This window comes from Astatotilapia calliptera, chromosome 22 (assembly GCF_964374335.1).
Source record: "Astatotilapia calliptera chromosome 22, fAstCal68.1, whole genome shotgun sequence".
NCBI classification, from domain to species: Eukaryota; Metazoa; Chordata; class Actinopteri; order Cichliformes; family Cichlidae; genus Astatotilapia; species Astatotilapia calliptera.
Window position 1 is genome coordinate 28,984,528 of NC_137442.1, and position 126,695 is coordinate 29,111,222.

Here is a 126,695-nt window from a genome sequence, read left to right on the forward strand (position 1 = left end):
ACACCCTTCAGTGCATATTATGCTTTGGTAAAAGCCTCATTACAGAGATAGACCAGTCTTGTGTTTAAATCCAAAATAGCGGGTATTTGGAGAAAATCATTTTAATGCATAACTAGAAAATGAGGGAGGAATTAGAAGAGGTGCGCAAAGAGAGGAAATGGGTTTTTTTTATGTCACTGTGCTGCCCCTTCTTCTTTATTTATCCTCTATTTCCTCCTCTTAAGAGGTTCTACAAGCTGCATGCACGCTCTGCAGTGCCAAAAAGCTTTTGTAATGCTAAATTGCATTTTCTCTTATACACTTTGCAAATACCCCCTAATAACAGAGGAATAAAGCACAATTCCTCCTGCAGCCACGCTTGTCTTCCAGAGTAATTTTAACAAAGCTCTCCTTTCAGCATATTGTTTGCTTCCTCATAGAGACCCACAATGCCGCTTCAGACACAAAAAGGCGCCTTATTGTGGCCACTAAATGGAGCGCTTGCGTCCATTAAAGAGTCATTCAACACAAATGATATTGCCAGTGCCAATCTATCAGCCACATTGATCATGCATCGTTGGCTGTGAAGTGCAGACTCTGGTCTCCTGTCCTGGAAGTGTTGAGCAAAAGAAACCTAATGAGAAACTGTCAGCAGCGCGCAGGTAAACAAATCAATGGTACCCTGCAGGGCTCCCAAGGTCAAGACACACACAAACATACTCCCAAACACACACCACCAAGTCGTCCAAAGAACCTGAGGTTGGAGCTGCCGTCAGAGCCTGTGCAGTGTAAAGGGGCGCTGTCAGGGTCTGGCTCGCAGCAGGTAAACTGGCTTTAAATGGGATTTCTCCATGCTGCTTCGTCAGTGCTTTACCTTAAGGAATAGTTCTGACAGGTTTGGGAAATATGTTTCTTTACTTTCTTGCTTTAGATGAGATGATTGATAACAGTCTCATGTGTGTAAAACTGGGACTGAGAGGCACTCTATCATCTCCACTCACAGTTACTGAGGCTGCACTCGTGTTCCTGTGAACCGGGGATTTTGCATAGAAAACGACATAAAGTGAAACCACAGTAAAAAACAAGTCCGCAGACTGCTTTAATAACAAAAACGATGACAAGTACTGTGAAAGCACAATCAATACCGGAGTAAACGCGAGGGAAATTCTGAAATATTCATACACTGACATGTTCCATTAGGCTTTGTTCTATGGCAGACTATAACATTGTCTTTACAAATGCTTGTTTTTGCTCTCATAAGCAATTCTAAACACAACTGATAGCTAATGCCAAAGCAGATAAATCATTTTCATTTTTTTTGCTTAACTGGCAGCAAGTGCAACATGTAGTCAGTGGCTCAGTTTTCATCTTTTTTGTTGTTGTTATTTCTGTGTAATGAATAAGAGCTTAATAGAGCAGCCCTAAGTAGCTCATGCTACAGTATGTATTGACTGAATGTGTGGTGAGTGCACTTACATACCAGAGAAAGGCACAAGGTCAACAGCGGTAATTATTCTGTGGGAAGCACGTTGGTCTTCAGTGGGTGATTTCATTTCCTGTCATTAGCCACAGCGATTAAGCACAAGAACAATGATAGCATGATAGCATCAGCAACCACCACACAGCCCCAGGCTGCTCTCAGTATTCTCCAATATTCTCTAAATGTCGCTTAGCATGGGCTTGAGTCTCATGTTGTGTTGTGATAGCCTGAATCCTGAATGCTTTTCTTAATTACCTATGATGACATCTAGTCTGATTTATCTGTCTGTATGTCTGTTTGTCTATACACACACACACACACACACACACACACACACTAGACAATTTATGAGATACACCAGTGGTTCCCAAACTTTTTTTGCTAGTGTAACGGGGCAATGTGATTATGATTTAACACAGGTGTTATTCTAGAAGGGAAACCCTCCTCAAAAACGGACGGAGCAGTGGAGCAGCCAAGGGAATGCACTGAATTAAAAACTGGCTCATAAAATATAATTTATTATACCAAAACAGTTAAAAATGTAAAAGGAATTAAAACAACCCTGGCCAGGGAAAACTCTTAATAAAAATCAATTAAACATAAACATTAAAAGTCCAGTGGCATCCGCCACAGCGTAAAAGTCACTAAAAAAAAAATCCAGGTAATCGGAGTGGACAAGGAAAAACCGGGCAGCGTCCTCGCCGTCCTGTCAGCGTTTCCGCTCCAGAGTGCTGGAAGAGAGGGGCAGCGACAGTCACTATTCTTTATAGTGGCTACGGTTGATTATAGTGCGATAAGACGCGAGACCTACCCCGGATGGGCAGAGCTCTTAACTCTGCCCGCCGCTTTCCTGTAGCACGCCAACCGGCACCAGCCCGTCTCGCCGTGGGAGGTAGGGTGCTGATTCCCCACCATGATCTGGCCTCCAGTTATTCCAGCAGCAGAACAGCTCCCTCCGCTTCTCTGCTCGCTGGCGTCGTCTCCTCCCAAGTCCTGCACGGCAACCTTCACCGCCCCCCGTCCGGGCTTGCGGCCGCCAACGCCTGACACAGTTCACTCCACCATTTTTGCCACCTCGTCTCCCATGCCTCTGTCTCTCAAGCCTATCTCTCCGTGGTCTTCCAGGCCCTCTAATTGGCCTCTGGGACCTCCCAGGTGTGTCAGGTTCATAATCAGGGAGGGGCGGCGTCTTTCCAGGACAAGTCACCAATGAATACCATAAAAACATACAATAAAACCCATAAAAATAAAACACTGTACAATATTCAAATATTAAAAAAGTAAAACACAGCAAAACATGCACAATAAAAAACCCTAGGTAACTTGTCCCTTTCCACCCCGTGACACTAGAGCCCCCTCCGCCTTTGTTTTCCAAGAAAAATAATCTCCTGCTTTGCGTTTGTGTGGAAGCCCCGTCAAATTATGCCAGCAGTGTCCAAGCATTCTTTTTTTTTTTTCTTTTCATACCACGCCCCCCCCCCTAGGGGGTGGGCCCCACACTTTGGGAACCTCTGAGTTACACCTTGTTAGAGTCTCCACATTCCAAGTGTGCTTTATTGGATTGAGATCTGGTGACTGTGGAGGCCCCTTGGGCAGATCAAACTAATTTTCAGTGGTCAAGAAACCAGTTTGTGATGATCTGAGCTCTGTGACATGGAGTGTTCCTGCTAGAAGCACTCATAAGGAGATGGGTACACTGTGGTCACAAAGGAATGCACACGGTGTTCACCATGGTACAAAGGGCCTCAAACTTGAGTTCCTGTTGCCTTCAGCTAGAAGCAGTGTGGCCGTTCACTTCTGTTCTCTGACAAAATATCCAGACAGTATATTTTGCATATTTGTCACATATTTATATTTCAGATCATAAAACCAATTATAATATTAGACAAAGATGACCCTAGTAAATAGAAATAATTTAATCAATTTAATAAATGAAATAATTAATTTCATTTATTAAATGGAAAAAAGGATACCCAAACCTACATAGCAAATTCTCTGTAAAAATGACTTTATTTGATTTCTTCCAATTTCAACATTTGCACAGAGAGAAATGGACAAAACCTGTAGTGTTGGTATATCTCTGACAAGCATGCCCTTTACTTGCTTTTCCAAGGTGTCGTAGTTATGGCATAAAGGAGATAAAGGATTTGGCTAACAGCAGTCTTCTTCATCCCCACAGATCAGCTGTCTAGGCCAGGCAGGCAAATCCTCTGCTCAGCCCTTTCAACATTATCTTTCATCCATCATCACTGCAACTAATGGCTCAAGCAACCAGGGGAGAAACTAGTTCAACTTCCCCTCCTTCTCAGTTCCATTTCCTGTGATAAAAACTTTCTTCCAATCTATAGCTTTTTACCCCCGCCCCCTTTTTTCTCATCATGTTTATGTGACGGTGATGTCCAGTGGTTGAAAACTCGATTTAATTTGAGGATTTTTATATTTTGACTTTGTATGAGCATTGTAGTTTCACCTTGTCAGTTTAAGTTACTTGAATGTCATTCCTTAATTTGAGGCATGGGTGGATATTCTGAAAAATACATCTTTTGTCATTTCATTCTAGGAGAATCTCTTTCTTTGTTTAGTGCTTCTCAAAACCAAGAGAAATATAATAAGGAAATCTTTCAAAACATGAGGCTGATAGTCTGCTCTCACTCCCAGCAGTTTTTCTTTTTACTTAAAAAATGTAGAACTTTAAACTTAAACTATGTATATGTATGTATCCATCCAACCTCTTTAACTTGTCCTTATCAGGGTTGAAGGGGGAGTGTGAGGTGATGAGTGTGACAAATATGTGAAGACAAAAAAGTGCTCTACATGGAAAAGACAAATCAATTGTAAAGACAGGAGTGACATGTCCTAGAGAAGGGGCCCTAATAATTGTATTATTAACAAGTAAGGTTTTCACAAGTGGCCCGGCAGCATAGAGGTCATCCTGTAATAAAGAGGTGACAAGAAGGTCACAGTTTCAATGAACGTCAATATCAGCTAAACACCAAGCAGCTGACTCACTGCAGTGTGTCTTGATAACAAAGTCACTTACCAGGGCATGCCCTGTAGTGGGGTGATAAGATGATAGTAGCTCAAAGGCTGTATTTGTAAAGCTACATATTCATTTCAGGGGAAGGAAAATCATTACTTGGAATTCACTATTCAGCAGCACTTAAACACAAGGAGCTAACCTGCTTAAGTGTCTCGAGTTACTGCTTTGACTTCATTCATTCTTTATGGAGGACAGCAGGTTGGAAATCCAAGTAAGCAGTTTGGAGCACACTAGTTTTGATAGCTACTATAAAGATGATTAATTAAACTAAATGGAGTGGAAGAATACCGGGGTTACCAGAAGCCTTGAACCTGACACATACTGAAACATACTGGGGCCTGGAAAGTTTTAAACTATCCTTCAAAGATATGTGGCTGCCCTGGAACTGCCAAATATGTCACCATTATTTTCACAAAGGGAAAAGAATATGGGGGCTGGCAGGTAGGTGGATAAACATAGACCTTTATTCTATAACTACTAGAGCTGATAAAAAAAATATAATCACTGCAAGATTCAGTTAAGTATTACAATCTACAAAACAACAAGAGCCTGACAAAGACTGAGGGAGGGCACACACACACGGACACAGGATGATGTGGCACAGGTGAACTCAAGTGTGACAATAACATGTCATGTCGGCATACGACTCCTAAACAAGAAGTATCAGCAGGACTGACCTCGTACTCTGTGAGAGTAACACATACAGTGGGGCAAAAAAGTATTTAGTCAGCCACCGATTGTGCAAGTTCCCCCACTTAAAATGATGACAGAGGTCAGTAATTTGCACCAGAGGTACACTTCAACTGTGAGAGACAGAATGTGAAAAAAAAATCCATGAATTCACATGGTAGGATTTTTAAAGAATTTATTCGTAAATTAGGGTGGAAAATAAGTATTTGGTCACCTCAAACATGGAAAATCTCTGGCTCTCACAGACCTGTAACGTCTTCTGTAAGACGCTTTTCTGTCCCCCACTCGTTACCTGTATGAATGGCACCTGTTTGAACTCATCATCTGTATAAAAGACACCTGTCCACAGCCTCAAACAGTCAGACTCCAAACTCCGCCATGGCCAAGACCAAGGAGCTTTCGAAGGACACCAGGAAAAGTATTGTAGACCTGCACCAGACTGGGAAGAGTGAATCTACAATAGGCAAGCAGCTTGGTGTGAAAAAATCAACTGTGGGAGCAATCATCAGAAAATGGAAGACATACAAGACCACTGATAATCTCCCACGATCTGGGGCTCCACGCAAGATCTCATCCCGTGGGGTCAAAATGATCATGAGAACGGTGAGCAAAGATCCCAGAACCACACGGGGGGACCTGGTGAATGACCTGCAGAGAGCTGGGACCAAAGTAACAAAGGTCACCATCAGTAACACACTACAACGGCAGGGAATCAAATCCCGCAGTGCCAGACGTGTTCCGCTGCTGAAGCCAGTGCATGTCCAGGCCCGTCTGAAGTTTGCCAGAGAGCACATGGATGATACAGCAGAGGATTGGGAGAATGTCATGTGGTCAGATGAAACCAAAGTAGAACTTTTTGGTATAAACTCAACTCGTCGTGTTTGGAGGAAGAAGAATACTGAGTTGCATCCCAAGAACACCATACCTACTGTGAAGCATGGGGGTGGAAACATCATGCTATGGGGCTGTTTTTCTGCCAAGGGGACAGGACGACTGATCCGTGTTAAGGACAGAATGAATGGGGCCATGTATCGTGAGATTTTGAGCCAAAACCTCCTTCCATCAGTGAGAACTTTGAAGATGAAACGAGGCTGGGTCTTCCAACATGACAATGATCCAAAACACACCGCCCGGGCAACAAAGGAGTGGCTCCGTAAGAAGCATTTGAAAGTCCTGGAGTGGCCTAGCCAGTCTCCAGACCTCAACCCCATAGAAAATCTGTGGCGGGAGTTGAAAGTCCGTGTTGCTCGGCGACAGCCCCAAAACATCACTGCTCTCGAGAAGATCTGCATGGAGGAATGGGCCAAAATACCAGCTACTGTGTGTGCAAACCTGGTAAAGACCTATAGTAAACGTTTGACCTCTGTTATTGCCAACAAAGGTTATGTTACAAAGTATTGAGTTGTATTTTTGTTATTGACCAAATACTTATTTTCCACCCTGATTTACGAATAAATTCTTTACAAATCCTACCATGTGAATTCATGGATTTTTTTTTCACATTCTGTCTCTCACAGTTGAAGTGTACCTCTGGCGCAAATTACTGACCTCTGTCATCATTTTAGGTGGGGGAACTTGCACAATCGGTGGCTGACTAAATACTTTTTTGCCCCACTGTAACCCCGGTGGACCGACGGCCTCAGCAGGGTGATACACACTTATTTGCAAAGGTTCCCAGCATCAGAGTTTGTCGTGCATGAAACACATTAAGAAAATAAAAGTGACCACAGGCCAGGGGGAGCAACAACAAGCTAAGATGGTGATGGTGATAAACTTAGCATGGTGTCTATGAGACTTCAGCACAACAGCACAACCTCATTGATAGTTTCAATTCAGTTTATTTTTTCAGTGCTAAATCACAATAATCACCCCAAGGTGCTTTATATTGTAAGGTAAAGGCCCTACAATAATACAGAGAAAGACTAATGACTAATGGTCTACAGCTAAGTTAAAACTGATCCTGACTATCTAAAGCCATACATGGTAGCATCGTCCGTCTCATGTGATTATGGGCTGCCATGTCTGATGGACGCTGCAGCGTTTGCTATGACTGATCTGTCACGAAATGACAACATTACACAGTTGTGGCAGAACATCTCCGATGGTCCTTGGCTATGCCGTACTCTCTTAAAAACGGTATTTTGGATTTACTGGTTTTATCTTTGTCTAATGTTACAATTTGTTTGATGATCTGAAGCGTGGCAGAGTCTCTCTCTCTCTCTCGTCCTTAGCGGGTGTCTGGCGGCAGTTGTCGACCGCGCAACCAGTACGCTGCTGTAGGTGCCGCAGGTTCTCTTGCTTGACCAACGATGATCTCCCACACTTTTTGATCTAAGGCAATGGTTCTTGCCAGCTCGAGATCGATTCGACGGGCCTTCAAATCATCCTCGATTTGTTTCGTCCATGTCTTCTTTGGTGCATTTCGCTGCACCTTCCAATCGGCGGGGCGGGTCAACCAGAGTAGGCCATGGGGGTAGCGGCTCAGGTCCATTCGACAAATGTGGCCAAACCATTGGAGTCGGCAACACTGGATTAGTTCGCCGATCGTCGGTTGGCTGCCGCAGCTGGTAAGGAAGATGTCATTCGAATGATGGTCGCGAATGGAAATGCCAAGAATGCATCGAAGTACAGCACTCTATAGTTTTGTCGTTCGGCCGCATTTTCAAGTTCCGCAGTGACTTTGTTCCAGTACGCCTCATGGTCTGCTTTCATCTTCAGCCGCACCTCATGGTTTAGCTGACGATTCTTTTCGAAGTTGGTTAGCTTGGCCTTCTTGCGTTCAACGACTAGGTCGAGACACTCGTCTGAGATCTACGGTTGTGTGCGACATCGGGCGGGTGGGCACAGCGGCTTGGCGCAGTCCAAGATGGCTTCCAATATTGTTTGCTCTTCTTCGTTGGCATCATCACTCAGGGGGAGGAGGGCAAAGCGGTTCGAATATGCAATCTGAAATTGGTATTGGTATTTGGAATTGAATTGGTGTCGGCTTCTTCGCTCGTTGGAGCTGCATGCGCACTCGGGTGCGGACGAGATAGTGATCAGAGCCATAGCCGGGACCGCACATAGCCCGGATATCTTGCAAGGACAATCGGAACCAGGTGTTGATGAGCATGTAGTTGAGTAGCGCCGAGTCGTTTCCTCTTGGGTTGCGCCATGTCAGACGGTGCTTGAGCGAGTGTTGTAATAGTGTGTTCCCAAGGACCAGTTGAGGTGAATGACAACAATCGCAGTCCATTGTCGTTCATTTCTCCATGGCCGAACTTTCCCATCGTTTATTCCCAGCCAGTGCGGTCGATGCCGACGTGGGCGTTCATGTCGCCGGTGATCATGACCATGATCATGTCGGTTTGAGGTAGGGAGTCCAGGACGTCTTGCAGGCGATCATAGAATTAATCTTTGGATGCATCGGAGTTCGTTTCGGTCGGCGCGTAGACTGCGATGACGTGTAGCTTGATCATATTGTTAACAGTTAGGACGGCGATACAGGTTGAAAGGCGACGACGCTCACAGAGAACCGATGGTGCACCATGAAGCCGACTCCGGCTTCTCTTTTTTTCGCCACCTGAGTAATACAACGTCATCTTCTCGTCCATGGCCGGCACTTCGACGGCGAAGGTGCCAGATCCAGTCAGCCGAAGTTCCAATAGGGCCGTTATCAAGGCGCTGAGTTTTGAATGTTCACGGGCGATGATCTCCTTCTGCCCAACATGGTGACCAGTACTGACGTTCCACGCTGCGACGTTGATCGGCGTCTTGGGCGTTAGTCGATGGAGTCGATGGCCAGTTATCCATTTCCCACCAGCGCCCTGGGTACCCAGCGCTGGCGCATCGGCTGCCCTGGATGCGGTAGCATTGGTCGATAAAGCTGATATTTGAGATTCCAGGGTTTCAAGCCTAGTTTCCCCGATTGGTCGGTTCTGGTTGCTTCGGCAAGGCGACCACCCTCCTCCTTTCACATCTGGGCTTGGGACCGTCCTTGGTGGAGTTGCGTGGCAGAGTAACAATATCAACGGAATGGACAAACACGTTTTCAATCCTCTATGGACAGATATGTTAGAGCAGCCTAGCCTTTACATAAACTTAAGTCATCAATGGGACCTTTGGCCACATTTACTGTATGAGCATACATGAGCATACAACAACAAAATAGTATATTTCAATATATTTATGACAGAAAAGAACAAGTAACAGATCAAATTTAAAGCTCTCTGGAAGAAAAAATGTACTTTTTCTGTGAAACAGGAAAACAACCATCAGGAATAACTGCTATGATTTGAAGTCTTGCTATTTAAGCAAACTAAACTTTCGCTCCTAGGTTTTATAGAAACTTACAATCAAATTTGCACTCAAATCAGTTTAATCATTTAATTATCAGCTTAACAGCTAGAATAAGAAGACAATTTCCCTACCTCAGAAAGTGAATGCAAAGTAAATAAGGAGTGATGTCTTGAAGGTTCTGTCTCCCCCTCTTCCCTCACTTCCATGTTATGCTTTTGATTTTTAAGTATGGGTTGTGTTCATGGTCTTCTTCTTCTTCTTTTGTTTGTTGTAGCAAGGGTTCCCGTGTCTTTTGTTTCCATTTGTTTCTCTTAGTCATCACAGTCGCATTATTAAACAATTGTTGAATGGCAGCAGTGTTGTGGTATCTAGTCTGTTGGTTTCCTTTGTGCCATGCATTTCACCTCTTTGAAACGACAAGCTGCACAACTTGTATAAATGCAGCATAATCAAGGCTTATGTACTCTATCGATCAGGAATTATGATGTCAAAAAAATCTTTTTGAAACAGTCGTAGAAAGTGAAACAAGGACAAAAAAAAAAAAATGAATTTATAGAGTCACCTGTGAAAATGAAATACTTCCCGAGCACTGTTCCTGGGAGTTAATATCAGATGTGAAGGTTCAGAGAAGGCTTCTCTTTTTCATAATTCAATGTTTGAACATGCAAATACCAAAGGAAAGCTTTAATGTGAAAAACCTGCAAAAAATAAGAATGTAGCACATGAGGGGAAATTAATTTGCAAATCCTCAAATACAATGTTAAACAAAATCCAGGAGTGATAGTCCAGGAATTAAGACCTGATCTATATCAGATGAGGAACTGAGAGGATAAAATGATCTCTGGTGCATTACATCCCTCTGGGGAATCCCACCGTTATCACTCTCACACAAAGCCATTATTTTCTGTTAACTGCAAAAAAAAAAAAGAAAGAAAAAAAAGGGATGGACGTGCTGGATGAAAAAGGGGGTAATTGGCATCGCAGTGCTCTGCCGGAACTGGGAAACATCTTTTTCAGTCAGTCACACTGGAAGCAGGGTCTGCAAATGGCAGGTACAGAAGGCGATGTTCTGAACAATGATGCCCATCTTTCAAAGTGAAAACACTCAAAACAAGCACTGAAGCCAGGGGTAATGTCAGCTTGTTTGACAGTTTGGGTATATTCTTGCAGGTGTTACAGAAATGTAACACCCGCAAGATGATCGGAACTTAACCCCCCACCCCGAAAAAACGGTGTCACGGAGAGAGGTGGAGAGTTTCCAGAGAGACCAGGACCCTGAGATGCTGCTTACACACTGGAGAGATATACCATAATGCACAACACAGAGGTAACGGTGAAAAATATAGATTGTATATAACAGATGGAGATGGTTTCCAGCTCTAAAAAGCAAACTCAGATCACAGACGTGCTTGAAAGGATAAACAATAATGTGCTCACTGGTTAACAACTTGTCACTCACAAGTCACCAGCCACTGAGCACTCACGGTCAATCAGTTTCTCACTTCACATCTACTCCATTCTTTCATAACATCCAATTTCAAAACACTGAGAATGTGACTGCAAAAATACTCTGCTCAATGCTTCATAAGGGAATAACCAGTGAGTAACATCATCCTGCTTATATATATAGTGCTGTGTAAAATGACATGCCCTCTTCTTGATTCCTTAGTTTTTTGCTCATTTGGCACATTTACAGGCTTCCGACGATCAGACAAACTTTAACATTAGACAGAGATAACTCGATTAAATGCAAAATGCAGTGTTTTTAAATGATGATTTCACTTATTAAGGGGGGAAAAACTATCCAAACCCACCTGGCCCAGTGTGAAAAAGGTAAAAACTTGGTTATGGTCATTTGTTTGATCATCTGAAATGTGTAAGTGTGGCAAAGAAAAACAAAGAAATTAGAATGGGGGAAAATACTTTCAATCACAGGATTGTATAATCTATAATGAGAGATCACAAAGTTGCTACCACTTGGACTGCTGTAATGATGTGGAGGAGAGTGGGTGGTAAATGACTGGGTGTGCCATTTGGAACTGGTGTGTAGACACAGGACTTCACAAAACAAGTCATTCTTGAAGCCAGCCCAGCTGCTCGGAAGCAGGAGATGAGGCCTGAGATGCAATGCAACATAATTATCAGCTATCAATTTAAAACTTAGGCTACAGTCCCACATGCTGACACATCCATAACAAGGACACACACAAAGACCTTTCTTTAGCATTAAGTATTAACATGAAACTGACAGCAAAGTTGGGGAAGACCACCCCAAAAATACTGATTGAAAGAGGTACAGTTAGAAAATGTGTGCTACAGTGCTGCAAGCCTAACTGCTAATTACTGCTTTTACATGCTGAAGATCAGACTCTGGCTGCACTTAGCTTTATCATTGTGGGTCAGGAATTCCTCCCTACCAACTTTGTGTCAGGATGTTGTCTTTGGAGATGGTCGCAAAAACAAATAATGTTGCGCTAGTGTAATGAAGTAGACTTTGAGGTAGGATTTTACGTGTTGTCTGCGAATGCAGCACTAACATCCACACCTTCCCAGCTGATAATTAGCAACCTTATAAGAAACAGCTGCACTTCACTACTGCACTGCGGCATCTGGCAGTCTTTTCCCATCCAAGGTGGTCAAGAGTGTCACGTGGTTAAGCATTACAGAGTGGTTTGCTTTCTTTAGGAAAGCTGTTCATTGTAGTATTCCCCTTTAGAGAGTGGTAAGTGGGACTCTTGTGTTTGCTATAATGTGGCATGTAGTAGGTAGGGTGGACCTTAACGACTGTTTCCCTCTTTTGTTACAGGATTGTACCATACTGCTGCTGTCTTGTGCTGTTTTGTTTAGTTGTGTCTTCGTGTGGCTGTTGTCATCTTACAAACGTTTATGGACTGGCCTTGACTGACTCCTGGTTTTATGGTCTTTTACTCGGAGTTGTTTTATGTATTTTAATCATCCTTTTTATAAAGAACTTTAACTTAGGGTGTATTTGTTTTATGTATATCTCTTTTACTAATTTGTTTAACGTTTGATGCTTTGTTGTTTTGTTGCTTTAGTGGAGGTTCGGCCGCTTGTTGAGGGGCTAGGCACGTGAGGTGGAATCCCCTCCCTGATGCATGAGAGTGTACACACCGGGCATAGGTAGATTGCGCCATTTAGATTTCAGTGTGAGTGACAGTGAGATTTGCAGTGAAACTACACGGGTGAGCAATTGGTGGCACCCTTGGGCACTCCTCCCTGTAGGTTGCCTCCTCAAGTGGCCGGTCTCCACCATTTCTGTTTAGTTATTTTATTGAGTTGTTATTTTACTAGGGTAAAACTCTAGTAAACTCTAGCAAAAACAGTCTGGGGGGCCCGAGGAGCCCGTCCAGCCTCCTTCCTCGTCAGCTGGGGGGCCCGAGGAGCCCGTCCAGCCTCCTTCCTCGTCAGCTGGGGGGCCCGAGGAGCCCGTCCAGCCACCAGCTGCTCCACCAGCAGCCTCATCCACACTTGCAGCAGCAGTTTCATCCATGCCGCCGCCTGCTGCTCCACCAGCAACCTCGTCCACGCTTGCAGCAGCAGTTTCATCCATGCCGCCGCCTGCTGCAGCGCCTCCGTCTCCAGCTTCCACGCCAGCTGCAGCCTCCGTGTCTTCATCCACGCCAGCTGCAGCCTCCGTGTCTTCATCCACGCCAGCTGCAGCCTCCGTGTCTCCACCCATGCCGTCGCCTGGTCCGGCTCCGGCTTCAGCTTCGCCTGGTCCGGCTCCGCCTTCAGCTTCGCCTTCAGCTTCACCTGGTCCAGCTTCGGCTTCAGCTTCATTCGCTTTGCCGGGTCCAGCCTCCGCATCCGCTTCAGCGTCGTCTGGTCCAGCTCCCGCGTCCTCATCCTCGTCTGGTCCAGCTCCCGCGTCCTCATCCTCGTCTGGTCCAGCTCCCGCATCACCAGCTTCGTTTGGCCCCGCCTCTGCATCAGCCTCACCTGGTTCAGCCTCCGCATTCGCTTCAGCGTCGCCTGGCCCAGCTTCGGCTTCAGCCTCTGCCTCATCTGATCCAACCTCCGCTTCGCCTGGGGCTGCAGGGGCCACGCAGCCTTCGGGTCCCCTCCTACCACCTCCACATTGTCGGTCATCTGCCAGGCCGCTTGTTGGGCATCATCGCCACCGTGGCCGCCCTCCGGACTTCTGTTGCCGCCACTGCCTTCCGCGTGGCCGGCCTCCAGGCTTGCATTCCCGCCGCCGTTGCCGTCCGCACGGTCGGCCCCCAGAACTGCTTCCTCGCCGCTGTTGCCGTCCGCACGGTCGGCCCCCAGAACTGCTTCCTCGCCGCCGTTGCTGTCTGCACGGTCGGCCTCCAGAACTGTTTGCCCGCCGTCGCCATGTGCACGGTCGGCCTCCAGAACTGTTCGCACGTCGCCACCGTTGCCGTGTGCACGGTCGGCCCCCTGGACTTTTTGTAGACTCTTGGTGAGCTCTGGTTTCGTTTTGTTTTTGATATGCTTTCCTGCATTTTTTGGACTCTGGTGCTCCTTGTTTTTTTTTTTTTTTTTTGCTTGGCGATCGTGGCTCAAGAGTTGGGAGTTCGCCTTGTAATCGGAAGGTTGCCGGTTCGAGCCCCGGCTTGGACAGTCTCGGTTGTTGTGTCCTTGGGCAAGACACTTCACCCGTTGCCTACTGGTGGTGGTCAGAGGGCCCGGTGGCGCCAGTGTCCGGCAGCCTCGCCTCTGTCAGTGCGCCCCAGGGTGGCTGTGGCTACAATGTAGCTTGCCATCACCAGTGTGTGAATGTGTGCGTGAATGGGTGGATGACTGGATATGTAAAGCGCTTTGGGGTCCTTAGGGACTAGTAAAGCGCTATATAAATACAGGCCATTTTAGGGTAGCACCGTGGCAGCGAGCCTTGTTGTTTTAATCATTGTTTGTTATTAAAGTGTTTTAATTAACAGTCTTGCAGTCTCAGCCCTGCTACCCTAAGAATTTCTCTGATCTTACAGTTCTATGCTTTTTTTTTTTTTTTTTTTTTTTTGTAGTTTTTCTTAATAAATTTTGATTTGTAAAACTGTTCTGCCTCACCTGTGCTGTTAATAATGAGCCTGTGGGCTTTGATAGCTAGTGTAACATCTACATTGGCTATAAAAGTCTTTCCTGGGGTGTACCTGTCCCCCCCTAGGTGGCGTTGTCAACATGTCTTAGTCACCTTCCCTGGTTATCCCTCCTTCGTGCCACCACACTAGCAGTAACTTATGTACGTATGTATGTATGGCATGTATGTATGGCATGTATGTATGGCATGTATGTATGGCATGTATGTATGGCATGTATGTATGGCATGTACGGCAAAGTTGCTTTGCTATCAGGTTTGTCTTCATTTATTGTTTTCCAAAGCCTTTACTGAAGTAGGAACAGAGTTAAGAAGTTAACTATCCCAAACACCATTCCAATTCTGAGCAGCTCTTTCTGCAGTATATTTCTGATCACTAGCTACAGTGGGGCAAAAAAGTATTTAGTCAGCCACCGATTGTGCAAGTTCCCCCACTTAAAATGATGACAGAGGTCAGTAATTTGCACCAGAGGTACACTTCAACTGTGAGAGACAGAATGTGAAAAAAAAATCCATGAATTCACATGGTAGGATTTGTAAAGAATTTATTCGTAAATTAGGGTGGAAAATAAGTATTTGGTCACCTCAAACAAGGAAAATCTCTGGCTCTCACAGACCTGTAACGTCTTCTGTAAGAAGCTTTTCTGTCCCCCACTCGTTACCTGTATGAATGGCACCTGTTTGAACTCATCATCTGTTTAAAAGACACCTGTCCACAGCCTCAAACAGTCAGACTCCAAACTCCGCCATGGCCAAGACCAAAGAGCTTTCGAAGGACACCAGGAAAAGTATTGTAGACCTGCACCAGACTGGGAAGAGTGAATCTACAATAGGCAAGCAGCTTGGTGTGAAAAAATCAACTGTGGGAGCAATCATCAGAAAATGGAAGACATACAAGACCACTGATAATCTCCCTCCATCTGGGGCTCCACGCAAGATCTCATCCCGTGGGGTCAAAATGATCATGAGAACGGTGAGCAAAGATCCCAGAACCACACGGGGGGACCTGGTGAATGACCTGCAGAGAGCTGGGACCAAAGTAACAAAGGTCACCATCAGTAACACACTACAACGGCAGGGAATCAAATCCCGCAGTGCCAGACGTGTTCTGCTGCTGAAGCCAGTGCATGTCCAGGCCCGTCTGAAGTTTGCCAGAGAGCACATGGATGATACAGCAGAGGATTGGGAGAATGTCATGTGGTCAGATGAAACCAAAGTAGAACTTTTTGGTATAAACTCAACTCGTCGTGTTTGGAGGAAGAAGAATACTGAGTTGCATCCCAAGAACACCATACCTACTGTGAAGCATGGGGGTGGAAACATCATGCTATGGGGCTGTTTTTCTGCCAAGGGGACAGGACGACTGATCCGTGTTAAGGACAGAATGAATGGGGCCATGTATCGTGAGATTTTGAGCCAAAACCTCCTTCCATCAGTGAGAACTTTGAAGATGAAACGAGGCTGGGTCTTCCAACATGACAATGATCCAAAACACACCGCCCGGGCAACAAAGGAGTGGCTCCGTAAGAAGCATTTGGAAGTCCTGGAGTGGCCTAGCCAGTCTCCAGACCTCAACCCCATAGAAAATCTGTGGCGGGAGTTGAAAGTCTGTGTTGCTCGGCGACAGCCCCAAAACATCACTGGTCTCGAGAAGATCTGCATGGAGGAATGGGCCAAAATACCAGCTACTGTGTGTGCAAACCTGGTAAAGACCTATAGTAAACGTTTGACCTCTGTTATTGCCAACAAAGGTTATGTTACAAAGTATTGAGTTGTATTTTTGTTATTGACCAAATACTTATTTTCCACCCTAATTTACGAATAAATTCTTTACAAATCCTACCATGTGAATTCATGGATTTTTTTTTTCACATTCTGTCTCTCCCAGTTGAAGTGTACCTCTGGTGCAAATTACTGACCTCTGTCATCATTTTAGGTGGGGGAACTTGCACAATCAGTGGCTGACTAAATACTTTTTTGCCCCACTGTATGTGCTTATATCTGATACCTTGTGCCAAAAGACTAAACAGCTGCATTCCATTTTTCTGTCTCAGTCTTTCGCTCCTTCATACATCATGAGCAACTAAACAAACAGCAGTTTTGACAACAGAATCAGAGGGCATGCCTCTGTCGGCACTTTGTCCCGAGAGCAGAGCATTTCTGAGCTCCTCCGGCGGCTGTCACAAAGCTTGTCTCGCTATTAGGACTGGACTGGCAGATTTTGCTCTCTCTCCATTAGAACTGTCAGCTCTGTGGAATGACTCCCTTTAATCACCTCAAATATCATTTCACACGAGGAATTTCAATCCCCTCGAGTGTGACAGAGAAGACAAAGACACATCAAGTGAACATTCACAGGCTGGCAGCTGGGAACGTTCCACACAAGGAGCTGTTGCTTTCCAGAGAGAACGTGTAAGGATGTTTTGGTGTTAAACAGCTAAATGGGAATAGATGAAAAAACTGTGAATTTATAACCGTTAAATCACGTTTGAGTCTGACTGCTCCTATCAACAAAGCGTGAGTATCCCTGCTTTGATTCATGATGTGCTGTTGCATAAATAATGCATCCTTTGGTGATCCCCTTTTACGGAACAAATTAAATAGTCAATTTTCGACTTCTCTGATATTTCAATGTCAAAACTATTTGCTGGGGAATTTGTTACAGTCAGTGCTCTCTGACCACTCACTGTAATAACCACATATCCACAGTGATGTTATCTGGAGGGATACTTTCTGTAAGTCTTTTTCTGAGATTTGTATCATGCTGTACCATTTCCAGTGTTTATTCTCACACAGGCACTACTTGGATTTCATGTTCTGCTTGCAATTGCTCTATTATTGACCTTTGACCCACACTCGGGGCAATAGTGGGGAGGTTGAGAAACTGGATGATGCAGTAGCTTTTCTCCAGAGGCTATCAGCTCCAACATACTCCTTATTGAAACAGCAGTAGGTGTGGAAAACTTACAACAGGCTTTTTCTGAGCTGGTCAAAGGAGAGGTTTCTGTGTAGAAAAGCCAGGAAATGATTCTTGGCTAACTGAGTGTTGAATTAAAACATTTCTTTTTCAGTTTGCACTGTGATTTCCAACATGAACTCTTTGTTCAAGACTCTTAACAAGTCAGTGTTCCTTTTACTGCATATCTGCATATATTACTACTTTGTGTGTGTGTGTGCATGACAAATTAAAAAAAAAAAATCTTATACCTACATACAAAAAGAGACAAGTTATTATTTTCCAGTATCCTAAAATACAGTTTTACAGTAATGCCTGTAAAAACATTTCACTAGCTGGACCCACGTCCTCATTTTAGGTCTGGCAGCGTTTTTTAGTAGATAAAGGCGAATGGCTTAATCAAGAATTGAGCTGTGGTTTGGGGACATAGGGATCTCCCGGGCCTGGCAGATCCCCTAATGAGAAGTGAAAAGATTTAAACAAGGGGAGGGACGGTGGGGCACAAAAACGTGAATGAACAGCTTGTAGAACTGGGGGGGTCATATAGAGATGAGACAAGGAAGGAAGGGGCATGTTTAGGCATGGTCTTGCTCCTGAAATTAAGATAATTTAACTCCAATTAACACAGATTGTCATCTAATGGCTGTTAAAGGGTCCGTTTGTGGTAAGTAATTACCACAGGAACAAAGGCAAAATGTGAAAAAGTCTTCTTGACCAAATATCAGCATATGTATATACTTGACAAAATAACCAAAGGATAGTTTTACCTTTATGCTTTGTGTGAACAACTAAGGTGTGTTCCTTATGAAATCCATGAAGTGCTACAGAGAAAGTTACAATTTATTTATGTAATTAACACATTTTGAACTGTTAAAGAAATATAACAAAAGGAAAGCTGAACTAAAATGATCCATGTAGCAAACAAAAACTGTTGTGAGCCGCCACCCTTATATATAAGGGTGGCGGCTCACAACATATATTTTGCCTTTGGGCTTTTTGGAGCCTTGCCCTGACTTTTAAAAAAAATAATTGGAAAAAAAGTACTATGCTGCTAAAAAATTAAAAATAGATATTTGCAAAATTCTGCCTAAATATGTATTTTACCTGGTTAATGTGTGTGGCGGGGCGTGGTCTGCAGGGGAGACCACGCCTGAGCGGCACACGCAATCACACCTCGCCACCTTAATGTCTGTGCTATCTATGCTGTTGTTGGTATGTGTCGGGCTGTGAGCTGAAAAGTTACAGCTGGCTGAATGCGCCAGCAACCGTTGTGATAAGTGGTCAATAAAGAGATGCTGAAAAGCATGTTCGTGCAAACATCGTCGGGTCTGCCGTGATATGTTTACAATGGGACTTCTGCTCCTGAACCTCTGCGCACAGCGTCTGCAAATCGGGGCTGTACGAAGTCACTTTCATCTTTACGCAGGACTGTAAGCTGTCATCTGTGAGGCGTGAGCGGTGTTTGTTTTAACATAGTTCACGGTGGCGCTGCTGACATTATGTGGATCTGAAGATCCATAATTGGCCTACCTGGGGTTGAAAGTCGCGATAAATGCACGGCGTTTCGGCGGGTACACCGGCTTCCGCGAGTGTGACGCTTATTTTGAGCGATGAAAAAATAATAAAATATAAATTTTTTTAAATATTTAAATATCACAATAATATTCCAATTTAGAAATACAAGTTAAAAAAGAACTAACATAAATAAAATACACTTCAGCTAAATACTTCTAATTTATTTTTTACCAAACCACGCTGAGCCGCACTATAAGGACTAAAGAGCCGCATGTGGCTCCGGAGCCGCAGGTTGCCAACCCCTGATCTAGACTTTGACTTGGTCATTGACACCCCTCATTTTTTTCTTTTTAAGCTATTCTGGAGTAAATGTGCTGCTCTGCTTAGGATCATTGCCTTGCATATCCCAATTTCAGCCACGCTTTAGGTATCCAACCAATGGTCTGAAATTTTAATCTAGAATACTTTGGTATACGGAAGATTTCACGGTCAGCTCAATGACTGCGGGTCACTCAGGTCCAATGACTGCAAAAGAAGCCCAAATAATAGCCATCAGTATGGCTATGATTGTACTGTCTTAAACTTAACATGCTAACTGAGATCTGTAGAATCGGAGATGTAGCTCTTGGATGTTTTCTAATTTCTCTCAGCATTGCACAGTCTGACCTTTGGGGGGGATTTGCTTCAGTATCCATTCCTGGACTGCTGAATATTCCAGAGCAGCAACTGCCTAAAATTCTGTTTTCATAGAGGTCCTCACACTTGCTGATAATCAATAAATCAACTACATTTGATTAGCTACACCTGGCTAGTGCTTACTCTCTTAATTCCTATGGAAGCATTAATGACATGCTTAGTTTATCATGGGACAGCACAGAGTCCTGTGAAAACTTTCTTTTTCCAGTGACTGTAGGTAAAAACAAATGTAATAATCTACCCAGTCACAGGAGTGGTGTAATGATATCTTTTTAGCATACCATTAAGTATTTGTCATGTCACGATTTACTGTAAGTCACTCATTTATTGCTGATATTAGCATCCAGTTTAAGATTAAACATGGTTCCTGCGCACAGCAGTTAATCCCGTGGCCATCAGGCCATTAGACTGCTGAACACGTCATAGACACCTCACCTCCACTACTGGAACTTTAACATTATGCACTCCATACTGTACAGTAATGCCACTGTTTTGCACATGTCTCACTCTGTATATTTTTATATATTTTATTTATTGACTCTATTTAATTTGTAAAATATGTGTACACACACACACACACACGTAGAAAAACATTTAGTATACACATCCAGAATTTTTTATTTTATTTTATTTTTTTTGCATATACTATTATATATTGTACATATATTTATTAGTTTCAGATTTAGCCATTCGTATATTTTGCCTGTTTATGTTATTGTATTTTGCACAACTCTGTTGCTTGTGAAGCTCGCACACAAGAATTTCACTCGCATGTGCTGTACCAATGTACCTGCACATGTGATGTGACAATAAAAGTGATTTGATTTGATTTGGCTCTTGTGATATCCTAGAACTAAGGAACCACGGAGACCATGTTGACCTCGCAGTCACTTTTTTATTATTCTGAACTGGGGCAAGCGCCACACACACTGATACCACTCTCAAAAAACTGTTGCCCCCTGGTGGACAAATCCCTGCTACAACATAACATTCCTCCCCCCTTAAACTGAAACTACTGTGTAGTTTTAATCACTACATAAAATACCCATAAACAAAAACGTCACCTTTATTAAAATGCAACAACCCCATCCCCGGTCTTTACTGAAATTTCACCCCGTGTTGTGTCCACACATACTATTGCATTTGTTCTGTAGATGCATTTACCAGAAGCGCTAGAGGGTGCTAGTGAGTATGTTGTTCTGGTTGTGGTTTTGAAGAAGAAAAAAGAAAAATAAAGAAAGGAGTCATCTCCGGTAATCTTCTGTTCTTACCTGCATGTGTGTGTAATGCCTGCTGAACTAACACCACACAACAAGTGGCGACGAGAGTAGTGGTGATTAAGTTATGACTCTGCTCTCTTTGCAACCCCCGGCTGTGTTCCTGGATTGCCCGGGCGAACCGAAAATTCCATTTGCTGCGTGGAAAAAGTTGTTCGATAACTACTTGCTGGCGATCGGGGGTAATGACTTTGCTACTGAGAGGAAGAGGGCCCTGCTCATTCACTGCTTGGGAACGGAGGGACAACGAATCTACAGCGCCTTACCACAGGCTGCAATAGCTGATGCAAAGGCCATTGCTGTTGGTGAAACGAAGCCTGTTGCCGGTGTTCAAGTACAAAAGAAGATGCGCAAGCCAAAATACAAAGCAGCTAAAAAGACGGATACAGCTCCGACGTGCTACCGTTGTGGTTCAGCTGATCACAAAGCCAATGATAAATCCTGCCCCGCAAAAGACTGCAAATGTAATACGTGTGGGAAAATCGGACATTTTTCGAGAGTGTGTAAATCTTCTCATAAGCTTGTTAATGAAGTGACTGTTCCTGAAATGTGTGTTTTAACTGTTGACAATTGTGTCAGTGGTGATCCGGCTAAATTGATGTGAACTGTTGCTGTCACTGTACCAAATACTGCGCAGGCATGTACTGTTAAGCTACTAGTAGACACAGGGGGCCCGTTCTTCGTACGTCGCTTACTACATCCAAGATCAAATGACACATCCAAGATCAAATCATCGCGCTAACCGTGAGCTCGCTAATCCGGTTCCCCGAACACACCTGCTGTTGACGATTACTACAGCTGGACGCAGGAATGTGACATCACTGGGTGTCGTAAAAGGGGCTACGCATCGATAGTAGAAACATTGATCGGCAACCCGCTGATTGGTCGGCGAAAATGTCGAAGGGGCGTGCTCGGTATTTTCCGGCAGCAGAGCAAGAACTCATGAGTGAGGGATTTCAGGAGTTTCAGAGTTTAATTAAAACGCAAGAGAACACTGCAAAGGCTGCAAAAGCAAGGAGAGAGGGCTGGCAGAAAGTTGCTGACAAATCAAACTCGTAGGTAATTTAATAATAATAATAATAATGGATTGGATTTATATAGCGCTTTCCAAGGCACCCAAAGCGCTTTACGATACCACTATTCATTCACTCCCACATTCACACACTGGTGGAGGCAGCTACGGTTGTAGCCAGGCTGCCATATCGCGCCATCGGCCCCTCTGGCCAACACCAGTAGGCGGTAGGGTAGATCTATCATATGACACTATATTGTCCAATATCATATGGCATTATATTATATTATAATATGTTATATTATATCCCCTTTCACATTAGAGCCACAACAGGACCCACAAGAAAATGGGAACAAGTAAAAGTGGAATACAGGAGTATTCTACAGAATGGTAATATTTATCTCTTAGATTGCTTTGCGTCTCTTGGCAAGGTAATACTGGCCTGTAATACTCTGTTAGTTTGTTCATAACAGCAACCAAGAAAAGGGCAGAGGAAAAAAAGACAGGTGGTGGTCCTGCACCCCCTCGTCAACAAGTTGGTTAAGTAAATAATACCCTCACGGGAATATCGATATCTCTCTATGAGCACACTGTCGCGCTGAGGTAAAGGATCCTGTCTGTCCCGCAATATACGCTGAATTCTGAGGACTCTCCTTATCAATCTTGCACCTTCCGCAATGGGTTGGTCGCGTATACGGACAGGACATGGCTGCAACAGGCTTCCCAAATCCACCTTCACTTTTATAGCCGTGGTCTCTCATCTTGATTACACGAAGTAATTTACTATTACTACTCTGAAATCTGAATTACATCTGTAATAATCACATACATGTAATAGAATGTTAATAGTTCATTTCCCTTTTTTAGGAAATGACCTGTATGTATCTGTGTGACATCAATAAAAGGATCAAGTGCTGCATTACCTTTAGTTACATTGATAATATTTATTTATGGTGAAACAGTGGAAAAATATCGCTGTTGCTTTCGTATAAATGAAGCGGACATACCTGCGTGGCCGCGATTTAATCCTGTTTACATAAAGTAAACCTGCTCCCGAGCAGGTTTACGCTTACGGCTCTGTTGCTATGACAGCAAGTCCCGGATGAGCTTCGGGGAACCGACTGATCCAGGATCACGCGAAATCGTCAACAATCTAATCCGGCTAACCTACTTAGCGAGGTACGAAGAACGGGCCCCAGGGTCTGGTGTTTCCATACTGCCTGAACATGTTTACAGCACAAATTTTGGCTCAGTTAAGTTAAGTAATCCAGCTGTTCAGCTTATTACATATTCAAAAGAGAAACTGGATGTATTAGGGTGTCTTAGAGCTGACATTACTTACAATGGCAAGTGTGCCTCCACTGATCTCTACATTGTGAGAACAGGAACACCCATACTGGGAATGGACTTGGTGACTGCCCTCCAGCTACACATAAAAGGGGGACAATTAGTTCTTGACAGTCCCAAGGTCTGTGCTACACTTCAGCAAACCTCTGCTCTGCCCACTCAATGTAAACAGGAATGTGAGTCTCCAGTTGCATTCGGATGTGCAAAGGACTTTGTACATAAAGTGAAGGTACGACCTGAAGTGAAGCCAATACAGCAGAAACTTCGATGCTTACCCCTGTCAGTCCGTGATGCTGTTTCCGCAGAACTCAAGAACCTTGAGGAACATGGCATCATAGAGAAAATCGATGCATCTGAATGGGTCTCCCCGATTGTAGTCACTAGAAGGAAGACTGGTGGCATACGCATGTGCGTTGATTTGAGAGAACCTAACAAAGCGGTGGTCGCTGACAGTCATCCCTTGCCACTGATAGAGGACATACTGTCTGAGCTGCGTGGGGCTGTCATGTTCTCCACCCTGGATCTTAAATCCGCCTACCATCAGCTGAAACTACATGAAGAGAGTAGAGGGCTCACTGCTTTCATTACACATGAAGGACTGTACCAGTACTGCAGAGTTCCCTATGGGTTGAGTTCAGCACCTGCAGCCTTCCAAAAGATGATGACACAAATCCTACGCGGCCAGAAAGGGGTGCAATGCTACCTTGATGATGTCATCATATACGGAACGTCAGAAGCTGAACATGAGGCCAACTTGCGTGCTGTGTTACACAGAATCAACAATGCAGGACTGAAACTCAATGTTGACAAATGTCAACTCCGTCAAACTACTCTGAGCTTTTTGGGTCAAAAGATCGGTCCAGAAGGTCTGCTGCCAGATGACTCTCATGTCACTGCCATCCTGCATGCTCCGCCCCCTACTGATCCTGCAACCCTGCGCTCATTTCTTGGCTTGAGTGCATGGTACAGCAAGTTTGTGCCAAATTACGCGACTGTTGTTGAACCTATGAGAGCTCTTCTGCATAAGGACTGTTCATTCCACTGGAACGAAGCAGCTCAAGCAGCGTTTGATCAAGTCAAGCGGTTAATCGTGCACAGCCCTGCCCTGGTGATGTTCGACCCCAGTAAGCCAACCATAGTCTCAACAGATGCCTCAGACTACGGTGTAGGTGCTGTTTTGACTCAACTTGACAGTAATGATGCAGAACATACTGTTGCATTTGCATCTCGCAGCTTGTCTGATGCAGAGAGGAAATGCTCAATCGTTGAGAAGGAAGCTCTAGCTTGCATCTGGGCTGCTGAAAAATGGCGCACATGGCTCTGGGTCAGAAAATTCCTCCTACGAACAGATCACCAAGCACTTACAACACTGCTGACTACTAAGGGCAATAACAGAGCTGGTCTACGCATAGCCAGATGGTCAGCTCGCCTTTTGGAGTTTGACTATGAAGTGGAATATAGAACTGGGTCATTGAACCATGTTGCTGATTGTCTTTCTAGGCTCCCACTTTCCGAGACAGACATGGCATGTGCAGAGGATGTGGAGTCAGTTGCAGCCATCCTCACTGATCTGAGTGCTGTGTCTGAGGATGACTTCCAGTCAGAGTGCAAAGCCTGTCCAGTGTTCACAAAGCTCCGTGTGCAGATACAGAAAGGCTGGCCTGCAAGGAAGACGTCACTGGAACCTGACTTACAGCTGTACTTCCCAATCCGCCATGAACTCGCGGTCTTGAACGAGTGCATCATCAGAGGTACACATCGATTGCTAGTGCCTGAGTTGTTGCAGAAAAAACTCACTGATATAGCTCATGAAACTCACCAAGGCATTGTACGTACCAAACAACGCCTGAGGGAATTGTACTGGTGGCCCAAAATGGATTGTCACATAGAGACACTGATAAAGAACTGTGCAACGTGCAGACAGAATGACAAGTCCACTGTCACCCATGATGCTCCACTCCAACCCATTCCTTTACCAGCTGCTGCTTGGGAAAAGGTGTCTGTGGACATCATAGGCCCTTTTGAAATAGCCCCTTCTGACTGTAGATTTGCCTTCACATTGGTAGACTACTTTAGTAAGTGGCCTGAAGTAGCTTTTGCTCCCCGAGCTGATGCGGCTACTATCATTCAATTCCTTTCGGTAGTTTTCTCTCGTGAAGGGAATCCAAAGACACTGATAAGTGACAATGGCTCTCAATTTCTCTCTGCTGAGTTCCCTGACTTCCTGAAAAGCAGGGGAATCCAACACCTGAGATCCTCAGTGTATTACCCAAGAGCTAATGGGGAAGTTGAGAGATTCAATAGATGCATTAAAGACTGCCTACAGACTGCCTCGATTCAAGGACAACCCTGGAAATCGTTCCTGAGAACTTACCTGATGGACTACAGAGCAACCCCTCATTCAACAACTGGAGTTTCCCCTTCAGAACTGCTCCATGGACGACGAATGAGAACAAAGTTACAGGTAATGGATATGCCTGTTCCTCAGACAGAGAGGCATACCATGTGCGAAAGAGTTAAGAATAAGCAAATGAAAATGAAAGAATACACTGATGCTCGCAGACACGCCAAACCATCCAACTTTCAGCCTGGTGACAAGGTACAGGTTAGGAAGCCGTGGAAGGTAAAGAAAGGCGAGTTAAAGTTTTCCAAACCAAGGACTGTCATGACAAGGAAAGGACCAAACACTTATTTGCTGGATGATGGATGGACCTGGAACGCCTCACACTTATCGGCTCTGTCACAGCTGAACGCAGGTACTGATTCTGACACAACAATGGACTGTCATAAACCAGGAACTGATCTAGCATCTAACTCTGAGTCTGATAGTAGGCTTAGGCCCACCAGGATGAGGAACCCACCTTGCTGGACCCAAGACTTTGTCATGGGAAAGTGAATGTTACTGAGTAATGTGAAATATGTTAAACGTGTATTAGGTGACATACATCAGAATGATGAAGTCAGGTTCACATAAGAAATCCTTGTTCAAAGGGGGAGATGTTGTGTCCACACATACTATTGCATTTGTTCTGTAGATGCATTTACCAGAAGCGCTAGAGGGCACTAGTGAGTATGTTGTTCTGGTTGTGGTTTTGAAGAAGAAAAAAGAAAAATAAAGAAAGGAGTCATCTCCGGTAATCTTCTGTTCCTACCTGCATGTGTGTGTAATGCCTGCTGAACTAACACCACACAACACCCCGTAATGATGAACCTTTAGTCCGACAGTTTTAGATAAAACTATAACAGTTCACCATAATCTCCTTCTTCTTATTCTCAGTCACAGCACAAAGTTTCTCAGATGCTCAGGAGGTGTCTTGGTTCTTTGTGATCGCCATAACCCAGTGGCTGGTGACTCCTGTGAATCACTATTTTCCATGTGTGGCTTCACCACTAGTGTAACTTGCACCTCCATGTTTCTCTCATCATTTTCTCCTGCCTCAGCGCTGATGATTGGTGCTGCTTTTGTGGGCTCGCCCGGGTGGACTTCAGGCATTCCTACTGACAGGTACGGCTCCAGGTGGGCAAACAGCTGACCACTGTCCCATTGCCCAGCATCACCAAGTAGGAAACAGGCCCCGTCATCTCCTGTATAAGTCCTGGTATCCATTTGGGTCCTCCGCCATAGTTTCTGGTATATACTGTGTCTCCAATAACAAACGTGGGCTCCTTGGCATGTCAATCATGATACAGTCTTTGGCTATCTTGTTTTGCGGTCACTTTCTGTTTCAAGTCAGAGTGTATGAGATCAAGAGTACACCTCAACTTCCAGCCCATCATCAACTCAGCGGGAGACCTCCCCGTTGTGGACTGTGGTGTGGTTCGGTAAACCTGTTTAACTTGGTTGCCAGTGTGTCTCCGGTACTCTTTTTCATGAGTTCTTTGAACGTTTGCACTGCTCTTTCCGCTAACCCATTTGATGCCGGGTGATAGGGGGGAGGTGACGTGAGTGATTCCGTTCTTTGTCATGAACTCTTTAGTTTGTACACTTACGAAAAATGGGCCAGCATAATCAATATGTATTCTTCTCCATGGCTTCTCCGGCCACTCCCAGGGGTGTAGCAGTGCCTCTTGAGGCCTGTGTCTATGTTCTTGACATGTACTGCAGGACCTCACCTTGTCTTCAATGTCAGAATTGACATTTGCTCCTTTTTAATGTGCAGGCCCGCCTCCTCCAAGCGTTGCAGCACTCCATCCCGTGTCTGAAGATGTTCTTTGTCATTCTTTTCCGTCAGAATGATATCATCCAGTAGTGGTGCAACGGATCACGGTTGATCCGTAATCCTAACCGATCCCACTCCACGGTTCGGCACGCACGTGATCTGAAGATTCAAAAAAGAAGAAAAAAGTACGTGTATGGTGCGCGTGGTCATTCTGTCAAGCGATAGCTATGATCAGCGCTAGCGGTCCAAGTGGAGGAGCAGAGGAGTTTGTGGTATTTAAGCAGCCCTTTGCTGCCCAATCCGACCGGGCTAAAACCATTACAAAAGCTATTAAGGTGTTTAGCTGCAGACGGGAGGCCGTATTCTGTTGTGCAAAACAAGGGGTTTAGACTAGTCAACGCATTAGTTATCTTTGCTGCAAACCCCTTCAGCGTCCCTAACTCGTCCTTAAACACTGTTTCATGTCTGGCCAGTATCCGCTGTAAGGCCCCCCCGACCCATCAAACTAGTTCTAGCCCCTTCAACCACCACCATGTCCAGTTTCTTTTTACTGTCTCTGAATTCCACCTGCACGTGGGCTGCTCCCCACACGGGTACCTTGTGGCCTCTATATGTTCTCAGTTTGATTCCACACTTGCTTACTTTGGGTGCCTTACTGCCTTCAAAAAGCTTTTTAAATGTCTCCTTCGACTAGGGATGGGTAGCATTTAGGTTTTATCCAATACCAGTACAAAACCAGTACTTTTGAAACGGTGCCGGCGCTTAAACGGTGCCCGAACCAGTGCTTAAAGGATGGAGAACACAAAATTGGTCCAAAAACCTCTCACCTTCAGCTGTTTTTTTGTAAAAAGATAACAATGTTAGCCTTTTCTGCAGCTATACGGGATTTATGGTATCACTCTTGGAAGCAGTGCTTAATCAATGGAGAAAACAAAAACTTTGTCCAAAAACCTCTCATGTTTAGCTGTTTTCCACTTTTTTTTGGGTCATTTTAGCCTTTTTGGCCAGGGTGAAGGGAGTATCTGCCATCAAACAAGAAGACAGCCTCATGTAACTACGACAGTGTTTGCTAGTTCACCTTACGTGCATTAATGTAATAACGTGGTTAGCCTACTCAACGTAAATTACACACGGACAACATTAAGCTACTCACGCAGAGAAGAACGGCTGCTGCTGCCATCATCACCCGTCATCATTTCTGCTACACTGGCAGGGCTAGGGGCCAGGACTCTACTCTTCGGGTTCTTGGGGGATGTTGCTAACTCCGGGTCCGATAACAGGCACCACACCCGCAGTATATGTGAGGTCTCGCAGCAAGCTATCAAATACAGCGCATTTCTCGGCTTTTAACAAAATGCTATACATCGCCAGGTGTTTCATCAGATTCGAGGTGTTACCTCCTTTGCACAGTATCACCTTAAAGTACTTGTTGCAGGCTGCTGAGTTTGCATCTTTTGCTGTGAAGTACAGCCAGACTTTTGACCGCTTTGCCTTGGGCATTTTTAATCTGCAGCTCTGCTCTAAAAGAACGTACGTACCTGGGCTTGCCTACTACGCTTGCAAAGGTAAAATGATTGGCTGGAATCCAAAGTGAATGACATCTCAGGGGAAAAAAAGCACCGAAATACAGCACCGAAATGTGCGCTGCTTTTCGGTCTGGTTACTACCGTTTATGTCAGAACCGGTGCCATTACCGGTACCCATCTCTACCTTCGACATGATAGTGTAGCCACAGCCTGTGTCTACTTCAAATGTCACATTCTGTCCATTTACTTTTAGTTTCTGTCTGATGGGTTCCTCCCTTGGGATACTAATCTCCTCATGCACATTATACATAGTCACACTACTTGCCTTTATGTGGTGCATGTTCAGCTCCTTCCTCCTCACTCTCCACATTCTCCTCTTCTAAGAAATGTGCTTGTTTACCTTGTCTGCCACGCCCTCCTTTTTGTTCCATTTTCATTCGGCAGACCCTTTTTATGTGTCCCACCATACCACAGTTGTGGCACTTTTCTAAAACACACCTGCAGTCCTTGGCCATATGATTTATCTCTCCACATCTGTAGCACTTCCTGACAACTTGTTGTGACGTCGAGCCGCAGTCCTCCATCTTGTTCACCGCTCCTAATCCTTTATTGAATCGGGACTATTCCATCATGCTCTTCAAGTCCACAATGTCTCTATTAGCAGCCTCCATTGCTTGAGCAAACTTCAGTGCCTTTTCAAATGTTAGTGCATCCTCTGCTAACAATTTGCGCTGTATCCTGTCGTCACTGTTTGTGAAGGACTGCTAGCAAAGTTTACAATAACTATTTGTCTGTCCTGAATCAGTCTTATTAGGTAATGTTCAAATAATGTTATCATTCCAGTGTTTTCAGTGTGGGAGAAAGTACTCAGGGCCTTCAAGTTACACACTATGAAAGGCAGAAACACGTTTAATATCCAGAAACCTAAAGTATGTATCAGCAGCAGAATGGACCTAAAAATAAATGTTTGTTTGAGTTCTGTGAAGCTTTGAGCATTTTGGATTAGTAGTACTGCTGTGTTTGTTGCATCATATTGCTGTAATTGTTTATATGCTTTATATATTCTGAGCTAAGTTGATCTATAGTGTTACATCATATTCTATAAGAATGTTATGTGTTTGTGTACTTTCTGCCCAGTTTGACCCATTTAGCAGAAGCCAGCCTGTTTAAGGCTCTGATATCTATTCTTTATGACTTAAAGCAGTTATGACATGGTCTGATTTTCTCACCTAATAAAGGAATATTTAATATATCAGTCTACTCTTTATTCTATCAGAAACAGTTTTCACAGCTCGTACATTTTGTTTTTACACATATATGTAAGCATTGAGCTAAATGTAATAATGCCAACATATTAAATGAACAATATTTGTCTCTTATATATAATACATCTGTATATACACTGTCAAAGATACTTGTCTTTGAGTGAAGATTCAAGGTGATAGGCAATTTAAATAACTGCAACTTGAATCTTTGACCCAGAGTTCAAGCTCACTGCTGTAATATATCCTGTAATATGTATATAAATAAATAAATAAATAAATTCCCCACTCGCCCCTGCGGGCGGTCAATCCTTCAAGCTCGGGTCCTCTACCAGAGGCCTGGGAGCTTGAAGGTCCTGCGCAGTAGCCACCACCATTTTGTCCGTCTGTATCTGGAAGTCCCACAAGATCTTAGCTCGGTCATTCTCCATCACCCTTGGGGGCATCTCCCATTTTGACCTTGGGACTTCCAGGTTATACTCGGCACAGATGTTCCTGTATACTATGCCGGCCACTTGGTTATGGCATTCCATGTATGCCTTGCCTGCTAGCATCTTGCACCCTGCTGTTATGTGCTGGATTGTCTCTGGGGCATCTTTACACAGCCTGCACCTGGGGTCTTGCCTGTGATAGACCCCAGCCTCTATGGATCTTGTACTCAGAGCTTGTTCTTGTGCTGCCATGATTAGTGCCACTGTGCTGTCTTTCAGTCCAGCTTTGTCCAGCCACTGGTAGGATTTCTGGATATCAGCCACCTCCTCTATCTGCCGGTGGTACATACCGTGCAGGGGCCTGTCCTTCCATGATGGTTCCTTGTCTCCCTCCTCTTTCTTGGGTTTCTGCTGCCTGAGGTATTCACTGAGCACTCGGGCAGTTGGGGCCATCTTCCCAATGTATTCTTGGATGTTCCTTGTCTCATCCTGGACTGTGGTGCTGACACTCACCAGTCCCCGGCCCCCTTCCTTCCGCTTAGCGTACAGCCTCAGGGTGCTGGACTTGGGGTGAAACCCTCCAGGCATGGTAAGGAGCTTTCTTGTCTTTATGTCAGTGGCTTCTATCTCCTCCTTTGGCATATATATATATATATATATATATATATATATATATATATATATATATATATATATATATATATATATATGCCAATATCTATATATATATGCCAATATCTATATATATATCTCTATATCTCTATATCTCTATATATATATCTCTATATCTCTATATCTCTATATATATATATATATATATATATATATATATATATATATATATATATATATATAAATAAATAAAACCACCCAGCACGCCCCTGCGGGCGGTTTATCCTTCAAGCTCGGGTCCTCTACCAGAGGCCTGGGAGCTTGAGGGTCCTGCGCAGTATCTTAGCTGTTCCCAGGACTGCGCTCTTCTGGACAGAGATCTCCGATGTTATTCCCGGGATCTGCTGGAGCCACTCGCCTAGCTTGGGAGTCACCGCACCTAGTGCTCCGATTACCACGGGGACCACCGTTACCTTCACCCTCCACATCCTCTCGAGCTCTTCTCTGAGCCCTTGGTATTTCTCCAGCTTCTTGTGTTCCTTCTTCCTTCGAATGTTGGAACACTGAGCAACTAGTTGTTTCGCCGTCATTGTGGATGTTGGGTATCGAAGAATTCATAGGTCCCTCATCCTATTCATGTAGCCCCTTCCGCCGGGGTTACTTGCGTAGTAGCATTCCAACAACGCCCTGTTTTCGTCTCTTGCCCACCGATGCCTTCTTGTTCCAGTAGCCCACTTTTCGTCAGGGTGCCCTGGTTCCTCAACACCTGACGCGGACCTTGTTGATCCGGGCGACGTCCGAGCTGGCATGCCTTCATATTTATCTGTCTCGCTCATGTCTGCGGTAGGCTTGCTTAGCATAGGGGGTCTAGCCTTAGGACCCTTACTGGATACAGACGCCCCAGGCAGGAATCGAACTTGCGATCCTCTGTCCCAAAGGCGTGTAGTCTAACCCAAAGGCGTGTAGTCTAACCACTACGCTATGTTTTTTATATATAACACCCAGCACGCCCCTGCGGGCGGTTTATCCTTCAAGCTCGGGTCCTCTACCAGAGGCCTGGGAGCTTGAGGGTCCTGCGCAGTATCTTAGCTGTTCCCAGGACTGCGCTCTTCTGGACAGAGATCTCCGATGTTGTTCCCGGGATCTGCTGGAGCCACTCGCCTAGCTTGGGAGTCACCGCACCTAGTGCTCCGATTACCACGGGGACCACCGTTACCTTCACCCTCCACATCCTCTCGAGCTCTTCTCTGAGCCCTTGGTATTTCTCCAGCTTCTCGTGTTCCTTCTTCCTGATATTGCTGTCATTCGGAACCGCTACATCGATCACTACGGCCGTCTTCTTCTGTTTGTCTACCACCACTATGTCCGGTTGGTTAGCCACCACCATTTTGTCCGTCTGTATCTGGAAGTCCCACAGGATCTTAGCTCGGTCATTCTCCACCACCCTTGGGGGCATCTCCCATTTTGACCTCGGGACTTGTAACTGTCCTCTATGTCTGCAATGTTGCCTTCTGGTAGTTCAATCCCCTCAGTTCTGACTACCTTCCCTCTCTTTGATACCATCCGACTACACTTCTCCAGTCCGAACGACATTCCAGTGTCATTGCTGTATAGCCTGGTAGTGTGGATCAGTGAATCGATGTCTCGTTCACTCTTGGCATACAGCTTGATGTCATCCATGTACAGGAGGTGGCTGACAACTGCTCCGTTCCGTAGTCGGTATCCGTAGCCAGTCTTGTTAATGATCTCACTGAGGGGGTTCAGGCCTATGCAGAACAGCAGTGGGGACAGAGCATCTCCTTGGTAGATCCCGCACTTGATGGTGACTTGTGCTATGGGCTTGGAGTTGGCCTCTAGTGTTGTACGCCACATCCCCATTGAGTTCCTGATGAAGGCTCTTAGGGTCCCATTGATCTTGTACAATTCTAGGCATTCCAGTATCCAGCTGTGGGGCATTGAGTCATAGGCCTTCTTGTAATCAATCCAGGCAGTGCACAGGTTGGTCAGTCTGGTCTTGCAGTCTCGGCTGACTGTTCTGTCTACCAGTAGCTGGTGTTTTGCGCCTCTGGTATTCTTGCCAATTCCTTTCTGTGTCCCACTCATGTATTGACCCATGTGCCTGTTCATCTTAGCCGATATGATGCCTGACAGGAGCTTCCATGTAGTACTGAGGCAGGTTATTGGTCGGTAGTTGGAGTGGACCGGTCCCTTCTTGGGGTCCTTGGGGATCAGGACCGTCCGGCCTTCGGTTAGCCATTCCGGGTGTCTCTCGTTAACTAGCAGCTGGTTCATTTGTGCTGCCAGACGCTCGTGGAGTGCAGTCAGCTTCTTTAGCCAGTAGGCATGAACCATGTCGGGCCCTGGTGCTGTCCAACTCTTCATACTGGAGACCCTTTCTTGGATATCTGCCACTGTGATGGTTACTGGACCCTGTTCAGGGAGGTCGCTGTGGTCTGCCCTCAGATCCACTAGCCACTGAGCATTGCCGTTATGGGTTGCGTCCTTCTCCCATATGCTCTTCCAGTATTGCTCCGTCTCCAGCCTTGGTGGTGCTGTTCTCTTATTATTGTTCCCTTGCCACTGAGAGTACACCTTTGCTGGTTCTGTGGAGAACAGGCTACGGGGGATCCAGGTTTCAAGCTTGGCCATTATCCTATTTTTCAGGTCAGTTCCTCTCGCACTCAACGATCCTTCTCCTATCGCACTTGGGGCTATGCACCCAATCTCGGGTGGGGGTGATGATATCTCCCCCCTGACCTGGCGTCCTGACTCCTCCTTGCCATAGCATTTGTGTTGTACCTCGTCAATCTCTAGCTGTGAGAGCAGTCCCTTCTTTCGAATGTTGGAACACTGAGCTACTAGTTGTTTCGCCGTCATTGTGGATGTTGGGTATCGAAGAATCCATAGGTCCGTCATCCTATTTGTGACGCCCACAAGTGTATGGTCACAATTGTAATTTTGTTGTGAATTGTTTTTGATGTAAAAGACCTGATTTTATGGTGGTATTGCACTTTTCATTTAGCTTTATGGACAATGTAATTGCGTGGCATTGCCACAAGGGGGAGATAGTGGTGAGTGCGATAGGCTGTTGCAACGCGTCTCGGCCTCAGACGAGGAAGAGCCTGCAGACCGAACGCAACTGATGTCTCCTGTCTCTGCTTTTCTGTTAAAAAAACAGGTCAGTAGTTCAAGTTTGCTCACCACAATGTACATATAAAGGCAAGAAACCTTTTTCTGTCTTAGTTTAAAGACCGCAAATGTTGTGAGAGAGTGTGTTTTCACTGATTGAGAGAAAGCTAACTATACCGCCATTTGTAACGGCAGCCGCCATTTCACTCGTAGTCTAAATAGGCAGCTGGTCTTATTACCTGTTTTATTTTGTGACAAATGGAGCTCTTAGACACTTCTTTTATCCTGGAAGTTACAGTTGATTAGGACCTACCCAGTTCTTATGTGTCAAATGTAAATAGTCTGATGTATACTGTTTGTGGATGATTGTGAACTGTTTGTGAGCAATGGAAGAATATTTTTGTTTATTGGTTACAAATGTAATATATTGTTTGAATCTGTTAAAGTATAAGAAAAGTATAAAGGTGACATAAGCGGGTTAATTGCAGTGTTAGTGGTGCTGCACAGAAATGTTTTGATGCTGAAATGCAGTAAAATTGGTTACAGATTTATTGTAAATAAGGACGTTCATATACAATGATTATTTTGTAAGTTTATTCTTGTGAGAGTGCAAGGTAACCAAAAGGGTTTGAGCTATGGACCTAATTGAATGTTTGTGTTGTTAAAAGCGAAATGTGTGTCTAAATGAAAAGAAAAGGACGTTGTTAAACTCTGTTAATAAATCAGACGAGGAAGAGCCTGCAGACCGAACGCAACTGATGTCTCCTGTCTCTGCTTTTCTGTTAAAAAAACAGTTTAAAAACAGACCCCATCGAAGGCCTGTAACATAATTTTGGTGGCCCGTACGGGGATCAGCATGCTACGTGGGTGACTGCTGATCCTTTAATCAACGAACCAGAGACAGCCATCACAGGGCAGGCGTGTTGGAACAGCAGACGTGCAACTGAGGCAGCAGCGGGACCTGTGTCGAGGAGGGGAACCCCTGCTGGAGAGGTGACGGGCTGCGTGTTTGAGCTGACTGCACTGTGAGGAGTGCTAGCCAAAAGACACAGAATGGAGGACAGTGAAAGAAAAGAACTGGCTTGGCAGATCAGAAAGAGTCTTTATGCACTGACAGCAGAGGAACTCTTCCAGATTGCTACAAACATCACACCAGTACCTGATGTGGACCCCGCAAGTGTAAGACGTGGTGATGAGGAAAGTTGTTTTGATTATGTTTGTGCTTATCTACGCTGTAAGACATTGCTTGACTTAGAGGATCAGGGGTTTTCACACCTACTGCTGTTGAAAGATGCTATTATTCATCTCATTGATAGTCATGCCGCTGAAGTATCTCACCCTGTAGTCTCAGAGGAAAATGTTGTTACTCTCACAACACTTAAGCACCCGGAACAGAGTGATGTACTTACCTCAGCTATATTGCCTCTTGAGTCTGTTAATCCACAAATAACAGAGTATGAAATGCTAAAGGCTAACTACGAGGCACTTGGTAAAAAGTTAGCAGATTTACAAGTGACATCTGCAACACAAGACACACCCACCCCCACTATTACACAGTCACTCCAGCCTCGAGCTGAGAGCGTGACAAACAGCCGCTCCACCACAGACATGCGACAATCTAAGCCTGATCACATGGTTTCCCTAAGAGACCTGCCATTTTTGCAACGCAGAGAGTTTAAAGTACATGGTGGTCAGGTTGGGGACATTGCATCTGACATTAGCTACCATGGACTGTGTAAGCAGATTGAGGAGGGGCTCAAGGTGAAGCACACAGAGGGAGAGATCATTCAAGGTGTGCTCCGTATTATCAAGCCTGGACAGTTTAAGGACATGTTGATCAGTAAAGATGACTTGACCCTCATTGAACTCAAAAGCTTACTACGTTCACACCTGAGTGAGAAGAGTGGGAGTGAGTTATTTCAGGAATTGTTGAGCACTAAGCAACATGACCATGAAACTCCACAACAGTTCCTCTACAGGATGATTGGACTGAAGCAGAAAGTCATGTTTGCATCCAGGCAGGATAACATGGACGTTGCGTATGAGACACGTACGATCCAAAATGTATTTCTACGCACCATTCATCAAGGTCTTCTACCAAAATATAGTGACATTCGTAATGAACTCAAGCCACTACTATCAGACTACAGTGTGTCAGATGAAGCCTTGATAAGGCAAGTGAACAAAGTGTCAAGCGAAGAGAGTGAGCGACAGCGAAGACTGGGATATTCCACTCGACAAAAGGTAACACATGCTCATACTGCTCAACTTGAACCTGCTAAAGACACTGAAATGACTGACTGTAAATCTAAGAGTAAGAATAAAGTCATAGAAGAGCTGGCTGCGAAGGTGGAAACCCTGACCAAAGTGGTTGAGTCTCTCACAGCCAGTCAGGCTCGTGAACCCACTTGTCAGTGTGCACACCCAAAGCAGAAGCCCAGACAAACTGCAAAACAGTATGGCTGTCCCAAGTGTATTGAAAGTGGGGCTACTTCATGCACTCATTGTTTTATCTGTGGGGAGACAGGTCACAGGGCAGTGGGATGTCTCAAACGAAGCCAACCCAGAAGCTCTAGTTGGCCTCCTGCTGATACACACACGCCCAGAACCAGTGGACAGCCAGACCCAAAATCACGAGGTATGTGCTCAGAAGAGTTTGCTCATGTCAGAAGTAGTTGGGCGACCCTTCCAACGAAAAATGCAGACACAGGGGCAAGTGAGAGAGTGGCACAGCTTGTTGGGAAAAAATGTAAAATCAAGTGTTACATTCATAGCTTTGCAGTGGACTGTTTATTGGACACAGGTGCACAAGTGAGTCTCATTGATCGCCAGTGGGCAAAAACCTACCTCTCTGACCACAAACTCCGGCCACTGACAGAACTTATTGGAGATAAGGCTCTTAGTGTGCTTGGTGTTAATGGCCAGCCATTACCCTACGACGGCTGGGTGGGCGTGATGGTGAGTCTCCCAGAGAATAGTGACCCAAACTTGACTGTACAAGTCCCCTTTTTAGTAAGCAGTGTGCCCATGGACTGCCCCCTGATTGGTTTCAATGTAATTGAACAGCTGATACTGGGGCCAAATGCTAGTACAAACCTCATACCCACCATTGTGAGCCTCCTGCGCAGCGCGATGAACCTCCAGGATGACACAGCGACGGCACTGGTCAACTTCATCCAGACCAAGCTTACCAGTGATAACGTGGTCAGCCAGAGTGTCCTAAAAGTGGGCCTGTATGATGTAGTAATCCCGGCTGGTCAAGTTAAGTATGTTAAGTGTAAAGTCTCCTCTACAGTTGACATGTCCAACCCCCTCGTGCTCTTTGAACCAACTGAGAGCAACCCACAACTGCAACAGCTTGATATTGGCAACAGCCTCCTCACAGTTTGTGATGCCAGAGTCCCATATGTCAAAGTACCTATTGGCAATCACACTAAGCATGATGTGACCCTCACCGGCAGAGCAGCCCTTGGAACTATTGAACCAATAGCAGGAGTCGTACAAACTGACTTACCAAACCTCGGTGAGCCCAAAGTGACTCAAGATGTCGACCCTGATGTATCTCAAATACCCCAGCAGTGCGGTGAAGATCAAGCAACACAGGAATGGGATCCACCTGTTGATGTTAGTCACCTGACTGAAGACCAACAGACTGTTGCCAAGAAAATGTTAAGGGAAGAGTCAGGGGCTTTTGCACGTGATGAGAATGACATGGGGTGCATTCCCAGCTTGGAAATGACAATAACACTCAAAGACACAACCCCAATTCAGAAATCGTACACCTCAATTCCAAAACCCCTCTATAAGGAGGTTAAAGAGTATATTGAGGACCTCTTGGCAAGAGGATGGATTGTAAAGTCTAGATCCCCTTACTCTGCGCCAATAGTTTGCGTGCGGAAAAAGGATGGCTCCCTAAGGCTCTGTATCGACTACCGTCTCCTGAACCAGCGCACAGTACCTGATCGCCACCCATTACCAAGAATCCAGGACCTCATTGACACCTTGGGAGGGTACAACTGGTTCTCCATTTTGGACCAGGGAAAAGCCTATCACCAGGGCTTTATAGCAGAAGGATCCCGCCATCTGACTGCATTCGTCACCCCCTGGGGCCTTTATGAATGGGTGCGAATTCCCTTCGGTCTTACCAACGCACCTGCTGCATTCCAACGCAGTATGGAAGAAATGCTGGCTCCCCTTCGGGATGAGTGCTGCATTCCATACTTGGATGACATCTTGTGCTACGCCAAGACTTTTGAGGAACATGTGGAAGGGCTGAGGAAAGTCTTGAGAGCCCTGCAGAACTACGGAGTCAAACTCCGGCCGACAAAATGTGACCTATTTAAAAGAGAAGTGAGGTATGTTGGGCGCTTAGTGTCAGCTGAAGGAGTACGCATTGACCCAAAAGATCTCGAGGCAGTGTACGCCCTGAAAAAGGAGACACCTGCCACAGTGGGAGATGTGAGGAGGATTGCTGGGTTCCTGAGTTACTATCGCTCATATATCCAGGATTTCTCGAGAATAGCAAAACCCATCTATGAGCTTTTGCAACCCAAGAAAACCAAAGAGGAGCATCTTCTGGGGAAGGTTACAGGACAGAAGGGGAAAGGCGCACAGTTACCATCCAAAACACCAGTTGAGTGGGCAGAGAAGCACCAGGGTGCCCTGTGTAAGTTGATTGATATGTTGGTAAACCCCCCTGTACTTGCCTACCCGGATTTTGAGCTTCCCTTCGTCCTTCATACAGACGCATCTGATAAAGGACTTGGGGCCGTTCTCTACCAACATCAGAGTGGGAAGCTAAGAGTGATTGGATACGGCTCCCGAACACTGACACCGGCTGAAAAGAATTACAGACTCCACTCGGGCAAGCTTGAGTTTCTCGCCCTCAAGTGGGCTGTCTGCGAGAAGTTCAGGGATTACTTGTTCTATGCCCCGTATTTTACCATCTACACAGACAACAATCCCTTAACTTATGTCATGAGTACCGCCAAGTTGAATGCGGTTGGGTTCAGATGGGTGGGAGAGCTATCAGATTTTAGGTTTGATATAAGGTACAGACCTGGCAAAGTAAATGTTGACGCAGACACCCTGTCGAGGAGTCCCCTTGACATTGACAGATACGTCACTGAATGTACAAAAGAGCTCTCCAAAGAAGCTGTTGCCGCTACTTGGGAGGGATGTGGAGCAGGCAAGCATGGAGATGTCGCATGGATCGCTGCTCTGGTTTTAGCGCAAGGTGACCAGCTTGAACCAGTAATCCAAGGAATGGTCACGCCCATCAATTTGGATGAACTGCAAAGGGCTCAAAGAGCAGATCCTGCGATAGGTGAGATCATGAAAATGAAAGACTCAGATCAAAAGCTGACAGATGACATGAGACGGAATGTGAGAGGTCCGGCAAGGAAAATGATGCATGAGTGGACAAAGCTGAGCTTAGAAGACGGAGTTCTGTATCGTAAGACTGCAGAAAAGCGCCAACTAGTCTTACCAGCTAGCTTCAAATCCCTGGTCCTGAAACATCTGCATGATGACATGGGGCATGTCGGGGTAGAAAGAGTTCTCAGCCTGGTGAGGCAACGGTTCTACTGGCCATACATGAGGCGAGACATCGAAGCCTATGTCACCCGGCAGTGTCCGTGCATCAAACAGAAGAAACCGGTGACACATGTCCGAGCTCCCATGTCCAGCATTACCACAAGCTCACCAATGGAATTGGTTTCAGTTGATTACCTCCACTTAGAGCCAAGCAGGGGCGGATATCAGTATATCCTAGTTGTGGTAGACCACTTTACTAGGTATGCCCAGGCCTATCCAACCCGCAACAAGAGTGGCAAAACTGCAGCTGAAAGGATTTTCAGTGATTATATCCCCAGGTTTGGCTACCCTTTAAGGCTGCACCATGATCAGGGGCGGGAGTTCGAGAACGAGCTTTTCCAGACTCTACAACAGTTGAGCAATGTGGGGCACTCTCGAACAACTCCGTACCACCCTCAGGGCAACCCAGCTGAACGCTTTAATCGTACCATCTTGCAGATGCTGAGGACCCTGAGTGAAGAAAAAAAAGAAAGATGGAGAGAATATCTCCCACAGATGGTTCATGCGTACAATTGCACTCGCCATGAAGCAACGGGTTACTCGCCATTCTTTCTGCTTTTTGGTCGACATCCACGAATGCCAGTAGACCTCCTGTTCAAGTTGGTTACTGATGGAGAGCCACAAACTGCAAGAGGTTATGCTGAGAAATGGAAAGAACGAATGACTGAGGCTTACAGGATTGCATCTGGAAACAGCCAAAAGTCAAGTGATCGTGGAAAGAAACACTATGACCGGCATTTGAAAGGAGTGGTACTCCAACCTGGAGACAGAGTACTAGTGCGGAACCTGACTGAGAGGGGTGGTCCTGGCAAGTTAAGGTCCTACTGGGAGAACACCATTTATGTGGTGAAGGAACAGATCAATGACAGCCCAGTGTACAGAGTGACCTCAGAGGCAAAGGGGAAGGAAGTGCGTGTTCTGCATCGCAATCTATTGCATCTTGTCAATGAGCTTCCTGTGGACTTGCCTGCTGTAGATAAGGGGGACGGGCCATCCGCCGTCAAGAAAAAGAAACCAAAACCAGCTCAAGGAGAGACAGAGTTTCAACCCCACTCTGACGCAAGCTCCGATGAGGATGAGAGTTCCATGTATTATGAGTTGAGGTATGATTTGAGAAGTGGGAACAAAGAGGATGCACTACATACCTGTAACCATACTGTTGGACCCCCAAGAGGAACAGCTGAGTTCAGCAGAGTGGTCAACTGTGGAGCACCTCAGCCAACAGAAGCAACAGATGAATTGAGGGAACAAGGAATGGAACAAGATGGTGGACACCAAAGCACTGAACTTGACAACGACATGGGAGAGGAGGAACATGAGAGGGTACAGGAATCAGGAGTCACTGAAGTGCCTTTCACAGTCGACGAAGGAGAAGTTGGACTGCCGCTTTCAGAAAGGGCACAGTATACACCTAACGTGGCCCCGCCGACTAATGAATCAGTTCTAAGAAGGTCTACTAGAGAACGACGGCCTGTTACACATTTCACATATGACACCCTTGGCCAGCCCTCTCTCCGGGTGCATCCATCAGTCAGTTGTGCTGAAGTGCACGAGTCACCAAACACAACACACTACACCATGCCACCATATCCCCTGTTACCTTACTTCCCCCTAGTGCCATATCGCATTCCAACATCTCACTGTGCACACCCAGGCACCTTCCCTGTATATTATAACTGCCCAATCTATACATGTTAGTACACAAGGAATGTGGGTATGTGGGAAGGGGATGTGATTTGAGTTGTTTGAGTAATGAGTATAATGAGTTTTAAAGGGTAAGAGGTTAAATGTCAGGAGCCATTTTCTTTTTGTTGGGGAGTGTGTGACGCCCACAAGTGTATGGTCACAATTGTAATTTTGTTGTGAATTGTTTTTGATGTAAAAGACCTGATTTTATGGTGGTATTGCACTTTTCATTTAGCTTTATGGACAATGTAATTGCGTGGCATTGCCACAAGGGGGAGATAGTGGTGAGTGCGATAGGCTGTTGCAACGCGTCTCGGCCTCAGACGAGGAAGAGCCTGCAGACCGAACGCAACTGATGTCTCCTGTCTCTGCTTTTCTGTTAAAAAAACAGGTCAGTAGTTCAAGTTTGCTCACCACAATGTACATATAAAGGCAAGAAACCTTTTTCTGTCTTAGTTTAAAGACCGCAAATGTTGTGAGAGAGTGTGTTTTCACTGATTGAGAGAAAGCTAACTATACCGCCATTTGTAACGGCAGCCGCCATTTCACTCGTAGTCTAAATAGGCAGCTGGTCTTATTACCTGTTTTATTTTGTGACAAATGGAGCTCTTAGACACTTCTTTTATCCTGGAAGTTACAGTTGATTAGGACCTACCCAGTTCTTATGTGTCAAATGTAAATAGTCTGATGTATACTGTTTGTGGATGATTGTGAACTGTTTGTGAGCAATGGAAGAATATTTTTGTTTATTGGTTACAAATGTAATATATTGTTTGAATCTGTTAAAGTATAAGAAAAGTATAAAGGTGACATAAGCGGGTTAATTGCAGTGTTAGTGGTGCTGCACAGAAATGTTTTGATGCTGAAATGCAGTAAAATTGGTTACAGATTTATTGTAAATAAGGACGTTCATATACAATGATTATTTTGTAAGTTTATTCTTGTGAGAGTGCAAGGTAACCAAAAGGGTTTGAGCTATGGACCTAATTGAATGTTTGTGTTGTTAAAAGCGAAATGTGTGTCTAAATGAAAAGAAAAGGACGTTGTTAAACTCTGTTAATAAATCAGACGAGGAAGAGCCTGCAGACCGAACGCAACTGATGTCTCCTGTCTCTGCTTTTCTGTTAAAAAAACAGTTTAAAAACAGACCCCATCGAAGGCCTGTAACATATTCATGTAGCCCCTGCCGCCGGGGTTACTTGCGTAGTAGCATTCCAACAACGCCCTGTTTTCGTCTCTTGCCCACCGATGCCTTCTTGTTCCAGTAGCCCACTTTTCGTCAGGGTGCCCTGGTTCCTCAACACCTGACGCGGACCTTGTTGATCCGGGCGACGTCCGAGCCGGCATGCCGGCATATACATATATATATATATATATATATATATATATATATATATATATATATATATATATATATATATATATATATATATATATATATATATATATATATCATACTAATCTGACACTACATATAATATTGGCCATATTATATTTACATTACCACAGTGAGATGACTTTAGTCTCATGAACGAAATGACAGTCTCATGAACGAAATGACTGTTCAGTACAGACATGAAGCCCAACTATCATGTTTTACAGTCCTGTGGTCTCCGCCTCAGAGACTCAACTAATCAAAGTGATGTCATGACAAAAATGAATGACCAACTGTCACGGCGGGGTGCACCAGTGTGAAGAATGAGGTAGACCCAGACGAAGACACGGTGGAGACAAAACGTAGTTTCAAAAATAAAGCGAGCCTTTATTGGCTGATTGCAGAAGAAAAAACATGAAACTAGGGAAACTAAGGAGACTATGGACACTGTGTTAACAGAAGGCTGGGACACTCAGTGAAAGAACTAAGACAAAACTATGAACACTGAGTAAACTAGGACACACAGTGAAACAATGAGGTAAACCTATGAAAACTGTGGTGAGGTTAACAGATGATCTGACACCGACTGAGCAGAAACACACGGAGTAAGTACACATGAGGAATGATCAGGGGAAGCGGAATCACATGGGGAAAACAGCTGACAACAATTAACATAATGACAGGACAGGGGACGTGAAGCTAAATATAATAAACAAAAAAATACAAGGATCCTTCAAAATAAAACGGGAAACATAACGAGACCCAGACATGACTCGAACTAGACAAACAAAGAAAACTTGGACATGAAACATGACCGATAAACACACGTAGACTTAACACAGAAAACTTCACGCAGTGATGAGACAAATGGGGAGCTTGATAAATCATGAATTAAAACTGTAACCTAGGCATGACAGAATGTAACTAGATAAACTGAAATGAAACTAGACTGAAAGGAATAACAAAAACATCAAGAAACTCAGAATACTGGGTCACATGACCCAGGACCATGACACCAACAAAAAATTTTTCTCCTTCATTTATGTCAAACAATGCTGTATGTAACATTTCTTGCGGTTAGTATCATGGTTGCTAGGCAACCTGAACAGCGCGACGAAGGCTAGACGGTCCCATTTCACAAGCCTCTCACTTCCGCACTTCTCGTACTGTATGTAGTACGCATAGTGCGCGTACTTCAAGCGTGCGGTCTCTTAATTGGGACACAGCCTGAGGATGGCGCTTAACCCCTCCTCCCCATTTAGCAGTCTCCAACAGCTCAAGACCTTGCATTATCACATAAGAAGCTGGACATCACCAAAAAGACCAGTGTGACATGAACCTTCTCTCAAAATTCTCTTAAGACACCACGAAACCTCCCCTTCCTATAGAGGTGCATAGAATAAATAATGTCATTACTGAATTCCTTCTCAAAATGTTAAATTTTTTTTTTCCTCCTCCGTTTTAATTCTACGGGAAGAAAAAGGCACCATTTCTTCTTTCAAGTGTCAGGCAGTCTTACTTAGAATGAGAGCTACTGCACTTCTCCCAATGATAAATGTCAAGATATCTGACTGACAGTTAACTGTCGGTGGCAGTCTGGGTTTTTCCTGTCATGAACCGGAGCTTGCAATATCTATTACTTGTGTCCTCTTCAACCTCTGAGGAACAAAGGCCCATGTTTCTGTGTGAGAGGACATGGCTCCAGCATCAGGCAGCACATAACTCTCTGTCTCTGCAAGGCCTGCTGGGAACTCTTAGGTGACAGCGTCATTTGAGCTGAGGTTGAGGGCTTCCTCCAGCCGGCTGCTTGGCTGCCTGCCTGCCCCCTCCTCATCCATGCTCAATGGACATTGATCCCCCAGCAGCGACACCGTGTCCCAGGGAGGGGTAAACAGATACACCTCGTTGCCTCCAACAATCATTCTGCCCCTGTAGGGACAGGTCGTGGTAAATTAATAGTGTGCTTGCAGCGACTAGATATTGTTAATGTATTTGCTATTGATGGAGTGAGATAACATGAGTAGCTTCAGCCTTACTTAACACAAAACATAAATCCTCCAAGGCCATTGTGGAGAAGCTGCATAGGCAGTAAGTTATTTTGAGCTTTTGGGAAAGTACAGCACAGACACATTAATTCAGTTCATGCGAGTAATACCATAAGCACTGTAAGACGAAGCTTTACTTATTGATTTTCATTTGATTTACATCATTAAGCCGAAGTCAAGTATTGAATAAATGCTGTACTGTTTTAAAGGACGTGGTTTCATTTAGGATTTTTGCCCTCTTGACAGCTGAGTGGTAAAGTGGCTTACACCATTTTTGCAAAGAGGAGAGTGGAGGGGAAATGGCAGAAAGTGCAGAGAGCGATGAAAATAACCGACTAGGCCTTGTAATTCTCTACTCAAAATCATGACAGTCTTCTGTTTTTCTTGAATAAAACAAAAAAAAAATGTATTGGAACCAAAATGAATACATGCTCATGTTTAAAAACGGGACCTTTGGATGGTGTCATTTCTCCTTTTAGATAAACACTTGTTACCACCCCCTTACACATATGAGGCAGCGCTTCCTATGGGTGGAAAAATACGACAGTCATTCATTTTACCAAAGGTGCACTTTACCTAAAACTCAGGCCCTTAATCCAGTTGATCCTTCATAAGAGCTGTCAAAGTACTACATCTACGCTGTCTAAGCTCACTTTGAACTTTTGGATTTGATGGGCTTTGGTGTGCTGTAACATGACTTATAAGCCTGATCTTCTTTAAACTTGCACCCAGTTGAAAGAAACAAACAGACCTCAGGGTAGGCCTGTCGCTTAGCAAGTCTGCTCTCCTGCAACATGCATACAGGGTGGGCCATTTATATGGATACACCATAATAAAATGGGAATGGTTGGTGATATTAAAGTCCTGTTTGTAGCACATTAGTATATGTGAGGGGGCAAACTCCTCAAGATGGGTGTGACCATGATGGCCATTTAGAAGTCGGCCATCTTGGATACAACTTTTGTTTTTTCAATAGGAAGAGGGCCATGTGACACATCAAACTTATTGGTAATGTCACAAGAAAAACAATGGTGTGCTTGGTTTCAACCTAACTTTATTCTTTCATGAATTATTTACAAGTTTCTCTTTGTTCACAGCCATTGACATGTCGAAGAGGTTAACACGTGAGGAGCGGATCGAAATTGTGTTGATATCTGGTAATGCAGTAACCGGGTCATTGCAGCAGATTTCAATGCAAGACACCCTACGAGACCACCCATCTCCCATGCTACAGTTAGAAAACTGCTTGCTAAGTTTTGTGAAACTGCTTCAGTGTTGGATTTGTCAAAATGTGGACGCAAGAAAACTCACTAATGAAGAAACATCAGTAGCTGTCCTAGCTTCATTCAGCAAGAGCCCACAGCGTAGCACTCGCCGCATGTCACTGGAGAGAGGCATTAGTCGAACATCCCTTCGGCGGATATTACCTACTCACAAATGGCACCCTTACAAACTCCAGCTACTGCAGCTTCTCAACGAGGATGATCCAGATCGGCGCACAGAATTTGCAGAATGGGCAAAACAAAAATTGGAACAGGACCCTCAGTTCACGCAGAAGATTTTGTTCAGTGATGAGGCAAACTTTTATGTTAATGGTGAAGTTAACAAACAAAACCACCGCTATAGGTCTGACACTAACCCACATTGGATGGATCCCTCCAAGACTGTTGGAACAACAAAAGTGATGGTTTGCTGTGGTATATGGGGTACAACGATAGTGGGTCCATTCTTCATTAATGGAAACCTCAAGGCCACTGGATATTTGAAATTGCTACATGATGATGTGTTTCCCTCTTTCTGCACTGAAGCAGGCACGTTCCCTGAGTTTTTCCAGCAAGATGGTGCACCACCACATTATGGGTGCCAGGTCCGAGCATTCCTAGATGAACAGTTTCCTGGAAAGTGGATTGGTCGTCGTGGGCCAGTTGAATGGCCCCTAAGGTCTCCCTTAGGGTCCTCTCACACCTGGACAACAACAACACCTACGCCAGAATGCTGTTTATAGACTTCAGTTCAGCATTCAATACAATCCACCCCTCACAACTCATCAGGAAACTGACAGACCTGGGCATCAGTTCCCTCATCTGCAAATGGTTACTGGACTTCCTGACCAACCGCCCCCAACATGTCCGGCTGGATAACCACTGCTCATCTACCATCACAATGAACACTGGTGTACCACAAGGCTGTGTGATGAGCCCTTTCCTCTACTCCCTCTTCACCCACGACTGCAGACCTGCTGATGGTTCCAACACCATCATTAAGTTTGCAGATGACACCACGGTGATTGGCCTCATCAGTGACAACGATGAGGCCGCCTACAGGGAGGAGGTGGATCGTCTGGCTGAGTGGTGCGACACAAACAACCTGCTGCTTAACACCGAGAAGACCAAGGAGCTCATCGTGGACTACAGGAGGAATGCTGACCCACATCCACCCATCCACATTAAGGGGACGGCTGTGGAGCGTGTGAGCAGCTTCAAGTTCCTGGGAGTCCACATCTCCGAGGATCTCACCTGGACGACCAACTGCTCCAAGCTGGTCAAGAAGGCTCACCAGCGCCTCTTCTTCTTGAGGACTCTGAGGAAGAACCACCTGTCCTCAGACATCCTGGTGAACTTCTATCGTTGCACCATCGAGAGCATCCTGACCAACTGTATAACAGTCTGGTACGGGAACTGCTCTGCCTCGGACCGGAAGGCGTTGCAGAGGGTCGTGAAAACTTCCCAGCGCATCGCCGGAGCACCACTTCCTGCCATAAAAGACATCTACAGGAAGCGGTGTCTGAAAAGGGCTGGGAAAATCATCAAAGACCCCAGTCACCCATCACATGGACTCTTCACCCTCCTGCCCTCTGGGAGGCGCCACAGGAGCCTCCGGACTAAGACCACCAGGTACCGGAACAGCTTCTTCCCCACAGCTGTCAGACTCCTGAACTCTGCCTCCTGACATCTGACCCACGTTAAACTCATGGACTGAACATACACACACACAATGGACAACTGTACCCTCAAACACACAATAATAACATGGAGTGAACCACCACTCACAACCACTAGCACTTTATATAGCCTCTGTAGAAACTATCTACACCCTCACTTATCTTAACTGCACTACTGTATAGCTCTGTGTAAATAATCATTCTGTACATTCAATAATCTTTAATCCTACAACTGTTTACAACTTGCATAGTTCCCATTTCTGTATAGCTGTATATCTCAGATTTCTGTAAAGTTATTTATTTCATATTCTGTATAGTTTTTCATATTTATATCCTGTTCATAGCTTGTACTCACTACAGCCTGTACATACTTAGTTATAGAATATTCACAACATACTTCATACCGTGTACATTATAACATACCATAATAGACCCATTTCTGTAATATACTTACATATCTATACTATTGCTAATATATATTGTAATATACCTATATCACTAAAGCACTTCTGGATGGATGCAAACTGCATTTCGTTGCCCTGTACCTGTGCATGTGCAATGACAATAAAGTTGAATTCTATTCAATTCTATTCTATTCCCAATCTGACCCACTTAGACTTTTATCTTTGGGGTCATCTGAAGGGAATTGTCTATGGTCTGAAGATACGAGATGTGCAGCACCTGAAACTACGGATACTGGATGCCTGTGCTGGCATTTCTCCTGCGTTGTTGCTATCAGTGTGTGAAGAGTGAGAGAAGAGGGTTGCATTGACAATCCAATACAGTGGGCAGCGCATTGAACACATTTTATAAGTGGTCAGAAACTTGTAAATAACTCATGAAAGAATAAAGTTACATTGGAACCAAGCACACCATTGTTTTTCTTGTGACATTACCAATAAGTTTGATGTGTCACATGGCCCTCTTCCTATTGAAAAAACAAAAGTTGTATCCAAGATGGCCGACTTCTAAATGGCCACCATGGTCACCACCCATCTTGAGGAGTTTGCCCCCTCACATATACTAATGTGCCACAAACAGGACTTTGATATCACCAACCATTCCCATTTTATTATGGTGTATCCATATAAATGGCCCACCCTGTACATCCAGTGTTCACAGAAAACAATCATAACATTTTGAAATAGATTAATGTGAATTCCCCAGAAAAATTATACCCAAAAAAGGTAAGAATGACCAGGTTAGCAAGTTGGGTAGTGTCCTAATGAAACGTTTTGACTAGATGGGAAATTCACTTTACTGAAAAATTGTTGGAGTTGATTTAGTTTCTTGGTGGGTGGCCATGAACTGCTCTTTTATATTGATAGATTTTTAGAGTCAGAACCTCCTAATTAGTGGAGGTGTTGGTCAAGTTACTTAAAAATAGTAATTAGTTACAAATGATTTTATTACTTCTCCAAGAATGTAATCCCGTTACTTTACTAAAGACATATTTTCAAAAGTAATTAGTGCCTTCATTACTAGTTACTTTTAAAAAATATGAAACACAACCTGAATACGTTAGGAAGCAATAGACCTTTCAGCCCAATTCTATTTTTTCTGCATAATCCATCATATAAAATTGAATCACGTGAAAAAGTCTCTTTTTAAAAATTGTTTAATCTTTTAACTTTATGCTCATTGCATCAAACAAAAATGTAATTATACGCAACACTCTCTGACTGGAAGAAATTTGTTTAACATTTAAACCCATTTTCTGCATATTCCAGCATATAAAATAAAATATTTTTTGTGTTGACACTCAGTCTTTCAAATAGATACAAGAAAAACTCGGCAATAAATACAATCAAAGATTCAGCGGTACTAAGTCCTGTCGCTTTTAAATCTATTTTCACCTTTTTAGCAGGAGTGGGACAGGTAGAGGATTGTCTCATGTCAGTGGGGGGATCCGGGGGTTTCTCTGTGAATATCATATTCCTGTGCCGGCTTGCTAGGCACTTGCTCACATTTGAAGTTTAATTTTTCGCTGCAGAAAGAAGTTGTTTTACCAGGTAGAGTGTACAGTGGACGCTGATGTTTTTGTCACTTTTTACAGACTCAAACTCAAAGTAATGTCAGTACTTCCACGCTCTAAACCCTGCATACTCTGCGTACTCTCTCCCGTGCTCCATATCATCCAATAGTGATCTACACATGAGGGCACGGTGGTTAGCACTGTTGCCGCACAGCAAGAAGGTCCTGAGTTCAATTCCACCATAAGGCTGGGGTCTTTCTGTCTGGAGTTTGCATGTTCTCCCCGTGTTTGCGTGGGTTCTCTCCGGGTACTCCGGCTTCTTCCCATAGTCCAAAAACATGCAGTAGTGGGGATAGGTTAATTGGTCAATCTAAATTGCCCATAGGTGTGAATATGTGAGTGCGAATGGTTGTCTGTGTCTCTGTGTGTTAGCCCTGTGACAGACTGGCGACCTGTCCAGGGTGTACCCCGCCTCTTGCCCTATGACAGCTGGGATAGGCTCCAGCACCCCCTGCGACCCTGGAAAGGATAAGCGGAAGCGAATGGATGGATGATCTACACACGTCTTTTGCTGCCACGAACGTCATGTGTTCGTACGTCATTGTCATGAGACACTCCCACAAACAGTAGTAATGCAGTGTGCTTACGGGCAAGTAACAGTAATCTAATTACTTTTTTGCAATAGTAATCCCTTACTTTACTCGTTACTTGAAAAAAAGTAATCAGATTACAGCAAAGCGTTACTTTTAACCAGTACTGCCCATCTCTGGTGGAGAGCGACCTTTGCTTTGGGGAAAACTGAACCCTGACATCAAGTTTTCTGGTGAGGCTAAAATGGAGTTAGATGGACAAGCAGATCATTACACCGCTGTATCAGACTGAGACAACCTGAGAGAGAACTGGAAGGCAAGACTTCCAGTTCTCTGCTAAAGGAGGATCTAATTAGAATGCGTCTTGGGCACCTTCCTTTGCAGGTTTTCAGAGTTTTGAAAAAAAAAAACCCGAAAAAACAACAACAACTGGAAAAACCTTCTTAGTCTGCTACTACTGTAGTCTAACATTGTCTAATTGGATGGATGGATTTTTGGATATGGGCCACTCAAGGAAGTCAACTTCCTACTGTTAAGCCAGTGTTTGCCTTTTTCTCTTTCCCCATACAGTTTTGATTCTAGATTTGATTTGTCAGCTATTATTGTCAGGCTAAAATACCCAAAAAGTTCAGCCTTGTAAGAGTTTTACATATAATGGACAAGAGAACCAGTTTGGATCTGTCATTTCAGGCTTTTGTTGTCAAGGCGATAGTGGTCTAATGTGAGTATCCAAGGTTATTCATTTTTGTTATCTCTAATACAACAAAACAAACAAACATGGTACTACTTAACAGATTGCTTAAGAAGGTTTCACTTAATAGGCGAACGTTTCCGCATGCTCCTTATAGTAGAGATGGACCGATCCGATATTACGTATCGGTATCGGTCCGATACTGACCTAAATTACTGGATCGGATATCGGAGAAAAATAAAAAATGTAATCCGATCCATTAAATATCACGAAAGCACCTCACAAAACTTGCAACACGCCGTAACTCACCTCAGAACGTATGCATCACGTGATAGAGCAGCTGTGGCATGCAGGACCTGTCAGTGGTCTGGATAGCATGTGGAGCTTCGCTAGCAACCTGGCGTTTCATCTCCGACAAAGTTATCCCCGAGAGAAGTAAAGCAAGTGTGTAAGTCCATCTCTGAATGTTTGTAAAGCATTCCTGCGTTAAGCTTAACGAGCGACTGCCTCTCGCTCTCCGGCTGCTACTTCAATCGTGAAACTGCTTAAATCAGCTGATCGGCTTTTCTGTCGCGAGTCTGTCTCTCGTTTGTTTCTCGTTTGTTTTTGGTCCACTTTGCGCCAGAAAGAGCAAACCAGCGGCTGAACAACAGCAGCACGTTTAAGCTTGATCAGCTATTGTTAGAATGTATTTAATATTACTTTCTACTCCAGGATCTTTTTCTACGTAGCTGACGGCTGGTAACTGTGCAGGGGCGGATCTAGCAAAGTTTAGCCAGGGGGGCCGATAGGGCATTAACTGGGAAAAGGGGGCACAAAGACATACTTTTCTTTCTTATTCTCATTTAAAATGTCTAGCTGTTAATAAATAATTATCTGACACCCAAAGTTTTAATTTGATGTAAAATGAATAGAAGTCAATTACTGTACATAGTGACTCCATCCATCCATTCGCTTCCGCTTATCCTTTTCAGGGTCGCGGGGGGCGCTGGAGCCTATCCCAGCTGTCATAGGACGAAAGGCGGGGTACACCCTGGACAGGTCGCCAGTCTGTCGCAGGGCTAACACATAGGGACAGACAACCATTCACACTCACATTCTCTCGCACATTCACACCTAGTGACAATTTGGATTAATCAATTAACCTATCCCCACAAGCTGCATGTCTTTGGATGGTGGGAGGAAGCCGGAGTACCCGGAGAGAACCCACGCAAACACGGGGAGAACATGCAAACTCCACACAGAAAGACCCCGGCCTGATGGTGGAATTGAACTCAGGACCTTCTTGCTGTGCGGCAACAGTGCTAACCACCGTGCCACCGTGCTACATAGTGACTATTAAGTCTAATATATATACCCTAGTAAGCTATAGTACTTTTTACTTTGGGAAGGTACCATCTGTGCAGTCTGCAATTTTGTTGAAGAAAGATGTTGAATCTATTTAATATTTCTTGAAAAATGATTGATTTCTGTGCATTTTTTTCACACTGCATCAAATTAAGGTTGATTACGTCGATTAAGCATCATGAGGTGGAGCGTGAGGGGTGGTTCCCTATTTTTTATTTATTTATTTTTGTTGTTGCTGGGAGTTGGAACCCTATTAGTTAGGTTGCTTAATATTTACGCTAAGTACTCTTTAAAATACCAGAATAGGGAGGATGGTGTAGGTCTAAGTTTATTAGATTGATCAGTATTGCTGAACTATGAAATATTTTTTTTGTATACAGGTATAACAGAATAGCTTTAGTGTAGTTGTTGTTTTAAACTTGAGTATGAACTTGCAGACTTGCAAAATGCAGCAAGATATTTTAAAAAACAGTTTTGTTGATTAAAAAACACTATATCGGATTCATATCGGTATCGGCAGATATCCAAATTTATGATATCGGTATCGGTATCGGACATAAAAAAGTGGTATCGTGCCATCTCTACCTTATAGTAATGAAAAACTACAGATAGCAGTCCAAACAGAGACAAACGAGCCATTGAAAGAGTTGTTGAGAATGTGCTACTACATGTCTTATAACTTTTACCTGTGGGACTTAAAGGATCTGCTGCTAAAATCTGGGTGCCAGATTCTGCAGGCAGCTTCAGAGATCTGAACACACTGTTTTGGTTCTCCAGTGCAATCTAACTGTAGGAAAATTACTGCCAGAATGTTTGGGTTACACAAATGTAAGATGGAAAACTCATCTTCAGTTTTTCTCATACCTAAACCAAATATTCAGAAATCACAAAAATCCATATTCTGTGTCAGCATTCTTCATTCGTCAGCATCTCAGGCAATATTAGCCTCATTCAGGCATCGGGGGGAAAACAAGTAAACTTGTCCATCACCCTTCTGTCGATCATTTGAGGTTACGACTGATGTATTTCCATCTGATGAACTGTGTGTTAAATGGGATCCAGCTGTGATGTCTTGAGTTTATGATATTGAATGTCAATGCTTTATAAATTAGCACATGTTGCGCATGGTGTTAATACCAGGATTTTTTTTTTTTTTTTAGCTGTGTGTAGATGTTCTTCTCAAGAAGTTAAACAAATCTGAGAATGTGAAAATGAGGGAATCATTTACGGCTGTATTTTCAGACATGGTACAACAGTGGGATTTAGCTTTAGTTAATTAACTTAAAAAAATTATGCCATTATAACACTTTACATTTCTATAGTTGCACTGGGGAAATTGGCTTCATTGAGTGATAACGGCAGACTTGCACTTGGGCAGGTTGCAGCCAAGTGTAAAGGAGCTGGGATGAGAATTAACACCTCCAAGACTGACGTCATAGTTTTCAGCCGAAAAAGGGTGCAGAGTCTAAGTGCCCACGCTGAGTTTGGTGATCAGTTTCTGACTTCATCAAGGGGCTAAACAACACACAGGTGCATACACTTTTTGATCGTGTATATAAAAATAGATGGGAAAATATATAATATAAAAAAATAATAATAGTTATAATAAAATTATGATAATTTTTGAAATTGCCACAGACGAATTGATATATTTGGCAAAACATTTGTTTCCAGACACTGTTGCGATGGCCAGTTTTACCACTAATCTTGACACAATCATACATTTTTTAGAAATTATTTTCTGTTCAACAAATTGTCATTGAAGAGGAAAAGGAAGTGTTGCAAACCACTGGTGAGCAGTTCTTTTGGTTGCTTGCTTTGTCGCTAACAATCCAACAAATTCACATGGTTTATTCAAAACATATACAGTATGTGAGCTGCTGAGTCCAGTAAATAATTCCTTCTTTGCTGAATAAGGCTAGAGGAAGTTAGATGAATGTAAATGCAGCTATTGAGCCGACACTATTTCTTTAGATTCTCCTTGCTCTCATAGTGATTTCAGTTCATTATTTTGGATTTCAGTTCCTCCCAGTGAAGCATAATGTTATGGTTTCTGTTTATGATTCTCTTTGTTTATTGCAGACATTGCTTACACTGAGTTGTATTATGCATGTTTATTTTTTTTCTTACATTTTTCAAAAATTTGCACATATATTTAAATCAGGATCAGCGTAAATTGTACAAATGCTTTACCACTTCATTCTCTCTCAAAGCCATTTTAGCTCATCTTAATTTGCTGCCCCTCACAAATAAAAGGTTTGAAAGTAAGTGGGTGGGGCTTCCTTGCTCAGTCAGAGCTGTGTGCCTGAGATGACTATGATCATGATTATTAATACATCCACTCTCACTGACATCAGGAAGGGCAAAAACTCTGCCAAATCAGCCAGGCGGCGCTACCTGCTGTAGTGATGTTTTGAATAAGGGAGCTGCTTCTTCTTCTTACTGACATCATATAGAACCGAGAGTAAACAAAATGCATTAAGTGGTGAACTATGTGTACGTGGTTTATTGCTCACAGGGATCACTTCCTTAAAGTATACTGACGTTCCATCCATCCATCCATTCGCTTCCGCTTATCCTTTTCAGGGTCGCGGGGGGCGCTGGAGCCTATCCCAGCTGTCATAGGGCGAGAGGCGGGGTACACCCTGGACAGGTCGCCAGTCTGTCGCAGGGCCAACACACAGAGATGGACAACCAGTCGCACTCACTTTCACTCACACATTCACACCTAGTGGCAATTTGGATTATCCAATTAACTTATCCCCACAAGTTGCATGTCTTTGGACGGTGGGAGGAAGCCGGAGTACCCGGAGGGAACCCACGCTCATGACGTTCATACTTGAAAAATTGTCCGTGTTTGATCTCCATTGCATTGGCATATATTTGACAGAAAATAAGCAAAAAACACAACAAAAAGCTTGTTTGTTTTTTTCCAGACCACAACAACAAAGTTGGTGAAGAAACTCAAAATGAAAGAATGCCCATTTCTTAGTTTATGGGTCAAGCACACTCTGATTGTAGCCACAAGGTAAAATACTGGAAAAAAAAAAAGCAATCCATATTTTGGCAATGTGGCGAGGTGTTGTAAACCTGCCAATCCAGCCTGCAAGCATCCGTTTTTAAGCGCTGATAGCCTTTGTAATTTCCAGCCCAGTAAAACTACCCAGACACACATTTCACAGAAACCTTTAAAATTAATCAGAGCGTGTATTGATTCTTCTATTTATCACGCCACAAAAATACTGACTTTTACAGTAAGTTGTGGGTGGTCTATTAACCAGTAAAGAATCACAGAAGCATGGTGAAAAACATCATGTTGCCCCAGATAGGAACATACCTGTGGTCCTCTGGTACACCCCTCTGCTCATCTGAAATAAGGATCCCATGCAGTGTTCAGAGATATGATAAGAAGGGCAGTGATGTAACTCTCAACTCCACTACTGACTTTCATTTTCCTCTGGGACAGCTCATCTATGACCTCTGATTGGTGTAGCCTGTTGGTTGAAACATACACAGAATTTGTTTCTAATGTGACATATATGTTGCTTTGGCCTGATTAGGGGGCAGCATGGTGGCGTGGTGATTGGCACTGTTCCCTGACAGCAAGGGCCTGAGTTCGATTCCATCACCTGGCCACATGATAACTGTGTGGAGCTTGCATGATCTTCCCGCGTTCCGGCTTCCTCTCAAAGAAATGTAATTAGTGGGGTTAGGTTAATTGGCGAAGCTAAATTGCCCATAGGTGTGAATGTGAGTGTGCCACTGGTGCCTCCACATGTCCACCACATTAGAAACACCTCTGATTTGTTGTCAAAAAAAATATTGTTTGTTGTTGTTTAAGTTTTTAAAAAATATATTTTAATATAACTTTACAGTTAATGGGATCATTTGAAAGAACTAACAAACCTTATTTCACAACTGTCAAATTAATTACAACTTTATTTTTTTACAACTGTCAAAGTTATGCTGTATGCAGTTTGGTTAAACATGCAGAAAGTGTTTGTACCAATGACTTTGTGTGAATTGCACGTTTTAGCACAGATCAGTTAGATTACTCTAAAAAGCTTAAAATGTTTAGGATATCTGCCTGAGAGCACATGATAACATGCCTCTTTAGCAGTGCTGTTGCTCATGAATCTGTTCACATCTCACAAAAAGCTCTACAAGGCAAGACTGTTCCACTCCACTGCACAGCAAAAATCAGTCTCTCTCATAATAGCTCTGGGCAATTTCAGACCACACAGAATGACAAGGGAATCAATTTCCCTGGTTAGGTTATAGATGGATTTTCTCTCTCTCTCTCTCTCTCTTGCTCTTTTTTCATAAGAAATAACTGCAATACGTTATATGAATTATTAAGAAGTCTTTTGCAGTGTTACATAAAGAAGGCTACACCACCACCACTACCCTCTGAAATATAATGAATATTGTTATGGGTTCAGAAATAATTTTTAGAAATTTGCATTCGCTGATCTTGCTTCACAATTTTGACCAAAGATTGGGTACTTTGAATATTCTTGCAACATGTTCATGGGCTTTGAATATTAAATAGTCACTATACGTCCTGTAATATATCACAAGAATTCAGCTAACTTTGTTCCATTACATAATGAAAAGCTAGTTGATTTGTGGAACTAGCCTGACCTCATGTGGAGGATACTGCACAAAGCAGTTTCTAACACACTCTCTTGAAGAGAGTAATGACTACTTTTTGGATTATGTGAAGTTGCTAGGACCTTACTTACTCTTTCATCTACACTCTTTGATTATATGTAATTAAAAATGCACTTAACTCTATCATGCTTAAAGAATTGCTGTATTACATCCATTACACTTTGACTGGACACAAAGACACGCTAAGGCAAAGATGATCAGTCTGATCTGATCCATCTGATGGAATAAACATAAGTAGCTAAAGGCACTAATTAGATTAATGAGCACACTGCTTATCAAATATGTCAACAGGCATGATGTAATAGAAAACATGAATGGGGCAAAAGCATGTACCTTAAATGATTAATCACAGATTATTCCACAGGCATAAGCAGTTGATGAATGCTCAGAGCTACAAGGTAGCTTCCATATTGCTTTTTTCAAAACACTTTCTTCTTTTTTCCCTGCTTTTTTTTTTTTTTCCAATTGAAAGCCTGTTATTGACAGGCCGCATAACTTTGTTAGACTGGACTCAGGGTTTCCCTCAAGCAAGTACTTGCGCAATAGTAACTACTAGGAGCTAAGGCAGAGCTGAGACCAGTAATCTGGATGAATAAATACCAATGTGCACTATTGAACAAAGTTTAAATAAAGCTAAACTTGTGTAATATGTTTGATGCCTTTGTGAAATATGAATTAGGGCTGTAAATCTTTATCGGTAACTAATCTAATAATCACAGTGACTATTAATGTAAATGAAATATCACATAATGAATTACAAAAGTAAAGAAAATGCTAAGCCCCTGGGCTCAAATGGATGACTTTCAATTGCCAAAATTTGAGTCTTAGGAATTTTTAAAAAATCTTTAACATATACTTTTATAAATGTCAAAAAACATTAAAAACAATGATCAAGATCCACAATCCAACTTTAATTAAAAGGCACTATAATATCTATCTATCTATCTATCTATCTATCTATAAATAAAACTTTCTCCACTCACCCTGTGGGCGGTTTTTGGTTGTGGTTCAAGCTTGAGATCTAGGTAGATCTCATGCCTTGCCGGTCATCAGATACCCTGCTAGGATAATAAGCTGGCCAAAGGAGGAGAGAGAAGTCACTGACTTCAAGACAACAAACCTTCTTATCATGCATGGAGTGTTTCACCCCAAATACAGCATCATGAGACTGTACGCTATGCAGAAGGCCAAATTCTAGTGTGTCAAAACCAATATTAAAGATGAAACAACAAACATCCATGAGTATATCAGGAAGATAACCACAACTGATCATGTGCTTAGTGGATAACTCAGGCTGCAGAAACCTAAGAAAGAAGAGCCGCAACAACAGGAACCATCATGAAGGGACAGGAGCCTGTACAGCATGTACCACACCAGGTAAGACCCCAGGTGCAGGCTGTGCAAAGATGCCCCTGAGACAATGCAGCACATAACAGCAGGGTGCACGATGCTAGTATGCAGGGAATGTCACAGAAAACATGAAAAAATTAAAATTAAAGCAACTGATTGCCTTAAGTACTTGCTTTAAGTACATTTTTTCAGTTCAATGGTATTTTCTTGGCCTCCAAAAGTCATTGCAGATTTGGATGAAAGGAAAGAGGGAAGAAAAGAGAAAAGCAAACAAAAGAAAAAAAGAAAAAGAAAACAAAGTGTGGTAATGCTAGAATTCAAAATCTCATTTTGAGGCTCCTGTCCTTTATAATTGCTAATATAGAACCAACAACCTACTAAATATGTATGCAAAAAACAAAGTAGTTAAAAAAAAACACAGGCTTGCAAAAATAATAGTTTTGCTGATGCCTAAATAATCCAATTATTCAAACTGGCTTTTTTGCTATGACTCTGCTTTTGGTAGTTTAAACATATTTGTGAATGTTTACTTAACAGTTTAAACAGATTTTAGTTATATTCGTCTTTCTGTTATTTTATCATTACTTTTTCTCACGAACAAACCGGAATTAAGCTTCCTTTGCGCCTGTTCAACTCTTTAGAAACAAAAAACACTACATTCACAGTGAGATGCTAATTACGGCTATATTTCAAGCGTAAAACGTAAAAGTAACTACCGTATGTCTGTCCGGGCTCGCGGTAGGAGGGACTGTGTTGCCATGACAATGACGTCAATGTTGGTGTCGAGTAACCAAAGGTCAAAATAAAGACAAGTGAATGAAAACGGAAGGAAACTAAACAGGCTTCCTAGAATAGCACAGAACATTACCAGGTTGACTCAAAATACAAAATAATTTCCTGCACTGGATGCTGTCGTGTCGTTCGTCCGGGGATAATCGTTTTATATACCGGTAAGGGAACGTCACACGGCACAAGGTTAGGGTCACAGACGAGCTAACAGCAGCTAGCGAGCTAGCTGTAGCCTAGGTCGTTGGTTAGCTAGTGCTAACACTTACCACATTATATTGTTTAGTCTGGTAGGACGCCTGGCAGCACAAAGTTACTTTAAGCAGTTCTCTAGAGATGCCGGTTACCTCACAAGCAGTTGACGTTTGTTACTAACAGTCATCTTGCTGTTTAAGTTAGCTTTTTCTATGTTCAGTTAGGTAGGACACAGTAGCTGGCCTTGCAACAGTCTTTACCAGCAGTGCAAGTTTACTTCAGTGACATTACAGTAGCGTTAAACCGCAATATGCTTCTAAATAACAAGGCACCAAACAGCTGTTTCGTAGCTAATGTAATTTAACCTGTGGCGCAAGTCAGCGTGAAACAGCAGGCTGGCATGTTAATCTTTTGAGGCAGTACAGTGAGGGACAAAGTTGTTTTGTTTTGTTGTCGTTTTTCTCCTAGGAGCACCATTGTGCTAATTCACGAGGCTCTATGGATGCTTGGCACTAAAGTATTTCGGAAAAGATTAAATGTTAACTTTACTCCTCATTTTTCCTCTTTTTTTCCTTTCTTTAAGGAGCCACGAAACTGTACACGGGTATACATCTGGTCAGCGTTCGCTTCATACAGCATCTACAGTTTCATAGTATGTCTTCCTGGTCCAGTGCGTGAACTGTGTTCCAAATATTATTATTATTATTATTATGCTGCTGCTTCTTCTTCTTCTTCTTCTTTTGTGTCTAATGGCTGAAATGATTATGCAGTCACATGTCAGTAGGATTTAAACAGATACAGCTGAGTTTGTTTGTTTTTTATTCTTTTAAATTGGACATGGTTGCTAATTGGTTTGCCAGGTGTTTGTTATTAAATAACCTCTAGTTAAATTAAACAAGTTGCATTTCTCATGCAAAATGGGAGTGCAATTTCTCAGAAGATAAAGTGTGGCAGAAGTGCAGTGTCTGGCATGAAAAACATGGATATAATTTTGGAAAAATGGAGAGGGTTCATAAAAATCTTGGGGAAAGTGTGAGTCAAATAGAGAAATGGTGGTAAGGTGGGTGTATTGTGTAGTTTTGTTGCTTTTTCACCTTACTGTGTGGAGTTACACATGTGCTCCCTGTGTCTGTCCAGAAGACATGCATGGTAGGTGCCTATTCTGTATTCCACACAAACATGGATGTATACTAAAGTGCTTAAGGGCTTGGAGTAAATGAACCATATTTTTAAAGCAGACTTCTAATAAACAAAATAAAAACATGTTTCCAAGAGACCAGATATCTGTAATTTTAAAACTGTTTGATCCACCAGTGAAAGCCTTGCTACTATGGTCCAGGTGGATTGGGTTCTAGATGATTGGTAAACACCAACCTAACTCACCAAGCATAAGGCAGAGGGATCTGAACTGGAATACTGTGTAGCGAGATGATTAGACCCACTTCATTGTGTCAAAATGTCCTCATAGGTGTATTGTGATCCCAACTTGGCAATGTCCTAACATGCTATGGAAAGGTTTTTCTTTTATAGGCTCCCTGGTTGCTCAAAAGGAAAACCACAGTGTGGCCATTATAACCTTCTGACCTTAACTCTATTAAGGACCTGGGCTGGCATCTTCAGATCAAATGTAGGTGGAAAGTGTTTGTATAATCTGCATTTAGGGCTCCACATGCACTTGGTCGTCTGGGGCTGTAAACATCCCCGACTGGAAGCTGTCTGCACCACAGAGCTTTCAGTCTGATGTTTGCGGCTGCTGGCTACCCCCTACTGCCAAGTTAACCTTTTTATTCAATATTCATTGAAATCCATACCTGATTTAGACACTGTGCTCCTTTAAAGTGTAGTTTTGTGTTCAGTTGTTCAGACTCAGTTCATGTAAACATCCTACACTCAGCTGTTATTGATTGCCACAGAGGCTGAGAGGAGGTTGTTTACTTGAACTGGTTGGGAATGATACTTGGACTTAAGATGGAGTGCCTTCATTCAGATCGTCTGTTACACATCATTCATGAGCTAGCCTGGAATCGACGGCTCAAGGAGAAGAAATTTGAAGTCTTATTTGTCAATTGTTCTGGTTTTTAACAAATAAAGCTACTTGAATACATCTTTGACTCTGTGCTTATTTGCTTAATTTTTTAAGATAATTTTTAAAAAAGAGATTAACTTATTTAAAATGATTCAAATAACACTCATTACCTTTTTTGCTTATTGTGGCACAGTGGTATGTTATGATTTGCCCTTCTTTCAGGTAAAGGGGAAACTGGATGCTGGCTACAATAATACTAACCGCTCAGTATTTCACTTAAGAACACATTTTGATCATTGTTTTAGTTTTCTATCTCCAGTTCTATTTGATTACCTCTGTATTTTGAAAGCATGCTGTTAGAAGTCAAAATGGATCTGTCCACCTACTGTTCTCCAATCTTAAAAAGAGAACTTTGGAGGGCAGTGACCATCTCTACTGAAAAAACAGAAACCAACTAAACAAAAAGGATATATAGATATCTATATCTCAGTAAAATCAGCTGATGCATTGGGTACAGTGATTTGTAAAACATGAGTTTCACATACAGCTTAGTGTTGCTCTGTCACACCATCCTTGTGTTGGACAATATTTTAGTACTGTATATGTGCTTTTCTGGCAAAACTTCATTATCTGTCATGTTAAAGAGCAGTAAAACATTTAAGACTTTAGCATGCATCAAGATATTTAAGACTCCCCTTTTTCCCCTCACATAAAAGTTTACATTGCTTTAAAAAAAAAAAAATCAAAATGAAGAATTACTTTGGAGACCACTGCTGCAGCATTTCATACTTGTACAAGAGAATAAAAACGATCAGCGTGTTTGTAAGAAAAACAACATGAGGAATCTAATGACGATTGACCTTTTAGTACATGGCGTCATGCACTGTAACTGTGTTCACCCACTAGATGTCATGTTTGTGCTTCTATTCAATCAGCAGTCTAATTCTACAACTCACTGGTGACGATAATGATAACTTGGCTGTTTCCTTTTCCTGGTTACCACAGTATATTAAATATGTTACTATATGAGTAGTTTTATTAAACACATGTTGAAATAGTGCAAGCTATAATGAAAATATTGGCAGATTTCAAACATAGTGACAACAGATCAACAGATATTGACATCCAAAGGCTGAGGATAGAAAGTGAGTCGAAATCTTAATTTTAGACCTGTTACAGCTAGACTTAAAGTCTAGCTAAAGAGCAAACTTAATGGGTGTGATACTGTATTGTTGATCACTCATACTCACTCTCTTATATGGTTCACCCCCCCCCCCCCCCCCCCCCCCCCCCCCAGGCATCCCATTTGCCTCTCTTCTGTCCAGTCCACAAAGGCTTTTGCATTACTGCAGTTCTAAGTTACGTTCTTTGACGTAAATACATTTACATTGCTCCAAATGCACATGCAATGCTCATAAAAAAACTGTAGGTGGCAGAAGTTAACCATAAGTAAAGCACAGTTGCTGTTGTGCTGTTCAGCTATATTTGATGGACCAAGAATGTATCATACTTGGTTTGCAGCTCTTTTACACCACTGTTGTACTTTGACAACCTGTAGGTATAGTGAAGGCCTGGTGAGGTAGTATTTCTTTTTTCCCTGTAAAAACCTGACTTGTCAACCACTTTTTCTAGTGAATATACTTTTAAATACAATCACAATGTAAATTCGATATAAATGACATTGAAAATACACTTAGTTACAGCTGTGTTATAATGTATTACCTAATATTCTCATCACACTACAGGACACCAACAGAATCCCCCAAGTAACCTAGAAGAAAATATAATAGGGTCAATATCCATGGGTACATTTACAACTGTACAATCTCCTTAAAAATGCACTGCCAAGTTAGCTCTGTAGCTGGCATGGAGTTTAGCTGCAAACAAATGTCCTTGCATGATTCACCTGCGTGCTCCATCCCCCACAAAGTAGTAGCACACCTTTTTTGGCTGTGTGTTGACAGCCATCATCTCCGAATTCCTCGGTTTAAACAAGTACACGTATTGATTCAAGATCACACACCGAAAGAGGATTTTTAAGGTTGTAGTTAAGCGCAGGGTTCAGCAGTCTTTGTGAGAACATGCACATGGAAAAGAAAGAGAGAGAGAACAACAACAAATAAACAAAACAGGAAAGACCAGAAAATGCACGGATGGGTATTTGTACTATAGTCACTCGTGTTATTACATTTGGCAAACTAGAACACTGTGTTCAATAATGACTTTATATTCTACTCGCAGGAATAGACATTAATGGTTTGAAATCAGTCAGCTTGATGAGGGAGTTTCTACTATCAAAGGAACACATCTAAAAATGTCTGAGAGGCAGACATGCAGCAGTACATTTTGGGAGTGAAAACTACTGTAAAAAACAAAAAAAATCTAAAACTGATCAGGACTGTGTTAGGGCTTGTTGAGCATGCAGGTTTCATCCAGAGAAGAACTGGTTTATATATTTTTTTAAAACTACACTTACATTATTTCCTGTGTTGCTTTGTTGAAAGACCTTAAATGGATTCACACCTTTTTACCTCTTACTTCTGTGCTTACTTCTTCTACAAGAATGACATATTTTTGATCTGTTGAATGGTATGTTTAATGACGTCAAAAGGTTAAAAGTAATGAGAAGCACTGACTCAGAATAATAACACATTGAATGAAACAGCATTTCATGCTGCAGCTGAAATGCGGAAATGAGTAGGTGTAACAAAGCAAGACAAAAACAAAAGAAAACATGTCCAAACTGGAAAGACTGGGAAAATTACACAGTAGGTATTTGCAATCATCACATTTGGACATGGACATGACTATGCTCTCAAAACACTTCATTACAGTTGGAGTGAGTGTGATGGGGTAATAGTCATTCAAACCGGTTATGTTGTTTTTCTTTGGGAGGTGCACTATGGCGGTGGACCTGAAGCATGTTGGTACAGCTGACTGGGTGAGGGACAAATTAAAAATGTCTGTAAACACCTCAACCTGCTCTGTAGCACATAACCTCAAAGCATGGAGGTGTTTTCAGCGCCACCTGCTTTTCAGGGGTTAGTCCTCCTCAGTACCTTGACAACCTGTAGGCATAGTGAAAGCCTGGTGAGGTAGTATTTCTACCTCACCAGAGAGAGAACAACAACAAAAAAAACACAAACAGCAAAGACCAGAAAAATGCACGGATGGGCATTTGTACTATAGTTACTCATCTTATTACATTTGACAAACTAGAACACTGTGTTCTAGCTGTGTTTCTGAGACCAACACTAGCACTGTCAGCAGATGAAGATCAGGGTGGAACATCACAGCAACAGGCTTTGCATTTTAATTTTTTTAAGAGTTGCTAATACACTGAAAAGAAGAACCTAAACTTTTAAATGATCTCTTACTGCAGTCAAAATATGACACCAAAATGATCACTAGTGATACAAGTTAAGTTGCAAGTCAGTTAACTAATTTAAAAAGTTCTCTCCTCTGAGGTGTTGCTGTAAGCACGCACACTCAAACGCAACAGAAAACCATGCTAAGCCCTTGGGCATCTTGCTTTCATACAGAACTTCCTACATAACATTCTACTACACCACTAGCATGTCACTGTGACTATGATGTGATACTACACTATCATGCTTTATGCTATCAAGCTAGAACAGTGTAGGTATAAAACAATATCTTTAGTGATGGGGATTTTTAAAGTCTAAAAGTCAAATTATAGTACAAATATTGTATATTGTATATTGCATAGCTTTTTTTTTGTTATACGTAAAATTGTATTGTATTTATTTAAATTTTTACTTTTTAATTATTTTATTTGCATTTTTCTAATCACTAGGGTTTGAGAGTAACGCAATTTCTATTCTGTGTATGTCCTGTACATGTGGCAGAATTGACAAATAAAGTTGACTTGACTTGACTTGAAAAAAAAAAATATATGTGTATCTATTGGTGTCACATTTTTCATATTTTGCATGCAAGGAGCCAGACTTTCTTGCAATTCTTAATCTGGAATCTGGTCTTGTGTGACCATAGCTTTATTGGTGGCGCGCAATTTAACTTGAACCACGTTTTTTTTTTTTTTTTTACCTTTGTGCTTAGTTCTCCTACAACAAAGTATGAGAAATCTTTTCATTTCAGCTGCTCTAAATGCCCTTTTTTATGGTGTGGCCAGAGTTACCCACATTGTCTTTCACTCGACCCCTTAGTTCCAGTGAATTAACTCTTAATGCTTTGGCATACCAAGAGATTTTGGACCATTTCATGCTTTTTGTGGAAACAATTTGGGAATGGCCCCTTCCTGTTCCAACATGGCAGTGCACTAATGCACAAAACAAGGTCTATAAAAACATTGATGAGGCAGTTTAGTGTGGAAAAACCTGACCTCTACCTGACAGAATGACATGACATATGAAAACCTCACCTCTCCACATGCACCTGCTTTTTTTTCTTGATCTTAGTTCTACTCCTCCCTCTATACATGTGCAATGATTTTGTTTTTGTTTTTTTACAAAGGAGTGAAAGCATTGCAGACACAATGCAGAGGCATGTCAAGATGTGTGGTGAATAGCACAGAAAGAAATATTCTTCCAGTAAACACATACCCTGTCATCAAATGTATTATGAGACTAGAAATCTTTTGGTGTCCCGATGCGTCATACTGATGTTATTTTTGACACAATCATTCTTTGCAACAGTTCACAGGATGGTCTTCATTGTCTGCAAGGAAAAGCAGCACCTGTGCTAAAGTTAGGTTTAAAATCCGCCCCAGTTATGCAACAATGGTTCGAAGTTTTTTTAGTGAGTGAGAATGTGTTCAAAGGTTTGAAAAAAAAGTTTACTTCCCGTCCCTTACTTTATTGTTCCCTGTCAAAATTGACTGGTCGTCTTAAATTAGCACAAAAACCATTTTTCACGACCAAATTTTTATATTATTTAATATTCAGCATTCTTTAACTGTGAACAATGTCTCAAAGTAGTGTTTAACATAAATTTATAGAATTAGAAATGAAATAACGGCAATGAAAAAACACGAATATGCACTGAAAATAAATGGAAAACCAAAGACCAAACTCAGCATGAAGTGCTATGATTCACATAAATAAAAATAAAATAAAATGGATGCAACTTTGCATTACCTTATCAAGGCAGTCAATGCCTCCTTTGTTCTTGCTGTAGTCCTGGATCATAAGGGGCTTCCTGTCCTCTGTGGTCCTGATAGGGACAACTTTGTATAGCTTGCTCAGCAGGATGACATTTCTATTCTTCTTTGGAACATTTGACACAAGAGTTTGTGTGTCAGTGAAACCAAATTTTGATGAGAGTGCCTCTCGTTCTCTGGCTGATACCAGTGCAGGGGGAAGTTCAGGCTTGTTCTTTCTCACTGTCCCTACCATGGTGAGCTTTCTTTTTAGCAGCTTCTGACCAAGAGCATATGATGTGAAGAAGTTGTCACATGTGATATTACGCCCCTGGAGACCGGTTGTCACGTCCAGCACAACACACATGCCCTGGTTTCCTTCTGCCCTTCCAGTACTGGGTTTCCCTGTGTAGACCTGCATATTCCAGGCATAGCTGCTTCTGGCGTCACACGCTCACCAGATCTTTATACCACATTTCCCTGGTTCTCTTGGAAAGTACACCTTGAAGGAACAGCGACCGCTGAAAGGAACCAGGCAATCATCAACTGTCACCTCAGGGCCTGGATTGTACATAAGTGGTGGGCGCGCCACCCACCTGTCCTAAATGTTTATGACTGAAGGGAAAACTGTGTCTAATTAGGTGTCTAATTAGACACTAATTAGACACTAATTAGACACCAAATGAGACACAAAGTCTAATTAGGTGTCTAATTAGACACTGTCTAATTAGATGAAAATTGTTTAAGGTTTTACCAAAATAGTACCTGTTTGTCATTTCACCAGAGGACGGGTCATGCATCTCCGTAAAAAAGAGTTGGGAGCTAGACTTGAAGTCATCCACACGAGATATCGCATGCTGTGTTGGTCCTGGTGTCATCTTTATGATGTTTTCCACTCCCGCTCTACTTCCTTTGTCCTGGGAGGATGAAGACCAGAGCAAGTGTCGACTCTTGGACTGGAATGTCTCCTCAGGTGCCTGTTCTTCAGGTGCCTCTCCCTCTCCATCTGTTGATTGGTCAGAGTCCTCAAAGTCTGGATCAAAATCTGTGTTTTCTTCCATTCTGCTCTATCTCTGTTTCAATTTCAGTACCCTCTTGTCCAAAACCCGGACCAGAACCTCTTCGACAGTCAGTCGCCTACTCATTGTGCTCAGAGTAAAAGGAGTGCAAGGCAAACACCAAGCTATATATATGGTCTGTGTGAAGATGATACATTGATTAGTCTGGATGGTGTGATTCACGTGGGGGGATAGGCATAAAAGAATGGGAAAGAGATGGGTTCACATAACAGACACCTGTCTAGTCTGTGTGAAGATATGATACATTGTCTCATCAGGAACTTGATGTCATGTACAGGCAGGCAGGATTTGACCCAAACGCAGGACTCATAGAGGCAAAACATGAAGTTGAAGCTAACCAAACAGAAACCTAGATTGGAAAGCTAGAACCCAAATGCACAAGAAACGACGCAACAAGAAGAACTAACTGACAGGGGCTGTGTGCCAATTCAGGGTCTGCACGCTTGAAGTACGCGCACTACGCGTACTACGTACGGTGCATACTATAAGTACGAGAAGTGCGAAAGTGAGAGGCTTGTGAAATGGGATGGTATACGCTTCGTCGCACTGTTCAGGTTGCCTAGCAACCATGATACTAACCGCAAGAAATGTTTCATACAGCATTGTGTGACAGAAATAAAGGAGAAAAATGTTTTGTTGGTCATTCATTTTTGTCATGACATCACTTTGATTAGTTGAGTATCTGAGACTGAGACCACGGGACTGTAAAACATGATTGTTGGGCTATATATATACAGTGGGGCAAAAAAGTATTTAGTCAGCCACCGATTGTGCAAGTTCCCCCACTTAAAATGATGACAGAGGTCAGTAATTTGCACCAGAGGTACACTTCAACTGTGAGAGACAGAATGTGAAAAAAAAAAATCCATGAATCCACATGGTAGGATTTGTAAAGAATTTATTTGTAAATCAGGGTGGAAAATAAGTATTTGGTCACCTCAAACAAGGAAAATCTCTGGCTCTCACAGACCTGTAATGTCTTCTGTAAGAAGCTTTTCTGTCCCCCACTCGTTACCTGTATGAATGGCACCTGTTTGAACTCATCATCTGTATAAAAGACACCTGTCCACAGCCTCAAACAGTCAGACTCCAAACTCCGCCATGGCCAAGACCAAAGAGCTTTCGAAGGACACCAGGAAAAGTATTGTAGACCTGCACCAGACTGGGAAGAGTGAATCTACAATAGGCAAGCAGCTTGGTGTGAAAAAATCAACTGTGGGAGCAATCATCAGAAAATGGAAGACATACAAGACCACTGATAATCTCCCTCGATCTGGGGCTCCACGCAAGATCTCATCCCGTGGGGTCAAAATGATCATGAGAACGGTGAGCAAAGATCCCAGAACCACACGGGGGGACCTGGTGAATGACCTGCAGAGAGCTGGGACCAAAGTAACAAAGGTCACCATCAGTAACACACTACAACGGCAGGGAATCAAATCCCGCAGTGCCAGACGTGTTCCGCTGCTGAAGCCAGTGCATGTCCAGGCCCGTCTGAAGTTTGCCAGAGAGCACATGGATGATACAGCAGAGGATTGGGAGAATGTCATGTGGTCAGATGAAACCAAAGTAGAACTTTTTGGTATAAACTCAACTCGTCGTGTTTGGAGGAAGAAGAATACTGAGTTGCATCCCAAGAACACCATACCTACTGTGAAGCATGGGGGTGGAAACATCATGCTATGGGGCTGTTTTTCTGCCAAGGGGACAGGACGACTGATCCGTGTTAAGGACAGAATGAATGGGGCCATGTATCGTGAGATTTTGAGCCAAAACCTCCTTCCATCAGTGAGAACTTTGAAGATGAAACGAGGCTGGGTCTTCCAACATGACAATGATCCAAAACACACCGCCCGGGCAACAAAGGAGTGGCTCCGTAAGAAGCATTTGAAAGTCCTGGAGTGGCCTAGCCAGTCTCCAGACCTCAACCCCATAGAAAATCTGTGGCGGGAGTTGAAAGTCTGTGTTGCTCGGCGACAGCCCCAAAACATCACTGCTCTCGAGAAGATCTGCATGGAGGAATGGGCCAAAATACCAGCTACTGTGTGTGCAAACCTGGTAAAGACCTATAGTAAACGTTTGACCTCTGTTATTGCCAACAAAGGTTATGTTACAAAGTATTGAGTTGTATTTTTGTTATTGACCAAATACTTATTTTCCACCCTGATTTACGAATAAATTCTTTACAAATCCTACCATGTGGATTCATGGATTTTTTTTTTTCACATTCTGTCTCTCACAGTTGAAGTGTACCTCTGGTGCAAATTACTGACCTCTGTCATCATTTTAGGTGGGGGAACTTGCACAATCGGTGGCTGACTAAATACTTTTTTGCCCCACTGTATATTACAGGATATACTGTATTACAGCAGTGAGCTTGAACTCTGGGTCAAAGATTCAAGTTGCATTTATTTAAATTGCCTATCACCTTAAATCTTCACTCAAAGACAAATATCTTTGACTGTTTATAGATAGATGTATTATATATATGAGACAAATATTGTTCGTTTAATATGTTGGCATTACTAAATTTGGGTCAATGTTTACATATATGTGTAAAAACAAAATGTACGAGTTGTGAAAACTGTTTCTGATAGAATGAAGAGTAGACTGATATATTAAATATTCCTTTATTAGGTGAGAAAATCAGACCATGTCATAACTGCTTTAAGTCATACAGAATAGATATCAGAGCCTTAAACAGGCTGGCTTCTGCTAAATGGGTCAAACTGGGTTGAAAGTCTACAAACACATAACATCCTTATAGAATATGATGTAACACTATAGATCAACTTAGCTCAGAATATATAAAGCATATAAACAATTACAGCAATATGATGCAACAAACACAGCAGTACTACTAATCCAAAATACTCAAAGCTTCACAGAACTCAAACAAACATTTATTTTTAGGTCCATTCTGCTGCTGATACATACTTTAGGTTTCTGAATATTAAACTTGTTTCTGCCTTTCATAGTGTGTAACTTGAAGGCCCTGAGTACTTTCTCCCACACTGAAAACACTGGGATGATAACATTATTTGAACATTACCTAATAAGACTGATTCAGGACAGACAGTTAGTTATGTTAAACTTTTCTAGCAGTCCTTCACAAACAGGGAACAGTCTGTCTATTCTCTCCATCTGTCAGCTGCTGCTGGCTCTTCCTCCTCCTCTTCCTCACACACTGCTGAGTTTTTCCTGGTGGATCATCAGGGGTGCAAAGCCTCACAGGTGATGTGCAGCAGTGGGTCCCTCAGTCTGTCCTCACTCTGGACACTTGCAGTTGTCACACATGGAAATCAAATGTGTGATAAGCTGCAGGATTCAAACACAAGTGTAACTTATAAATACATGTTATACTTTTATTACACAATCAGAGAGAAAGAAAGAGAGAGAGAGTGCAGGACAGACAGACAGGTGTCTCAGGTGTAGACACTGCTACAAAACAGCACAAGAGAAGGAGGATTTAGTGTTTGTGTTATTACGAGTGCTCAACAAGGAGAGTTCCCAGTGGACACATGTGTGACTCCTGTGATTAAAGCATCTTTCTTTCAGCTTAACGAGTGAACCGTCAGCTCGTTCAAACACATATTAAAGCCCGTTTGGCTCGACACCACCGAACAGAGGCAGCAATATAACATAGCTAACATTAACAGTGCAGTGGATCCTGCTTGTGCCGTGATATTTGGCAGCATTCACTGACTTTCAGCTTGTTGTGTTTGTGGATATATGACTGACTTTAATTATTAAACATTTGCACATAAATAAGTTACGTTATATTCAGTACTTTTGACAGTTCACTCTTCGGCCGCTCCATCTTATTAGGGAAATTCCACATACATAAATGTAAATTTCAAAACTCAATCCCATCATTTAATTTGTTTTTGATTGAAATTGAATATTACTTAAACTCTCTTAAATTAACTTCCAATAAAAAAGGTTTATCATTGATTGAAATTCATTCAGAAATGTTTAACGAATGAGCTGTCACAACTTTCAAATACAAAGTTGTTATGAAGTTTGTCACATCCCCCCCTTTTTTTTCTTTTTTCCGCGTTATTTATTTATCCTTCTTATTTCTTTGTACTGTATATTGTTACTCTTATTTGCCTTGTATGTCTACTGTACAAACTGAACTGGAATGACTGACTGTTCGCTTTATAATTTCAATAAAGTTTGGAAAAAAAACCAAAACTCTTCGGCTGCTCCCTTCTGCCGTATTTTGCAGCAAAATTATCCACACCCACCGCCGCGCTATGAATTGTGGGATATATGGGAACACGAAGCGTACACCGGACCACGCTTGATATTTGGGGAAATCGACGGCGCATTAGGAGTATGCAGACAGCCGTCGTCGCGTGGCGGTGACGTAATCACACTTAAAATGTGTACTTCAAGCGTGCGGTCTCTTAATTGGGACACAGCCAGGGACTAAAATACACTGGGAGGCACATGAGGAAACGAGGAACAGGTTGACACACACCTGGGACTCATTGGGCTAGACAAGACAAGGACGTAAAGCAGAATACACTAACATGAGACAAGACCTTCAAAGTAAAACAGGAAATCCACAGACTGAACTCAGAGACAATACTAACACAGTACAGGGACCGGAGGGTCACGAGACATGACTGACTAGGGAATAAGAGAATAACACGAGGGCAGAATTAAACCTAAGAGCTACAAATCACAACCCAGAAGAACAAGAAATCAGAAACCAAAACCCTAGTACTCATGAACAATAGAAGTAGGAGGATCAGCACATAAGCGCGGGAAAAAAGATGTGTACTCGCAAAAGACATTGTTCAGTCTGAAATGTGTGTGTGAGTGAGTGAGTTGGGGAGGTGTATGGGGATGTTTTCTGTCTGATGGATGAATATAGTCTGGATACCCATGGGTGTCATTATGGTGGTCACATTTGACTGGGAACACCACAGGTGTAAAAAGGTTGATTAAAACACTTAAGTTTCAATGAAAGAGGTGATCATAAATCTGTGGAGGATATCATAAGGCCTTGAGGCAATCAGATGTAAAACCTCTCTTGCAATGCACCAAGGGAAAAATCGACTTCCATGTCATATCCAGTCATATCCATTTACATTTCTTCTGCCAGTTATTGTTTTAGCAGATATAAACAGTAAACAAAAAACAAGAGAAACACCCCAATGAAAAGCAACAGTTTCAGCTGTTTCCATGAATTCTGGTGATGAAGCGTCTGTGATGATGGCTTTCTTCTCCTGCTCACGCATGTTCTTATGAAAGGTGAACATCCTCACAATCATTCTTTATAGGACCAGACCAAATGCAGACTTTATTCAGTAGGATCTCAGTAATCACACTTGTGTACGGGAATCGGAGCTCACTAAAAAGAATAGTGAATCGATGTGTAACTTTGCCAAAACAATGTCCAACTATGTAGTTTTCTCAAGTGCCCTACCCACATACCCCAATTAGTGTGTATCAGGAATGTCTTAAAGAGCTAAACTCATGCCTGAATCCTAAATTCAGATAAAACCGAGGTTATTGTACTCAGCCTTAAAAATCTTACAAATCTGCTGCCTAAACAGATGCTTACTCTGGATCGCAACACTGTCGTTCAATCTGCATATTAAACAAGTAAAATGCTGCAGTGAAAGTACTGACAGGGACTAGAAAGAGAGAGCATATTTCTCCAAAACTGTCTTCCCTTCATTGGCTCCCTGTTAAATCCACATTCAAATTGAAATTTCATCTCCTTACATACAAGGTCTTGAATAATCAGGCCCCATCTTATCTACACTCAAAAAAGTGAAATTTGGTGGTTATTGCATTTACAAGACTCTAACATGTAATTTGAACACAATGAATTTATGTTTCTAAGGTGAACGTAATAAAATCATATAAGATCTACAAGAAATTTACCAACTTAGCGCCTCTTAAATTTATTCTTGTTGATATGACATGATAAAATCTAACAAGAGTGGTTAGCTGCCTTAAAGACTCGCGATATCACAAGATCACGTGAGATTCTAAACAACAAGAGGCAGGAAAGCACATGGTTTGCTTCACGGTCATCTTGGAAAGGTAAGAGTGAATCTATCTTCATCCATCTTGATGAAAATACTTTTTGCACAAAGGCATCATTAGTTTGTCGATTCTTTTCAGTTCTATTTATTCACATTTGTTTTTTTGTTTAAAAAAAAAAAATCTGTTTGTTTATGCCATTCTAGCTAGCTAACACGTTAGTGCAAGAATATAGCACAATGTCATGCTAGCATGATAGCCTAATATGAAAGACTTAGCTACTCCAAATATAGATATTGTTTATAACTTAACCTCTGCACATAAGCTAGTTTGGCTCTACCACAGAGACTGTTGTGATAAATTTACATTTTACGTGTGGGTTGTTGAAATTTGTAAGTTTGTAAGTTGCTGATGGACAGTGGTTTATTTAACAATTTATGTGTTTTTAGTACACTGAGGAGGAAAGACAAAACATGAACAGATATGTTTTGCTGTTTTTTAATTTTTTTGAAATTAAATATTTTTCTACTTAATAAACTTGGAGACTTGCAGTTCCCTCCTATAAAGATAATAAATGTTTAATCTTATCAGGTGGTGAAAGGTCTGGAGAGCTGGCAGGCCAGTTCATCAAATTCATGGTGAGCTAATATTTTTCTTAAAAATTATCACATTCCCATGTTAAAAATGTAATATATTCATTTGTAAGTGACATAGTTTTGAGACCAAGAAACCATTGCATTCTGATTTTATGTACACATCATCTAAACTTTCTTGAATTGGGGGTATGGCATGATTAAATTAATACACAAATTACAAAACAATATTAAAATGACAGACTTGTCTAAAATGCATAAATACTATTTGAAAAGATTAAGACCGTAAAACAATAGCCTCTGTATTTCTCATAAATTCCTGGTAATTCAACTAAAAGTTCTTTAATCCCACTGCTAGGTCGTTGAGATGGATTTCCGTATATATTTGTTTTTTTTCCCCCTCTGTGTATAAAGACTGATGCTGTTGAAATCAGAAGAGAATACATTGCCAAAGGTCTTTGCGTGTACCTGAATGAAGATCCTGAGAAGCTGGTGAAGAATTACCTGGTATGTTAACTTGCCTGTATCCTTAACTAAGGAGATGATCAAAGATAAGCTTGAACTACATACAAAAAGTTTCAGGGGATGGGGTTTTCCTATAAATTACCGGTGGCTGTAAAAAATACCTTTTAAAATAGGAAAAGTAAGAGCTTTAAGTTTCTCACTGGATACTACACACACCATTTTTGAGTGTTTTATACTATCATTATTATAATATCATTATAATAACCTCATTCATACACACATTCATACAATATTTTTATGTAACATTTACACTTCAATGGATGTATCAGGAGCAACTTGGGGTTCAGTATGTTACCCATTGATAGTTTTAGTATCAGATTAGAGAAGCCAGGGATTAAACCAGTAGACAACTTGCTCTACCTCCTGTGCCACAGTCACCCCTATCACAAGATTTTGAAAGACAGGACATTGTTGAGGTATTGAATGAACTTCTCATGAGTCAGGAAAAATATCGGGCAGTCAATTTTGATTACATTTACATTATTATAAGGCTTGAATGAATAAAGCTTTTAGGTATTTTACATTAATGTAAAACAGATATTTACTTTTAAAACTGTTTGCAATGGACATTAGTGAGAAATCATTATCTTTTTTTTGTTTGTTTTATTGTCACAGGAAGTTGATAAAAAGCATCGCCACTGCCATAGCAGAGACAGTCTTTGGAATCTGTGTCATTCGGTCAGAGGGTGCGGAGCCTGGCGATGACCCTCAGGATGTTTTGATTGTTCTAGAGGGGGTGGAAGTGATGGGTGAGTTGGGCAATGTAGTTTTTGCAGTGACAATGTTGCTTGGTCTGGTCTATTCACTGAACCTGAGCTACCCTCTGGAACTCAGGTACACCTTTGAGGTCCTGCAGAAGATTCTTATGGAATTAGATGCACACAAACTATCCAACAGCACACAAAGTACAGGTTCTCAAAACACTATTTTCTCGTTGAGAAATGTTCCCATTACAACAGCTACACCATGTATCTGGACCATGAACCTAAAATAATTGCAGATATTTTCTTTTTTGAAAGTGCATCTGTTGACCTTCAAAGTAGTTGTATTGGTCATCGGAAAATCACCTGCTTCAGCCATTCATTGTTGTTAAAAAATTGTTTTAACAGGTTAACTTTCCACTTTGTCCACTACTTTTTTTCTGTTATGTAACTTGTACTTGCATTTCATGTATTCTTTATACATTATGTGAAATTTGCTATAAATTCAATAAATTGGAGAAAACAAAAAGATGTGTATGACAAATTTTTATTTACCTTTTAGATGTAATAGTGAAATGTATGTTAACCAGACTCTAGACTTTGTTAAATGCTCCAAAAAATTACTCTTTAAATTAACTTAAAATAATCATGGAAAGAATTGCCACGTGATTAAATTGCTTTCTATTAGCATTAAAGACTTGTGTTGGAATAACTTAATTTGTATGAGTTGGTTCAACTCAATTAACTTAAGCTGGGACCAAATTTAGTAAATTAGTTGGAGAAAACCAACTGAATTGAGTTGGAACAAAACTCTTTAAGTTGGATCAACACTATTAAAATATATTGGATCAAAATGCAGTAAATACGTTGATTCATCAATCTTTAATTAAGTTGGTCCAACTTGAGTGCATTAAGTTGGAGTAACAGAATTGCATAATGCTAAAATAAAGCAATTTAATCACGTGGAAATTCTTTCCATGATTTTTTTTATGTTCATTTAAAGAGTTATTTTTTTGAGTGTAATTGACCCCAATACTGGTGATGTGGTAGTATAGGTGTCTTTGCTCTCAGACTGCAGGCTTACTGATGGTTCCTAGAGTATTTAACCTCCTAGGACCTGGCGTCCACATATGTGGACATGACATTTTTGGTTATTTAGACCCAAATGCTCAATTTTGCTGTGGTCGGCATGAAGTTGGACACTCTGGTGACAGTGGCAGAGAAAAGGACATTAAAGAAACTGCTGGACAATTATGGACAATGCTGGGCATCCTCTGCACACGGATCAGAGGAGCCTACAGGTTGCTTCTCCCAAAGTCAAAAACCAACAGACTTAAAAAGTCCTTTGTCCCACACACCATCAGACTGTTTAACTCCTCACTGGAGGGGAGAGGGAGGGCAAACAGGGGGACTAGGGAGAGCGGGAACAACTCAGCTGTAGAGCTTTTTTTCACTGTGCAATATTCGCAATATTTTTTCTTATATTCGAATGTACAATAATCACTATTCAATATACTCACTCAAATGTGCAATCCTATTTATCCATATTATATATTCTGTATTTATATATGTGTACATGTGTCTATATGGTATATTTATGCTTATATTCTTACTCTCATTCCCCTTATTGTATCTGTAAGATGCAACTTCTGTTGGTGCTGTGCTACTGGAAACTGAGTTTCCCGGAGGAACCCACCCGAGGGATTAATAAAGTTTCATCGAATCTAATCCAATCTCTCATTTTTCTTAGAAACAAACATTGGGTAAAAAAAAAAAAAAAGGTAATTCTTTGGTTTTCACATTCATCGGGCCCCAATATGCCCAAATATCAAAGAGAAATTAAAAATGCATGCTGTGGAAGAGTTCAGGTCTGAGGAGGTTAAACGTAGAATGGGAGGCAGAGCCTTTAGGGCCATGTTTATTTTGCAGTCAGTTCAGTTTTACATTCAGTTTAATTTTGTCTATACAGTGCCAAGTCACATAAACAGTCACTTCAAAGTGCTTCATATTGTAAGGTAGACCCTACTACTTCTACTACTACTACTAATATGATTCCTTTGCTGCATTTTCTAAGATGTTTAACCCATATGGAAAATAAATAATAAAAACTTATATGTGATTACTCATGAAAGTGGGTATATGATTTACCCACTTTCATGAGTAAATCATATAAGGCTTACATGATTTACTCATGAAAGTGGCCACTTTCTCATTACTTTCATATATTGTTTTAGTAAGTATCCAAAACATACAAGTTTCATTATATCATTTTTCAAGGGATCTTATATCTGTTTTCACTCTTATATGCTTTTCATACAAGTTTCACACAAGACAGATACAAACTTTATAAGATTTATATATATCTTTTCCATATGGGAAGTTCAGGTTTTACTGTTTAGTCTTGAGTTTAGTTCTTTTTGCCTTTAAGTTTATTTCTAGTTCGTGTTTTCTTGTCTCTGTCTCATCACTGTCTCCTGTGTCGTTCCTCTCTTTACGTTTTATTCCATGTCTGCTCTGTCTGCGTCATGTGTCTTTCCGTGAGCTATCTAAAGTCTAAATGAATCACTTTACAATACCACATCTGACACCTCTGCATTTGCAAGTCTCAAGTCACCATTTCTGCTTTACTGGAACAGGAGGAAAGTTAAGAACATAATGACACAAAGACATGTTGTCAGGTGTGGTGCAGAAACTTCTTGAACTGGAAACTTTTGTCTCATCCTCATGCGTCATGCTGATGTCACCGTGAGACATTTCATTGACAAAATCTTTCTTGGATATCAAACAAAGCAGAGATATGATCAGTTTAGACACAATTCAGAGGATGTTCTGTGTAATCAATTTGAGGAGCAGTAGAAGGCCAGCTTTTGGTCCAGATAATCCCCCCCTTCCTTACCGGAGTCTTTGTCGTGGTTCTGGCAGACAAGTTCAAATTACGCCGATGTTGATCTCAAAGCAAAAATATTCAGCTTCACCTCAAGGTCAAGATCACAGTTATTGTTTTTCTGAGAATCTTGTCAATGTTATAACTCAGAAGGAATTGGATTACCTTGGATTAGGGACAAGGTGCAGAGTGGGACTGGGACCAGGGACACTGCATTTCTGCCTTATTGCCTATTCACACCATGAACTAAACTGGCACTCTTAGCCTGGATTTATTTCCAATTTATGCTCATTGCAACAACATGTTCACACACCCATAATAAGACTTGACATACTGTTCTGGGACTTTCTAAAAACGTTCCTCCTATAGGAAGGCCGTAGTACGATGAGAGTTCTAAGAACTTGGGTGGAGGTTTAAGGGAAAAAAAGTAGAGGCATGTCGAGAGGTGTGATTACAGGTGTGGATATAGCACACAAAAACATGATTAAAAAGAATCACCTTGAACCCACAACATGAATAACAAAAAAACAGGAAAGTGCAGTGATCACATGTCCTGCCTTGCAACGTTGATTTAGTTATTGTTTGTTACTCATGTTGTGTTTATAGTGAAATGTTATAATTACCTTTGTTGTTAATATACAAAAAGGTACAAATATTGACAAAATTGTACGTTTTTAAATTTCTTTTTGTTGGAAACCTTTATACCATGCCATTATTGCTAATATCTATCTGCAGCAGTTCTGTTGTAGATGTGATTAACTTTAATTGTGGTTACTATTTTGCATCATTACACACCAGTGACATGTGGGAACATTTCCAGAAAGCCCTGGAGATATGAAATATACTGACAGCCTTATGCAGCTTTCTGGACTCTTCATGGTGTGAGATTATTATGCTATCATATGTTATCCTATGCCTATAATGTGAATGAGTGAATCATGATACTGCTGTAAGCCACACCATACTTCTTGTTATAGAGCAGACCTTCCCAAAGTGTGGGGCCCGCACTTCTGAAGCATATCTTCCCTTTGGCTTCAATTGCACAAGTGCAAAGGTAGGTCTCCCCTGCAGAATTGGTTTTCCCTGCGTCGAGAGCAGGCGCTGGGCTCTTCAAATCACGGACAAACAGTATCCTACATTCTTGATTTTTAGTTCTATGACTAACTACTCCTGACATTTTGGAGATGTTAGCTCTTTATACAGTAAAGTTACAGTGGGATATGAATAATATCAGGCTGATCCTGCCAGGATTTGTTCCCTTGGTTCAAATCACAGACAAACAGTATCCCACAGCTGTTCATGTTTTTAAACCCATTTTGCACAGAGAGGCATTATTTGAAAAATGTATTGATAGCAATGTTGAATGTTATTACACAGGACAGAAAACAACAACATGTAAAATAATCACACCGTGACGCCTCTGCCTTTCTAAATAGAGGGACAGTAACTGCGTGTGTAAATGTAAGCATGTAAAACCTGAAGATAGAGACAAAATACCGTTAATCTGACTATCTGCCATTCTGCAATTCATCTCCTGTAAACGTGGTGCACAGCGTCATGTGGAAATAGGCACATGCCTTTAACTTTGCATGACGAACTCTGAACAAACATTTCATACTGCCGAGTTAAGGAGAGAATATTGTGTGCAGAGAGCACAGAGCACATTCCACAGGAGCTTCACCCCCACCTTTGTTGGAAGCAGAAAAACAGGGAGCCAAGGTCATAACTCAGGCTCACTGGGAGATAGAAAGTATGTATGTTTAGGTTTTTACGACTAGGTGGGGGCCATCAGAGGCTATAAGAGTTTGAGTAACCCTCCACCATTTTGAGATTTTGCTGTGACCCTCTTCATGCATGTCTCCTCATCCGGATGGTTTATGCTCATAAGTGTTGAATTGTATGGAATAAAAGACTGTTGATTGAGCATTTATACACCGAGTATTGTCCTTCCTTCAGTCCAAAGATTCAATCAATTGGGAGGATTTAACAATGGACATCTTCAACTTTCTGAAATTCAAAAAAATAAAAAAGCAAAACATTATTACTGTCACAGTCTACAGGGTCAAGTTTGAGTTTCTTTTCCTATTTGACTTTTTCTGGGTTTTTTTCTCTTGTACTTTGGTTCAAGTTTTATATCCTCTCATTATCCATTATTTATATTTAAGTTTTCAGTTTCCCTCTGCCTTTTGTCATGTCCTCCTTCACATTTTCCCTCTTTGAAGGTTTGTTGATTTTGTTTCTTTGTTTTTATACCTTCCTTAAATTCTGCAGTAATTTTGTTTTATAGTTTAACCTTTGTTTATGAGTCCTGCATTTGGGTCAGACTCCTGCCTGCCACACAGGCAGCTGTGAGAATTAAATGCATCGTTAATAAGTATCTACTGAGTAATCAAAAATTATTGGTTCATGACTTCATCACGGATGAAGTCTTTTAACTTACATGCAGTACCATGATCAACTACAGACCGTATAAAAGCTTGTTGTGGCTACCCTAATGCTTCTCCCTTGTAAAAAAGGCAGCCACCTCTGTGACACAGAACTTTTTTTATGAATCTTGCTTCACAGTGAAACCTTTAATAGCCATGCTCTGCTTGCTTGTTTTGCTTTGAATAGGATTTGCACTGTTACTTTACTGTGGCAAGCATAAGCTTGTCTTTACTGGAACTGGTGCAGACTTGTGTAGAACTGGTTTGTATTTGCATGTGGTGTATTTTAGCAGTTTGTCAAGGCATTAATGTTTTATTTGCTTTTTTCTACAGCTGTTTATTTTGTCTTCATTTATTTTGTTTTACTTTAGTTTTATATTATTTCAAGTGGACCTTTTGCTATATTGGTCCACTTGATTGTCATAGTTTATTTGCTCTTTATAATTTATTTTTATTTGAAGTTATTACAATCAGAAAGGACAGAACTCGAGGACAGAAAAGAGAAACAATATGACTAAAGAGAAGTTGGGAAGAGAGTTAACAGAAGGAGAGGGAAAGAAAAATAGAGGAAAAGAGGGATAGAGAGAAAAGACACTGAAAATCTGCTTCTCTATTTGCTTTGCAAAACAGGAAAACAGCACAGAAGGGAAACTACAGCAACAACCAACATAAGCATAGGTAGCAGTAAATAATAAATATTGAATCTTATTGAGTGGCACACAAAGCCAACAACACATGAGATGCTTAAAGGCAGCAGCCAACCAAGATAGTGTGTTTCTGTGAGTACCTGTTTGTACACCTGTGTGTGTGTGAAGGAGCAGGTAGTCACATTTGACCATTGTGACTGTATTTATTCATAATGTCTATTCTGTGTTATTTTCATGAGATTCGTAAGCATGAGATTGTTGTTTTTCCACAGGAAAATGCAAAAAAGGATATTACGTGCTATTAAGGACATGACAAAGGAATCACACCGTATGGAACTTTTAGCCAAGCAAAATCCTTAAAAAAATCATTTTTCTTTCATGCATTTGGGTCAAGTTATAATTTCGTCACTGCCCACCTCCAAACATCAAACCAATTTGACCCTAAACAAGAAAGGTGTTCCTGCTCGTCTCTAAGCTTTGCTCCACATCCACACATACAGGTAGAATACAGTAGGTAGAGTAGTTTTTGAGTGAAAAACTTTGCATGGTAACAAGAATTTTGAGGTTATCAAGATTTCTGTGGTGTTTCTGCACCACGTTGCATTTAAAAATTATTATTCCTAATCTTCCTCAGTTTGTAATGTGTCTAGTTCAATGCAGAGGGTTTCTTATAAGATTTTTTCCTTCCCACTGTTACCAAGTGCTTGCTCATATGAGGCTGTCTGAATCTGGAGGCTTTCTCTCCATTAATGTAGCATACCATCTTTGGTACCTTCTTAATAATATAGTATCATCTTGTACTATGAAAAATTAAAAAACAAACAAATCCTCCCCTCTGGTTTGTGTATAGAGGTTGAATGGCATTCTAAAACATTTCAAAAAGCATCAATTTTTATACAAGAGATGACTGGTATGAATGACTCCAATTAGAATTGGTAAAGGAGTAGATCACATCAGCTTCAGCACAGGTGAACTACTGCAAACAATAATAAAATAATAAATATAATTATAATAACAGTCATTCATCATTTTCAAAAATGAAACTGAATGAAACTCATTTTCCCATCTAGCATTAAATTATATATAATATTAAGAAATATAATAATAATAATGAATACAAATAAAATCATGTGATATTCTGCTTCTTCTTCTTCTCATTATTTATGGTACTACATTCATAAGCTCATATCAAAAATAATCTGACATGGATACATGGTTTCCTTCCATGTATGGTTTTCATGGGTTAAACAGATCATAAATAAACCCTCCCAGGTAATACTACACTGGCTGTTGCACAGTTAACAGACAGGTTTTTCCTCTTTTCTCAATTCTGAGAACAACCCAAACAATTCAGCTTTCCTAGAACCAAAAATAAACCCCACTATTTGAATAGTAGCTCACCAATTCAAATCTTTCACAGGCTCTCTGCCTGCTTTCTACCTCCTTTACTTTTGAAGGTAAGAGAAAATATATTACATTTAACACTATTAATTACTCATGACAAGCTTTATAGAACCTCTTAAAAAAACTTATTCAGATGTTGTTAAATATATAAATTTAAAAAACATGTTAGCATTATAGTGTGACTGAATTGTGTCTTTCTGTTTGATTCTTTAGCAGGTTAATAGGATCATTTAGTTTTTAGGAGGTAGAGCAGGTCATCTGCTAAGTGGAATGTTGGTGGTTTGATAGATCAGAAGAGAACACTATAAGAACCAATCTAATGATCAAATATTTTCAAAGCTGTCATGGTCCTGGGTCGGTGACCCAGCGCCTTGAGTTTGTGATTATTATTTTCTAGTTATTCTGATTTGTATTGGTTGTTGGGGTTTGGTTGTCGTGTTTATTTTCCCTACCTGTGTCTCCCTCTGTGCTCTGTACGGGTCCCCGAGTTTTGTGTTGTAAAACAGTCTGGGTGTTTCCTGTTTTACTTTATAGGTCTGTCTCGTTATGCCCATTAGTTCCAGCTGTGTCCCCTCCTGTGTACCATTTCCTGATTACCTGGTGTGTGTATTTATAGTTGGTGTCTGACTGTGCTTCTCGTCACGTCATCTGTGTTTCTCTGTGAACTTCCCGCGTAGTCTGCATTATTCCATGTTTCTTCGTGTCTCTCTGCTCCTCGCTTCATGTCCTCCATTTTGTATTAGTTTTCCCAGTTTAGGTTTATGTTCGGTTCTGCCCTTGGTTTTGTGCACTGTAAATAAAACCCACTTGCACCTCCGCCATTGTCTGCTATTGGATCCTCCTTTCTCACCCTCCACACGACTGCCGCCCCAGCCGTGACAAAAGCGTCTTTCTATGTTATATTAAATAAACATTGTCCAAGATGTTTTCCTTTCTACTGGGTGTCATGTTATGCTATTTAAGTAGAAAGGCAATGTCTTTTAAATGAGTTAACACATATAAACCCCTCACATATAGCACTGATTATGCAATGCCGTCCCCAGATTATGTCACCAAGGTTGCTTTTGAAACGGTGGATAGTGTTTTGTTGTAGGCTTCTTTGTAACATTGTCTACATTCTTAGATTTACTCACCTGAATGTTTCTCCACTCACTAAATCCACAGATTGTTCTTCATTAAAGATGAATTACAGACAGAAAAAATCCGGGGTTCTTATTTCCCTACTCCTGTGCATCGCAGTGATGCCTATGTTTTTCAGTCCTTCATGGAATTTATCTGTTTACTCCTTTGGGCCCTGGAAGTCGAGCTTTTGTTCCTGTCTCAAATGTATAAGAGATGGTGATCCTTGGTTTAGGGAACAGATTGATGCATCTCCTGAACCCTTTTTGCCAAGAAAACACAGCATCTCAGAGAATGATTTCCTCTGGTGGAAGGTAAATTAAATGATCACTAAACAAAACAAATGTTGATTAACTTTGCATTTCATTATATTTTTCCAACTGTTGGAGCCACTGAAACATATACTTGGAACGTGTGAGATATCCATCTATATATATATATATATATATATATATATATTCAATGTTGACAAAAAAAGTGTAAAACTTGCTGGTTACCAGTTCCATTAACTTTATTAACTTTCCTCTCTTATGTCTGTCAGAAAATAAAGCAGGAAAAATACGACTTCGCTTTCTTCAATGCAACAGTAGAAAAGGTGTTTGAGATGCTACCGATCATTTCAGAAGATGTAGAACCCAGGCCTGATCGCTGCAGGATTTGTGCTGTAGTGGGGAATTCTGGTAATTTGAATGGATCACGTTATGGACCTCTGATTGATTTGCATGATTTCGTAATAAGGTAAAATAGAATACAATCAAACATTCACTTTTACTTAGAGTTGACTATTATGTTGTTTAGGGGTGCAACGATACACAAAATTCACGGTTCGGTTCGATACTTTGGTGACACGGTTCGATATTTTTTCGATACAAAAAAATGTTCATGCTTTTTTAATTTGTCATTTATTAAAATTATAAATATATATTTTAACTCAAAAGTACAGTTTTTAAATTTAATGTTGCTGAAACAACAAAGTAATAAAAAAATAAATCTATCTGATCGAGAAATCACTCATCTTTGGAAAAGAGAGTTTATTACAGAGAAATGGCTCTTTCCAAAATAAAAGCTATACTATACGCTTCTTCTGGGGTATATTATCAGCAGCATAAGGAGAATCATGTGCTCATAAGGAGAATCATGTGCTAACGGCTGTCTAAATGACTCGGGTAAAGTTTGTAGCATGCGTGCTTGTTGTTTTTGTCTGATTCCACTTGTCTTTGCACTAGGATGATGTTGGCGTAAATGTGCAGTCATATTCGTTGTGTTCCCACTAGTGCTGTCAGCGTTAATCTGAAATCACGTTAACGCCACAACAAGGCAAATCTCCGTTAACGAGCTACCGCGGATCGCCCCGTGCGTGGGGCTGGACGGCGTCAACACGTTAACGAGCATGGTTCCCACCCATGTAATTGAGCATTGCGTGGCACATCCGACATACCGTTTTACTTTTGTCCATGACGCGCTTACAATCAGGGTCATACTTCACATGAAGACCAAAATAGTTCCAAAGGCCAGATCTGAATGAGGGTGGGGGAGGTTTAATTTGCCATGTTGCAATGAGCTTAGCTTCTGTCTTGCTAGCTTGCGCTGCGCTAAGTGGATCTGCGCTCGACAGTGCAGCCTAGGCGGAGTAGTCAAACGCAGATCCACTTCTTTGGCTCTCGGAGGAGGCGGACGCACTTTTTCTCCTCTCCCCTATCTTCCCTGCTAGTTCTCATGTCCTTGTCTAGTCTCGTGTCTTTTTGCATTACTTTCCCTGGAACACTCTCTCACAGTCTGTGTCTAAAACCTAAAAGATAATTATGGATTTGATCAACTGGTGTCTGAATGCTATTGACACCCTTTAACGAGAAGTCTGGGCTCGGGAGAACCTGAGTTCCCGGGAGGGACTTTCCCTGCCGGATACACGATGGACGGGTGGCAGAGGATTGTGTGCCTGGCGGGACTGTCGATCGAGGACGCTGAAGATATCTACCTGTTCGGAACCATGATAACAGGGTTCTTGCTGATCGGAGCTGGCTTGGCCCTGGCTTATCGGAGAATTAAGAGAGCGGAACCGGCTGTTCAAACCCCCACAAGGCTGCCCGCTGGGATTGGAACGACAGGTGCAACTTCTCAGAAAGGACTCACTGAAGGCAGCATGGTTAAGAGCTTGGAGGCGCTTACGACTGCAGTGAATGCTCAGAATAACACCTCTGAGCGTATGTATGTTGGATTACATCAGGAAAGAATCAACTCAGAACAACATCTCTGGGCGGAAGCTGGATTACATCTCGGATCAGTTGGCTGCGGTCGTGAGGTCTCAGAATCTGCTATGTGAGCAAAAGAGCGAACAGAATCGATGGCTAATAACATCATGGAGAAACTCGCAGCTATTAACTCATTCACTGCCATTGACGTCTATAGCCGTCAATTGCAGTGAATGAGTCAATGGGTTTAACTCATTCACTGCCAATGGCTGGCAGTGAATGAGTTAACGGGAGATTGAGAGACCAGTGTCGGAGTGTTAAAAACAGCTTGAAATTCTCATGAGTTGTTTGCAAAAGAAAAATCACCATCATAATGCGGCTACCCCTTCGGCGCCAGCTGTGGGCTCAAGGCTGGAGCTGAACAAAAACTCCCTGATAACGACTGCGTTGAGTCTTTTTCTTCCCATTCCCTACAAGGCCACCTGGGTTGGCTGGAAGACTGTTTACTTAGCCTGGCGGGGCGAAGGACACTGTCTCAGCTGAACTATGGACACACACACACATACATATACTGATACTGGTAAGCACTCACTGACGCATTACTCTCCCTATCCAACGCCACCTCCAACCCTTACCTCCCCCATGATGTGGACATCGGGTCAGCTGGAGGCGCAGTCGAAGATTGCAGCGGTCCCAGATCAGATGTACACACTGGAACACTTTACCATGTTGCTTGTCTGTGTTTATTGTGTTATGGTGTGTTGATACCTGTGCATTCCTGTATTATCCTTTTGTGTTACACATTTCGATGTTTTTTTCCTCGCTACCTGGCCTGACCTGTCTCCCCAATGTGATGTTTGTATTGTATGTACGGTCGGCAAGGTCTGTCATCTTGGTTGTAGGCAAAAGGCCTGCAACTGACAAATAAAGGCTATCTCATTTCATCTCATCCCCTGAGCTCTCAACACAGACTGCATCGTCAGAATAAAAGTTGATAAAATAAATTAAAAATTTTGTATTGTTCGATACATATGCGTACCAAACCGAAAGAACTGTATCGAACGGTTCAATATCGATACGAGTATCGTTGCACCCCTAATGTTGTTGTATTGACTCTATTCACAAAATATGATTTAACTGCATGATGTTAAATATGTATAATTTAGAATGAACTATGGGCCGACCAGAGGCTTTGAAGTGGATGTTGGTACCAAAACAACTCATCGTGTCATGTATCCAGAGACTGCTAGCTTATTGGACCACACCACTCACCTTGTGTTTTTTCCATTCAAGATGGAGGATTTTTTGTGGCTCCTTGAGAACGTTGGGTAGTTCAAACATTGCTGTTACCTTTTTATGTTTTTGTATTTAGAATATATATTTAGTACACTTGAATATTTAGGGTTGTGAAAAGCTTAACAAATTCATTATTGTGTGCATTTATCATTTCAATCGGAATCTAGCGTTAAATGATTCTAATCACATAATTGCTAATTAATTCCTTTTCTAGCATATATGCCATTAACGTAAAAGCATATTTCCAACAGAGAAAATGGTGATTTAAACAAACAGAGCCTAGCCAACAAGAATTTGGTGAGTACATTATTCTATATTTTAACAAAAATGACAAACTGTATATTCATATATCAAATATAATTTAGTTAAAAGATTATATTGTGCATTATTCGCAGAATAAATGACCATGTTTAATTACCAGGTGATGATCCTCAATCCGGCTTTCATGAAACACGTTCATCAAGTTTGGTTACTAAAGAAGGGTGCTTATCCATCTACTGGCTTCATGGCTTTGGCTTTGAGCTTGATGATTTGTGATGAGGTAGGATAACATTCCAAAAGTCAAAGAAATACCAGTGAAGCAATAAGGACTGCTGTGCAATAAGTACATATGCCATAACTGCCAACTATGCTAAAAAAAACCCCAGAGAATTGTAATTTTATTTTTGTCCATTACATCTTTGATTGCATTATTTTGGATCTACACTAACAAAAAAGGCCATGTTGGATTTACTTAATTCAATAGTGGACATTGGTTGCACACAATTGTTTTGCTTTCGCAGAAACTTAAACAACTGAGTTAAATCAACACAACTTTTTCATATTCAATAAACCTGTGCATTTTGTGTTCATAAAATGCGATTGAAACATGTTTAGATGAAGTAAGTTGAGTTCTTAGAATATTTGAATCCTTCACAATTTTGTCATTTTATTTCAACACTATTCAAAACCTTTTACCCCAATACAACTTGGTCACTTAAATACTACATGTTGTCTTCATATTACATAATGTCTAGAGTCTGGTTACCATAAAAAGTGAATGGCTCTACAACAACTACGATCCTCCTATCTTTATCCTGGTTGCAGGGGGGCTGGGAAATAACCCTGAAGTGATAGGTTACAAGACAGGGTACACCCTGGACTGCTCATCTATCTATCACATAGAGACAAACAACCATTTGCATTTACATTCACGGGTAATTTAGAATCACCAATTAACCTAACTCTAATAACTGCATGACTTCTAACTGTGGGAGGAAACCAGAATACCCAAAGAGAAACAACTGCAAACTAGCCAGATTGTGGATTTGAACCCAGGACCTTCTTACTGTGAAGCAACAGCACTAACTATCATGCCACCAATCCAGGAAATCCAGGAAAGCTATGATTTCAAGCTTTGATGCAGAATTCTTTTGTTTTTGTCCTTGACAGGTTAAACCACTATAAATAGCAATAGCATGTACGGGATGTGTGCTATTGTTGTTTAATCAAAATTTACAAAGACCAAAGAGTAAGAATGATAATGTGCTGTTTACCTCTTTCTCCTGTTTGAAATTAAACAAAGTATACTGTGATGCTGACTTTCCCAACACATGTATAGTAAATCCTTATAGCAGTGGTTCCCGAAATTTTTTGCTAGGCCCCCCTTTGTTTTAGAAGATCATCACAGTGTTGCCAACTTAGTAGTGATGTGTCGGTGGCGAACGAAACGGCTCTTAGAGAATATTTGAAGTGAACGACGCAAGCTGGCTCCTCATTGGGAGCCGTGGTTTTTTCTTTTCTTTCTCTCACCCTCTCTCTCGCACTTTTTTTCCGCTTCACTCCACACGCAAGCCTTGTGCTTTGCGCTGGGAAGAGGGGGGCGGTAGTTACACTCGCAGTAGCACAGGAACAGAGCGGGAGGGGGAGAGAGAGAAAGAGAGCCAGGGACAACAACGTCACATTAGAAAGGTATAGTGATTATCCACAACTATTTTCAGTTGTGGACGATAAAGGATTCAGAAAGTTTATTCATGTAGGTCCATATGACGGAGAATGTGCATTTTCTTTTTGTTTTCATATTTTTTCATATTTATATTTAATTGTGTTGTGGTTTTTTTCAGTGTTTTGTCTTGTTCCACTTTAAATTTGTTTAAAAGGAAAAGCTGAAAATTTAAATGGTTAAAAGTTGAAATGTAGTTTTTTTTGTATTATATGATTTATTTATTACATTTCATGTGGATTTAATAAATAAAAGTATATTTACGGTGGCTCGTAGAGACAAAGCACATACAAACTCCAAAATACGTACAAACTCCAAAACACGTACAAACTCCAAAACACGTACAAAGCACAATAGAAGTGCTCCAGGATGCTAGGGGCAGTGTTGAGCTTTTGTTATCTAGTGGCAAGTCAGGAAGTACCAATGACTGGATTTGGTGTGTGGTATTATTAAAATTATTTGAATATATATGAGTGCTTGTGTATAAATACACAAACAATACACATATGCTTTCAAGTGGGTAATTTAAGTGATCTAGGTAGCTCTGTTTTGGAAGTTCAGTTAACGCTAGAAATGTGTTTTGGAGTTTGTACGTGTCTTGGAGTTTGTACGTGCTTTTTGGAGTTTGTACGTGTTTTGGAGTTTGTACGTGCTTTTTGGAGTTTGTATGTGATTTGTCTCTAGGAGCCACCATATAAATTTATATACAAGCATATATAAATAAAACCACAGTTTTGTTTTTACATTAGTAATTCCTTTTGTGCATAATTTTATATTGCTGTTAATAATTAATTAAAGCAACAAAACAACCTGAAGATCCGGTTGCGAGCCGAAAGAGCCAGCTCTTTTTAGTGAGTCAAGCCGAAAGAGCCGGTTCTCTAAAAAGAGACGGAAATCCCATCACTACAACTTAGTGACTTGGTCGCTAAATTTAGCTACTTTTCAAATCCCCTTAGTGACTTTTTCCCCCTAAAAAAGCGACTAGCGACAAATCTGGCAACTTTTTCTGGTGTCACTGGAGTCTTGTGACGATGTCATTTAGCAACTTCTAGCGACTTTTAGGACAGCCAAAAGCGATTTTCCTTACTTGTTGGCAACACTGCAAATACACCCTCCAACCACACACACGCCCACTGCGGTTTATTCTACACCACACATTCCAATAGGAAGTACCTTGTCTCTCTGTGCAAAATGCGGTTAAGGAGGATCTCGGTGCTTCCCCAGCTGAGCTAGTGTTTGGTCAGCCCCTCCGCTATGGAACGCCAGGACTGCCATAATGAATTAATTAAATACACCATTAAATAATTAATTAAATGTGGCAATAATTAATTAAAATTGGAATTAATTAATTAAATAAATAGTTATGATATATGTAATTAATTAATTATTGACACATTTAATTAATTATTTATGTATTTCACGTTTTAATTAATTATTGACACATTTAATTAATTAATTATTGACATATTTAATTAATTATTTATGTATTTCACATTTTAATTAATTATTGACACATTTAATTAATTATTGACACATTTAATTAATTATTTAATGATATATTTATTTATTTCATTTTGGCAGTCCTGACGCCTGGCTCTCATCATGAAATAATTTTATCTGTCAGCCTCACCCATCAAACTCAGGGGGCGGGGTTAACGCTGATCGAGTCAAAACCATTGCTTTGGCCTGGTGGCCATTGTTTCTAGCACACAACCGGCATGTGGAAGCTAACAGAACTGAGCTTTGAAAAACCCTGTTTGTGTGTTACCAAATACCGTTTTAATATTTTTTTAGCCGAGAATGTAGTGGTTTAATCTTCATGTGTCTGGTCGGTTTGTCAAGATACAGCCTCTTTGCAAAAGTGTTTCGATGATTTCGGAGATGTCGTCCCAGTCTCACGGCAAAGCGTGGGATAGACCCGCTCGCCTCGCAAGCAATCCCACCGACAAAGCGCAGGCCCCGGTACACAGCTGTAGTAACCCCCGCTGACTTCTTTTACTGAGGTTATATTTATCGGTGTTTTATTTCCTGATGTTCTTATGTGTCCTACGTGTTTCAGTCGCCAATTCTGAATTATAACTAACATTAAAAACATGTTTAAGGAGGAGAGAGAGCAAATAAATCTGTTTAACATCTGATCTTTGGGTTTTTGTTCAGTAATCAGCATGACCTGTGTATAAACACATAAAAGAGATAACGTTGGTGTTTCCGTCATGTAACTGCTGGCTTTAACTGTACGAAGGTTGTTCGACACTATGAAACACATACAGACTTCATGATGTTCGGCTAATATTTTTATTGTGAATATTAATCATGCTGACCTCGCTCTGTACACCACGCAGCGAGGTCAGCATATCCACGATATCCTCAGCTCCATGAGTTAACACAAAGTTTCCCAGCTGACTATCTAACTGCCAACTATTCCAGAGACGTGAAAATATACAGCATAAAGAAAAGTGTAAGAGACTCAGCAGCAGATTAGAATAACAGTTTGTGGCGTGAATAAGACACGGCGGGACCACGAAGCAATGTTCAGAGTCATCTTTATTTACATCTCACCACACCACAACACCCCCAAACCCCTCAGTCCCCGTGTTTTTAACTAGGCGGGCGTGATTAAGGATGCCGTGCAGGTGCGTCCGCCCTCCCTGCACGGCACCGCAGACCACGCCCCACCACATACCCCCAATCGCCCGATTGAGGCCGGGGAGCCATCCGGCCGAACCTACTCCCCCACCGCCAGTGGGAGAGGGAGTCAGCCCGGACAGCTGGCACCCCCAGGCCCCGGCCAAGCGACGGGGAGGTGCGAGTTCAGGCGGCCGCCCGCGAATCCAGCGGCGCAGGCAAAGCTGGTTCGGAAGTCGGACACGTGACAGGTGCACCCGGCGCGGCCGGCACAAGCGTGAGCCCCAGCTCACAGGTGGCTGGGCAGAGGTGTGGCGTGTACAGGCCTCTGGTGGTGGTGAGGCCGGTCTGGCGAGCACGGCGATCTCAAGCGTGGCGCCCGCCTCGCTCGCCAGTTCCACTCGAGCAAGCTCCCCTGGCACTGGGACCTCCAGCTCCTTGCGCGGCCCCTCCGTCACCGCTGTCGCTCCCTGCTGGAGCAGCCCATAGCGCGACTCCTCCGTCACTACTGCTCCCTCCGCCGCCACTCCCGGCTCGAGCAGCCCCTCGTGCAGCTCCTCTTTCTCCAACCGGCGCAGACCCTCGCGCACCTCGTCTGCCGCCTCCGGTTGGAGCGGCTCATCCACCACTCCCGGCAGGAGCAGCCCTTCACCTGGCTGTTCCCCCTCCTCCGGCAGGCGCAGATCCCCGCGCGCCTTGTCTGCCACCTCCGGCTGCTGAGGTGCCTCACGCGGCTCCTCCACCGCTTCACTGTCCTCGGGACACACCTGTGGGGGTGGCGCCCAGGCCCAGAGCAGCGCCGCCAGCTCCCCAATCCTTTCCAGGTGCCGCTCGGACTGGTCCTGCAGCTCTTCCTGCTGGCGACGCACCTCCGCCGCCTGCTCCCGCTGGGCGGCCGCCATTTCGGCCACCCTCTGGGCCAGCTCCTCCATTCCCTGGCTCCGATATGGACCCGCCGTGCTGCCTCCTGGGTTTCGGCACCAATGTGGCGTGAATAAGACACGGCGGGACCACGGAGCAACGTTCAGAGTCATCTTTATTTACATCTCACCACACCACAACACCCCCAAACCCCTCAGTCCCCGTGTTTTTAACTAGGCGGGCGTGATTAAGGATGCCGTGCAGGTGCGTCCGCCCTCCCTGCACGGCACCGCAGACCACGCCCCACCACACAGTTATACATTTAATAAATCACCAAATGAATCCAAGAAACGAGCAAACCTGTTCCGACAATTTGAATTTGTATTCCCTCAGCTGCAGACTCGCTGCTGTTTAAATGTTTGAAAAGGAAGATTAGATATAAACAAACGTCAAACATAGACTCAGTCTGCCTTCACATTTGATATGAGGCCAGCACGTATAGTGGCCTCAGCAGGCTATTACTGAAATACACGTGCTATATCATAAACTATGATATAAACAGGGAGGTCCTATTAACATGTTTAGTTTTAAAGGACACCTTCCTGCCTTTAGTCTCATTCATGAGCAGTATTCGTTTTCTTCTAACATCCAGAAGTCTGCACAATGTGTTTCATAGTTTGTAACAAGCCTTTGACAGGTAAACATAACATGACCGAAAAAGCAAAAAAAAAAAAAAAAAAAAAAAAAGAGAGAGAGAGAGAGAGAGTGTTGACATAAGAAGAGAAAATGCTCTCAATTATGGAGACAGGCAAATGGTTCATTTATGTTTGATGTGTGTTTATTCCTCCCTAAATATCGTCGGTGAAGTTCGCCATGCACGTCAGATTTTCCTGCGCATTTTTATACCTCTGCCAACAGAGAGAGAAAAAAAATCACATTCTAACAGACAGCTGGTGCTTAGAATACAGTTGAATAACTATTAAAAAACAGATGATATTTAGATGATAGTTCAGTCTAACACATGTGCCAGTGAACCATTAAACGTCTGTAAAACTATGCAGTTATGAAACGTAACTTTAACCTCAGCCAAACCGATTTGCTCAGTTGTAAATAAAACAGCGAAGTAAACGTGACCCGACAGACAGAACCTGAGTGAATGAAGTCCAGCGTTTAACCACTGAGAGCTAAAACTCAGCTGAGGTTTGAAAGCTGTGTGCTGGTGATTGGACATCAGCCGCTGATGAAGCTGTTCGCCTATAAAGTGCTCTGTAAGGAAACAAGCTCCAGCAGCTCTGCGCTCGGGGAAAATACTATATTTACTTATCTTGTGCAGTTAAACTGTGACTATCACCAGGTAACTAGGCGTGTTTCTTGAATTAGCAGCAGGTGTTAAACAGCTGACAGATGAGGAGGAGGATGCATGCAGGTAAACTGAGGGTCTGCTGAGCTGATCGCTGGTTTCGTGAGAAAAATGTCAGCTCGTTCTTTATGTTACAGAAGCACAGAGACACAAGACCAGGCGGAAAGAGACGATCGTTCGGTGAAAATGAGAATCTGCGAATGCAACATGTGGAACACGGAGAGTGGAATATGTAAACAAACCGGTTAATGTACCCCCTCTGTGCGCTCTGCATGCTAACTGTTAGCAGAGCTAGTGAAATCTCTGAAAACATCTGAGCACTTTTGCAAACATGTTCTATGTTGACAACCTGACCAGACATACGGCGCGACATTCGCGGCTAAAACACTGTTAAAAGTGTAGCTGGTGACAGAAAAACGGCCTGTGATTTGATCTGCATTCTGGGATAACTGGCTGCCCCAAGTCTACACAAGCAATCGATTATCTAGGATCGACCTGTTTTGACTTACTTTGCACGGCAACCAATCAAATGTTAGAGAAGCTGCATGGGCAGCGTTAACCCCGCCCCCTGAGTTTGATGGGTGAGGCTGACAGATAAAATTATTTCATGACGAGAGCCAGGCGTCAGGACTGCCAAAATGAAATAAATAAATATATCATTAAATAATTAATTAAATGTGTCAATAATTAATTAAATGTGTCAATAATTAATTAAAATGTGAAATACATAAATAATTAATTAAATGTGTCAATAATTAATTAATTAAATGTGTCAATAATTAATTAAAATGTGAAATACATAAATAATTAATTAAATGTGTCAATAATTAATTAATTACATGTGTCATAACTATTTATTTAATTAATTAATTCCAATTTTAATTAATTATTGCCACATTTAATTAATTATTTAATGGTGTATTTAATTAATTCATTATGGCAGTCCTGGCGTTCCATACTCCGCGTGCCTGGAGAATTCTTGCCTGAAAATCCTCCTCCCTGCTTCGATCCATCAGTGCTATCTCTCAACCCGCTTTTGTACTCGCTTCGGGTTCCTGGTCCGGTGCACCATTGCGTGCCTGACACTTTTGTTCCAAAGACTTTAGAGACTGCTAAGTTTGTTTTTGTCAGGCACGATGCCCACAGGACACTGCTGCGGCCGCTGTATGACGGCCCATTCAGGGTTATCGAACCGGGCCAGAAACATTTTGTTTTGGATTTTGGGGGTCGAAGGGAGACTGTGTGTGTTGACAGACTTAAACCTGCACATGTTCTTCCGGACAGTAATGTAGTGCCAGCCATGGCCCCTCGCCGTGGCTGCCCTCCTTCGATGGGGTTGACAGACTCTGATTTTCCCCCCAGAACTACCCCGGACCACCGGCGTTTGAGCCTCCTCCTGCCTTTCCTGCTCGCCTTCACCAGCCTCGTTCATGGGATGGACCTTCCTCTACCTGTTCTCTCCCTCCCAGATTCAGTCGTTCGGGTTTGCTTAGGCCCAGGGTCCTGGACTGAATAGAGACCTGACTGTGTGTTCAGTATGTGTAGCGGACCACCAGGTGGCTCCACTCACACCCAAGTTGAAGGGAAGTGCTGAGGTGGAGATTTTGGCGCTTACTATATGTGAAGTTCTGAGAGTCAGTTAATAAAGTTGGAGTGAGACACTGAGACCTCCCCTGTTGTTATTACATACCTCCACAGCATTACCATTCAGTTTGAGGGTTACAACAGAAAATGTTATATTTATTATTCTCACGTGGTATCGGACGGGATTATTTTAACAAGCGAAGGACATTTTACCTGATTTTTTTTTTTATCCTCCTGTAACTTCACTGTATAAAAAGCTAAAACCTTCAAAGTTTCAGGAGTGGTTATGAGAAGTCTTTGTGAACTAAAAATCAAGAATGTGGCTCAGATTGGTGAGGTGTGGGTAGGGGGTTATTGCCTTTGGAACGGGAGTCGCTAGTTTTATTCCCAGTAATGGTCCTGGCTAGACCCCACATGCTAAAAAAACAAAACAAAAACCAAGCTGTAAAATGGCGCAGCTACGTATGCAGCTTGTCCGCACCTCGGACACAAACATTTCACTACATGTTGTACTCTGTACTCTGTATGTGACAAATAAAGGTTGTTGTTATTGGCATCCTGGTGTGCCAGAAGACAGCCAATGATTCTTTTTTGACAGTGTTAATCACTCTGTGCAACCTTCCTGTTCTCAATTGTAGCCCTCAATGGAGAGCATGCTCTCCTACTGTTAGGCCTTCTTTACCAGGGTATTGGTGTATTGGGTCCAGGTGAGATCAGCAGAGATGTGGGTGCCCAGAAACCTGAGGTTGGGGACAGATTCCAGCCGTTCTGTGTTTTTAATCAGAGGGGTGAGGACCTCTCTGTGCCTTGTGAGTTCTTTTCCTTTAACCCTTTAAAACCCGTTGGAGTGGGCGCGCTCCATTTTGCATAACTATTTCTAAATCGCTGTAGAACTGGAACCACGTAAGCTAGCGCAATAACTTTTTTTGCATATGAAACCGGAGGAGTTGTACTTACATCTTATGCCATCAGCTTGCCCTAGGTCACGGTTTCCTTCCACATATAGCTTTGCAAAAATTGCATAAAAAGCATTTGCAGCAACAAAAACGTAATATTCCAGAAACACACTTTGCCGATCCGATTAGCTGTTCAAAACACTTCCTACGTTGGAATAGACCTCAGCGCGAACTATCGCAGGAAAAAGATTTTCAATTTTTTTGTAGTTTATTTCATTTTTTGGCAATTTATGTAGTTACTATGGACTTAATGCATACATATTATTAATATTTGGGCTATAACGGTTGTACTGATGTATAGGAACTTGAAATGGCACTACAGAATGTAAAACTATAAAGATAAGCTCTGGTGGACTTGGTTCTATGGTAGGTCTTAAAGGATTAAGGACGTTCATCTTCAGATGATTTGCTGAACACCAGTGGGACAAGTTCTCTATCTCCTCCCTGTATGCGGTCTCATCTCCAACACACATGAGCCCAACCAAAGTGGTGTCATTGGCATGCTTGATGATGACGTTGTTTGGATGGGTTGGTGTACAATCATAACTGTACAGCAGGGGCTGAAAATGCAGCCCTGGGGGGAATGGTCAAGTCGGACTGACTGAGGCTGGTTTGTGAGGATGTCAGACATTCTCACCACCAAACTGCAGGTGATCCAGTTTGTTGGTGAGATTCCAACTGAGCAAAAAGGTATTGAGCTCTGCGAGTCTGAGGCTGCCGTCGGGGGTTGGGGGCCTCTGTTCTTTGTAGTTAGTTCAGTTAGCTCTTGTGACAAAGCTGAAATTATATGACATATTGAAATTTAACTTTCATTATTTATTTCTTATGTATTTACTTTTTTTTTTTGTCCAGGTCAGCGTCTTTGGGTTTGGAGCAGACAGCAATGGAAACTGGGGCCATTACTTTGAAAAAATCAAAGAGCAAAATTTTGGAACTGGATATCATCCAGGAACATATGAATATAATCTTATTCAGCAGCTACACAAAATACAGAAAATCACATTGTATAAAGGACATTAATTTTTTTCCTTTGTTTCCCCTTCCTCTTTTTTAAATCCAATGTTTACAGTACAGCTTAATTCATTGTTAACATAATTTATTTTGTGCTTCAGTGTTTTTATCTTTAGAGGAGTCATCAGATTTCTTTTTATAAAATTGATTCTCATGGTGTGTTTTTATATATTCAAAGACAAGGTCTTCAGGTTTACTAGTGCTTCTAAATCATAGATGTTAATGTGAGTGTGAAAAGTTGTCTGTCCTAAGACTAGGGTGTACCTTCTTCCAGTGACAGTGGAAATAGCATTGAGCTTCCTCTCCTCTACACCCAACTACATAAGAGCTGAAGACGATGGATAGATGGATAAGTGTTTCTTTTGAGTAGGCATCAAGATTATGATAGTTAGCTAAAAGTAAACTGAAAACTACTAGTTGTAATAAGAAAATATTCTTAAATTCTCTATTGCCCTTCCACACTTTTTAAGCAGCCTAGTGTTGATCCACTAATTATTCTTTAAATCAGACTTAATCCGCTTTTAATTACAAAGAATGTATTTCATTTTTGCACATACAAGCTGTGTGGTAATCATTATTAGGATGTTGAAAAGGTGGTGCAGAAAGCTGGTCAGAAGAAAAAAACAAAAATAAACAGCTGATGATGGACAGATGCAACAATATCGATTGTTACTACCTTGTGCAATAAAGAGTATGTAAGTTGTATCACAAGACACAATAAGACAGCTGATTATTTTGTTTCACTAACTCTTCCCGGAAATACATTTTGTATAGGGTATAGGAGCTGTGGCTGTTTGTCTGTGCCCACCTTTAAATTTTAAATACATATAGACATTGAGGGTTCTTGGGAGGGGCTATGCTGACACCGGCTGTTGTCTGGGAGTTGGTCGTTGGCACCCACTGCTCTGCTGTTTTCGTTCTGCATCTGTGATATACTGGCTGCCTTTGTTTGTGATTGCCAGATGCAGTGGCTGCATTTTTAGGGAAATTGTTGTGTATAACTTTATTGTTTACAAAATTTGTGCATAGGTTTTTATTTCTTTATATTTGCATTTCAAGTTGTGAAAATAATTCAGTAACCATGTCTATGGTTTTTACATAAAAATATATCACTTTTTCCCTATTCGGTTTTTAGGTTTTTTGAGTGATTTCAGATCAGTTGTATTAATACAGTAGTCAGTGAAAAAATAACTGTAAATCGACATATGTGAGACTGTATTCTGAAAATAAGAATACCAAACAAGACAAGACAAAAAACATTTCTAAACGTGAAATATCAAGGTAAAATCAAAAATAGTCAAGAATGATATTTCATAATTAGTATCACATACAGTGTTCCCTCATTCATCGTGGGAGTTATGTTCTAAAAATTGATCTACGTCCCTACCCCCTACGGTCACGAGCTGTGGGTAGTGATCAAAAGAAAAAGATTGCGCATACAAGCGAAATGGGCTGCCTTCGAAGGGTGGCTGGCCTCTCCCTAAGAGATGGGGTGAGAAGTTTAGCCATCTGGGAAGGGCTCAGAGAAGCGCTGCTGCTCCTCCACATCGTAAGGAGCCAGTTGAGGTGGTTCGGGCATTAATCTGGGAATGCCTTGGTGTTCCCCCGGACAAGACCCCGGATAAGCAGAAAAAGATGGATAGATGGACATCTGCAATACTGGCCCTGTATTTTCTTGGTATTGGATCGACACCAAAATTTGTAGTGTAGCACAGCACTACTATGAATGAGGGAAAGTGTGAATGTTGAATGTTTTTGATGAAATGTCCAGGCAAGCATATACATATTAAATGACACGATATATGTGTTCTAATAGCTAACTGACAACTTCAGGTTTTTTATTTCTATATGACAATTCTTCATAATTAAACAATAAGAACAAGTAGATAGATAGATAGATAGATAGATAGATAGATAGATAGATAGATAGATAGATAGATAGATAGATAGATAGAACTTTATTAATCCCTCGGGTGGGTTCCTCTGGGAAATTCAATTTCCAAAAAAGCACAGCACCGACAGAAGTTACAGAGTTACAGAATATTACACACACATATATATAAATACAGAGACAATATAAATAAAATATACGAAGGGGATAAATAGAATAAATAGGAATAAAAAATAAAAATACAAGTGAATTGCACATTTCAAGTAGTCTGATGTCCTGTAATCATTATGAAGATATAATTTGAAATACAATAACACATTAAGATTTTGTACAAAGTATCAGCACTGGATCAGTAAATCGGAAAGGAAATCAGTGGTATCGCACATCACTTCCACAAAGCTGCAGAAGAAACCTAACCCTGAGAAGAAGCCTTATTTCAAATTAAAAAAGAGTGTGAAATTGTAGTTAGACTTGTATTTGTAAATGAACCACCTCATGATGTGTAGATTTCTTGATTTTATACATATTGGGCTACATACTTATTTATTATAATTATTATAAGGCTATATAGTACATAAAAATTCACGTTTTATGTTAGTGAAATGTTTAATTATCTGGGCTAAAGAAAATAAAGTTATAGACTATACTTATATGAAGCTTGTATACTTACTGGATTTGATGTATTTTAACCATATGTAATGCACATTACAGGATGTAACACCTGCTTATATGTAAAAAAAAAAAAGGCTTTGATTTTGCCACCTCTTTTGATTTCCATGCCAAAATTTCTCTAGATCCGCACCTGATACGCATTTAATAACTTGTGATGTTGTAAACTGTTTAGTTGTGTTTGGAAGAAAAGCTAGTATATCACAGCTAACAGCTGGATTTTTCAGTTTGAGTGCAGCCATTGAATAGCAACTTACGAGACCAGAGTGAACGGGAGTGAACGTGAACAGTATAACCTTTGTTTCTTAACATAAAACTAATTGTTGCAGCTAGGGACAGCCCAAATTTTATCTCCTTAAATTGACTTTAGTTTTAGTTTTCTTTAGTTAACTAGCATAAATTAATGTACTATTACCCCCCTCCAACCACATGATGATGCCTTTCTGAGCTGACAGAATGTCACCTAAATATGTTTGTAAAACTTTGACTTTAAGCACTTATTTCTTAAATCCAGCTTCACAGACAGTGTTAAATCTATGTCAGTTTTTGAGAGCTGGGCTCAATGGTGTAATTTAGGCTCTAAATGTGTAGCATTTTATGTGCCCTTTAAATTTTTATTTTATGCTGTTTGTTATTAGCAGCCAATCATGAAACAGTATCATTTGTTCCAATTTCTTAAATTTTATTTCACAAAAATGAATATTTCATAAAAATATTGTTTGAGATACATTATATAGTATTTTTGCACAAAAAAGTGATTCTTTATTTGTGAAAGTGGAACAATAAACAACTGTGTTACTGCTTCACCACTATTTAAGTTTGGACATGTTTCAATAATTCGATGCACCCGTTTCCCAGTTTCTTCGCAACATTTAAAGCAGTCGGGGGGGACTCAAGACTAAGTATTGTAGGTTATCAAGTTACCCTTAACTTAGTGTTTGTGTTACAGGCCTTCAATGGGGTCTGTTTTTATACAGAAAAGTAGAGGCAGGAGACATGAGTAGCGTTTGGTCTGCAGGCTCTTCTTCGTCTTTTTATTAACAGAATTTCACACCATTCTTCTCCGTTCGTATAAACATTCCTCTTCTAGCAAAAAACATAACTTTGAATCTGGTTTACATGTTAAACCCATTTGATCACCTTGTTTTCCTCACAAGTATAAATCTACAATATAATTGTTGTATATCAGTGTCCTTATTTACAAAAAATCTGTAACTAAATTCTACTGCTGTCCAGCATCAACAATATCTCTGTGCAGTAATCTCAACACTGCGATTAACCTGCTCATTATTACTGTTGTAAGTTCTTTATATCTTAACAGATTCAACAATATATTACATTTGTAAACAATAAACAAACATTCCACAATTGCCCAAAAAACAGTTACATCAGATTATATACATATAACAACATAAAGAATAAAAACTAGATTATGTTGAAACCACCTTTATCAGCTGTCAACATACCAGTAATGTCAGGATAGAAGAGGTGTATCTAGGAGCTACATTTGCCACAAAATAAAATGTGTAATAAGACCGGCTACCTCTTTAGACTACAAGTGGAATTGCGGCTTCCATCGCGAATGGCAGGAGAGTTCGGTTTCTTTCAATGAAAACAAACTTTCTCATGACATTTGTGGCCTTTAAACTAAGACAGAAAAAAGTTTCTTGCCTTGTGCATCACAGTTAGCCAACTCAAACTACTAACCTGTTCTTATACATAAAAGTAGAGACAGGAAACATGAGTTGTGTTTGGTCTGCAGGCTCTGCCTCATCTGAGGTACAGAGCTACTTCCTCCTTGTGGCGATGCCATCCAATTGCATCCTTATAACTTTAACTGAAAAGTGCAATACCACAACGCCTTTTACATCACTAAATATTTAAAACCAATTACAACTGTGACCATAGACTTGTAGGTGTCACACTTGCACATGCTTAGAGTGGCCAAGTGAGTGTTTTCTACACACAATGCTATACCATCTTCTGTCACCAGAGACCAATATTGAGTTAACACCCCTTAGCATGCCTAATCATAAACTGTTGGTTTTGGTGTATTGTAAGCACATGTTTATGTTTATAGGTTAGCAGGACTGTTTCGGAATGAACGGAATGTCATGCTGTCATCTTATCTTGTTTGCACATCATCATTGTACATGGGCTGACTGTTTTCCAAGCTGACTACCAAATTCACCAGATCTTAATTCCACTATCCACTGGTGGATTTGTATGTAAATAAGATTGTGAATAACCTTAAGTCTTCAGAGGACAGTTTAACTTTCTCTGTGTCTATTAAATATCTGTACCTAAAGTACTGATATATGCCAGGATACATTTTCTCTTTCCCCAATATTTTGATGGATTTGAACATTTACGTGTTATAAATTGCATACAAATTGTGACGGAGTTACATCGCCCTGGGCCCCAGACAGCTGACCTGGGTGCATACACACACACAACAACCATTAGATTCTACACTCGTCGCACTGGGTTAATGTGGCTGCGGCCAACATATTTTGCCACTTACCTTTAATAAAAAGCCGGTTGTGTAGACTCCCCGTGATCGTCAGTTACACGAGTAGTTGGGCAAGACGATGGTACGTCTGGGGGTCTGTTCTGGGGTTTAAATCGTGGGTTCGCGCACACTTGTAGAGTTACATGAACTGCATTATTTTTTGTTTGGGTTTTCTTTTATTATGAAATGCTGTAGGCTGCCTGAAAGTGGCTATAAATGTATTTGTGAATTATTGTAGAAATACAGCTGGAAATAAGCCGAGGAAAAAAGATTGTTTTGTGAAAGAAATGATGGAGGGATGACTGTTATGCCCAGTGGGAGGGGCAATGGGATATAAAGGCAGGCCACTAGGGCCTACCAAGGCAGTCCGTGAGATGTTACAGTGAGGTTAACATGTAAGCTGGCTCAGCCTCTTGCGTTCTGCACACAGATTTTTGTTTAGTGATGAATAAGTTAGTTGTTTATTTTCTTTGTAAATAATGCATCTGGGAGGCCAGCAGAATAAAGTATACACACTGAACGTTTCCTGACGATGCCTGCATTTTTTCAGGAGAAGTTTAGGAGAGGACCCCACGAAACAAATAATTACAACTTTTAATTTTAATAATAGGGTACGGTCACTTATTTAGAGTCCTCTTTATATTTATGAGACTTATGTTTCTGGAGTCACTGTTGACTGTCTACTAAACCGCTGAATCACTCACACACTGAAATATGCATATTGTACGCTTTAGTCAGTAGTTAATAGCTATTATTATGCAAGAAAAATAGTCTTAAACTGAAAAACTTTGTAACTAGCTGTTGGGTCTGCACCTCAGCAGGCCCTCTAGTTCAGACTTTATTCCCGTGAAGAAAGCAAGTGTTACGAAATCAGTTTCTATTTATTCCTCGGGCATCCAGAGACGGCACCAGACTCAGTAGTCATTTTAACAAAACCTTTATTCATCTTTATTCATCTTCATTTAAACATGCATCTTCTAGAAGGGGAGACAAGCAAGGCCGGTGTCCCTCTGCAAATCTTCCACTCCTTTGTTTGTTATAGTCAGCTTTATAGAAGCGACCCCATCATAAAACCCCCATGGTGTGCTGCAAACTCTGTGTGTCTGTGTGTGTATGCGCGAGAACGTGAGTGACTGTATGCGCGTACCTGTGTGTATGTGTGAGTGCACATGAGTGAGTGTGCATGTGGGTGTGTCGTAACAGTCAAAACATGGTGTACAGTGGGGCAAAAAAGTATTTAGTCAGCCACCGATTGTGCAAGTTCCCCCACCTAAAATGATGACAGAGGTCAGTAATTTGCACCAGAGGTACACTTCAACTGTGAGAGACAGAATGTGAAAAAAAAATCCATGAATTCACATGGTAGGATTTGTAAAGAATTTATTCGTAAATTAGGGTGGAAAATAAGCATTTGGTCACCTCAAACAAGGAAAATCTCTGGCTCTCACAGACCTGTAACGTCTTCTGTAAGAAGCTTTTCTGTCCCCCACCCGTTACCTGTATGAATGGCACCTGTTTGAACCCATCATCTGTATAAAAGACACCTGTCCACAGCCTCAAACAGTCAGACTCCAAACTCCGCCATGGCCAAGACCAAAGAGCTTTCGAAGGACACCAGGAAAAGTATTGTAGACCTGCACCAGACTGGGAAGAGTGAATCTACAATAGGCAAGCAGCTTGGTGTGAAAAAATCAACTGTGGGAGCAATCATCAGAAAATGGAAGACATACAAGACCACTGATAATCTCCCTCGATCTGGGGCTCCACGCAAGATCTCATCCCGTGGGGTCAAAATGATCATGAGAACGGTGAGCAAAGATCCCAGAACCACACGGGGGGACCTGGTGAATGACCTGCAGAGAGCTGGGACCAAAGTAACAAAGGTCACCATCAGTAACACACTTCAACGGCAGGGAATCAAATCCCGCAGTGCCAGACGTGTTCCGCTGCTGAAGCCAGTGCATGTCCAGGCCCGTCTGAAGTTTGCCAGAGAGCACATGGATGATACAGCAGAGGATTGGGAGAATGTCATGTGGTCAGATGAAACCAAAGTAGAACTTTTTGGTATAAACTCAACTCGTCGTGTTTGGAGGAAGAAGAATACTGAGTTGCATCCCAAGAACACCATACCTACTGTGAAGCATGGGGGTGGAAACATCATGCTATGGGGCTGTTTTTCTGCCAAGGGGACAGGACGACTGATCCGTGTTAAGGACAGAATGAATGGGGCCATGTATCGTGAGATTTTGAGCCAAAACCTCCTTCCATCAGTGAGAACTTTGAAGATGAAACGAGGCTGGGTCTTCCGCCCGGGCAACAAAGGAGTGGCTCCGTAAGAAGCATTTGGAAGTCCTGGAGTGGCCTAGCCAGTCTCCAGACCTCAACCCCATAGAAAATCTGTGGCGGGAGTTGAAAGTCCATGTTGCTCGGCGACAGCCCCAAAACATCACTGCTCTCGAGAAGATCTGCATGGAGGAATGGGCCAAAATACCAGCTACTGTGTGTGCAAACCTGGTAAAGACCTATAGTAAACGTTTGACCTCTGTTATTGCCAACAAAGGTTATGTTACAAAGTATTGAGTTGTATTTTTGTTATTGACCAAATACTTATTTTCCACCCTGATTTACGAATAAATTCTTTACAAATCCTACCATGTGGATTCATGGATTTTTTTTTTCACATTCTGTCTCTCACAGTTGAAGTGTACCTCTGGTGCAAATTACTGACCTCTGTCATCATTTTAGGTGAGGGAAGTTGCACAATTGGTGGCTGACTAAATACTTTTTTGCCCCACTGTATGTGTCTCTGTGTATGTGACTTCCTGCCGGTCATAAAAGTAATCTCCTCACTCAATCTACACCAAATCCTTTAGACAACATACAAAACACAGTTAACATATTACAGACACTGAGACCCCCACTCTGCATCCACTGGGCCACTGGCCTCTTGTTGTCTTACATTTACAGATAGGGTGGAGAGTCTCCTGCAAACCTACTTCTAAGTTTATAACAATTATGACCGTTTATTAGATTCAGGTTAAAGCATCAGCATCCACATCCCCCACTGTAGCTTCCTGTCTCCTTTTATGACAGGCAAACCCCCAGTGTCAATAAATTTCTTTCTCTCTACACAATTCCACACACTCTCAAGCCTACAGCTAAGCCAAACTAAAACACACAGAAATCCTTCCCTATTCCTCTGATATACTGCTGGACCCTCTCATCTAAGCAAGTTTAGCACATTGTATTCTAATAATTGTTTTCTTGTACTCACACAAGACAGAACAGCGATCAGTTTTCACATGCTAGCATGGACCGCTCGACAGCATTTCTGCCCTCCATGCCAAACAAGTCCAAAGAACCAGCACCCCCTGCAGCCTTTTATTGTGTGACACACAGTTTACACAAACACCCATTGTAAAACCCCCTGTGGTGTGTCAGGCACTTTATATGTGTGTGTATGTATGTGTGTGTGTGTGTATGTGAGTGAGTGAGTGTGTGTGGATGGGGGTGCATTTGTGTGACTTCCTGCTGATCACAAAGGGTCATTTCCCCTCACCCCTGCCTTTTTAACCGTCTCACCATACACATAAAGGCCAGGAAGTCACACTTCTTACATAGAATGTGCCTGCAGTTACACTATAGCCCCCCTCACCATTCAACAAGCTAGGGAGGACAATAGAAACAAAAGAATGTCTCTGAGCATACAGTTTAAGGCAAGGCTTACAAATTTAAGTACAATAATGGCAACATTTAATAATTTCAACCTAACACTAGTATGAGTCATACTGGTCACAAGTGTTGGTCAAGTTACTTGAAAATCAGTAATCCCGTTACTTTACTGATTACTTATTTTCAAAAGTAATTAATTACTTAGTTACTTAGTTACTTTTTAAAAACACGATTTACAACCTGAAGAGGTGATAAAGTGATAGATCTTTCAGCCCAATTCTACTTTTTTTACATAATCCATCATACAAAATGTAATCAAATGGAAAAGTCTCTTTTCTAACTTGTTTTATCAGTTTTAATCTTTTAACTTTATGCATCCGGCAAAAAGTTAATTATATGCAACATTCTCTGACTTGAATAAGTTAGTTTAACATTTAAACCTATTTTCTGCACATTCCAGCACATAAAAAAAAAAAAATTGTGTTTACACTCACTCTTTCAAATAGATGCAAGTAAAACACAGCAGAAAATAAATAAAGTCAAAGACTCAGCGGTCCTGTTGCTCTATTTTCACCTGTAAAGCAGGACTAGGGCAGGCGGAGGTTTACCCTGGTGCAGGTGTGCCGCGGTCAGTTGAAGAATCCGCGGGTTTCTCTGTGAATTTCCCATTACGTCGTTGTGCACTCGGTGCTTGCTTGGAAGTTTAGGGGTTTTTTTCGCTGTAAAAAGAAGTTTTCTTCCCACGCACGATGGACGCTAATGTTTTTGTCACTTTTTATGGAATCAAACTCAAAGTAAGGTCAGTACTTCCACGCTGCACGCTCATACTCTCTCCCGCACTCGATATGTGATCCATTGTTGATCTGCACACAGCTGTTGTCACGAACGGCGCACTCGCTTACGTCACTGTCGTGAGACATTCTCGCAAAAAATCACGGTTTTAGTAACGCAGTAACGCAGTGTTCCTACGGGAAAGTAACGGTAATCTAATTACCGTTTTTGCAATAGTAATCCCTTACTTTACTCGTTACTTGAAAAAGTAATCAGATTACAGTAACGCGTTACTGCCCATCTCTGCTGGTCACAAAATAAAGTACAAATCTAGAACTAATTTAACACATTATTACGAGTCCTTTCCTCTGTAGCTTTGACAGTTAATGCGTTGGCAACTTTAAATTGCATCCACACCTTCTTTGTCAATATTCCTTTCAACTAAGCTGATGCCTCAGCAGCTGGTGATTGCAAAAACATTGACTTATCTAAGTGATTTATATCTAAGTAACATAGTAGAAATAGCACAAATAATACCCCAAAATTCCTTGAAACGTAAAAATATGAATTTTACAAGAGAGAACTAACATGCCAATTAGGCCTATTCAAGAATCAACTTTCATTGCCATCATGGAAAGAGGCAAGGCAAGGCAAGGCAAGTTTATTTGTATAGCACAATTCAACAACAAGGTGATTCAAAGTGCTTTACAGAGACATTAGAAACAAGAACAAATAAAAAGCATGATTTAAAATTGATTAAAACAAGCAAATAAACTAACTAACTAATTAACAAACAAACAAACAAACAACAGTATATAAAATCAAAACAGATAAAATCAGAACAGTAGATAAAATCAGTAGTTAAATGTAAGTTTTGAAATTTAAGCTTAAAGTGTGGATTTGGTGCTTTATTCAAATGCAGCTGAGAACAGGTGAGTCTTCAACCTGGATTTAAATAAACTGAGTGTTTCAGCTGATCTGAGGCTTTCTGGGAGTTTGTTCCAGATATAAGGAGCATAAAAGCTGAATGCAGCTTCTCCGTGTCTGGTTCTGACTCTGAGAACTGATAAAAGACCGGATCCAGATGACCTGAGGGATCTGGATGGTTCATACTGGGTCAGGAGGTCATTGATGTATTTTGGTCCTAAACCATTCAGAGCTTTATAGGCCAGCATCAGAACTTTAAAGTCTATCCTCTGACAGACAGGCAGCCAGTGTAAGAACCTGAGAGCTGGACTGATGTGGTCCACTTTTTTGGTCTTAGTGAGGACTCGAGCAGCAGAGTTCTGAATGAGCTGTAGTTGTCTGACTGATTTTTTAGGTAGACCTGTAAAGATGCTGTTACAGTAATCAAGCCTACTAAAGATGAATGCATGGACTAGTTTTTCCAGGTCCTGTTGAGACATCAGATCTTTTATCCTTGATATATTCTTGAGGTGATAGTAAGCTGACTTTGTTATTGTCTTAATGTGTTTTTCTAAGTTTAGGTCTGCATCCATCACTACACCCAAATTTCTCGCCTGGTTTGTGGTTTTTAGATGTATAGATTGAAGTTCTCTGGTGACCTGTAATCGTTTTTCTTTGGCGCCAAAGACTATTACCTCAGTTTTGTTTTTGTTTAGCTGGAGAAAATTGTGGCACAACCAGTCATTGATTTCCTCAATGCATTTACCAAGAGCCTGTACAGGGCCTCGGTCTCCTGGTGACATTGTGATATATATTTGTGTGTCATCTGCATAGCTGTGATAGTTTATTTTGTTGTTGTTTATAATCTGTGCCAGTGGGAGCATGTAGATGTTAAACAGAAGGGGTCCCAAGATGGAACCTTGGGGAACTCCACATGTGATACTTGTCTGCTCAGATGTGAAGTTACCTATTGATACAAAGTATTTCCTGTTTTCTACGTATGTTTTGAACCAGTTTAGTACAGTTCCTGAAAGACCTGTCCAGTTCTCCAGTCGTTTGAGTAATATGTTGTGGTCAACTGTATCAAATGCTGCACTGAGATCCAGTAAAACTAGGACTGACATTTTTCCACTGTCTGTATTCAGACATATGTCATTAAACACTTTGGTCAGAGCGGTTTCAGTGCTGTGGTTCTGTCTAAAACCTGACTGGAAGGCATCGTAGCAATTATTCTGTTTTAAGAAGTAACTGAGCTGTTGAGAAACTACTTTTTCAATGATCTTACTTAAAAACTTCTCACCCTATCTCTAAGGGTGAGAAGTCCCCTATGAAGAGACCATCGAGGGAACAGTTCAGCCTGCCCGGGATAGGGTGCCCGAGGGCAAGCGTCTGGTGGCCGGGCGTTAGTCCATGGGGCCCGGCCAGGCACAGCCCGAAAAAGGGACATAGGCCCACCACCCACAGGAGGCACCAAAGGGGTCAGGTGCAATGTGAGTCGGGCGGCGGCCAGGAGCAATGGTCCTGGCGGACCGATTCCCAGCTATCAAGACTGTTTCATTCTATTTAGTAATTATAACAATGGTTCTTTCACTTGCAAAAAACAAATAAGAAAAATATAAAAAATATAATACTATTTTATTTTTGGGTCTTGTTCACAAGTGAAGGTAGATCGACCGACAAATTGGTGCTGCGGCTGCAGTGATGCAGACGCTGTACTGGTCCGTCATGGTAAAGAGAGAGCTGAGTGTAAAAGCAAAGCTTTGAATTTACCAGTTACCCTACCCTCAAGCTAGAGGAGGTGGCCCAAATGTTTAAATAATAGATTCCATTAATAAAGCATGTAAGGGAAAAAAATAACACAATGTCACAGACTCCAGGCACAGAGACATCCATAAAGACAAGTGATGAGGGATGAGGACTGCGGGATGAGAACAAAATAATAATAATAATAATAATAATGGATTTATATAGCGCTTTTCAAGGCACCCAAAGCGCTTTACAATTCCACTATTCATTCACTCTCACATTCATACACTCATTCACTCTCACATTCATACACTGGTGAAGGCAGCTACAGATGTAGCCACAGCTGCCCTGGGGCAGACTGACAGAAGCGAGGCTGCCATATCGCGCCATCGGCCCCTCTGGCCATCACCAGTAGGCGGTAGTGTAAAGTGTCTTGCCCAAGAACACAACGACCAGGACAGAGAGCCCGGGGATCAAACCGGCGACCTTCCGGTTACAGATACGCTTCCCAACCCCCTGAGCCACGGTCGCCCCAATAAAAAAAACACACAAGACACACAAGGTTAGAATAAATACCACAAGTTTCACTGAAGGCCTAATCACTGTGAGTTGAAAAAATAAAAGATCACAGTGACATCAGTGGCAGAGAAGTATTAATGAGGATATGCTATTGTAGTTCTTTTGGCAGGATCTGGTGGCTTTGTGGAGACAACTTACGCTGGTTTTAGTAACCTCATTGAATCATCAGCACTGTTTTTTGCAAATCAAACCCAGTTTGTGCTGCAAACTGGGTTTGATGAACATTATTAAGTGATAAGAACAAGTAATCTGATGTCCTGTAATCATTATGACGCTATAATTTGAGATACAATAAATAAAATACATTTTTGTATAAAGTATCGGTATCGGATCAGTATCGTCGATACCACCATGAATATTACTTGGTATTGGATCGGAAAGGAAATCAGTGGTATCGCACATCACTACTTTAGACCATGTTTATTCCAACTTGGCTGGAGCTTACAAAGAAACACCCCTCCCCCACATTGGACAATCATCTCTCCCTGTTCCTCACACCTCTGTATTCACCACTCATACAACGTGTGAAACTTAGGACAATTAAAGTGTGGCCAGAGGGGACAGACGCAGTTCTCCAGAACAGATTTAAAAACACAGACTGGAATATGTTCACCCACACAGACCTGGACCAGTACGCCTCATCTGTACTGGATTACATTCTGTCATGGTCCCTGTGCCTCACCAGCTGATTCTGTATTAGGCAACATGTTCTCTCTCTCTCTCTCTCTCTCTCTCTCTCTCTCTCTCTCTCTCTCTCTCTCTCCTGCCGGGGCGATGCTCATTATGGGCTCCCGCCCCTGGCCCACGCACCTGCTGCCGATCGGGATAATCACAAGGCCGATTTAAGACAGCAGCACTGTGTCACTCGTCGCTGGATCGTTGAGTTATCAGCGTCAGTCGCTCAGTAGATTGTAAATAAGGATCTGTGAGTTCGTTCCGTCTGTTCGCCTCTAACTATAATCTCTGTGTACAGATCTATCCCGGACCTTTCCCTGCCTGCCTGTCATCCCGTGGACGAGTGAGTGGATGGTGTTTCCCCAGTGTGGGGAGTGAAGAGAGAGAGCCTTTGGAGGACGTCAGATTCCCGTCTTTTCCCTCACATACCCCGGAACCCTGGACCCCCCTCCCCTCCCTCCAGCACTTTGTAAATAGCATCACCTGGTGTCGTTGTGTAAATAAAATCTGTAAATCCTGTAAGGAGTCCCGGTCTGCGCCTGAGTCCGTTAACTGAAACCTGACACATTCACTCTGGTGGCTGTAGCTCAGGTGGCAGAGCAGGTCAGCCACTAATCAGAAGGTCGGTGGTTCGATCCCAGGCTGCATCCTGGCTGCATGCCAAATATCCTTGGGCAAGATACTAACCCCATGTTTGCCTACTGGTGGTGGTCAGAGGGCCCGGTGGCGCCTGTGTCCGGCAGCCTCGCCTCTGTCAGTGCGCCCCAGGGCAGCTGTGGCTACAATGTAGCTTGCCATCGCCAGTGTGTGAATGTGTGTGTGAATGGGTGAATGACTGAATGTAGTGTAAAGCGCTTTGGGGTCCTATGGACTAGAAAAGCGCTATACAAATGCAGGCCATTTACATCTCCAAAACCACAGACAGTGTCACCACCCAGAAACGGATCACTATGTACCCCAACCAGAAGCCTTGGATGAACCGGGATGTTCGTCTCCTCCTGAAGGCCCGCAACACCGCCTTTAGGTCAGGAGATGCACACGCCTACAGTACAGCCAGGGCTAATCTAAAGAAGGGTATCAAAAAAGCCAAACACCACTACAAAAAGAAGGTAGAAGAACACTTCTCCAACTCCAACCCCCGACGCATGTGGCAAGGACTCCAGACCATTACAGACTACAGGACCACCAAACCCTCCTCCGCATCCTCTGATGTCTCCTTCCTCAACGAGCTCAACAACTTTTATGCTTGTTTTGAGCGAGGGAACCCCACAACCACAACCAAAGCAGACGTGATGCCAGACCACCAACCTCTGACTCTCTCCCCCACCGATGTAGGAGCGGTGCTGAGCAGGATCAATGTCCACAAGGCTGCAGGCCCTGATGGCATCCCTGGGCGTGTTCTCAGAGCGTGGTCTGGGGAGCTTGCAGGAGTGCTCACAGACATATTCAATCTGTCTTTGGCCCATGCTGTGGTACCGGCCTGCTGTGGTTCCGGCCCAATTGTCCCGATACCCAAAAACTCCAACCCATCTAGCCTCAATGACTACCGCCCAGTAGCACTCACCCCCATCATCACTAAGTGCTTAGAGCAGCTGGTCCTAGCACACAAATCCTGTCTCCCCCCCCACCCTGGACCCCCACCAATTTGCATACCGCCAGAACAGGAGCACAGAGGATGCAGACTCCATCGCACTGCACTCTGTCCTCTCACACCTGGACAACAACAACACCTATGCCAGAATGCTGTTTATAGACTTCAGTTCAGCATTCAATCCAATCCTCCCCTCACAACTCATCAGGAAACTGACAGACCTGGGCATCAGTTCCCTCATGTGCAAATGGTTACTGGACTTCCTGACCAACCGCCCCCAACATGTCAGGCTGGATAACCACTGCTCATCTACCATCACGATGAACAAGGCTGTGTGATGAGCCCTTTCCTCTACTCCCTCTTCACCCACGACTGCAGACCTGCCGATGGTTCTAACACCATCATTAAGTTTGCAGACGACACCGCAGTGATTGGCCTCATCAGTGACAACGATGAGGCCGCCTACAGGGAGGAGGTGGATCGTCTGGCTGAGTGGTGCAACACAAACAACCTGCTGCTTAACACCGAGAAGACCAAGGAGCTCATCGTGGACTACAGGAGGAATGCTGACCCACATCCACCCATCCACATTAAGGGGACGGCTGTGGAGCATGTGAGCAGCTTCAAGTTCCTGGGTGTCCACATCTCCGAGGATCTCATCTGGACGACCAACTTCTCCAAGCTGGTCAAGAAGGCTCACCAGCGCCTCTTCTTCTTGAGGACTCTGAGGAAGAACCACCTGTCCTCAGACATTCTGGTGAACTTCTATCGCTGCACCATCGAGAGCATCCTGACCAACTGCATAACAGTCTGGTACGGGAACTGCTCTGCCTCGGACCGGAAGGCGTGGCAGAGGGTCGTGAAAACTTCCCAGCGCATCGCCGGAGCACCACTTCCTGCCATAAAGGACATCAACAGGAAGCGGTGTCTGAAAAGGGCTGGGAAAATCACCCATCACATGGACTCGTCACCCTCCTGCCCTCTGGGAGGCGCTACAGGAGCCTCCGGACTAAGACCACCAGGTACCGAAACAGCGGCTGTATCCCAATTCAGGGTCTGCAGCCTTAAAGGCTGCATTTTAAGGCCGATTACGTCACAGTGGCGCGCCGTAGGCTGTCCCAATTCAAAGGGTGCTCGAAATGCGGCCCTCAAATGCGTCCTTCATTTCCCTGAATTTTAAGGCTGTGGCAGTGTAGACTTCGTGGCCCAACATATCCCACAATTCATAGCGCGGCAGTCGGTGTGGATAATTTTGCCGCAGACGGCAGAAGCGGAGCGGCCGAAGAGTAAACTGTTAAAAGTAAGTACTGAATATTATGTCACTTATTTCTGTGCAAATGTTTAATAATGAGGAGCATTAAAACATTGCTGTTGGCCACATGTCGACAAACTTATTTGCCATTAGCGATGTTTGTACGTTCAGGTTTTACTTACTTTTAAAGCCTTTAAAATATAATAATACAATAGTTGACTTTAATCTTACAGAGAATGAGATGATTTTGTGGATAATTAAAGTCAGGCATATATCCACAAACACAACAAGCTGAAAGTCAGTGATGCTGCTCGGTTTGCAGTCCTGAATATCACGGCACAAGCAGGAGTCACTGCACTGTTAATGTTAGCTATGTTATATTGCTGCCTCTGTTCGGTGGTGTCGAGCCAAACGGACTTCAACATGTGTTTGAACGAGCTGACAATCACAGGAGTCACACATGTGTCCACTGTACCAGCTGGGAACTCTTCTTGTTGAGCACTCGTAATAACACAAACACTAAATCCTCCTTCTCTTGTGCTGTCTTGTAGCAGTGTATACACCTGAGACTGTCACCTGTCTGTCTGTCCTGCACTCTCTCTTATTGTGTAATAAAAGTATGAACATGTATTTATAAGTTACACTTGTGTTTGAATCCTGCAGCTTATCACACATTTGATTTCCATGTGTGACAACTGCAAGTGTCCAGAGTGAGGACAGACTGAGGGACCCACTGCTGCACATCATCTGTGAGGCTTTGCACCCCTGATGATCCACCAGGACAAACTCAGCAGTGTGTGAGGAAGAGGAGGAGGAAGAGCCAGCAGCAGCTGACAGATGGAGAGAATAGACAGACTGTTCCCTGTTTGTGAAGGACTGCTAGAAAAGTTTAACATAACTAATTGTCTGTCCTGAATCAGTCTTATTAGGTAATGTTCAAATAATTTTATCATCCCAGTGTTTTCAGTGTGGGAGAAAGTACTCAGGGCCTTCAAGTTACACACTATGAAAGGCAGCAACAAGTAGGGATGGGTACCGGTGTCTGGTGCCATCATGGCACTGGTTCTGACATAAACGGTAGTAACCAGACCGAAAAGCAGCGCACATTTCGGTGCTTTTTTTTCCTGAGCTGTGATACACTTCTAGCCAATCATTTTACGTTTCCGAAGATATTAGGCGGGCCCAGGTACGTACGTTCTTTTAGAGCAGAGCTACAGATTAAAAATGTCCAAGGCGAAGCGGTCAAAAGTCTGGCTGTACTTCACAGCAAAATATGCAAACTCAGCAGCCTGCAACAAGTGCTTTAAGCTGATATTGTGATACTGTCAAAGGAGGTAACACCTCGAATCCGATGAAACACCTGGCGACGCATAGCGTTTTTTTTTTTAAAGCCGAAAAATGCGCCGTATTTGATAGCTTGCTGCGAGACCTCACACCGAGCACATATACTGCGGGTGGGTTGCCTGTTATGCAACATCCCCCAAAAACACGAAGAGGAGAGTCCTGGCCCCTAGCCCTGCCAGTGTAGCAGAAATGATGACAGATGATGATGGCAGCAGCCGTTCGTCTCTGCGTGAGTAGCTTAATGTTGTTCGTGTGTAATTTACGTTGAGTAGGCTAACCACGTTATTACATTAATGCATGTAGGCTGAACTAGCAAACATCATCATAGCTACATGCGGCTGTCCTCTTGTTTGATGGCAGATACTCCCTTCACCCTGGCCAAAAAGGCTAAAAAGACCAAAGAAAAAGTGGAAAACAGTTAAACATGAGAGGTTTAGGACAAAGTTTGTGTTTTTTCCATTGTTTAAGCACTGCTTCCAGCCAAGAGTGATACCATATATGCCCCATAGCTGCAGAAAAGGCTAACATTGTTATCTTTTTACAAAAAACAGCTGAACATGAGAGGTTTTTCGACAAATTTTGTGTTCTCCATTCTTTAAGCAGCGGTTTAAGCACCGGCACCGTTTCAAAAGTACCGATTTGGCACCGGTATCGGATAAAACCTAAATGATACCCATCCCTAGCAACAAGTTTAATGTTCAGAAACCTAAAGTATGTATCAGCAGCAGAATGGAGCTAAAAATAAATCAAATCAAATCAAAATTTATTTATATTGCACATATTAAAACAACAGTGTTGACCATAGCACATGTGATGTGACAATAGAAGTGATTTGATTTGAGAGTTCAAACTCACTGCTGTAATAACTAATAATGATTAATATAATAACTATAATATTGGCCATATCATATTTACACTGACTTTAGTCTCATGAACAACATTAACTATTTGTTATTTACTAGCTAATCTTATATGACTGTTCAAGGCAAGGCAAGGCAAGTTTATTTGTATAGCACAATTCAACAACAAGGTGATTCAAAGTGCTTTACAGAGACATTAGAAACAAAAACAAATAAAAAGCATGATTTAAAATTGATTAAAACAAGCAAACAAAAACAAACAAACAAACAAAACAGTATATAAAATCAAAACAGATAAAATCAGAACAATAGATAAAATCAGTAGTTAAAATGTTAGTTTTGAAATTTAAGCTTAAAAGTGTGGATTTGGTGCTTTATTCAAATGCAGCTGAGAACAGGTGAGTCTTCAACCTGGATTTAAACAAACTGAGTGTTTCAGCTGATCTGAGGCTTTCTGGGAGTTTGTTCCAGATATAAGGAGCATAAAAGCTGAATGCAGCTTCTCCGTGTCTGGTTCTGACTCTGGGAACTGTTAACCCTTTAAAGCCAGTCAGAGCGGGCACGCTCTGTTTTGCGTAACTATTTTTAAATCCCGGTAGCTCTGCAACCACGTAAGCTAGCGCAATAATTTTTTTTGCATATGAAACTGGAGGAGTTGTACTTACATCTTATGCCATCAGCTTGTCCTAGGTTACAGTTTCCTTCCACATATAGCTTTGCAAAAACTGCATAAAAAGCGCTTGCAGCAACAAAAACACAATATTCCAGAAACACGCTTTGCCGATCCGATCAACTGTTCATAACACTTCCTACGTTGGAATAGACGTCAGCGCGAACTTTTGCATGTCCGCCATGACCTGCCCGAAACCGGAAGTGACGTCATTTTGCGGAAATTTGTAAATTTTGTAAATTTTTTGTAGTAAACTGTAAATTGTAAATATTGTAAAACTTTTCTTCTGTCATTTAATGGTCGGGCATTGTACAGCTACAAGCATTTCACCCCCATGTCATACTGTGTATGGTTGTGTGTGTGTGACAAATAAAATTTGAATTAGAATTTTGAATTAGAATTTGAAATGTAGTTTTTTTTTTACCATCAGGGCCTCATGAGCCTATTCTGGTGTTTTTAAAAGTTTTCTTTGACTTTATGCCTTTCTGTGTCGTTTCTGGGATGCTTAGGACTCATATTGCACTGCTGGAAATAGTTTATTTTGATGCATATGCTGCTTTTTTGCAAATTTGCAGTATAATATTTATTTTCGTTTTTCCTGCAGTATATAAAAATTGGTGTATTTCAAAAATAAAACTATGAAGACACTCAAAATAAATTTCCTGTGGTGGGAAACTATTCTGTGCAACTTTTTTGTATTTACAGTTTTGAGGGATAAGCCTCTTAAATTTCTCTAACTAGAAATATATGTTAAAAAAACAAAAGCGATTTTCAATTTTTTGGTAGTTTATTGCACTTTTTTGCAATTTATGTAATTACTATGCACTTAATGCAGACATATTATTAACATCTGGGCTATAATGGTTGTATTGATGTATAGCAACTTGAAATGCTCCCAAAAATGGCACTACAACATAAGCTCTGGCGGACTTGGTTCTTTGGTAGGTCTTAAAGGGTTAAAAGACTGGATCCAGATGACCTGAGGGATCTGGAAGGTTCATACTGGGTCAGGAGGTCACTGATGTATTTTGGTCCTAAACCATTCAGAGCTTTATAGACCAGCATCAGAACTTTAAAGTCTATCCTTTGACGGACAGGCAGCCAGTGTAAAGACCTCAGAGCTGGACTGATGTGGTCCACTTTTTTGGTCTTAGTGAGGACTCGAGCAGCAGAGTTCTGAATGAGCTGTAGTTGTCTGACTGATTTTTTAGGTAGACCTGTAAAGATGCTGTTACAGCAATCAAGCCTACTAAAGATGAATGCATGGACTAGTTTTTCCAGGTCCTGTTGAGACATCAGATCTTTTATCCTTGATATATTCTTGAGGTGATAGTAAGCTGATTTTGTTATTGTCTTAATGTGTTTTTCTAAGTTTAGGTCTGCATCCATCACTACACCCAAATTTCTCGCCTGGTTTGTGGTTTTTAGGTGTATAGATTGAAGTTCTCTGGTGACCTGTAATCGTTTTTCTTTGGCGCCAAAGACTATTACCTCAGTTTTGTTTTTGTTTAGCTGGAGAAAATTGTCGCACAACCAGTCATTAATTTCCTCAATGCATTTACCAAGAGCCTGTACAGGGCCTTGGTCTCCTGGTGACATTGTGATATATACTTGTGTGTCATCTGCATAGCTGTGGTAGTTTATTTTGTTGTTCTTTATAATCTGTGCCAGTGGGAGCATGTAAATGTTAAACAGAGGGGGTCCCAAGATGGAACCTTGGGGAACTCCACATGTGATACTTGTCTGCTCAGATGTGAAGTTACCTATTGATATAAAGTATTTCCTGTTTTCTAAGTATGTTTTGAACCAGTTTAGTACAGTTCCTGAAAGACCTGCCCAGTTCTCCAGTCGTTTGAGTAATATGTTGTGGTCAACTGTATCAAATGCTGCACTGAGATCCAGTAAAACTAAGACTGACATTTTTCCACTGTCTGTATCCGGTTGTTCAGTGATGACGCGACGAATCCTACTTCCGGGCCTAAAGTAGTCTGCGTTTAATATGGCTTTTGTGTTGTTAACATGTTTAATGTTAAGTATTTTCTTCTATTTGATCTCAAAAAGCTCCTAAAACAGTCAGTGATCACTGTTGACCTCCCTCGGCTTTTATTACCGCTAATCATTTATTTAAGCTCAGTTTTTAAAACCTTAGGATGTAACTACAGCCCAGCCCATGCAGCAGTATATGAATGACTAACCTCATATTCCATCCATCCATCCATCTTTATCCGCTTTATCCGAGGCCGGGTCGCAGGGGCAGCAGCCTAAGCAAGGAGGCCCAGACCTCCCTCTCCCCAGCCACCTCCTCCAGCTTATCCGGGGAAACACCAAGGCGTTCTCAGGCCAGCCGAGAGATATAATCTCTCCAGCGTGTCCTGGGTCTGCCCCGGGGCCTCCTCCCGGTGGGATATTACTGGAACACCTCACCCAGGAGGCGCCCAGGGGGCATCCTTGTCAGATGCCCGAACCACCTCAGGTGGCTCCTTTCGATGTGGAGCAGCAGCTGCTCTACTCTGAGCCCCTCCCGGATGGCCGAACTTCTCACCCAACTCTAAGGGAGAGGCCAGCCACCCTTCGGAGGAAGCTCATTTCTGCCGCTTGTATCCGCGATCTCGTTCTGTCGGTCACTACCCACAGCTCGTGGCCATAGGTGAGGGTAGGAACGTAGATCGACCGGTAAATTGAGAGCTTCGCTTTTACACTCAGCTCCCTCTTCACCACGATGGACCGGTGCAGCGTCTGCATTACTGCAGCTGCAGCCCCAATCCGTCTGTCGATCTCCGGCTCCCTTCTCCCATCACTCGCGAACAAGACCCCGAGATACTTGAACTCCTCCACTTGGGGCAGGAACTCATCCCAGACCCGGAGTAGGCACTCCACCCTTTTCTGGCTGAGAACCATGGCCTCAGATTTGGAGGTGCTGATCCTCATTCCCGCTGCTTCACACTCGGCTGCGAACCGTTCCAGTGCAAGCTGGAGGCCCTCACCCGTTGAAGCCAACAGAACCACATCATCCGCAAAAATCAGAGATGAGATTCTGAGGCCACCAAAGCGAAAGCCCTCCGCCACTTGGCTGCGCCTAGAAATCCTGTCCATTAAAAATTATGAACAGAACCGGAGACAAAGGGCAGCCCTGGCGGAGCCCATCACCCACCGGGAACGAGTCCGACATTTTGCCGGCAATGCGAACCAAGCTCTTACAACGGTTGTATAGGGATCGAATGGCCCGTAGCAATGGGCCAGACACCCCATACTCCCGCAACACCTCCCACAGGACACCCCGAGGGACACGGTCGAATGCCTTCTCCAAGTCCTGGTTGGGCAAACTCCCATGCACCCTCAATTATCCTCGAGAGGATAAAGAGCTGGTCCAGTGTTCCGCGACCAGGACGAAAACCGCATTGTTCCTCTTGTATCCGAGATTCGACTAGCGGACAAACTCTCCTTTCCAGCACCCTGGCATAGACTTTCCCAGGGAGGCTGAGGAGTGTGATCCCCCTGTAGTTGGAACACACCCTCCGGTCCCCCTTCTTAAAGATGGGGAACACCACCCCGGTCTGCCAGTCCACAGGTACTGCCCCTGATCTCCACGCAACATTGCAGAGGCGTGTCAACCAGGACAGCCCTACAACGTCCAGAGCCTTCAGGAACTCGGGGCGGACCTCATCAACACCAGGGGCTCTGCCACCAAGGAGTTGTTTAACTGCCTCAGTGACCTCGCCCCCGGAAATTGGCGGGTCATTCCCCTCATCCCCAGACTCTGCTTCCTCCTCGGAAGACGTGTCAGTGGGATTAAGGAGGTCCTCGAAGTATTCCTTCCACCGCCTGACAATTTTCTCAGTCGACGTCAGCAGCGCTCCGCCAGCACTATACACAGTGCAGGTAGAGCACCGCTTTCCCCTCCTGAGATGCCTGACGGTTTGCCAGAATCTCTTCGAGGCAGTCCGAAAGTCTTTTTCCATGGCCTCTCCGAACTCCTCCCACACCCGAGTTTTTGCTTCAGCCACTGCCCGAGCCGCATTCCGCTTGGCCTGTCGATACCTGTCGGCTGCCTCCGGAGTCCCACAGGCTAACCAAGCCCGATAGGACTCCTTCTTCAGCCTGGTGGCTCCCTTCACCTCTGGTGTCCACCATTTGGTTCGGGGATTACCACTACGGCAGGCACCAACCACCTTGCGGCCGCAGCTCAATGCAGCAGCTTCGGCAATGGAGACGCTGAACATGGTCCATTCGGACTCAATGTCCCCAGTCTCCCTCGGAATGCTGTTGAAGCTCTGCCGGAGGTGTGCGTTGAAGATCTCGCGGACTGGGGCCTTTGCTAGACATTCCCAGCACACCCTCACTACGCGTTTAGGTGCACCAGGTCTGTCCAGCGTCCTCCCCCGCCACCTGATCCAACTCACCACCAGGTGGTGATCAGTTGACAGCTCAGTCCCTCTCTTTACCCGAGTGTCCAGAACATATGGTCGCAGGTCTGGTGATACGATTACAAAATCGATCATCGACCTACGGCCTAGAGCGTCCTGGTGCCACGTGCACTTATGGACACTCTTATGTTCGAACAGGGTGTTCGTTATGGCCAAAATGTGATTAGCACAGAAGTCCAATAACAAAGCACTGCTCGGGTTCAGATCAGGGCCGTATCCGGGTGGCGGCCAGGAGCACAGGTCCTGGCGGACTGACCCCCGGCTGCCAAGACTGGCAATAGGGATCTAACCTCATATTATGGATGGATTATCTCAGTTGTTCTCCTGGCTGAAGCTTGGTCCTTTTACAGCATCCTGCCATGCGATTACATTTGTTCCTGACCACTGAGAACGCTCACGTTAACTTTTATCGAGTGGAAAAAAAGTTAGCTTGTTTATATCATGCTAACATAGCTGTGTTGCTAGCGGTCACGTAACACATCATTATATACCAGCTAGCCCAACTTCAGTAACCCTACAAATGTCACTGCTGTTTAATTTTCTGTCTTCATTTATGTTGGAAGTGATAACAGAGCTGTACGTTTTAATTTGTTTCCAAAACCCCACAGTCAGGAGATGCTATATTGTATTTAGATAGAAGCTAGCAAGGTAACTCCCTGCTAACTTCTAACTCCGTTAAATGTCATAAATTCCGTTTTCATGGATGCCTGGATGTTAAACTCAATTGTTACACCTGGTAGAGCAGAACGCTGATCATTTTATTAAAGATGAAAGACTTTAGACAGTTTTTCAACTCTCAGTAATGCCATAGTGATCGTTTGATATATGGCCCTGCAGCGAAGTTTAGGTCCAGACACGGCTAGTGACGTCAGACTGAACAACCGGATTCAGACATATGTCATTGAACACTTTGGTCAGAGCAGTTTCAGTGCTGTGGTTCTGTCTAAAACCTGACTGGAAGGCATCATCGCAGTTATTCTGTTTTCAGAAGTAATTGAGCTGTTGAGAAACTGCTTTTTCAATGATCTTACTTAAAAATGGGAGATTTGAGATCGGCCTGTAGTTGTTCATTTGTGTCTTGTCAAGATTGTCCTTTTTCAGTATAGGTTTTATTACAGCAGTTTTTAGTGGTTCCGGAAACATACCTGACATTAAAGAAAAGTTGACAATCTGTAACAGGTCTGACTCTAAAGTCTTTGAGACCTTTTTGAAATAACTTGTTGGCAGGACATCTAAACAGCAAGAGGAGTTCAGTTGACCTAAGATGTCCTCCAGGTCTTTGCTGTTAATAGGGTGAAACTGTTTTATGGTGTTTAAACAGTTTTTCGGTGGGCACAGTACATATTCTGGATCTGCTGTTGATGTACCAATTGATTGTCTAATCTTTTGGATTTTTTCTTTGAAGAATTTGGCAAAGTCATTGCAGGCCATGGTTGAATGAAGTTCAGCTGCCACTGGCACAGGAGGGTTTGTTAGCCTGTCAACTGTAGAAAATAAGTCCCGAGCATTATGGCTGTTTTTGGTGATGATGTCAGAGAAGTAGGACCTTCTTGCACTCCCCAGTTGTAAATTATAATTGTAAAGTTTTTCTTTATAGATGTCATAGTGAACCTGGAGGTTTTTTCTCCATCTGCGCTCAGCTTTCCTACACTCTCTTTTTTCATTTTTCACTAGTGTGGAGTTTCTCCATGGAGACTTTTTCCTTCCAGAGATAACCTTCACCTTAATGGGAGCAATTGTATCCATTACATTTAACATTTTTGCATTGAAGCTATTGACGAGCTCATTGACTGAACCTCTGGACAGGTCAGGTGTTAATGGGAAGACCTGGTTAAAGATCACACTACTGTATTCAGTTATACACCGTTTTGTGATCACTGCTGTTGATATATTTGTGTGGCCTGAAATTTTACTTTCAAAGAAAACACAGTGATGATCAGACAGGCCCACATCAGACACAGTAATGTTTGAAATGCTCAGGCCCTTGGAGATCAGTAGGTCAAGAGTGTGTCCTCTATTATGTGTGGCCTCTGTTACATGCTGAGTCAGCCCAAAGTTGCCCAGAGTGTTACTCAGGTCTTTAGTCCCTTTGTCCTGAGGGTTGTCCACATGGATGTTAAAATCCCCAACAATAATTACACAGTTGAAATTAACACAGATCACAGACAGCAGTTCACTGAGGTCATTAAAAAAGTCTGTGCAGTATTTGGGAGGCCTGTAAACATTAAGAAACACAACTTTGGATGGGGCCTTCAGCTGTAAAGCCACATATTCAAAAGACTGAAAACTTCCAGGAGATAGCTGCTTACATTGAAATGATTCATTAAATAAGACAGCAACCCCTCCTCCTCTCCTGCTCACCCTGGCCTCACTGATAAAACTGTAGTTAGGAGGGGTCGTCTCGATGAGAACAGCTCCACTGTTACTTTGGTCCAACCAAGTTTCAGTTAAAAACATAAAATCAAGGCTGTGCTCAGTGATTAAATCATTACCGTAATTGTAAAAAGTAGCGGCTATAAGCCGCTACTTTTTGCACAAGCTTTGAACCCTGCGGCTTTTAGTCAGGTGCGGCTTTTCTATGGATTGTCCATGATTTTTGTCATATCATAAGACAATTTGTTTTGTTTGTTCTGCTGTTGTACGGCACGTACACGTTGCAGAGGTGTGGACTCGAGTCACATGACTTGGACTCGAGTCAGACTCGAGTCATTAATTTTATGACTTTAGACTTGACTTGAAAAAATGTTCTAAGACTTGTGACTTGACTTGGACTTTTACACCAATGACTTAGGACTTGAATTGGACTTGAACCGGTTTACTTGAAAAGACTTGATATTTTACCCCAAATATAAAATTTAACATGCATATTATATAGAGATTGAAAATGTGACGTCATTCACGGGTAGAACCGCAAAGGATTCTGGGAACTCGTGGCAAGCGGTACTAGCGCACGCAGGCTTTCAATTAAAATCAGTTATACAGCGATAAAAAGAAACACAAAAATGTCAAGAAGCTGTTGTATTATTAACTGCAATAGCCGGTCGCATGACAGCCACGGGAAGCCGACGGGTAAAGAGATCGGTTGTTATCGGATTACGTCGCTGAAGAGAAATTGTTCGAGCCATGTTTCCGAAGAAACAAGGAGGCGACTGGATTGCAGCCATTCAAAGACCAAATATAACGTCCCAGAACACTCCAGCTCACAGGTTAGTCTGCTCCAAGCATTTCCACAAAGGTCAGTCTGCTGTTGTAGTTAATACGTCATTTTTCTTAACATAATTGGTGATATAGGTTACAAGCAAGTCTGGCGCTGAACAGAAATTGTCGCGCTATGCTCCTTTGTTTATTGTGCATAAATAGTGAATTGTCCTGACACAATATTGCGTTTCGCTTCTGTTATTATGGTACATTGACAAAAACATATACTTTTATCCACAGGATAAAACAGTTGTTTTGTATCACTAATTGCCCAGTACGATTACAGCATACAATATTATTGTCACTGCTACATTTCTGTGATGCTACCAGAAATTATTTCCACTGCTAATTAATTACCATTGAGCTCAAAGGTCCTATTAATAAACGGTTAACGAATGTGTATTTATGACGACGATTTGTGAGACTGGTAAACTTATGATACGTACGATGGTCTTTACTTTCTACACGGTGCATTTCAAGGTCCTGCACCCATCCGTCGGTAAACTGTACCTGGGCTTGTTGCAGTGACCGGAAGTTACTAAACTTCATGAGTGTATGCACTCACTCCAAGAAGCGTATAATTATAAATATGCATATAAATATGCTACGATGAGATAGCTGACTTCATCTAACTAGCAAATGTTTTCCAGGCTACGTTGGTGATGCAGTTTTTTTTTTAAATGATATTTTTTAAAAAATATCATTTATTTATGTATGATATTTTTGTCATGCGATTTTAAAGCCAGTCCTACAACCGCATCCAAGAATAACATGCAGCTTATCTCAGAACTGTCGGTGAAAATTATTCTTGGAGCTAGGTTTAATTGAGCTGCATTTTAAAGAGGTGCAATTTCACAATTTGTGTATATTTTCTAAGTTCACTATTTTGTCATGTGTTGAGAAAAACACAGATTTAAAAATTACATGGTCTAATATTTACATTTAGCATAAAACTGCAACATGCTTTTTTTCGTTTTTTTTTTTTAAAGACTCGAAAGGACTTGAAATTCAAAATTTCAGACTTGTGACTTTACTTGGACTTTTACACCAGTGACTTGAGACTCGACTCTGACTTGCCTGACATTACTTGAGACTTGACTTGAGACTTGAGGATAAAGACTTGAGACTTACTTGAGACTTGCAAAACAATGACTTGGTCCCACCTCTGCTACGTTGCCTGGCGGAAGGATCGGGGTTCAAGAGTGGTATGTTAGTCACATGTCCGTCCGCCAGGCAACGTAGTGCCGTACGAAGTAGCGTGAAAAACAAACTTCAAAGTAGCGCTACGCGTTCAGCGGGAGGCGTGGATGATGAGCGGCGATAAACTTGTGAAAAGCAAGTTATGCCCAACTCCACCGGTGGATTCTGACAGCGTGGAAAAGTGTGAAAACATCCGCGATCACCACCAGATTTTGAAGGGCTGGACTGCTGCATGATGGAGAGGAGGACACCGACACTGACAATGAGGATTTCTTTGGTTTTGAAAGTGACAACGAAGGAGAGAAGCGGAGAGTGGATGACGAAGCCATCCTGAGCCTGTTTGTATCCGACACTGGAGAAGAGGACTTTGGTGGTTTTAGTGCGCAGGAAGAAGAGAAAGATGGTGGTGAATGACTGACTTTTCTTCTTGTTAAAGCTGTGTCACTGCACCTGAGCCTAAAAGGTAGGCCGAATCTATTTTTCTGGTGTGCTGTAGGTTACTGTTATGTACTACATGTGCAAATATGTACCCATAACTTGTTTTTCAAAATATTAATAAAAGGGGTGTGTCTCCAAACAGCCATCTCTTTTCTGACAATTCCCTTTGTGCATATTCTCTGACATAT

At 42.3% G+C, this 126,695-nt stretch overlaps 1 protein-coding gene and 3 long non-coding RNA genes across 6 annotated transcripts; 2 read left to right on the plus strand and 2 right to left on the minus strand.

Annotated features, from left to right (window-relative positions):
• Positions 1-1,054: 1,054 nt before the first annotated feature.
• LOC113014722 (uncharacterized) lies at positions 1,055-59,593 on the minus strand. The gene is made up of 4 exons (XR_013904841.1): positions 59,453-59,593; positions 58,370-58,460; positions 56,050-56,206; positions 1,055-2,648 (listed from the first exon to the last, which is right to left on the minus strand). It is a non-coding gene; the product is annotated as an uncharacterized LOC113014722 (long non-coding RNA).
• Positions 59,547-61,821, plus strand: LOC145423800 (uncharacterized). Its single transcript, XR_013904842.1, has 2 exons — positions 59,547-59,686; positions 60,301-61,821. It is a non-coding gene; the product is annotated as an uncharacterized LOC145423800 (long non-coding RNA).
• Positions 61,822-70,557: 8,736 nt separating this feature from the next.
• Positions 70,558-84,059, minus strand: LOC145423839 (uncharacterized). Its single transcript, XR_013904888.1, has 2 exons — positions 83,580-84,059; positions 70,558-71,259 (listed from the first exon to the last, which is right to left on the minus strand). It is a non-coding gene; the product is annotated as an uncharacterized LOC145423839 (long non-coding RNA).
• LOC113014573 (CMP-N-acetylneuraminate-beta-galactosamide-alpha-2,3-sialyltransferase 1-like) lies at positions 83,024-112,101 on the plus strand. 3 transcript variants are annotated; one of them, XM_026156203.2, is made up of 7 exons: positions 83,024-83,180; positions 84,292-84,560; positions 84,788-84,984; positions 87,602-87,763; positions 87,983-88,028; positions 88,153-88,272; positions 111,829-112,101. In XM_026156203.2, the coding sequence occupies exons 2-7, from the start codon at positions 84,309-84,311 to the stop codon at positions 112,084-112,086; spliced, it is 1,035 nt and encodes a 344-aa protein (XP_026011988.2). In that variant the 5' UTR covers positions 83,024-83,180; positions 84,292-84,308; the 3' UTR covers positions 112,087-112,101. The 3 variants fall into 3 exon arrangements, with proteins under 3 accessions (XP_026011988.2, XP_080152882.1, XP_026011989.2); XM_080296756.1 differs by lacking the exon at positions 111,829-112,101 and adding an exon at positions 95,921-101,481; XM_026156204.2 differs by lacking the exon at positions 111,829-112,101 and adding an exon at positions 97,951-101,481 and having other exon boundaries at positions 83,025-83,180.
• The last annotated feature ends 14,594 nt before the right edge of the window (positions 112,102-126,695 follow it).

Coding starts and splice junctions, on each gene's coding strand:
- LOC113014573 (XM_026156203.2), top strand. CDS start 84,309: ATGAATTACAGACAGAAAAAATCCGGGGTTCTTATTTCCCTACTCCTG. Junction 84,561..84,787: donor ATGATTTCCTCTGGTGGAAG/GTAAATTAAATG, acceptor TATGTCTGTCAG/AAAATAAAGCAGGAAAAATA. Junction 84,985..87,601: donor TTGCATGATTTCGTAATAAG/GTAAAATAGAAT, acceptor TGTATAATTTAG/AATGAACTATGGGCCGACCA.